At 44.7% G+C, this 144,179-nt stretch overlaps 1 pseudogene; it reads left to right on the forward strand.

Annotated features, from left to right (window-relative positions):
- The first annotated feature begins 51,899 nt into the window (after window positions 1-51,899).
- On the forward strand, window positions 51,900-53,373 carry LOC115317469 (annotated as a pseudogene).
- The last annotated feature ends 90,806 nt before the right edge of the window (window positions 53,374-144,179 follow it).

The raw sequence follows: 144,179 nt of genomic DNA on the forward strand, positions 1-144,179 counted from the left end.
AACTTATGACACTCAAAATAGACAATAACGTCAATACTGATGAAAGATGATGAAATGATGAAAATTAACGTCAATACTCGTCACTATTTAACAGCCAACATGTGGTTATTCTTTACCCTTCAATGTGTGGGTAAGCGATCAATTCTGGGTGGGTATTTCGTGACCCTTCATTGCCTCGCTTGAACATAGTGTGTTGCGCTTTAATGTTTGCGTTTTTCGAGGGGAGGGTTTGCAGCCCCACAATGTATGTCAGAAGTGTGGCGAGTTGGGAATAATTTTGAACCAGCGTTACCCAAAAGGCAGCGTTATTTCGTGTGCATGATGACTTTTCTTTTTTCTAAACCTTGAGTAATGTGTTTATTCAAGTAGCTATTTTTGACATATAAAACTGCAATATTAGAAGGAATAATAATTTAAAAAAACGCGCAACAGGCTATACACTCAGTGCCTGCAACAAGGCGCCGTTTGACCTGACGCTTAGGGGTCTTGACGAAAAGAAGTTCCAGTCACGTGCAGTGTGCCATGTGCTGCCTCCAAATGGAATCGGTCTGATTCTGAAAAAAAGATCACTTCTCCCAGAAATGCTTAAAAGAGCTTTCACATATCTATCTTTGTTTATGCCATTGTTTTTTCAAAATAAATATCTATATATTTCGAGGCTGGTGTCGTGTTTGCTGCGCTCACTTCAATATTGCCAGTTGAGATTGTTTTTCTAACCTGTCATATTCAGCCGCGAACGTATCTTCCCAAAACAAACGTTGAAGCCATATTGCCTATTTTGGGGCTCCTGGATAGATACGCAGTATACGCGTCTCAGACAACGCAAGCGTATTCAAAGCTAAAACGGACATGTGACAAGTAAGCGTTTCTCTATGCGGATGTGGTTCAAGTTTCAAAATTGCGATGCAAAGAGTAAAGCATTCTTGATGCTTTTAGGGAAATGCAGTAAACATAGCTGTTTGCCGCGGACCGGAAATGAAGTATACGTCTACGTATCCGGTGGCAGTTTCGAATATTTTACCATTAAATGAATAACTGAAAGCCGGGTCTGATATCTTCCTTTTTAATGTGACGTGTGCAGTTTGTGTTACGTTCATAGCTACCTGCCATGTGAAGGCGACGGGTACTGCTCTCTTTAGAATGATAGACATCTTACGCGACTTACTATAGAATGAAATCAACGTCGCAGAGTGCACTTATTACAATAGTTCTTAAGTCTTACGCATTTTCTCATCGAACGTGGGTGCTTCCTTAACAAGGGGTCATAATAGTTATCGATTTCAGGGCGAACGAGTTTGGGGCAGTTGTTTAACAAAAAATAATATAACTAGCTTGAATAAATAAGCCTATATAAGGGACTTATTGATGTTTTTCAAATGTCTTATAACGTGACCAGTAATGCACTGTAGTTCAGTGTGTTTTATTCGCCTAGGAATATTTATGTATAAATGTATCTTAAATGACCCTTGTTCATAGACAATTTCTTTCTGAGGTTAGATTTAGGGTAAGAAAAGGCATGCTTTTGCTATAGTAAAAACGCAAAAATAATTTTTGAAACATGAATTCGATCTCCGTTCGTTTTGAGTGCATAATGTTTCATTCTTGTGGCGCGTTGCAGGAGGAATCCTGTCGCCCAAATGGGTTTCGCTTTTCTGCAATGTTCAGTACGTCGAGTGACAAGAAAGTCCAACGAACTTTAAATAAATGTTTTTAATTAATAAATTATATAGCCTGTAGTCTGCCGCAACTTACCGCCTACAGGAAAAGCGCCGTCTCCGGCAAAGAACGCGCATGCCTCTCGACCTGCGCTGAATGTGGGTGTGTCTAGTTTAGACAGCTCGCATGGCACGCGGAGCTAATTCTGCAGATATTATTTCTCAACAGACGATAGGCCGTAAAACCTTCGAGAATAAAATCTCTAAAAATTATTAATTTTATTCGAACGACACGCGTCAGTTATTTGACGCACCTCGAAGCAGGCACGTTGCTAGGATAAGTTTGGGGAATGGAGGGTAATCAAAGTAAAGCAGCACCTTCTCAGCACCAGCGTAGATTAGTTTAGTGGTCACCATGCAACTTTACTTTCGCATCAGATCCTCTACAGAAGTGTGATACTACTTTGAATAAACTAGCAGCTGATTGGTACATTTCAAGCTGGAGCAGCACGTAGTGGGGAAGGAAAATATATGTTACGCTCATTCTTTGTTTATTACTTCAACTTGATATTGTGACTTTCTTAAACGACCGGGTTAGATCGAGAATGTGGAACTGGTTTTTCGGCCCGTTTAACTAAAGTACGCTTCGCAGAAAGTTGTAACGCTGAGAGAACGTGTCGCTAGCGGTAATAATAACATACGGAAGTTTGACAACATGAGATCTGGAGCTGTCTTGTACGAGTCACTCGAAAAAAGTAACCTATTACGATTCCATCTACTCTTTTTAAAAATCATTCAATTAGATTACTTGATTACTCAAGAAGCAAATTAATTGGCCGTTACTTGAAAAGTAACCGTTACTTGTCCGATTATTCCAGATTTGCAAACCGACAGAGATTTCTGTCGGTTGGAGAACGGCTGTATCGTGACGTCCGTTATTGGATTCGAGCCGTTGTATTATGAACAACTTATTTCCTCAATCCACCAATTTTGGTAAACCAAAGTCCTGTCGGAGACTTGGGTTAAATATTTTTATAGGAAACTTGTACGAGAAAAGGGTGCATTTAGAATAGGGAGGGGAAACAAAAAGTAAGGGTTAAAAGTAATTTTAGTATTTTCAACATTAATCTGACAACTGTTGTGATTCTAACAAAGGTAATCACAATATTACAAAATTACTCCATAAACGTTTTGACCACAAGTAATTTGATTACTTGTAGGCAGCGTTGTACGAGTCTGAAAAAAGACGTGGAAGAAGACAACAAAAAAATCTTTTTGAGCCGACGTCCACCTAAGCCGAATATTCGTCAGACCGAATTTTGAGACTTTGGGCGCTCGTAGTAATTTTGTCAGTAAACGACTCTTATCGAAAAAAAATAAAACAATATTGTATTTCTAACTGACAAGTATGTTCACCAAAATAAATGCTACAGGCACCCAGAATGTCAAATTTAGGTTTGAATATATAAGCTTAAGTGAAGTCTGCTCTTAGATAATTTTTGTTTCTTTTGACATTTTGATCTTTTGATATATGTAAGGTCAAGTACTAAAACTTTTATATTTTTTAACAGCTGCTATCGTCACATTCCCACGAAGTTTCAGCTTTTTGCGATGAGTAGTTAATATATGGGAGCGAAAAACCTTGTTTCATTTTCTCAATCTAACCCAGTAGATACTTAACTATATTATTACTCTTCATTTAACAGAGCTTTGTTCCCTAAATTGTTTATTAAATGCGAATTCCGAGAACAAAGCGGACAGCTCAAAGTGTGAATACATTACGTCATTGCCTTTACTACTTCTCACTATAGAATGATACATAAAATTTCCTCACCGTCAATGTATGCATTTTTCAGCGGGCTCTTGATGTTCTGTGGACTCCACATAAAGGCAGAAACCACGCCAATGACCGTTAAGGTTAAAATACGTGTACAAAAAAAATTATCGCACGAAATTGGAAACAAGGACGAAATAGTACCACGCCATTTTTTGTAAGCCAGATAACACGGTGATATGCATCGCGTAGAAATTACGTATACGCTTTGGACGAAGGCCTATTTTTCGATTTACGTGAAAAGCTTAGTATGAATTTTCTGTGCTCTCTTAATTCCGCGAATTTCGCCTGTCTTTTTGCACATGTGTTTCACCCATTAACGGCTCTTTCTCAATACACATTAGTGCCAGCACCATTTATACGATTACTGGCGTACAGATTTGTGTATTATTGCATGTGAGGCCACAATAGCAAGATGAACAGATCTACACGCGGCTTGTTTGGCGCCAGGTGCTGCCCAAGCCCTGCTTTGCCCGAGGATAGAAGATTGTCTTGCCGTCCGGAGAATTGTTCTCTGTCCAATTGTTGCCACGTCCACAAAAAAGCGCCAATGAGAGGTGGCGCATTCGGTGAAGAACTGCTGAAATGGCAGCACTCCTATAAAACTGCCGACGTGCCATTTTTTCTTTGGAATGGAATGGAAAGTTGCACAGGCGATGAGCGGGCGCGAAAATTTGGGCATGGGAACTTACATAGGCTTAATCTGGTGAAGACACGGTGTAAGGTTACGGGTCACGTAACCTTACAAGCGTATTCCAACGTTTTGTCAGAGGGCTCGCTCAAGGAAAATGGAGGTCAGTGTGGCTTGCTCAATGCAGGACGCCGGATAGCGTGCCGGTTGTGAGCGTGCCATTGCAGACAGCTTGCTGATAGTGTAGTCACGCCTTTCCATCTCTTCGGCATTCATAAGTTATATTTTACGGCTACTGTTTTCATTGTGAGTGTGATTAAAGCGTTCAAGGGTGTACGTGTTTTTGATGCTGCGATTCACCCACAAACACTAAAAGCCCGTGGAGAGCGCGTTTGAATAAGGTAGCCATGCAAGCATTATTCTTCCTTTTGTACGAAAAAAAAGACAAAAACACTCGTGCGCCTTAAGAAAGTTACGACGTGTATTGCAAGTTTACATTTGCAGACAAATTCTTTTTTAGAATATCCACCAAGAGATAAATCTTTCGTTACAGCTGTGCAACTGAGTGGGCTGTGAAGCGTTGTAAACTGACGAAAGTTACACAATAAATAAACTTCCGGTGGCGATGCTCTATTACGGAAGAAAAATGAGAAAGAGATGACCATACACAATATACTGTAAGGAAAAAAGTTGGTGGAAATAGTCGTAGAGCTGTATAGCGGGAATATGAAGGGGAATAAACGGATAACGGTCGCAATTTGTTTTCGTGTACAGGAACGATATTTTAGCATTGATAAGATTTTTGGGAGCACGTGCGTGCCAACTCGGAGTATTTGCTGCGAGAGAACGCTCCGCGACGATCACTCAACTGTGTCTTTATGTTAGATTGATAGCGGTAAAATCTCCCAACGAGTTATGACAAGGGGAGCCTTGAAAACATGTACATTCTGGAACAACTTTTTGTATTTCTTTTGCTTATTAAAAAAAAAAGAAAAAACTTAAGACCGCGTGGGCTCAATTTTGATGGGTTCTGAAACTTCGCAAATGCACGGGCACCCATAGCTTTGGCTTAGTTACAAAAAAAAAAGGGTTTTCCCCAATTATAGTTTTGCTTTGTTACCTTAAGCATTTTAAAGCACCTTTCTGACAACACATCTCTAAAATTCTGGACAAACAAGCCGAACAGCTTGACCCTTCGCGGGGTCCTAAAACGCGTAAATTGAATAAAGTCTGAAACTGTCTTCGATGTTGCCTCGACGGCGTAGAGAGCGGATGGAGCGGGGGAGCAGGTGAGAGACAAAGAAGGCTAATAGTGCAGCGCGGAAAACATTGTGGGACGTCTTTTTGAGTAGAGCTCCTGTATAAAGAAAAGTAGCGACATCTTTTGAAGAGCGCCGATAGCTGTCTTGAGACAAATATACTTACGGGCCAGTGTGCGAGAGGAAAACAAGGATATAAGTGTGTGCGCTCGGCAAAGATGGAGGAAGAGCAGGAGAGAAGTGAAGGGGTATGTTCCCCGCGGCTTATCCAATTGAATTTGGAAAGGGCGCCGTGACAACGCGTTTTTAGTCTGCGTGTATGCGATTACGTGTCCCTTTAGCCTTAATCTGGACACTTGGCGAAAAAAAGTCGGCAAGGAATCTGTCGGCGGCGATTGGCTAGCACCACACTTGACCTTGTCAGAGGCCAATCATAGCCGCCGAATTTCTAGCCGACTTTTTCGCCAGGTGTCCTGGGGCCCTAATCTAAACACTTGGCGAAAAAGTCGGCGAAATATCTGGCGGCTAGGATTTCCTGGCGCCAAGGTCAGGTGAGGCGTTCACCAATCGCGGCCGCCAGATTTCTCGCCGAATTTTCACCAAGTGTCCAGATTCGAGCCCCTGATTAAGGCCCTTGACTGCTCCCTGATGTGCGATGCAACCAAGTGTGCAAATCCCACCTACCGTATTTACTCGAGCAATAGCCACACTATTTATGAAAAAGGGAGTTGCCTCTGCTTTCCCGCAGAGCATATATACAGCCAATCATCGTGTTGCGGGAAAATAACATAACAAATCACCAGATTGGGAACACGATTCTCCATACGAATGCAATCTTCACAAATGGTGTCTTTGTGCGAAGACATTATCTTTGTTCTGTAAACAGCTGCACTCATGCTGCCGATCGCGGAGATTGGCAAGCCGCATGCAACGCGGAAATGCGGACTCTCAGGTATTCTTCATAAACAGTGCGGCTATGACTCGAGTAAATACGGTACTCTCTTGGGATAACCATTATAACAAACAAATGTAAAAAAAAAAAAACAGCAACAAAAAACGGGCAAGCCGGAGGAGACGCGAGATATCATTACCCGTCTTATTCAAGGCCCTTAATGTCGGCTTTTCTGCGTACACGGTATCGGAGTAAGTGTGTCGGATGATGCCTTACGCTCGCTGCCCGATTACCACACTTGAGCTCATCCTATACGGTACACTAAAACCAAGGCTACAACGGCAGCAAGATTCAATCACGAGCCAGTTGGGAACCATATTGGACAAGTTGCCCCAAACGTGCGTATAAGTGCGCCGTTTGGGAAACGCATGTCAGAACAAATATGCCGCCTGGTTTCTCAATAGCTCGTGACTGGACATTGTAGCTTTGACTGCGGTATCATCTTCGGACGTGGCAAAGTATAGGTCAGCGCGCTGCGTATAAATACGCCCGCGTTTGGCCCCGCGAAGTGTGGGAAATACGTTTGAAAAAAAACTAGATCCGCGCGATTTTTCTGCGCATGCGCCTTGCAAATAGCAGCCCCACAAGTGCGGCGTGACGTCATGGCCACGTGTTGGGTGTACACAGCTTTCCAGCGTTTAGAAATTTCTACTCTAGGGTGCAGACTTTGCAGCTCATCATGCGCTTGTTCGTGGCTTCCAAAATATTTACCACCAACTGACGTCGTCAATGTGTATCTTTTTAATGAGCATTCCAGCATGCCATTTTTTTACAAAGCATTTGTTTCTCACGCGCGACTTCGAATTCAAATTGATTATATATATAAAGCGACGAGTCAAGGCGACGGAATCCGGCGTTTCATGGTGGTAATGGCTTAAACCCAAGGAGATATTAAAGAGAAATCACCGTGATGTACTACTCTCTTTCTCTTTCTACTCTCTTTGCCTATTTTCGTCTTTTCGATATTGTAAAAAGAGATGAAGCCTATTTACTTTCTAAATGCTTCTCAAACACAGAAAAGCAAATCCAGAAAAACGAAAGCAGAGTGCAATGAGCAGAAACTGCATTTGTGGCAGCTTCCCTATTGTGCCATTGACATTCACTTCGTCACTGCACTGGAAACCAGAATCTTTTAAAAGCCAAGAGGGGCGTATGCTATGTTCAGCTTAGTTAGAATTCTTATAGTGAGCATTAAATTATCGGTTTTTGTTCATTACTGACAAAGGTGCTCTGAGGGTTATTTAAATGCTCGGGCGGAAGGCTAAACAAATTACTAAGAAGAAAAAACAAAACAATGATACTGCAGTTTGCATTGTTGTCCAGAAGTGTGTTACCTATTACCCAATAAGATAATATAGAGCAGTTAGGATTCTTCGTTCTTCAAATGCTTAGGAATGATATAGTTTTATTGGTTATGTTTAACTATTACTTTCTGGGTTCCCCGATTATTGCATTTTTTGTTTTATTTATATTTATAGATTATATAATTTGACACATTTACGATGCACGGACGTGATAGGAGTGCACTATATTTAGCTTATATTCTCGAAAAAGGGGGTCAGGTTGTCTGTGCGAGGTAAATATTGCTAAAGCATTAATTAGCTCGAAGGATAATTAGTAGGCGCGTCGATTCCGGTGAAATCGCTGAAGTGATTAGAAAGCTAAAACCCAAGTTCTCGAGTGGTGCCGATGACATACCGAGTTTTATTATCAAAAATTGCTGTAAACTTTTCATTCCGATTCTGAAACATATATTTAATATTCCACTCAGTTCTAGTACCTTTCCGTCACTTTGGAAGAAATCAGTGATTGTTTCATTTTAAAGAGCGGTGATGCATCTCTTGTTTCAAATTATTGCCCAATTTAAATGCTTTATGGTTTTTCAAAGGTTTTCGAGCTCGTCATTCGTACGTGAACGCAGTTTTATTTCCGCCAGAAAATAACCCCTTTACAGCATCGTCTCAAGAGTGGTCCGTCTGTCGAGACTAATTTGTGTTCGTTTTTAGAATTTTCTGTGCCAATTGTTATGAATAGAGGACAAGTTTATTCAATATACTTCGATATGACTAAAGCGTTTGACAAGGTCAGTCATCCGTTACTACTGCGCAAGCTGCTTTCATATGGAGTGTGTCATGAACTGTGCAAATGGTTTGACAGCTATCTTTTGTTTCGCTCTAACACTGTTCGCGTTGATGACAGTTTCTCCGAACTCTTTCTTACAACTTCCGGTGTTCCTCAGGGATCTGTCCTGGGCCCTTTGTTGTTCCTGATTTTGATAAATGATATTGTCTTGAGTAGATACGTCTTAGCTATTACCTTTCGCCGCTGACATTAAGTGGTTCAAAAGCATTCATACACTTCAAGGTTGCGATATCTTAAAAAATGACGTGTCAAACCTTCAACGGTGTAAAAAAAATCAATTGTTGCTTAACCCCGCAAAAACAAAAGTGCTTTCCTTGTGCCGGCGCATGCTGTTGTTGACTTTACTATTATCTTGAGGGATCGCCAATACAACGTGTGCCTCTCTTAAAGGATCTTGGCGTGTGTGTTGACTGTGCTTCAACTTTCAAAAATCATGTGCCTTTACTCGTCGGAAATTATAAAGTACTAGGAATAATATCTCGCTTGACGCGTAACTTTAAACAACCCCTTCAATTGATCCACCTTTTTAATTCCCTAGTGAAGTCACAACTCGAGTTTGCTTCTGTCATATGGAACTCGATATCTAAGGCAGAGGCTTTAACAATCAAAAATGTTCAGAAAAAGGTTATCCGAATAGTTTATGATATATACTTTGAGAGGCGCTTTTACTATACTTATGAACATATACTTCAAATGTTTTCACTTTCACTTCTGTCTACCAGGAGATCTGTTCGAGACCTTGTTTTTCTGCACAAGGTTGCTAATGGAGCATTTGATTCTCCGCAACTCCTTAAAATGGTGAACTTTTATGTTCCTTCACGTCTAACCAGACATTTTGTTTGCTCCTATGTTCACTCACTGTGCAATGCCTCACCTCTCTCTCGCATTCTGTCATTATATAACGCCATCGCTCCACCCCACCTTGATATATCTGCAGCGGTTACAATATACCGTCGCCACTTTGTTAATCTTAGATTTGTCTCTTAACTTTATTAGTGTTTAAAATTTGTTTGTTTGCTGGTTTTATTGTTTGTGTTGGTGCACCAGGGGAAGACCGATGTGGTTGTTTTGGGCACGCAAAATAAGGAATATTATTATGAGAATAATTAAAAGGTCACTGAAGGGTGTGGAGCGAGGACTAGAAGAAAGTGTAATGATATAATTACAAATATACATGGAGGAGTAGCAACTGATTCTAGGCAATTTTATTGAAACGCCTCCTGTACGTTAACATTCTAAAATGCGGAGTATGAATTGTATCATGATAGAAAAAAAACATATAGTTTACAACGAGCAAACAATAACATCTGTCTGACATGTACTACCTTTTTTCGTTTTCGCCTGTATTAAATCTTGGTATATATTAATTAATTTGTTTGTACGTATAAAATCCCCAAATGCTAAATTCCTGAAGTTGCTGGCAGCCTCGAAACCCAAGCGATAAATATCAATTTAATTTTGATTATTCCTAGTTGTTTTACGTTAAAAAATAGGGAATTAATTTGAAGGCTCCATAAACAGCCGCCCTTCGTCGCATTGGCTCCACACTGTCTTTGTGCACTGAGCCCTTATTTTCATCACAAACAAGCGCCTTAAAGCCAGGATTGACGAAACATGCAGTCGTTCCTTCGTCTCTGCAGTAAATAGAAAATATTAAATAAGAACAAAAGACACACACAATAAAAAAAAAAACAAGCAGTGCTAGAATTTTTTCATCCTAAGTACTACGCATCCGGCGTTACGAGCTAATAGGCCTATCAAGCAGCGTCAAGGCGCAAGTCACTGGGCCTCTTCTGTTTGTGAATGGTTCAGCTATGAAACAACAGAACACGTTCAGAAACATTACGAACACGATGATCCTGCGCTTTTCACACTGTATAGTTGGTCCCATCACCCTGTAGCTTCGGCTGCGTTGGACTTAAGGTAAAACGAAGTATAGAAATGTCTTTTTTTCGCCATGAAAGTATTTTTTTTTATTATTGGGCAGGAAATAATGATGTGCGTATGTTTATACAGTCGTAAATTAGTCAGCTTCAATGGGCGTTTGGTGTCTCAGGTGTGGATCAGCAATTTAGTCAGTGCAATACAACCACCCGGAGTCTTTAGGGAGTTTTCGTAGGTGGTTCTCGCCGTCCCCCAACGCTCTCCGCAACTCACTACCAGACCCGGAACTCTACAGGCAAGGCCATCGACACGGAGGTGCAGTAGCGGCTTATTCATTGCGGAGGGCTTAGCGAACGGGGAAACGCGGTCTACGAAAACTCCCTTTTAACGTGCACCACGCAGCGGTGATACATAACCACACGTCGGTACGATGCTCATCCAGATCGAAACGGGCAGGGGTGGGAATTGAGCCCGGGATTTCAGGGTTCTGCAGTGCGAGCTTTCCCCGCTTGTGGTCCGAGCTGGTGTGCGCTAGCCCACTCGGCCACCGACGCCCCCCCCCCCCCCCCCCCCCCCCCCCCCTCCTCCGCCCCCCTTCCCACTTAAATAGGAGGAAAGAAGTCCCTACGTTTCAACAAACATTTGCGGCATATGTGAATACAAATAAAATAGACGGCTTGAGCGAGGTTGATGGCGAGTCTGGATGCAGTCTGCGGCACGTTGTGCGTGAATGAGAACGCCAACAGTTTGGACGAGTTTCTAATTACGCCGGGATTTGCAGCTTAGAAATAAGCTAACATAATCTCGCGGGGGCACTTTGCACATTACGTCTTCACTTTTCCGCCGGCGTAATCCTCCAGCATTAGCCGCCCCACCGGTCCCCAATTTTCTCCACCCAGAAACCATCTAATGAACTCTGGTGTTTTCGTTTCCTTATACAATATTGCGCTCTAAAGAGAATATACATATTGTACTTAATTATATTTTACTCATTGTTTAATTTCTTTGAATTTGGATGCCCAAATAAAACAAAAAACTTAGCAAAAAAAAAAGGGCATACGAGGAAGATTGAATGGCGACTGCTTTCTATTTTGTTTTAATTAGAGCTTAAAATTACCCTTTTTGTTTTTTTACTTGTTAGTTTTAAATATTTCTTTCCGTTGAAATATTTTGTTTTTGCACGCTTGAAAACATCGGGCTGAATTCGTACACATTTTTGTATACTTGTTTTATTCCAATAAGTTTTGGATAGGTTTGAGTTTTAAACAGAGAGCTTTTGGCATTATTTTTAACAGTTTGTTAAAGGCCATAGATATTTTGGTAAACAGTTAAAACGCGCAATGGTACGCTGGGGTCAACAGAAAAACAAGTGCGTCCTGATATGGCAATTTTCGCTTGCGTTCGTCACCCCTTATTAAGATCATTTATTTGGAATATTTTCTACAGACTGGCCGAATGAGTGCAACGTGTGCACCCCCAAACATATACTGGTTATTGATATTGAAAAAAAAGTAACAAGAGGTTTATTGCTGGCTACTCACCTGTCCCAGCAGAAGGGCCTGACTGAGTTACGTAGGCGTGGATTCTAATGGGATGGCTGGATTATAGAATGAATGACATACATGATGAGAGGCGAACTGACGTCGAATATCGATGGCTGTTCCGCATCACCAAAGACCAGCTTACAGAGAACCACTCAATTCTTCGTCAAGTAATATCTGTTCATCCGCCAAGTTCAAACCTATTGAAATTCTCTGATGGGAGATCGCAGCATTCTAATACGTTTAAACTTGGCGGAATAGCAGAGCTTTCTTGCCGAAGAATTGCATGGTTGCAGAGCATTTTACACTGAGACATGTTTGAAGCGATGTAAATATTTTCAATTATAAACGAGAACAACAAAATATACATCTACGATAGATCCCTTTGAGAATATATGAGTAAAAAATGTCAATGCAGCCAAATTCCTGCACTTCAAAGTCTTGTATTCCTGACAGACAAAATAATGCAACATGTTTTATTGAATGTTTTTAATTTGAAAACCGAGCGATATAGCGCACAATGCTGCATCAAAATTAAAAAAAAATCGAAAATGTTTTTTTTTTTAGTTTTACGTTAAAGTTGCGGGACTTCTCGTTTTCAGCTGATTAGAGCACTGTAAATATTTTTTTATTTATAGTCAGGGCGATACATTATATATAGACAATAGATCCTTATGTAAAGAACCTGTGAAAACAATGTAAACGACATATTTTAAAAAGGGTACGAGATAACAAATCACGAACATAAGGCAAAAACGTCAAAGTAGCCACGTTTGTGAAATTTTTAAGCACAATATGTACTTTCCAAAATTGTATAAATTGTTTCGTGTATTGTCGTTTTTTTGTCTATTGTCGTACTATTTGAGAAAATATTTGGAGTTTTATATTGCCTGTCTATTATTTGTCTATTACATGCCGTCAAACTTAGCAGAAAAGACAAAACGCCGAAACGGGTTTGCCGCCATGATGTAGTCTTTTTTGTTTTGTTTTTTGTTTTCGAGAAATAAAAAAAAAACTCGAAAAACATTTTGTGATTTCCTTCCCCCCACACATTGGGGTGTAGCATATAAAAATACGAAGAAAAACAAAATTGTCAACTGGACACGCGTGCGTGATCTTATCTGAAGACACCCAGTCATCGTTTAACTGTATAACAGTATATATAACGACGACCCAAAACTGTTTAGAAAGGTTATGGCAAAGGTATCCACTGCTTCAAAGAGAAGTAAAAAAAAATTTAAAACGCCTAGTTTATTTATGACTGTGATGCTTTTTGTTTGTTCGAGCAGGACCAGCTTTTTTTGATATAGACAAAATGTTCCTAAACCGGTAATATTTAGCTCAAGCCTCATATTGTGTTAAAATGTATATACGTGGTGTTTTAGAGAACGCAGGCCAAATCGCTCCAGCGAAAATTAAACGTTGCACAAAAGAAAGGTCGATCTCGTGTTGGTTTCTGCCCAAGAGCCCTTTAGAAAAAAATTAATACGTTTAGATAACATAGTTTTCCAAGTTTCTAGAAAGTAACTTTTTATTTGTTTATTTTAAGGCCATAGTTTCAATTAGAAACTTACTGGGCGTCATCAATTGCCCCTATGCCAACCCTTTTTAGACAAGTATAAAGCATGCCAAGCTTTATACTTGTAAAGTCGAAGAAACAGAAAGGGAGAAAGGGACAGGACGACGTCTCAATTGAGACGTCGTCCTGTCCCTGTCTGTTTCTTCGACTTTTATGTTCTTTTCTACCCCAGTCTCAGGTATATTCAACATGGTTAATGGTCATCTTCAATAACTCCTATATTGACCCTTTTTAGACAAGTATAAAGCATACCGAGCATTTTACCATGTTTTGAAAAACACCTTTTTTCTGACGCGAATTGGTTTGGTTTCGTGCTTCGGCCGTCGGAGGGTAGGACTGCTGCAGCCAAGATGCGCTTGGATAAACATCCGAAACCATAGTACGCGTCAGAATTGAAGGGTTTTTCCCTTCAATTCTGATTTCCCTTCAAACAGACAGGGACAGGACGACGTCTCAATTGAGACGTCGTCCTGTCCCTTTCTCCCTTTCTGTTTCTTCGACTTTTATGTTCTTTGCTACCCCAGTCTCAGGTATATTCAACATGGTTAACATGCATTAGCTCGCCTGCACCCTTACTATTTTATCTATGACAATTAAGTTTCTATCAGAATTAATTGGGGAGCTAGTTGGTTGAACATCTAGACGGTGGATTTGAAAGCGCAAAAGACTGATAAGAGAAGGAGGGGACAGGACAGAGCGCTTGCTTACAACTGTCAAATTTAATAGAGCATCTAGAGAACGACAAGGTGGAAGTGAAAAAAGAAAAGGAAGAAAAGAAAGATGAAATTAAAGTCACTGCTGCTAAAAAGAACATATTTAGTTTTATAAATCGAAATAAAAATTATTTTAACTTCAGCCAAAGGCAAAGTACTTGTCACGTAAAAAAAAAAAAAAAAAGCACTCAGCGGGGGAAAGCTTCGATGCTCAAGTGCAAAGACTGAAAGCGTCGGGATATCCGAATTCCATAATATATGACGTCGCCGAATCCTTGATGACCTCAAATAAAAAACATGACACTGAAAAACGAAAGAAACACCGACCGACTGTTCTGCCATATATACACCGCTTGTCCCACAACTTGAAGAGAACAGCTGCGAAGTTTCAAGTCCAAGTTGTGCTTTCAGCTCCGGACAAACTAAAAAGGCTCTGCCCTAAGATCAATTGCCAACAGCATCAACAGGCAGAGTGCAGTGTAAAACATCGACTCAAGTATGTGGAATGTCAAAGTGGAGTGGTATATCAAATACCGTTTACATGCGGCAAAGTGTATGTAGGTCAGTCGGGGCGATGTATTAATACCAGATTAAGAGAACATGCCCAAACGTTAAAATCAGCACCATCGGGACATCTTGCGGTGCATGTCAGAGACTGCAAAAGCTCACCAACATTCAACCACACCAAAGTTCTAAAGCGGTTCCGTGACAAAAACACCAGAGAACTGTACGAGGCTCAAGTCATCCTCACCAGTGGCGATAAGTGCATAAGCGCGCCATCAGTGACCCTAACACAAAAAGAACTTCAGTTCCTTCGGCGTTTCCCCCTGAAGACCTGAAACACAGAGAGAACTTCAGTTCTAGCGGTGTTTTATCTGAAGACGTTTTAACCGTTTGCTCAGCGTAATTTTTTCTCTTCTATTTCATGTTTTTCTTTTTCTTTTGCTTTTTGCAGTATAGAGTTTTTTTTTTACATGACAAGTATTTTGCCTTTGGCTGAAGTTAAAATAATTTTTATTTCAATTTATAAAACTAAATATGTTCTTTTTAGCAGCAGTGACTTTAATTTCATCTTTCTTTTCTTCCTTTTCTTTTTTCACTTCCACCTTGTCGTTCTCTAGATGCTCTATTAAATTTGACAGTTGTAAGTAAGCGCTCTGTCCTGTCCCCTCCTTCTCTTCTCAGTCTTTTGCGCTTTCAAATCCACCGTTTAGATTAAGTTTCTAATTGAAAACATGGCCTTAAAATGAACAAATAAAAAGTTATTTTCTAAGAAACAAAAGTTTTTTTTAAACAAATAAAAGTTACTTTCTAAGAAACAAAAAAATATATTTTTTCTAAACTTTATTGTTTTTTTCTAAATTGGTTCTTGGGCAGACACCAACACGTACGGCATCAACCTTTTTTTCTTTGCAATGCTTAGTTTTCGAAGGAGCAATTTGCCCTGCGTTCTCTGAAACACTCTGTATATATATATATATATATATATATATATATATATATATATATAGCGAAGCCGAACATTAAGGGAATAAGTTGGTTTTTATCAGTTAACAATTGATCAAGGAGCTGGAGGGATGTTCATATTTTTTGTATTTTTTTTTTACGCGAGCATTTAAATAAAGTAATCTCCAAATAGGCGGCAAATTTTAAGCATGACGAGTGAATACGACTTTTATGCAACTTGCTGCTTTAGAGCCCCAAAGGAAGTAAAACTTTAACAAGAAGTATCAGAGACTATATGAAGTACCTGAGAAGGCAAATAAAACTGACTGTCCAATTTGCTTCACGTTCATGAACGGGGAACAATCTATTGAAGTAATTTGGTTTCAGAGTTAGTAGCGTAGTTGAGAGCGTGCTAACGGGCATCTTTTTAAGAAGCCGTAGCGCCATACATTGACCAGCCAAAACAACTTACACTTTGGGAATACGCGAGCCTAGCTAAAGCGCATTCCGCGTTATTTACCATGTTCTGATGCTGATGGTAGATAACGGCTTCCGGGGGTAGACAAGGATAGTTTTGGTGACTATGTGAGCCTGTAATGGGAAAGGCTGCTGACTTAAGCGATTTCGACAGAGGTCAGATCGTGATGTAAAGATGACTTCTTACCAGTTACACCTATTCGTGGCTTGTCTTCCTCAACAGAACTGAAATCTTGCAACGGGACAACGCTACATATAACAGGGCTAGAATTGTGCTACAGGGAATTGTAGAGCATGATGATGAATTCCAGTTGATGTCCTGGTCACCGAACTCGTCAGATGTCGGTTCTATTGAACACTTATTGGCTGTGATGGAACGCAATCTCAAAGCTCACAAACTACCTCCTCGTAATCCCACTTGTGAAAGTTAAAAAAAGTAAAAAATTACATTTACAATTACTCAAGGCTAAAATGTAATTGATGAGAATTACATTTACCCTTCCATAAATCTAGGTTGACAGTCACTCCAAAAGGTAATCCTTTGCATTCGTGGCATTACTACCAATATTACTGCCTTCAAGTAAAAAACAAATGGAAGGAGGTTATTCAGGTGTTTATTGTTGCCACCAGCACCAAGGGTCGACCTTGAGTAATTTGAGCAACAAGTGTCTTTTGAAGGTCTCGTCAGACATCTTCCCCCGTTTGTTCGTGAAGACGTCGACTGCTAAGCTGAACATCCTTTCAACGGAGGCACTGTATGCGAGTAACATATTGTTCCTCACGAATCCTTAATGCACTACATTATGCTTCTCCAGCGAAGCAATGGAAGTGATCTTTACCCTGAAGAGCAAAGCTTCGTCGTTGCAGGGGTGTCTGATGTTGTGTGAATCGCGAAGCTCTATAAGTAGTCATATAACTGCCCAAACCTGGAATAAGAACAGATTTATGTACATCTAACTGAATCTGGGCGGCCAACGGAGCCCTGGACTAAGGGCACCGACCAGAGACCGCAAAGTCTTTTCACTTTATCGATTAATAAAGTTTACGATGACGATGATGATGATACCGGAAAATATTGCCAGACGGCAGAAAACAAAATTAGTAAGACGGTTATTTAGACGTGACAATTCAATACTAAATAAAGCTTCGATCTATATTCTTCTTCCATTGGCTGTGGAAAAGGTCGTGCCTTGCTTGAGACGCTGGTGAAAAAGAAAATAAAGCTTTCTCGATATAAAAATAAGTAATAAAAAAAGAAATACTAAAACACCCCTCCCCTCCCCAAAAAAACAAGACAAAAGAAAGAAGGAAAGCGAAATAATGTCGATTGTCGGTTAAAGCAAGGCATTGCAAAGCACGTTTGACGTACGCCGGTAGTGGCGTAACCCAGTGTTCTCCAGGTAGACGTCCGCCGAGGCCACGGGCAGCTAAGGACGGAGAGCTAAGCACCCCTCACAAGTTTTACTCTCTCCTAAAACCCCAAATCTCTAGCCTACATCAAAAATCTTTTTTTTTTATCAGTAAAAATTTGTTTTTGATTAAGGATATGTCCTGCTGGGGTAAAAAGGGGAATGGAATAAAAAACGACCATCACCATTTCAGAAGTAGCAACGAACGAGGATGCTTGGTTTTATAGCACCTGCACTTATTATCACATTACTTTTAGAGTATTGCAGGGTAGACGGAGTGTCCTGTCCTGTTATGACATTATGAACATAGTCGTAGTCACTAAACCCGACAGGTACATTGTTAACTATTGTCTGCGCACTTACTGCCTTGAGCTTCTCGAAAGGTACCCAATCATTTGGTGCGCTCCTCTCCGCAACGTCGATCGTAAAAAAATAAACAAAACGAATAAAAGAATGCAAATTTATCTTGACACACATCTTTCTTTGTTTTAGAAATACATTTTTTGGGGGGAGGGGAGAGTGGGTGGAGGGGGAGTGAGGTTTGGGGGGGGGGGGGGTTGCTGATTTAAATGTTACAATTCAGAAGGAAGCCGTTATGTACATATGTAAAGAGATTACTTTACAATTATCCTATCAAATATGCAAGTATTCTCTTACAAATTTACTGAGAAATGTAAGAGATTACAAGTAATTCCGTTACTTTTACGAATTACGTACAGGACTGCTCGTAATCTACAAGGATGTGGCGACCTGCGATTACAAATCTGGTAAAATCTTACTCAGGGCGCTTGCCAGGTACTTGCCACGCCAAAACGGGTTGAAACTGTTTTGCGTGGCAGAGGTAGATCAACGCAGCATTAGGTGGGGTGTTGGTAATGTTTTCGCTGATCAGTGTGAATTCTAATTTGACGCAATCATTATAACGCACAATTATTTATATAGTTGACAAAGCTTGTTGACTCATATTTATAATCATTATAATTTGAATAGAAAACTGTACTTTATAGGCGCTGAAAGTTAAGCTGTTACATTTTCTTTTTCAGGACTTCTAATGCAATTGTTTTCTTAATGGGGCTAAAATTATGTAACAGGCATCGAGCAGACTTGAACTCTATACGTTAATACACGGTAACGCATTTATTACATTTTTTTTCTGTTTCAAATTTTGGCATCTAGGCAACGCCAGTTGTCACTAAACGCTTAGAGAGACGGTACCTCAACGCTTCAGCCTTTTACGTCTTTTACGCTTGGTGGCGTCGCCTCCTGTGCCGTGGCGAATATGTGTTGATTGAAACGAAACACGAATGTAGAAGCCGGTGAAATGGTACGATAACGACACCGCCCGGAGTTGCACGAATGGCTTTCAACATTTCACTAGACTACGTGGTTTATGTTAGGGAGCTTTCGTAGACCCTTTTTCTACCTCCTCTAGCTTCTCTGGAATGAAGACGATACAACTGCACATGCGCGCCGCTGGCCTTTCCCGCAGAGTCCCGGATCTCGCAGCGGGTTGCGCAGAACGTTGCGGGACAGCGGAAACGATCTAGAAGAACTCTCTAATCTTCACTTAGCGAAAGGCTGGCTCAGGTTTCGATGCTCTCTAACAGGTTTTTGTTCTATATTGATATGGTGCCGAGAAGACACCTAAATGTTAGCACTTTTCGCTCCTAAGGTGGGAACGCTTTAATTTGGCATATATATGTTGGAAATTGAATTCAGCACTTTGTCAAATAATATAAATGCACAATAATTCTCAAATAATACGCAGCGTTCGCACGATTTGTTTACAAATTTGCAATGTTCGATGGCCGTATTTCTTTTTCTTTGACGCTAGAAATTAAAAAAAAATTGACAACTTACGGGAAACGTTAACAGCGTAGATAACCCAATGAAATGATTGTAGATTATCAACGGTTTGATGGAAAACGTTTTTGTTTTACCGAGTTATGTGTATGATCTGTGAAGAATATGAAATTTTAGGATTTTAAAATTCTAGAACTGTTGACCGGGTACCTAGCCAGTTCATTCATGTCATCGACTAATTTATAGGAATCGTTTGAGATTGTAGGGCAATGGACCTTTTTGCAGCAACGAGCACCATCTTTTGAGTTGTCTTCGAACTACGAATCAAGGGCAGCCCAACTTGCCTCCGCCCGTCAGAATACATTAGCATCGTGCTGTTTTATTGATCTTCGTTGCCTTTTAGGCTCCTTACCAACGTATACTAAAAAAAAAAAAAAAATCGCCCGAAAAAACTAAATTTGCGCAAAGATAGGGAGCTGAATATGTTGGTCGACCGAAACTTTGCCCTGCGAAAATGGCGACAGTGGGAAGCCAGGCCAACTGAGGGGGTGCGCGCATGCTCAGAAGTTTACTAAAAACAGATCGATTACTTGTTCATGCCAAAAACTGTAAGTGGCGATGTTTTTTTCATTCTTCATTAGCCATATTATATCTTAACATATAACCCAGACAATAAACCCTTTTCGAAATTCCTTCTGGCAATTTTAATTACTCTCATCAGCTGTGTGTACGGCATCTGTGCCAAACTAATCACGGATTCTCGGGATTGTTGAAGGAGGGAGATGGACACTTCCAAGCGGAGTACATATTAGGCCAGTCTGTTCGAGACGTGAGTACATATCAGAGTGTGGCACGATGGATCTCTTAGCACAAGTTTGGCTCTAAAGAATTCTCAGGGCGGAAATTTATTCAAGGGGATTACTGTTCGCCGTTTTGTACCGGTCCGTTGTGATGTTCACACCATCGTAACTTAACCAAATCCGTCCAGGTCTATTGGAGGTATTTAGCAGTTCGATGGTGCCAATTGAGGGAGCAGATCTATTGATCGCTTGAAGTGTACCCGGCTGAGTACTATCTGAATTTCCTGTGAGATTAATAACTTTGATGTGTTACTAAAATGTTTCAGCTCAATACATGTTGAATTACAGCAAACTGAAGATGGCTTTTAGTCACTGACCTGCTCTATATAATACGAGCTAGAGTACTGACTTGACGAATTACGCGAACATGGACGCTGATTTTTCTCACCGCTGTTTTTCAGCGGAAATGCTCGTGTTATAAACATCACCTTCTGGTGTTCAGAACAAAAGGAAGTTGAGTTATAAAGTATGTATATAAATCAAGTCGTTAAAGGGTAACTGCAAAGAAAAAAAAAGTTTTTTTTTAAATAGCCTAATTGGGACAAGCATGTCAAAAAACAATTTTTCCGCGAGAAAAAAACATTTTTTACAGCAATATTTATTGCGTGAGACTCATTTTAGTTTGCGGCTATTTCGTCCGTTTTAAATCGTGCGCCACGAAGTTGTGATTATGTGACGTCAATCCCAAAAGGTTTCATTGGCTAAGAGTTTGATTGACAGCTTAGATCTTGGCTGTTAAACCTTTGCTATATGTTGCAATTTCCTTTTGAGTGGCATATTTTTACGTTTAAAGAATAACCCATGTGATGAGAGTTATTATTCTTTACAAAAGGTTTACAAGACGGGCCTTCCGTTTGGATTCATACAAACAAAACCTTCGCCATTCTTTCATGGCCGCCGAAGTCTTTGCTCCCGCCTGTCTCGCCTACCTCGACTAATCGTTTCGCCGAAGTGATCAGTGTTTCGTCGTTTCGTGCTGACCCAGGTGCTTGAGTGAGACTTCTTGAAGTGAAGTAGTGTGTGTTTAGCAGCTTTCACAGGTGTTAGTGATAGGAAGCGACGGGGGGTTTTTGCTTTCATAGCGCGGTTCTTTCGTTTTCCTCTTTGCTTGCTTAGCGTGCTTTTTCCTTTTTTTTGTTTTGTTTGTTTTGCTTGTTTGCGCGTGCAAATGCTGACTTTTCCGAGATGTCAGATGCGTGATCCCGACAGTGAGCCTTCCAGCAGCCATATCGCCCCGAAAGGAATGCTATTTGGCTGGAGGCAATCGGGCGTTCGCGTAGCGACCAACGTGTCTAGTTACGTTCTCGTCATATCGCTCTGGAGGCCGTCGAGATTCGCGCCGTGTGCACCTAACGTCCGCGACTAGACAGATAATAAAAAAAAGCACTATGTCCACTACGTAAAAATGGTCTCGGTCCATGCATCTGTAGGCAGGTACAAAATCGTGCCTAAATTTATTCACACCGCACGACACAACACGTCGCTGTGCAAACGCAGTCCAACACGAAGCATAAAAACGGCAGATTTGGGACAACAATTCGGAGTCCATTGTTCAATTAAAATGACGTAATTTTGTTGAAAACGCCCGCAGTTTTTTACTCACGGTATGCGTCGGGAAACTTCCACATTTTGAAACAGAACGAGGCAGATTTACTTTTAAAAACGCTCCCAGCGTCCTCCCGGACCAGTTTGACTGGATCAGCTGATGACGACGGGACTTAACTGGTTGAACGTCAACCCCACAACCAATTTGCGCTCCGTGTTAGCACCGCATTGCACACACCACGAACGTTTCAGCTCTGTCGCATCGCCGTGTTGCACCAAAGAGAACGAGATCGCCGAAACCAACGCAGCGCTGTCGTGAACCTTGGCTTGTGGTTGCGCACTCGTGGATTCTGTGACTCCCTTCGCTTTCAAAGCGCGCACGACGATTACGAACGATACTTTCCGTCTTCCGGGAACATCACAGGGGCACTTCTCCGGTCACGTCTTCGCTACATGTCCTCGCAAACCGCGTCAAACCAAAACAATACCGCGGCCTGGCGTAGTTGCCAGATCTTGCCGGAAGTCGAGACGCTGCGTCGTTCAACCAACACCTCCTAGACAGCTCAACTCCGCAACGCAAGGAGAGTGAGGGGAGGGGCGTACTCCTCTTCCGCGGGTGTCGAAAGAGCGGGAGTTTCCAATGTGGAGAGGTTCTGACTCTACTAAATTACGTCCTGTGGCGTAAATATTGATAAAAAAAAAATCATTTGTTTCGCGGAACATTTGTTTTGTGACATGCTTGTCCCAATTAGGCTGTTTAAAAAAAAACTTTTTTTTCTTTGCAGTTACCCTTTAAAGGGACATGAAATGATTTTAAAATCGAATTTCATCCACCGCACGTCGTAAAAGGTGTGAAAAGAAACACAAAAACACAAAACTAGGGAGCCAAGAAAACTTTTTGCTATAGAACTTTTAAAAGAAAACTGGACTCTTTTGCGACTTCTTTCCTTCGAAAGCTCTGCCTTTTCACTACGATGCATCCGCAGAAATGGAGCACGTCAGCCGATTCCACGTCGCCTATTGGGTAAGAGCCTACCTCACCGGCACCGCGATCGTAAACAATAAATAGCCGGCGAATGTTTCCTAAAAGTTTTGTTAAATAATATTCAGACCCACATTTTGTAGCATAATGAGAGATGTGTGGCGAAAATTGCCAAATTTGATAATGCTGAGAGCCAAGCGCCATCTATCGTGTGGTAAACGAAGCAACTACTGCGCGTGCGCAGTAGGGCAGGGCTGGCAGGGTCGACTTCAGAACGGTTATTTCCTTTGGTTTCCTTCCCCTCAAAACTCTGACTGACTGAACGTTTATTTTTCTACGTGTTCATCTCGCGCGTGCCGACTTCAAGCAGCAAGAAAAAGATGTACTTGAAACAGACCACGACGAACAAGAACGCTGGATCCACAAACACCCGAGAAGAGCGACAACAGCCGCGAATCGCGCTCCGACGAAGCTCTCAGAATATAGGCCTAGCAGGCACTCCGACTCGGCGCAGCGTTGCTTCGTCGCAAGACCGTCTGTCTGCCTGCGACCGGCTGGCGTGCTGAATGGAATATGCCCGCGCTACCCTTGTGGGGTACCCTTGTGGACCCTTCCCGTATAATAGTTTGATCGCTGACCTCAATTTTACGTTAAGAGGTGAGGTCAATCTCTTCCCCTTGTTTTCCGAGGCAGTGTTGACGAACACTCGTCGAAAAGGGACCCTCGTCGATTCTCTCTTCTTGTTTTGTGTGATATAGAGCTGAAATAAACGCTGTATGGATTACCTTCGTAACACGGTATGTACACTTTGTTATTGGTATGCCATTTTTATCCTGACAGACTGCACGTCACTGTCGAGCTGTAACAGTTCCTGAGAGGTATACGTGCAATACCGGTCCAACCTTTCTTTGCCGAGTGTCGCGTCAGTATCGAGTTGCAATCGTAAAAGATCGGTCCCGAAGCGCTTACCAACAGCGCGAATACAGCACTTCCATCAAACGCGCGCGTCCGCTCCGAGTGTTAACAGGTATTTACGTGGCTCTTGCTGACACTCGTAGTTCAAACGTATCTTTTTTAACGTCGGCTCGCTCCTGCATCTCCGAGACCGCGAAAAACGCCGCGGCAATTTGTTTCCATCTACGTCGCTTTGCAAACGACTGACACTGGCCGCCTTTTGCCAACAATGGCAGTTGGGTTGACTTCTGGAGTCTTCACCGGAAGACTCGCTGCACTTCCCAACAGGCATACCGGTGTATGGGACTAGTCCCATGCTGTCGCTGTAGCGCAACATATCTCGTTGAATTTCGCTCAGCTGCGATGCGGCGATGAGAGGCGCCGATTCAGAAAATACATCGGTGACATCGGCGCAGTAAAACCTACCGGCGCACCCCAACTCGTCGCCGCTAATGCTCCCATCTCCTACTGCCGAGAGAAGTTCCGGTTCCGGAAATAGCGTACGTCACGGCTTGCTTTGCGGTCAAGAAAAAGTCGATATTTCATTAATTTTTTGTGTAGAAGTTAATAAACCGAGACGAAAACGGATGCCTGTTCGGCATTCAGTGAACATTGACGGTTTAATGTAAAAGTTATCTGGAAAAAGTAAAAAAGTCATTTCATGGTCCCTTTAACAACCTATGGAAAGGGATAAGTTTTTTCGTTTGTTTTCACACAGCATGTGTCCTATGGCTGGCAATACAGCGGTGCTGTGGTCTGTGAAACGAGCGCGCTCAGTGCTTCCCCAAAGTCTCTGAATCATGGGAATGCAGCGCCAAGCTCCCCGCATGGTCACTTTTTTGGTTTCTACAAGTTTCTCTTTGACCTCTTTGTTCTTGTTAAGCCGATGCAGATTTTCGCTGACAGATTGCTTAAAAAAGACTTGAAGTCCGAGGTTTTGTCAATACGCACCGGCGAAACGAGCGCACATCTTCGCATCGTGACCACATGCAGTGTCGATGCTTGGCGGTTACATTGCAACATCATACAGGCTGCATCAGGAACGACGCCGCAGTGGGTTACGCGAAACCTCTTGTGCGTGTGGCAGAGGGTATATGGGCACTAGGGTACAAAGATTACGTATCCAAATACACGATTTACATTTATTCACGTGTTGCAATGCTTACATGCTTGACTTATGTTACAGTTAGGGGGGGGGGGGAGGGGGGGTCTTACGGTCTAGTCGTGCAGTCGTGCTCGCTCCCTATTTGCTGTCTACTGAAACGGAAACGTTCCGCCGTGGTAAAAGCGCGTGGGCGAGAATTGGCATCCCTCTCACTCTCGCTGCCCGAGTCTCTACGGGCCATTTCTGGACCCTGCGTGTGGAACGCGGGGGCGCCATAACCGAGCAACAGTCTAAATTTTGGCAACCAATTACTCACTTGTGATCCTTATGACTTCCGATGAGCCCCGGTTTGAGTTCGATGGATTATACCTATTATGGCAGAATGAACTCCATCGAACGCGATCCCTCCCGCTTGGATCGTCTAACGTATACTGCCGAGCTACGCCTCTGTGAACGCCGCGCGAGAGGCTAAATTTAGCTCCGATTGCGTCATTTGTGGCGCGAAAACGGCGCCATCTGCGCACGCGACAGAAGCCTGATCGAGTACTTCTTTCGTCTACACGACGATGCCAAATTAAGGCACGCGGGTAGTCCGGTTGCAAAGATATAAGCGATATTAGCGTTGCATGTTTTCGTTACACGCGTTTTTAGAAAGCGGCCCCCTATAGACCTTTTCAGCGGCAGTCTCGAACGAAGCAATTTACAGCGCGCGTCCCTGGCTTTGAGAAGGTACGTCAGTGTTGCCCGACTTTGCTGGGCTGTGGGTTTTCTCGTCAGTGGGCTTTGCCAGCCTGCGTTAGCGCAGTTCCAGACGTAGGTGAAGGCTAAGTTGCCACCATCTATTTTTATTTTGTGTTTTATTGCGAATAAAACTTCTCGGGGTTTTTGAAAATGCGTTGTACTATTTTTGGGAACAAAAAAAAAAAAAAAGAAAGAAACGAGAAATGAAAACTGTTTTCGTGAGTCCGTGCGCGACAGAACAAATGCAACTGGAATGTTTGTTTCATTTTATGTTGATCCTTTTACGGCACCATACACTCAGCCATGTCAATCTACAAATGTCTTAACCGTCGAAAATATTTGACCACACAGGAAATCCGAACTGCATGTATATTCGCCGCCCACAACATGAAATACAACGGGTCTCATCAATCGAACAACATATATTGCACGTGCCCTACTGTGCCGTGTTATCCGAATAGGTTTTGAGAAAGGTCTCAAATAACACAGCATATTCAATATAGAAGTCACTTCACGACGATCGGACGGAATCCGGCGTGTTTTGGGGCACATGTAGAAGAGAGCTACTTTTTTGCTCAGCTTCAAAGCAAATAAACGAACGTGTCTATTCCGTGCCCACACCGCGGACCCGACCCTATCAGCTATTTTTCGCGAAGACCCGGAACATAAGCCGGGAAGGCTTTTTTGGAGATTATCTCAACGGAAATAATCCTCCAAGAACGCCGAACTGCCCGCATCGCGGGTTGCTTGACGTTCACTCTCTTCATTCGTTCCCTGCGAAGGCCGAGCAGGCTACGAGCCCTGGTTAGGGAGCCTTCATGTGCGCTTTGCTAGGGTGGTGCCACCCTTTGTAATACCACTCGCCGACAAACCAGCAGCCATTTTGGTCTCGGGGATAATCCGTGGGGCTTATAACCCTCCCGAAAACAAGCCCCTTGTCTCACAAGTTCGGAGCAGCGTTGTGGAACCCACGGAGGGAGGATTAGCATTTCCCCCCTCAGATGGGGGGACCGATGGACACAAAGGCCACTTTCCGGCGCACGGGAAACGCACCGGGAAACAATGAGGAACAAAATGGCGGCGGGGGAAAGGGAAACAGGCAGTTGGCATCACTCTATGCGAAGCGCACACGAAGGCACCCTAGCCCTGGTGCTCCCTGGTTGTCACAGTGGAAGATAACACACAAAGGGTAAGCATCCTATACAGGCAAACAAGGTAAAAACTCCAAAGGAAAGCCGGCGCACTCCGAATGCACAATACAGCTGGGTATTCATGCTGACCGGGTTTCCATAGCTCAGGCAGGTGGCAGAAAGTTCTGGCTGATAGGGGTCACTCAGTTCGCAAAATGGCGGCGGCCAAAGAGCTCTTTTTGCAAAAGTCTATACTGATCAAAATGAAAGACGTTTAACGTCAAAATTATTTTCCTGTTTTAAAATGCGCAAGAAGAACAAACCGTTCCAAAGGGATCTGTAGAGATAAGCATGATTTATAACTGAATTGCGTGCGCAGTGCCAAAGACCCCCCTACTGGCGAGAAACACGTTCAGTACGATGATGCTGAATAGCGATCTAGGGGCGACTGCTTCAGAATGCCCTTTTCGAAGTTTTAAAGATTTCGATGGACAGAAATAATTTTCATGGTAACTGAGACCAATCAGCCAATCACTTTGCGAGGTTTGGTTGTCCGTATGGTAGAATCTGTTTGTGTCGGTCTAGCAGGCAGGGAATGCGAAGGTGCTACTTTCCCACAATCCAGTGGCTTTAGGCTTCGACAACAAAATAGCGAAAAAAAAAAACAGTGCCAAAAAGCTCTAACGAAAAAAAAAATAAAACACATAAACACACTTCTTTGCTGTATCGGGTTGAGGTAGTTGGGTGCCTTTGGTTCTCTTCTGCAACGAGCTGGTGCTAGGGCCCTGCCCGTCTCTGCCGCGTTTCAATTGTTCTGTTTCCCCAACGAGGTAGAGGAGCTAAGAGGGATAAACTGGCAGCCGAAAGTTACCGCCAATAGGCCGCCGCCATGTTGCACATTTTTGACCATTAAACACGCGACATTGCAGTTTTACGTCTAGATTTTAACGAAGTACTGCGCACAAATAATTGCCTATTGATACTTAGCAATAGTACCGACGAGAAAAGTTTTATTTCGCTTGTCTTAAGTAAAAAACATGCTTTTTCGACAAAAACTTGGGCAGCTTCGCAATGCCTCCCCTAGATGCCGTCAGCCGCGGTGCTATATTTTGGGTTTTTATCGAAGCTGGACACTGATTTCTGGGACTAGCATTATTGAAAAAATAGTTTATCATGTTTTTTACAGCGATCGCAATACAAATCTGGGCTCAGTTTTGCGTTAAAGCCTCAGGATTTGGTAGGGTCACGTGTTTGGTGGCCAAAATTGTACAACATGGCGGCAGCCAGGGTGGGGTCCCTTTCGCCTGGTGGAAAAGATACCAGTACATCTATCAAAGCCCCTCTACCTCGTTGGGTTTTCCTCACGCTCCGTCTACTCCGCCTCACACTCCAACAGACTGAAAAAGTTGCATTTAGAACGCCACCGCAGAAGATTTCAGGCACAAGTAAGACATCCACGGACTGTTCACGCGCTTACTTTGTAGGACACAGGGCCGCCTCACGCCCCGTGTCGCACGGCCTCCAGCCACACATTCACATGCGTGCCATGTGTGCCCGCTTTCTCTAGACTATAGGCTACCACATCACATTCTGTGTCACCAATGCCTAAGCTGCACGATAATTCTGAGCAAGATTAATTAAGAGAATCGAAATCGATTTAGTTGTGGCCCGCACAACCCTCACATTATAATGTAAAAAAAAATCTGTCATTTTTCGTACTGGCGTGCCATGGTTATCGGCAATCTTTGCATTATTCAAGACGCTGGTGTATGGCGAAACGTTCTCTTTTTGAAAATCCCATTCTTCGTATGAAACGATGATTGGGGATATAAAGAACAACAACATAGCTCGTCAAGTAGTGGAATACAAAAAAAAAAAAAAAAAATATCACAAAAGAAATAGGCCGGTCAGTTGCTTGTCAATCTACACCAAACGAACTCCGAACGGCCTCTACCTTATCGTGTCGGTCATAAACGTTTTGTAGTTACCACTCGGTGGAAGGGGTCTTTGTAATAAAGTCATCACAAATGAAAGTTTTATTCTGCATGCAATAAGAAAAATTGCTCAGAGAAATAAGCTATAAGCCATGAGAAAAAAACACTTTGTGTTGAAACGAAGGGAACTTTCAGATCAAATACAGTTTCAGGATGCAAAATAGCATGCGTGGAAAAATATGTTTTTGAGAAGATGGTTATTCTGGATGTTGCGCCTGTTATTTTGTAAGTGCACTCACTATACGTCAAGTTTTCTAGATCTCCCATGCCATTTCTTTTAGGTAGTCATATAAGTGAAGTGCGTGGCCATCATTCTATTCTGTGGGCGTATGCGAAAATTGTGATTTCTATATAAGAGGTAATAAAAATAAGTAATTCGTGCAGGGAGTTTGAACCATAAAACGAACTCCATGTGGCGAAAAAATATCACTGAGATACAGCGCAGAAACTAAGATTGTACTTATTTTCAAAGATTTTTTTTATTTATTTAATATTTAAGCAACATAGATATCCCACTACCTTATTAAATATACACAAAATGCGGGACATGCACGAGGAATCTAGGTGTAGCTACAACTTGTCGGGATGTATTTTGTTGAATTCTAGCGCCGTATATATTGTTACCCGCTTGCTCGGCACAGAATCCCTTCTTATATTTTTACTTGACAGAAACCATTTGTTATCGGAATGCCACCATCTGCATTCCTGGTTCTTACACATGCCGTAGACTAACCGAACGATCTTGAAATATTTCTGAACCGGGGCATGCAAAAAACCGCAAAGCGCAAAAGGAAAACTTTTTTTTTCATTGCTGAAAAAAAAAAAAAAAAAAAAAACTATGTTGCGACCGTCGCTATTTACAGCCCAACGCGCTGTCTACGAACGAGCCCGCATTTCACCATACGAGGTGCGGGCAGTGCGCGTGGCAGACTTGCGTCATGCTTGATTTCAAAAGCGTTTCTATTGGCCATATGTCAAACACGGGCGTCCGTCGGCGCCAGTGTGTCAGGCGAAGCGCAAGCGCGTGCTCCGCGCCCACAGCAGCGTCGCTGCAGCGGAGTGTCGTCAGTGCCGCGTGTTGGTCCGTAGGGAGGTATATCGCGACCCCAACTAAAAGGACGGTAGCTAGCGTGAGAACACTCGACTGGCCGGAACAGGACCTTTCGCGACTTTTGCTCGTCACTTGTGGCTTCCTTGATTGCATGTTGTCGGCGGCTGGCGCAATTAGCGCGTATAGGTGAAGCGAGGGAAGTGTGTGTAAGTTGTATCCCAGGCAACAAACGGCAGCAATGTCAGGGTCGCAGGTAAACTCATGACTCATCGAGGCCTGTGGAACTAGGCTCCTCTTGCATCGTTTCTCGTGTTACGTGGGGCGAGCAGTTGTCTCTGTCACTCTATCGTTACCGCGTAGTAAGATGAAAATGTGGGCTCGTTGGTACATTGCCACAAGATTAAAAGCGCCAGAGAACGCGACAAAAAAGGTGCGCTGTCCCAAAATGTTGCAGCCAGCCTGAGCTGCAGAGAAATAAATATTCGAGGCAAGCAAAATAACAAAGCTGAAAAGTTTTTGAGGATTTTAGCATTAGGCTTGCCAGCGAAGCAAAATGTTTCGGTGCACCGCCGTCACTTTTAGCACAGAAATAATGTGAGAATATTGCGTCGTCGCTGTGAGAAGAAGGTATATATATATTCCTGTGTTTTCCGTCTTAAAGGTCAGTTGATAGTAGCACTTTGTTTGTCTCGCTTTTCTTCTACAGTTCCCTGGCACTTCTGTTCTAACTGCAGCGTGTTGCCTAGGTCACTCGGAACGGAACCTACGCAACCGTGCGAACCAGACATTGAACATTGAACATTTATCAACGTTCATCAGCGCGGCAGAAGGACAGCAGGTGGTTTTTCCGTCGCTTTCCCGATGAAGGCCAAGCCTCCCTACTGGTGAAGCTAACCTTCACCAATACATTGCCGCATGTTTGCGACGTTGTGAATAAACTTGGGGACAAACGATTTTTAAGCCAACGCTTGCCTGTTGTAGCCCGAGTGTTGTACATTAAGCTGGCGCACGCCACTGCATACCCTGTTTTCGACCGCCGTATTTGCCGGGGAGTGGCGACCTTTGTAGGTCGCTGGAGTCACAAATTCACTGGAGGCGCGCTGTTCACTGTACGTATCCAGAACGGGCTCACGCCCAGACTTGTACACGTTACTGAAAAATAGTAAGGAATTACATTTACAATTACTCAAGGCTAAATTGTAATTTATTACAATTACAATTACCCTCTCATAAAAGTAAGTGGCCGTTACCCCCAAAAGTAATCCGTTACTTTCGTGGCGTTACTTTCAACATTTTTGTCCTCAATTAAGAAACAAAGGAAAGAGGGTTATTTAAGTTCTTATTGAGTGCCACCGGCTTCATTTATTGACCTTGAGTATTTTGGGCAACAGCTGTCTCTCGAAAGTCTCGTCAGACATTTTCCGTCATTTCTTACTGAAGATGTCGACTGCTACGCTGAACACCCTTTGAACTGAGGCACTGAATGGGAGTACCATAATGTGCCTCACAAACATTTAATGCTCTGCATTGAGCTATTTCAGTGAAGCAATGGAAGTACTATTTAGCTCAAAGATAGAGCAAGGCTTCATCTTTGCAGCCGTTGCCTGATATTCGAGAGTTTTAGTAGAGTTGGTAACAGTAAGGTGATAATTAAAATAATAAATAAGGTTTGGCTCGATATTCCTCTTTCTTTGGTTATGAACAGGTCGAGCCTAGGGTTGAGACGTTGGTGAATAAGAGTTTCTAATATATAAATATAAGTAATCGAGAAAAATAAATAACCAGGACACTCATAACAACAATTAATTAGAACGTTGGTTAAAACAAATAAATGTAAACGCACGTTTGTTGTATGTACCTTTCTTGGTGCCTTTCAAAAACGCACAGAGCACGGGCCGACTGCAGTTTACTCCGATGTTCTCCAGATAGACATCCGCTGATGCCACGGGTAGCGAAAGGTAGAGTACAAAGTAAGACACACTATGAAAGAAACACTCACGAGTTTCACTCGCTCCTCCAGCCCAGAATATCAGTCTACGTCAGCCATCATTATGTTTTATTTATAAAAATATCTGCTTGAGATAAGATGCGTATTGCAGGGGTAAAAACAGGAAGAAAAAAGGAAAATTATTACCATTTTAGAAGTGCTCGCGAAAAGTTGACTCACAAAAGGGTGACTGAGATGCAGATAACCTGCCTAGAGTTCACAAATAAAGTGGGCCAACCCTATAGAAGTTAGACTACAAAAATAACACCTTCACATATTATCACATCTCTTTTAGTGAATTTTAGGGTAGACGGAGCGTTGTCTCGTGTTGTGACATTATGAAAATTTTCGTGGTCACTATAACCGAGAAGGACATTGTTAATTCTTGTCGTTGCACTTACTGCCTCGAGCTTGTCGAAGAGGCACACAATCACTAGGTGTCCTCCTCTCCCCACCTTGGATCGCAAAGAAAAAAAACAGGCAGTAAAAAAAGCGGATATAACTTGCCCCCCCCCCCCCCCCCCCTTTCTTTTTTTTCGTAGAAGTGTTTATTTGGATCTTTGCATCGTTGTTAGGGTGAAAAAAAAAATAGGTGCAGGGGCTTGGTGTTGCAAAAAAAGACTGCGGAACTGGAGTGCCAAGCCTCCCTTTGCGCTGGTCAATTCGCGTGAGTGTCACTGCATTCAACTTTACCAAAATGAAAGAAACCTTTTCTTTAGAAAGGGGGGGGGGGGGGGGGGGGGGGAGCTGGTCTTGAAAAAAAAGTAACGGATTACAAGGAATCCGTTACGTAAAAATTGTAAGGGAATTACTTTAAAATTACTCTAGAAAATATGTAATTTTTCCGTTACTAAATTACCGATAAATGTAAGGGATTACAAGTAATTTCGTTACTTGTAACGGATTACGTACAAGTCTGCTCACGCCTACAGGATGCCATGACCGGCAGTATCGATGGTGTGGAATACACGTTGGAAACGTACCATAGAAGCTCGTCATAGTTCGCGCTCAACAACTGGGGACAGCTATGGCCGCCAGTGAATACCCCAATAGACTCTAAGAAGGCAGTGGTGTTCTTCTTTTCTAGATTTTTGGCGAACATATGCTCGGGTCAACTTTCCTTGGATATGCAGTGAAAAGATACTACAGCGCGTGTTTGAGCTGTGATAGAAGCTCCGAGAGCACGCTCCTCCTCTCGTCGAAAACGAAAAAGCCACAAACATTCGTCTCTAAATAGCAAACATTTTTTTTTTTTTTTTTTTGCGGGCGTTGTTATTTTTACGTGCATAACTTCCGATATGGGGAAACAAATCGGTTTGTTTTGCTCTCGTCACACCACTGGGAGAAGCGCACGTTTAAATCGCGGCTATATATAATTCTTGGTTTGCCTTTTTTATATTTTCTTGAATTCCAAATTGTAATTCCTTGCTTTTCCTTTTTTTACTCCGCACCTTGAAAAGCTTTGCGTGACTGGGGACGAGGGTAAACAGAAAATATCTATAGAAGGAGAACAAAGGTTTGAAAGCGCTCTATCAAGTTGAGTGATTGAGTCCGATTGAGTTAATAACTCAATCGGATTCCAAGTTTGGCGAGATTTTAGAAATCGAGACAGGGTTGATTTTAAATGAGTCTGGGGAATTGCAAGTCTGGCCTGATTTCACGCGACAGGCCGCGACAGCCCGACCTGAACCGATGACGTAAGGAAAAAGCACAAAGCCTCTCGCTCCCTGAGGAACGCTATTTCCTTTCCAACCTGTATAGATTTTCAATACCACTTGTTTTCTACCCGAGGCTTTTACGATATTTCTGTAATCTGAAAGTTTAAGCGAAGTTATATTATAGCAATCAAGAAGCACCAAACTATGACCTATTATCTTCGTAACTGCATAGACTCTCAGCTTATGCCGAGGACATCAAACGCGCTTCTCTGAAGGGCGCACGTGTGTCGTAGCACGCCTCCGTTCATATTTATAACGAAATCCCGTACCCCTATGATTTGCTCTCCCTGGAACTGCCGGAAGGGAGTTCAGTTTATCCGTTGCACGAACACATCTAATAAATTGTGGGTGCCAGCGGGTTGAGACAGGTTTTTTCTCAATCCCTGCTTCGAGATATGACGCTGGCACGCAGCCAAGTGGGCTACGCCAACTTGACTTACGCAAAAATATGGGTGTGTTATCAGATGAAAAAAAAAAGTCCCCTTTTTTAAAAAAGTGTGCAGGCGTGCTTTTGACCTTATCTTGGAAGGTTTTTAAAATTTTATTTGGTGTCAGGTTCGAGACTGCTTTATGCCGACGTGCATTCGGGTTAGCCTGAAGCCCAGCTTTTGAGGAGGCAGCCATGTTTTAAGCCTGGTTTGAAGTGGGACTCCACCATAAAGTCAATTTGTGTATAAGAGTTCGGGCTTGAACTCGTACTTCAGTACGTGGCAGTCAAGGTGAGGCCGCTTTTTCTGAGAGTCGGCATACGCTGGAGGCTGCATTTTCAAAAGTTTACGGCTGGAACTTTTTTATATTTGTTTTATAATATTGTATTTTTATAGTCTCGTAATCAGCTTTTCTGCTTGAGCTGCCCGCAGGAAGTCGCACTTTTAGCAATCTGTCTATGGTTCACGTGCTTACACTTTTTATATGATCGTATTCTAATATTGGTGTGTTTCTTATTTCAAACATCTGTAAACCGCTTTCGCCGCTAGTGCCATCCTCAGGAAGTAGGGTCGGCATTTGTAGCGATCTGGTCCATGGGGACTCGCATCTCTGGACAGCTTTAGTCGCAGTAGTTCTGCCCAATAAGCTCTTTTAAGAGTGTCATATAGTCCTGCCCCGGACCCGATCATAGAACGTGAAGCACATTCGTATCTCAGACTAACAATGCAATGTTGTTATCCAGCCTAGCTCGGGTTCATCGTAAATGCGATGAACCCCAAAACGAGTGCACACAACCAGGCACGTAGCCAGGGAACGGGCCCCCCCCCCCCTTCCCCCCCCCCAAAAAAAAAAAATCTTTAATTTTGCTGGGACCTTCTCTCCCCCTCTACCTCATACAGCATTTTGTCATAGGCGCCCCCCCCCCCCCCCCCCCCCCGGAACAAAATCCTGGCTATGTGCCTGGCGTACGTACAAGCGGAACTCTCTGCGACCTCCTGGTCATAGAGCCTCTGACGTGACCCTCGTCACAGTCATCGAGCCAACGCTGGTGCCTTGCCGGTATACGGCTCAAAGGGACATACTGGGCACTGCAATGCTGTACTGCTATGCACTCTAGGGATCACCAGATTGTCATTATATTTTGTGCACTCTGGCGTTCCCTGTGCAACGTGCGTATTATCAGATGAATGAAATGTTTCATGTTTAAAAGGCTGGCTTACGTTTCGTTATAACGATTCACGAGCTCACAGAGCTTCTAAAAATGGATGGAAAGCCGTATTTGAGAAACAAATACATATACCGAGGAAAATAAGCTAGTCTAGAGAAAGTAAACAATAAACACCTCACTCCTCACCCCCCCCCCCCCCCCATTAAATATATACACGAGACGGCATTGCTTACCCATGCGTGACCCTAGCTTTCTTCAACTCTCCTTGCGCTTGCAAATTATTCGTTCACATGCCTGAATTATTGTTCAAGCCCAGGGTTGGAAGGATACGCACAATACGGTGGCGTGACTTTTTATTAAAAGCCGCCACCGAACAATGGGAAGTAGTGAGAATAAGGCGCTGAGTGGAGTTTCCAAAATCTGGAATCAAACAGTTAAAAAAAAAGAAAAAAACATGCTACAATTTTTTTTTTAATTTTTGCAAATATCTAGACAGTAAACAGACATTTAACTTCCATGAACACTTATGAGAGAATTATGTTTTTTTCTTGTTTTGGAAAGTGTTTGAGGTTCGAAAGCTTGTGATGAATTCTGTATGCTGAGTCTCATATGCAGTCGGTCTGTCAAGAATGCTTCAAGGTCGAATTATTCGGTCTGGTACACCAATATCTCTCGATTTATTTAAATTCATTTAGAAGTTATGCCCCATAACTATGAATAATGAACTTGAACATTTTATTGTATTTTTTTTTCGCTAGTATGGAGAAAGGGTTTATAATACTATTTGACCAATCCTCTTGTGAATTCTTCTTTACTATTCTTGAGGCAGGCAATTATGACGGAGGGCGGGTTGGGGGGCGGGGGCGAATTACTCTGATACGAAAGTGACGATTTTAATCACAAAACAAACATCTGTCGTGCCTTATTCAAAGACTGCGAACCAGAAGCAGCGGCAATTTATGCTCGGTTACTCGTAGGCGCGTCGGCGAGTCATCGCTTCAGGAACTTCCACTCCTCGGCGCTGAATTATTGATATCGGAAGGACACAATAAAAATAAAAACCTTACGAGAACGTCGGCAACCTACTCGTGGAATGAACCCCTACGGGCAATCGAGATCGAGAGGCTTAACCAGATTGCATTACCGAAATGTAGCTACCGAGATGTATGCCATGCATTTTGTGTCTTTATACTTCTTATTTAAAATGTCTCGATCACACGGCGCGACCGTCAAAGGGGATATCCTTCAAAGTGTTCTGGAATGCTAAAGATCTCTGCCACCGTGCGTGCCTCAAGGGCATCAATGCTTCCGCCTTCTTTGTTTCTATTTCCTGTCGTGAATTATGTTAAACGGACTGTAAATACAATAGATGCACTGCGTTCTTATTCCTATGTATATTGTTTTTATGGCAAAGAATAGTAAAGCCTTTGGGATGTGAGCGAACTAAAAATACATTATTGACAAAAAAAAAAAAAAAAAGAGGCAGCGCTGAAGTATTACATTGTGGGATATCTCTTTTTGGAGAATAAATGTATCCGTGCTGTTCAAGTTGCCTAAGCTTAATAGTTTTGTAGAAACATATATTTTTCATTGTGAATAATATTAATAAAGAAATAAAACTCGGTGTTTTAGGTATTTCTACAAGAATTTATAAATTGTGTTCATGTTTTACGGAAACGACCTCACGTTGAAATGGAAGTAGAGGTGAACGTTCCAAGAGTAAAGATAAAAACGCACCGAAATGTTGACGTGGTTTCCTACATCGAATTAGCGATATTAATGCTTCATCAAGCGTAATAGAAAGAAAGCTATTTCATAAAAATGCTATCACCCTACGTAGCAATGAAAGCTTATGGTTATTTCTTGAGGTGAAATGTTAGGGTTAAGTACGTAGCAACGCATATAAATAATCGCAAAGCAGTCAGAAAACAAGCACCTAGACGCCATGACTCAACACCTTTCGGCTTTCATAGTCGAAAATGCAGTGCATGATATTTTCCTGGTATAAATTGCATGAGGGTGCAGAGCAAGCATATATTTCTGATTTACTATAAAGATGCGCTGCCTGTATTAAAATAAGTTGCAAGTCAAAAGATGTCGACTGCAATATGTTAGTCTTTATAATCGCTATATTTTAAGAAATGTTTGTGGCAAGAATGTTTAGAGTGGCTGTTAGAGAAATGATTATCACCCTCTTTAAGATATTTTCAAATTGATCATTTTATTTAAATTAACTTACTTCTGATAATAATTAAACTTATACGAGTCGTTAATATACGTGTATATAATAGTGAGTATAAATCGTATAGCTTTTTTTCTTTCGAATTTGTGCACTTCCTACTTTCATGAGCAAGTAAGCGCGAAAAAAAAAAGTGTGTGAGAAGTGTTGTACAAAATAGGATATTGTTTTGGAAATATTTGTCACAATTACTTGACTAATAAAAATATAATGGCTTGAACATTGGAAGGAACCGTGCAGGTTATAATTTGTCTTGCATTTTTTTTTCATCTGAAATCGGACAGTTTGAGGCATTTAGCTCTTCATCTGAATAGGCTTATTTTAACTCGTTTCAAATTCAACTTAAGAGATGGAGATGAAATACGTACATACAGCATTTTTATAAACATATTTTATTTTAACGTATCGACATATGCTACAGCGAGTAATTTCGTGCTTCACTTGGAACCTGTTGAGATTAACAGTTTCTTGTTTTAACTCTCATAGCAAGCTGGAAATTACCGCACGCTGTTGTGGTGCCAACAATAACCAACTGCAGATCAGCAGCAGACTGTCTAAACCGTTGGTGCCTTTGGTGTAGCAGCCAGAGTAGTGAATGCATACACCTAATTTCCAGTCACATCAGCAGGGTTAACGAACGTCGCAAGCTCAGATATAAACAAAAAACTCAGTCAGCCTGAGTTTTGTTGTAGCGGATTTTGACATCAATGCGATTAAAAGCATTAAAATACTTGGCGGTATAAATATTTCAGATTCAAATTGATTTGAAATACTCCAACGTCGGGGATTGCCCTTTATAAGAGCCCCATCGGTCTTTGTCTTTTCATAAATTTCTGCCCAACCTTCAGCGTCCTATATTTTCAATATATATTTTGCTTGTAACTGCACAAAAAAAAGTCTATCTGTTGACTCCTTTTCAGAAAAAGAAACAACATCCCACGGCGATAATTCATCACGCCTCGTCTTTCCTGCCGCAACATTTTCTTCAAGATGAATACCCGAACACATTTGAGAAAAAGCGGACGCAGCTACTGTTTGCACGTCCGATTTTTTCTTATTTACCTTACACGTAGTATGTTTATGCTGGCTTTACCAAGGACGCCACGAAACAAACTATACCAGCTGAAGCGCACAAGAGGATCTTCCTGAACATGTCTCTTTCCTTGGCGTTCATTAGCCTTTCTTCTGCCTTTTTTCATGGAAATCTATAACTTACTTGTTATCAGCGTTGACGATAAGAGGTTCGAGAAATTAAGTGAGACTTTCAAGGTTTACCGCGCATTGGTCAGGAAGCAAAATCTTTAGTATTTAAGCTAAAAACTACCAAGATCTTGAAGTGGTTGGCCGTGGCGACGTAACATGTCTGCATGGCTGGCCGCGAACACAGAATGACACTGCTAATTGAAATGGCACCCTCCTTATCAATGCATGAGTATGGGAGTCCCCATAAGCACATCACTTTAAAAAGTGCTAGTCACTCGAGAGATGAGTGTATTTAATTAGGTGTAGGCCTGTTCCTGAGAACTTAATTTATATCGTAAAAGGCTCACCTATCCTGGAGTTGTTTATGAAATTGCTGCTTTACTTAACTCGCGAATTGCTCTACTCTACCCAATCAAATGACACTAAAGAACGGATACACTCAAAATTTTGTATACGGCGAACAAACCACTAAATAAAAAAACTAAATAAACTTTGAAATTGTAGTAAAAAGAAAAATCCGAAAACGCAGGGCTGCATATATGCAATGTCAACGAAGATGTTGTAAGCTTTGATGAATATATATATAAAAGGAGTCGTTTCCAATCCTTAAGGTTGGACTATTGCAGTTTCATTGAGGGTTCAGCTCACGGGGTCAAACCGAGTCGAGGTAACAGCAGTTCGTTAGAGGTTTTATTGCCGAAAAGACGCGCTGGTACTGAAATTTCTGTTGCATGTAAAATATTCCTAGTAATACTCAATCTACCTAGGGTGTTTGCCAGATTTGTTCATTTTGTGTGGCAAGTAAACTTTGAATACGCACTTATTTTCAACTCGAAAATGCATTATAATTTCAATAAAAGTTTTACTAATTGTGATAATGGGCTAAAATGAACGTGCGCGTCCACGACCCCCGAGGCTGCAACTGCGACTTATCGTGACCGCTCGCGACATGTTAAAAAACTTTGCACTAAGATTAAATCGCTACAATAAGCGTAATATAGGTTTCTGCGTCCACGTTTTAACGGCGGAGCTGTTAAGGGCTACGTTCCCCAGGATCGTGTCCGCTACCAAACAAATATCGACACAAAACTCTGGTTGCCGCCGTCGCTCATAGATAGCGGTAGCTATCCATAGTGTTGTGTTTGCCGGTTGTCTGCTTGCCGCCGTCGCTCATAGGTCACGGACACTTTTCCAGCCTTTCCGCTATGGCTTGCGACTTGCGGACGGCCATTACTTCATTCCCACTATAGTACCGCTTCGCTGCTATTTCTTCTTCACCAGAGTGGAAAGGGTGAACGTTTTTTTTTTCGTTAAAATTTCGACCAATTGGTGTTGGTCTTGTTGACGATGTCCCACTTTATTTTACCTCTCAGCGTCCACAACACTACTGCAAACGTTTTTTTCTTTTTTTGGAGAATATTTTGTATGTTGATAGATGCCGGAAGAGCGCTTTTGTTTTCAAAGAAACTCTGAAAAGAAACCATTTCGCTGTTTTTACCTGATAGTGTGTCCCTAGAGGCAATCATAAAACACACACTGGATCCTAACTTTATTGCGCTAACCCCTACGCTTCATACTGACAGGCTTATCACCCGAATCCATGCACGCAAGCTCAATTTCCCCAGCTTCGCCCACCTTCGAGTACATTTCCACCAAAAATAAAACGGAGAGGCTCAACGTGGCAGGAATAGTTTGTTCTCCTTTACTGAAGGATATGAATAAGTGCCGCACATCTGAAATGTTTTCGACCAGACAGCGAATTCGATGGGAATGCATTGTCTCGACAGGGATGCTAGAGGAGGACCAAGCTTGAGAGTCAGTGGAAAACATAAAGTGAAACGTTAAGAGGGAGAGCAAAGGGATGTGAAGATAATTTAGATTTTTTTCTAGGAAAATAGCTTAGCTGCTAGCGGGAATTTTGACGCCGGGCTTTGATATTTGACAGACCTCTTTCGTACGTTTCATGACACCTGAAATGACTTCGTTTCTCAATATGATATGGTGCGCAGACGCTATCAGAACGCCGATTTCCAGTTATCGGAAATATGAAGGCTTCTTCTAGCAGTCGTCTAGATAATATCAACATTAACTATTAATTTTTTTGTCTTGGTAAAATGTCTAGTAACAAACTCAAAATCACTCTGCCTGGTTATGACGGGTAGGTTCAAATCCGCCGTTTAAACAGAAGCTGTCTTTAGTCGACATATAACAACCGAATATGTAACCGCAATATACGAGAAGCCTGTAAACGCGCAGATTCAAGACGTGTATGAGTTTGCTCCCTTTCTCCAAGAATAATGCAAATAGCTCGATGTACAATACCGAAAGACAATGAGGATTTTCACAAAAGCGAACCCCGACGCTTGAGGGTGCCCCGAGCTGCGTCGGACGTCGTACAACGCAAGCGCATCGCTTCTGCGCATCCACTTGAGAGACCCAAAGCGTTGGAACACCCTAGTCTAGAACTCCCCAATGTTCGCATACGTTACGTACCTGAGCGCGAGTGCTGGCATCGAGGAACCACGACCCCGAGTGAAAAAGAAAAAGGTGTTCCTACCAAAAGCCTTCGGAGCGTTAATTCGGCATAAAGCTTGACTGCGGTCATTGAATTTTTGCTGGGACGCCAACCAGAAGAACCCTGGCCCAATGTCCTCCTGCGGCTTCCCAGGGCAGGAGGAGACCTAAGCTTCAAAAAAGCGATTCCCAATCGAACTTCACACAGTCAGAGGTGACCAGCACGTGGAGTGTGGAATTTAGCGCTGCAGAATGAAACGTCATACGTTGAAATCTTATTCCCGCAGGTTTAGATACAAACACACGTCGTATAAGCGGAGAATTATTCTAATCTTAAAGACAGACAGTTGTGTGGTAGTATGATTCATAACCCGGGGTCTTTAAAGGGGAGTTTAAAAGTTTATTCAAGCAAAAACAAACGAGTTAGAGGTGAATTTTACAGTATTTTTTTTCATGAATTTAAATATCACGTTCGTTTTTTTTTTCTCGAAGATATAATTAAACGTGAGAAAACATGAAAAATCTTTGACCAGTCTTTACGTCATATACCCATATCTTTCGGCCGCCAAGCGCGTGTCGATGGTGTAAGTAGCGCGAGTGATTGCAAGTTTTCCAGGTATAAACATTTTCTGTTTTCTGACATTCTCACTCACGAGGGTTCCGCATTTGGCATGCGGGACGAAAAAAATCCTAAAATATTTCAACCTGTAATATGCGAGAAATGTAGGTGAGGCAAAACAAGAATGCGTGACAATTACGCTTTTTTTTTTTTTAAACACTTTCCAACGGCGTTGAGAGGTCAAAAAGGTGTTTTACCGCCTACCAGAAGTGACGACAATCAACATGGCTGCGTCCTTGTGAAAAAAGGTGTATATGGCCTGACATGGTGGGTGTAACAGCTTCAAAAAACGAGGACAAAGAAGGGAACAGACACGACAGGGCAACAGTTGTTGTCCTGTCGTGTTTGTTATATATATATATATATATATTCAAATTCAGAGCCGCTTTAGTTTCCCTATAACGTACCATTATGTCATAGTGACTCCACGTCCACGAGGCACGTCAGTACAACGCTTTTTCAGCTCGAAAAGACCAGGTGCAACACCACCTAGACGCAAGACCGTAGTTCTGGAAATTTCACGTCAGGTAAAGAGACAATCGTGTGGTAGTAATTGGACAAGCGTGCCGCATCACCATTCGCCTCGGGCTGCCCAATCTGTGCCTTGCGCTCGCCTCTTGTTGATGACGTAGGCAATCCATCACTTAGGACTAAAATAATGACAGGGGTATTTGCGTGTTTGTGCGTGTGGAGGGGGAGGGGATAAATTTTCCTGTCGCCCAAGCGCACGAATATAAATGATGTAGGATATCTCGGCCAGTTGGACAAGTTACCGGGCTAGTGCCTAAGATGGTCCTTTCTGGCTATTACCGCGGTTTAACAACAAGTCGCGTAAAGGTCCAATGAGAAGTTAGAGTTACAAGGTTGGTCATTTGATCAACTAACCAATCAGGAACTTAAAAATAGAAGAATAAAAAATGTGAAATTTCGCCTGGACTGAGCCATGTAAATATGTGTGTTTTGCAACAGTATACCTTGTTAGGAAAATATGGTATTTTCTTGTTTCCTCTTCCTACTATTTCGTGTAATTACTTTGGAAAGAAAACATGTGCTTCAAAAGAGCATAAATTTGTTGCTAAAAATCACTGGCACGGTGACTGCCTCCAGTGTGATCTAAGCAGCATCCAATGAAAATAAATCTAACATGGGCAAGTCTATTACAGGCTAGCATGGCAGGGGGTAAGAACAGTGAGATGTCACCATTTAGCAACAATTCCTTACTGTAAAACAAGAAACTGACAACACTCGTTGATATAAAAGGTCAAACTAAACAAGAAACACAAATAAACATCCAAATTATAGTTGCGGATCGGCCGGAGGGGTGCTGTGGCATTGTGAACAGAAAACAACCCCCCTTTTTTCTGTCTTAATAAAACCTGTACGTGTTTTCCGAGCCAGGCTTTCACAGGAACCACACGAGCGTCGGCTATCCATGTCTCTGGAGATTTCTCGGCCCTCAAGCCACAACAGCAGTGTGGGATGGGTCACGTTGCTATACGTTCAAAAGCTACAAACGGTTTCAACAAACGTGATGAAAAAAAAAAAGAAGGAAAGCAAACGATATGCAAGAAAGGTAAAATACATTCCAAGTCCGAGGGTGGTAAACAAATGCAGTACAGCGTTTTGTTTTTATATTCCTTTCCTCTACACCTCCAATCTTGACTGAAACCCCAAATTAGTGCATTGTTAGTGCCATGCAACCAACTATGTTGGCAACCGCCTACTGTCTTGAATGTTCGTTTAAATATTGCGTATCAGAGATAAAGCGCGAAACACATGTGCGGCGAAACCGTCCGATCCGACGTTCGACCAGGCAATACGACGGTCGGAGGCGAGGGTTTTCAACGCTCTCCGATGCCACGAAAACCCACGCCCCCCAAGGTAATTCCAGCAGTCCGCACGTCGGATCGGAAGGTTTCGTCGTACATGTGTTTCGCGCTTAAGCTCGTGCGCCGCTTGTTTTGTTCGTTAATGTTTGCGGTGACCCAACTCACCAGCAAAAGACGACACAACAGTAAGCTCATGTTTTGATGAATAATAGGCGGTGCGGGAGAAACAGACACTTCCACGCACTACGGAAATGCCTTACGTAAATGTAAAATGTTTTGGTTAAGACATCGCCTATCAAATACAGGGGACAGCGGTCACGTGATGTCACAGCAAGGCCATGGTTAAATCACGTAAACAGCATGACGTCTTTAGCATGAGCTGGTTTAGGAACCACCTTCCGCTAAATATGTCGGGCAATACACGCCCGTTAAATTTACTTGGCATATTTCGAAGTTCGGCGACCATTTCAATATTGTAACCGAAGCCGCTCGGCTTCCTCGCAAGTGGCGCCTTAGTATTATGGCCTCCTATAAGATATCATATAATCCAAACTGCCGCTGACACTTTCGTAGAACAACGTGCACTGTATGAGGCTTAGTGCAAAAATGTTTGCACCGAGATTTATCTACCCGAAAGAGCATTTTTCGAATGCAGAATTTGTCTGGAATGGCCAAAGTACTGTCAACGTATTGGTTTGTTTCAGCTAGAAATAGCGTTTTGTGGCAATTTACAAGTGAAAAGTTCGCGTGTTTAGTTTTTACCGACGGCCAAGGCGCAAGAGCACACTGGTGTTTATAGCTTTGGGTTAAAGTTTTAGTACTCTAAGGGCCGGTTGCACCAACGCCGCTTACCTTAACCCAAAGTGGCACTTTCCTAAGCCGGCTTAGCGCCCTAAGCCGAGCTTAGGTAAGCACGGGTTTAAATTCCGGTTGCACCAACGTTAAGCCGGCTTTACAGACGCGCCCCTAGCTAAACGCTGGATTTGCGTAGGGAATCTAGGGACAAACAGAGCAAACTAGGGAACGCTCAGAGCGACGAATACGATTGGCGGAGAGGAATCACGTGATGTAAAAAAAAAAAAAAAAACTGCCGTAGTAGTTGTCGTCGGCGTCTGCTTTTCGCTGTATTTCTTCGGTGAGTAACAAATTAAAGGTCTCCAAATTCAATCATTTTTTCGTTTAACTTTCAATAACAGAAGTCAAAGCTTCAAATAAACACGAACGCTCTTTACATCTGTGATTGTGTGTTTAATATCGGTTGATAACAGGATATTTTGACAGTGGTAGTAGTTTTCGTGCTCACATTTTGAGGCGAAGGAGCCATCGGGGGCCCCAAATCTCACCGAACGCGAGAAGGACACTCTACTCGCTACATCGCTGAAGACAAAACATCATGGATATAAGTAGGCAGGTAAGATGACTACTAAAACCAAGTCAAGCCTGAGACCGATGAAGTTCAAAACAGTGACGAACTCGCCACGGCAGCTGCGAAAATGCCCAGAAATCGTCGAATAGATGTCGTCGAGAGGTCAGGTCACGAGACCTTGCATCGACGGTACTCGTTGCTATCAGCAAGGTGACAGAACTGCACTGTACCGTCGTTGAACATCCGCTGCAGCCTCAAACGGACTTCAATTTCACACTGTCTAGTTCAGAAAAAAAAAAAATGTCCCACTAGTACATCACATCGTGCCGATAAGAACGGTCGTCTCTTCGCATCACCTGCCACAGCCTGCCCCGATACAGCAATGCACGAATCTAACATAGTAGTCGTTACGATTTGTCGTCGCCACGAATGAAAGATATAAAGCAAAATATTCCTAAAAAATCGCCATCACCAAAAAAGTTACGGAGGACACAACAAGGCGCAACTTTCAACTGAATTTTATTGAAAACGAGTTCCGGTATATAGTCTCAACCATCGTCACAATGACAACAAACGACAAAAGTAAAGGGAAAACACCATCACAAAGCACAACTCGGAAACAACAGTATCTCGTTCTCGGGAAACGAATGAAAGATATAAAGCAAAGTATATAAAAAAAATGCGATCACCAAAAAAGTTAGTTATGGAACGATACAGTTTTCTGAAGCCAAGATTCTACTCGCGAGATAAGGAAAATTCACTGAAGATTGTCTCAAAACTCAGAAAACGAAAGAAATTGAATTTTCGCTGTTTTATTACTTAAAAGCGCCGTAATCTAATGCAAACGGCAGAGGTGTCGACAATCAGCTGATCGCCGAGATCATGTACTGCCACTATTCAAAGCGCTGATCAGATTGAAGGATACGCGCTGCAAGTGTAGATAAACAAGGTGGTAAATAACAATACGTTACCGCTATGCGAAAATTAGTAAGTACATACGAATAAGCTCGCTGACAGAAGAACCAACGGGAATACAGACGTGAGCCCCACAGCCCCGTACGTTTCTCGGTTAGGGCTAACACGCCCTGAAAGTGGAGTGCCAACTTGAAAACAGGGGTCGGTCAACACTTCACGCGACAATATTTTCCATCCTTGTCACAATCGAAAGTCATTTTGTCGAGACTTTCACGCTGATGTAGCCTAAAACACTTTGCACAACCATTTTCGTCCACCGCGTCGACCGTGACAAACCAGCTGCCATGTTTTTAATCCAGGATTAAGAAACAACCAGAAGCAAAGCGCCCAATGTTGGGCGCTTAAGTTAAGCGTAGTTTAGTGCTAGGTTTAGCGATAAGCGAGTTTGGTGCAACCGAACGAAACCGAAACTAAGCTTAAGTTCCCGGCTAAGCTCTGCTTTGCGCTAAGCGACGTTGGTGCAACCGGCCCTAAGTACTGAAACTCGCCGACGTTACTCGTGAATATTGAAATCGAACCAATTGCCGGCAGGGACACCGTCGCCGAGAAATCAGCAACGTTGCGACGGAAGCTTGCGATATATAGGCGCCCGATAAGGCGATGTGGCCCTCAACTCACTACACAAAGAGTCCTTGCAACAGATTGGTGCAATCGTACGAGGTACGCAAGGTACTGCTAGGCACAGACATGTCACTACCGCTACTGCCGTGGAGGATCTTCCCTGACGGCCCGTATACCGCCCTTCAAAGCGCACAGCGTGGAAGACGCCGTGCGCGTGGATTTAGCAGGAAAGCTGCATACAACTATTTGGCTAAATAAATAATCGTTACATATTGAGATAAAAATTATACTTTCATTAAATCAGCAGTGAATCGGCAATGAAATTCGCCGTCAACCCAATGTTCTTAGCGGCAACAGTTTGAGCTGGAAATACGCGTTACCAATCGCTCATCATGCTCTTCGCAACCTAAACGATCAAATAGAGGTTTACTTACATGACCCAATGCCCACATTTGATTGATACACCTTTTTGAAAGTATATAACATGAGGCAATGTGAACACAAACATTTTTTAACAAAGTGAAACCTTTCTTAATCACCAACGTAACTTAAGCGGAAGGGCGGAGGGCCGAAGCGGCACCGAGCACTTCCTAATCTTTGTTATAATGAAAAAATCTCGACTGCTTTTATTGTCACCAGCAGTTCAAGGACGCGCTATTATAGTTGGTTAGTGTTTCTACATTAATGTCATTCCATAAAGAAATCATATAAAACCACAGAGATACCACCGCAACGACCAGGGACCTTGGGTATATACACCGGCGCAGCACAACGTCTCGCTCGGTTCGACGGTCCGACCGATTTTTTTATACAGATTATCTTCTTTTTCCCCGTGTCGACATTCTCCGCGACAGAATTCGAGATATTTAGCAGCCAATAAGCACGAAAACACGCTCAAAATCGTAGTCCAGAAACAAGGAATTAAGCTTCTAAAAACGAGGATAAACACGACGGCCACCTTGCCGGTCCACTGAGAAAGCTTATGATTTCGTAGCCAGTTTGGTCTTCAGATTTAGCCACCTGTGTAATTGATAAATAATGAATAAAATAATATTAAAATTAAAAATACCCATTAGTAACAAATAACAATCTACATATATATTAAAGAAACACTAATTTATACAAAAACGTTTCGTTTATATGTTAGGATCTCTAACTTATAATTCCTTTTTAACGGTTGGAGTATCCGAGGTTACAGGGGGACGCAAGGGGGCTGCTTCGCTGTAAAAGCTGCAGACTACACTGTCAACGTTGACTACAACATTGAGCAGCCTTCGACGCGGTCGCAGCAACACGTTAGGCTTGTTCGGATGGTTTCAATTACCCTGCCCACAGAGCTGGTTAAACGTCTTTGGACTCCTATTCTGTACACTCATCTGATTCGTCCGTCGGCTTCTGACTGCCAAATTTAGCTCGTCGTCTATCGGCTAACAACAATGTGTGCGTTAAATGGAGACTCCATGACTTCAACTCGAGTCACTCCATTGGGGTCTCAATTAAACGGATTTTTAGAGCACCTCCGGATGCAGTTCGCGCGCTCTAGGTAAATTTTTTTGTTTTCTTGTCTTTCTTTTTTTTGGGTACTTTGTAGAATGGGCGGCATGCCGGCAAAACAAAATACAGAATATGCTAAGGTGACGCTACATCTCCACAAACAATAGCTTGGGTCGTTGTTGGCCCTTTATGACGCCTGAAATTGTGACTGAAGGGAATGCAACTTCCCATAAGCCCGCCGGAATTTAATTTACTATGAAGGTAACGTTCCAGGCTTTATTTTGTTTAAACGTCACTTCGGAAGAAACGTAAGCAGAGTCGGATCGCGAAGTTTTGTTCATGTAGTGCTCACCGTATCGGAATGCTGGAGCTGCGCTGCTTTCTTTAGCTAACCGGCCATGGAATCATTCAAGCGCCTACGCTGTATGATGCAGAAGCATACTGCTTATGCATCATACAGCGTATAGTCTGCAAACCGGTGTTGGGAAGTACTTGAATTACATTGTTCTTAAAGTGCTACTTCAAGTGGGTTAAGAAAACTTGTACTTTACTTGGAGTACATTCTCTGAGTATATACTTACACTTTGCTTAATGTATTCTTATGGTACTTTACGAGGAAAGTACAAGTCCCGACTTCAAAGTGCAGTTTCTTATTCAGTCTTGTTGAATTTGTATCACAAAAGGGCGCGTGGTCAACTCATAAAAAATGCTGGGAGGAATTATCTACTCTCACCAGACACGCGAGAAGACGACCCATCGCTCCGTTTCCACTGTGGGCGGCTTTCCCGCAGCATTTTTGAACTCTCACTACTTCTCGCTCGGTCAGTGCAAGCGAGGAGGTTAATGACAAACTTGTGCCCGTTACATGAAATATGTGATCAGTTACAATTAACACTTATAGAGCCTCAAATGGAATGTATTACTGTGAAGAATTACTTTACTAAAAAGTAACTGATTGCTTTACTCGTTACTTTAAAAGTTACTTTTACGTTACTTTTCCCGTACGTTTAGCAAGAAAACTTTGAAACAATTTTGGTGTTTTCAAGAATGTACTGCAACACAGCTTTTCTCATACGTCCGCATAATGGTAGCTAACCCTTGCAAAAATGAAGTATTTTATTTAAAGGGGTCATGAAACGATGTCGGGTTGGAATGTTCATAACTTTCCAGGGGCGTACGGGTCCAAATCTGGCCCAAGTATGCTCGCACGGACCGCCGCTCACTCAGAAACTTCTTGGTCGCGGTGAAACTGCGAGGATAAAAGGGGACTATTATTTTCAGTCTTGCTTTCACAAAGCTTGATGAGGTAGTTGTGGGTTCGAAACCACTCGCCTGACGACAGTCGAGCGCGGGTCATGAATAGAATACGAGAACCGCGTGAGCACTCAACTTCGGCTCGCAACTATCAATGCCTCGGCGAACACTGGGGTTGTTGCTCCTGTGCAACAACTGCGGCGATGAGAATAGCCAAACTCTGACAATGACTGGAGCTCATCACGCTTTTTCTACTTTGTTGCCGACCCCAGCGCGTTGCTGTGATTGACGTTGGCAGCATAGGATAGGCACCAGGCCACGTGGCCGCTTATTGCGGCTCCGAGTTGAGAGGATGAACGATGCTCATGTTTATCGAATTTATTTGCCTACTGCGTCGTTTTTGAAAGAAAAAACAAGGCAAATTTATTCGGTTATTAAGGTTAGAGAATGATTCCTGAGTAGTACTTAGCAAAAGTAGAAAAATGGTTTCATGGTCCTTTTAAGAGAGAAAAAAAGTTGTAGGTGCACTCCGTTCACCAGTAAAGCGTCGTTTACACACATGGAACCCAGTGGGACCGAGAGAGACAAGACAGGATTTTAAGCTTCTTGCGACAGCGAAGGACCGGATGCTCTGCTGCGGAGCAGGTGCTACGCCGTCGCAACAGGCTTAAAAACCGGTCTTGTCGTTCTCGGTCCTGCTGGGTTGCAAGTGTGTGAACGGCGCTTAAGCTGCACAAGGCATCGAAAGTTGTAAACCCACCCGCCCTCCCGTTAGCTTACGGGGACTGCAAAGGACCCCTGGAATTCTGCAGACAAAGGTAGCCGTGCGCATGCTTAGTAGCAGCGTGTACCTTCGCTAGGAGATTCGGAGGTAAGGAGCCGATCTACGAAAGCTCCCTTTTGAAACGCGCCTTTCAAGCGTGAGCGTAACGTCCTAATGCTGCGGGCTCATGCATCTATTCACACCTCTCTGTTTGTAAACGACTCAACCGCTGGCTTCCCATTGGCAGACCCCTCACGACTTCCGGTTCAAGGCTTCCGGTCCGGCTGGCGCGTTGAAAACACGACCGTCTTCGCAGCAAGGCGTACGGGTTGCTCGTTCGTTTTTTTTTTTTCTCTCTCTTTTACCCGGTTCTAGAAGCAGCGTATTAGCTAGAATTCCAATACTTTATTCTGACAAAATGTCCTCTTCTTACTTTAGAAAGTTGGAAGAACCGGCGAGAAACCGCTACCGTGAAAAGCTGACCATCGCAGGTGAGGAGCTTCCAGATCCACTAGACGCTGATGTTTGCACAACAGTGTTCTCCACGGACGCTCGCCACTGGCCGCGACTAGAAATAGGCGATATCTACGTCTCGTGGAAGGGATATGCTTTTACACGAGAGAGCAATTCAAACGTTACAAACTAGAAGACGGTTACAACCTGTTTTTAAGCGGAAAGGTACGCGACGCTTGTTCATTTGGGGCTACGATAGAGAACGCTCACATCGTTCTCATCACCGGGCAAGTGGAAGCTAGTCAGACTCTTGGAAAGTACCACCAGCCTAGGGTCGTGGTGAAGAAAGAGGGCACAGTCCTAAGCGTCCACTGCACCTGCATGGCAGAGTGAGTCGTTCATTTTTTCCGTTAATTTTGATCGCTATCGGATCGCAACCACACGGCCCCTCACGTTCCAAATCATTGTGTGCTTACAGGCTCGGCGAGGCCTGCAGTCACGTAGCCGCGCTCCTGTTTCGCTTCGAAGTTGATGTGAAGTTCGGCATTCATGACCCAAGCTGAACCTCTGTCGAATGCCGCTGGATTACAGCATCTCCCACTGCTCAGGTAGGCATTCAGTGCATGCCTCCGTGTTAATGTTTTTTTTTCCCTGGCCTACTTTGAATTAGCGGGAAGCATATTCCCGTGCCCAAAGCAGCCCATGTCAGACGGTCATTTTAAAATCCTTCAGAACAAACTACTTTAAAAAATTGGCGAACTAGCGTACGCCGAAAGGCACATGCCGTCAATATCGTGAGCTGATCCGTTAAATTTTTAAAGGAGCTTGTTATGAATGCATTTTAAATGACCGTGTGACCGAGGTAAGCTGTCAAATATTTGACAGCTTACCTCGACTAGCTTGCAATACTGCAGGCTAGTCGGGTGGCTTCAATCGACTTCATCAAGCCATCAAAGAGGAGGCGGATAAACACAGTCTCAACACCCAAAAAAGTCTCGTCTCACCGAGAGGCAACAGCAGAACCACTCAAGGACTTCCTCAAGGCAGTAAAGGTACTTACTATCCATGACACCATAATAGAAAAACACGAGCAAGGAGACAAATTGTGGCGATAGCTTCGGTGGTGAAACGGCTTTATTTAAAATCAAGGAGAGACCTCTAGCCCTCTCGTGTTAACAAGACGACATTGTAGAATGGGTGCAAATGCACACTTGATGTCGTAAATTGTGGTTCATTGTTAGGTTGACGCCTTGACACAAACTACAAATTGCAGGCTCTCAAGGGCACATAACAGAATGTCAACAGGTTACTTTGATCGGAATGTAGAGATGTAGCCTCATTTGTTTTGACCCGTAAATATTGAGGTGACACTATAATCGACCAATGACCCTTTCCAGAAATTGGCACCCGACACGCTGGTGCTCAGGAGTCTTACAGATAGCGAAGACACAGACACTGCTGCCAGTAATGATGTCGAAGACGACGAGGATCCACTTCAAGTGCCAGAGTATCGTGGACATGGTGTGCCTCTACGGTTTACTTAATGAGTCAGCTGCGAGAGAAGCAACATTCTCAGTGACTGAGTGCGACCAGGTGGAACTTCGCACACGTGCTCAGGCAAGCTCGGACGAGTGGTCAAGGCAAAGAGTGGGCAGATTAACAGCGTCCATACTTGGAAAAGTACTCTCGTGCTGCACTGGGGCAGAGGGGATTGTCTCCCAAGTGATGGGCTATACCAAGACACCCGATGTGTTCAGTGTAAGATGGGGCAGGGAGAAGGAGGTCAAGGCTCGAAATCGCTTCATTGCGGATGAAGCACCCAAGCACAGCGGCTTTGAGGTCAGGAAGTGCGGTTTGTTTGTGGATTCCGAGAGGCCATATTTAGGAGCTTCCCCTGATTGTGTTGTGTCTTGTTGACTGTTGTTGTTGCACAAACGCAGTACTGGAGATTAAGTGTCCAGCGTCACGTGCAAACCTTACAATTGACAAAGCTAAGGTAAGACTGCCATACCTTGATGCTGACGCACGTCTAAAAGAAGACCACTTGCATTATGCTCAGGTCCAAATGCAGATGGCACTTGTTAAAACAACCAGAGCATTCTTTGTTGTCTTCACAAATGTGGACATGAATGTAGAAGAAGTGAAGTTTAATGAGTGCTTTTGGAACGCGGCCGTCAGTGAGGCAGAGGAGTTCTACTTCAGTCACATTTTCCCTGAAATTCATGGCAGAGAAATGCTGAAAAAATTGAGGATGCAAACACCATGTGCATTTGTAAAACACAGAAGTCTGGACCTCTCCTACGATGCAAGGTATGTAATGTAACCGTCCACCTGAAATGTGTGAAACTGCGACGTACGCCTATAACATGGGTGTGCTTAGTTTGTAAACTGCAAAATAGACCTACTGTTTATTGCAAGTGGGTTAGTACCAGTGGTGTCAATTTAGCAGTTTTCTCGCGAGATTTAGCGGAGTGGTGTATTTAGCTAGAGAAATTGTTTATTTGCGGATGGCGGGATTTCCAGCGGTTTCAAATGTTATTATTATTGAAAGTTTCAAATGTGCTTCATCGGCAAAAAGTTCATCGTGATTTAGCAGTTAGTTAGTAGTCAAGACAAGTCAAGATCACCATCCAAACAGAAACAGTGCGGGTAACACTCGTGACATCATGGAGACATTGTAGTGGAAAACTGGCGAACACGACACTTGCGCGCACATGTTCGAATTTGTTTTACAGTTCGTAAGAAGAACGCTCACGACATCATTGGTGGTGGGCATCGGAACACGAAACTTGTGAGACCACGTTCTAGATTACGTCGCTGACCTCTTTCTTTAAATATGTCGTGTTGCCACCAGTTTTTGGTCAAACAAGTGAACGAAGAGAAACCTCTAACTGTATTTTTAATATGTATAGATCTCGTAAACTAATCAAGGAAATAAAATTTTAAAAAGATATTCTTGCACAACATTCTAAATTTGGCGGTGTTTCGGAATTCTTAGTGCGGGTTTTTGGTTTCTGAGTTGGCAACGCTGGTTAGTACAAAAACCACTGCTCACGCTTTGTGGTTAAAATAGACTCTGAAGTTGCCGGACTTTTGTTGCAGTGCCTGGCTTAATGATACCGAGTTTGCATGCTCAAAACATTCTGGTACCAAAAATCAATATAGGTTCAAACCTATTATAGGATTCACTTCTCTTAACGGGGCGATGAAATGATTCTTTATCTCTTCTGAATATTACTCGGAATGACTCTTTTTGACAACCATAAGCCAAAATGCATATCAGCTTTTTTCCACAAAGTAGCAGTCGCAGAAAAAAAAAAGTGCTCACTCCCCCAGCAAAATATGTCGCCATCTGATCTCGTGCTGATTATGTCTCTAATGTTCAACATAACCACGCACTGGGAAGGCCAATGTACGGTGGTAACCAAACTTATACGGAATAAGCGAAATGCAAACTATCTCATGAAAGAGCTATCCTGTCATGCTTATCAAGTTTTATTTCCTGCTCATGACGAGAGGCTGCTTCAATCTTGTCCCGAGCAGCCGCAAAACTTGACCAAGCCCGCCAAGATAGTGCTCCCATGTAATAATGCAAAGTTATCATGTTCCGTACAAGTTTGGTGACCACTGTGCGCTGCACATGGTGTTCTCTCGGCTCGCTCCGAGTTTGGCTATTTTCCTCATGACAGTGACTAACTCCAAGTCGAGTGCTCATACAGAGTTTGCATGTAGCGATAACCACGGATGTGTCAGCTGCAAAATGGGCATGACGAATATATTACATACATTCAATGCTCAAGAAAAACGATCATTTCAGAATAGCAGTACCAAAATACCTTGAAGAAAAAAAGAAACACTTACACTTTTTGTAAAGGGATTAGCCACATTTTCATTCCCAACATCTCTTGCAAAAACCTACCCCTGTAAAACACATCATCCGGGTCAGAAGCACTGCTGAAGCACAAATGCTCCGACAAACCTATTTCTTAAGCAGAGGGGGCTTCAGATTTGTCATGGCAGAGCTAACAATCAACGCTTTGTCAATTGTGCAAATCTCGCCATCATCACGCTTCTTTAAAGAGATAATGAAACGATTTTTCTACTTTTGCTAAGTACTACTCAGGAATCATTCTCTAACGTTAATAACCGAATAAATTTGCCTTGTTTTTTCTTTCAAAAACGACGGCAGTAGGTAAATAAATTCAATAAATATGAGCATCGTTCATCCTCTTAACTTGGAGCCGCAATAAGCGGCCACGTGGCCTGGTGCCTATCTTATGCTGCCAACGTCAATCACAGCCACGCGCTGGGGTCGGCAACAAAGTAGATAAAGCGTGATGAGCTCCAGTCATTGTCAGAGTTGGGCTATTCTCATCGCCGAAGTGGTTGCACAGGAGCCACAGCCCCAGTGTTCGCCGAGGCATTGCTAGTTACGACGCGAAGTCGAGTGCTCACGCGGTTCTCGTATTCTATGCATGACTTGCGCTCGACTGTCGTCAGGCGAGTGGTTTCGAACCCACAACTACTTCATCAAGCTTTGCGAAAGCAAGACTGAAAATAATAGTCCCCTTTTATCCTCGCAGTTTCACCGCGACCAAGAAGTTTGTGAGTGAGTGGCGGTCCGCGCGAGTATACTTGGGCCATATTTGGACCCGTACGCCTCTAGAAAGTTATGAACATTCCAACCCGACATCGTTTCATGACCCCTTTAAATAAAGTTCATTTTTATAAGGGCTGGCTTCCATAACGCGGACGTATGAGAAAAGTTGTGTTGCAGAACATTCTTGAAAACACCAAAATTGTTTCAAAGTTTTCTTGCTAAGCGTACGGGAAAAGTAACGTAAAAGTAGCTTGTAAGGTAACGAGTAAAGTAATCAATTACTTTTCAGTAAAGTAATTCTTCACAGTAATGCATTCCGTTTGAGGCTCTACAATTTTTCATTGTAATTGATTACTTTTCCGTGTAACGGGCCCACGTTTGTCATTAACCTCCTCGCTTGCACTGACCGAGCGAGAAGTAGTGAGTTCAAAAATGCTTCGGGAAAGCCGCCCACAGTGCAAACGGACCGAAATACGAAAATGCACTTTGGATTCGGGAGTTGTACTTTCCTCGTAAAGTACCTTAAAAATACATTAGCAAAGTATAAGTATATACTCAGAGAATGTACTCCAAGTACAGTACAAGTTTTCTTAACTTACTTGAAGTATTACTTTAAGAGATACGGTGAGCACTACATGAACAGAACTTCGCGATCCGACTCTGCTTATGTTTTTTCCGAAGTGACGACTAAACAAAATAAGACTTGGAACGTTACCTTCATAGTAAATTAAATTCCGGTGGGCTTAGGGGAAGTTGCATTCGCTTCAGTCACAATTTCAGGCTCATAAAGAGCCAACAACGAAACAAGATAACGTTTGAGGAGCTGTAGCATCACATAAGCATATTCTGTACTTTGTTTTGCCGGCATGCCGCCCATTCTACAAAGTACCCCCAAAAAAACAAAAGCAAAAACAAAAAAACACAAACATTTACATAGAGCACTCGAACTGCATCCGGAGGAGCTCTAACAATCCGTTTAATTGAGACCCTAATGGAGCGACTCGAGTTGAAGTCATGGAGTCTCCATTTAACGCACACATTGCGTTAAGCCAATAGACGACGAGCTAAATTTTGCAGTAGACAGAAAGGGTAGTTTAAAGACGTTTAACCAGCTCTATGGGGAGGTTAATTGAAACCATCCGAACATACCTAACGTGTTGTCACGGCCGCGTCGAAGGCTGCTCAGTGTTGTAGCCAACGTTGGCAGAGTCGTCTGCAGCCGTTACAGCGAAGCAGCTTCCTTGCGTCCCCCTGTAACCTAGGATACGCCAACCGTTAAAAAGGAATTCTAAATTAGAGATCCTAACATATAAATAAAACGTCTTGTAAAAATTTGCGTTTTTTTATAATAAATATGTAGCGTGCTATTTATTACTCATGTGCATTTTTAATTTTATTATTACTTTATTTAATATTTATCAATCACTCATGTCACTAAATCTGAAGAAAAAACTACGAAATCATATGCTTATTCAGTGGACCGGCAAGGTGGCCGCTGTGTTTACCCTCGTTTGTAGAAGCTTAATTCCCTGGAGAACAGCGCTTCACGACAGGGGCGAAGAGTAGGAACAAGACAACACAATGCGCTAACTTCAACTGGTTTAATCGTCAGGAAATCAAGAGTATAAATACTCTGCATTATCTCGCCATTCAACCAATCCCATGCCACGCCACTGATCGCAAGAACTGTGTCTCTTTGTCGCCCAAATCGATCGACGCCAAGCTGACACATCGATCACCGGAGTTTTTTTATCAGGTCTGCCTCTATAATTTCACTTACCGTCTTATCTTCATGTTTTCCAATAACAGTGCACAGATTAAATTCAAGTTTGCACGCACAGTCATGGCAGTGCATCGACAAATGACCGTCACGCTGTCCGCTCACTCTTTGGTTGTGTTCGCGCAATATGTCATTTAGACATCTTCCCGTCTGTCCCACGTACTTTTTACCGCACGTCCGCGGGACGTGAGGGATCGGTGGCCGAGTGGGCTAAAGCGCACACCCAGCTCGATGCGCGTGGAGCGAAAGCTCGAGCTGCAGAACCCAGGGATCCTGGTTCGAGCCCCACCCCTGCCCGTTTCGATCTGGATGAGCGTCGTACCGGCGTGCGGTCGTGTATCACTACTGCGTGAGCACGTTAAAAACCCCAGGTTAGGAGTCGTACTGCACTGGCAAAATAGCTCAACCACAGTGTAATAAACCAGTGTCGCCCCTACTGGCAGACCAACCTTACGCTGTATAAATCACTAAAAACATCCAATTTTTTTATTTTTCAGCGGGACGTGCTGTAAAAAGTACGTGGGACAGACGGGAAGATGTCTGAATGAGAGATTGCGCGGACACAGCCAAAAAGTGAGCTGACAGCGTGACGGTCATTTGTCGATGCACTGCCATGACTGTGGGTGCAAACCTGAATTTAATTTGTGCACTGTCATTAGAAAACATAGAAATAAGACGGTAAGGGAAATTAGAGGGGCAGACCTGATAAGAAACTACGGGGATCGATGTGTCAGCCTGGTGTCGATCGATTTGGGCGAAAAAGAGACACAGTTCTTGCGATCAGTGGCGTGGCATGGGATTGGTTGAATGGCGCGATGATGCGGAGTATTTATACCCTTGAATTTTTGACGATTAAACCAGTTGAAGTTAGCGCACTGTGTTGTCTCGTTCTTACTCTTCGTCCCTGTCGTGAAGCGCTATGATGTTCTCCAAGTTTCAGTACCAACTCGCCCAAGAATCCGCATTACTCAACCTAATTCCTTGTTTCTCGACTACAATTTTCAGCGTGTTTTCGTGCTCATGAGCTGGTCAATATCTCTAATGCTGTCGCGGAGAATGTCGACACGGGGATAACGAAGATAATCTGTATAAAAAAATCGGTCGGACCGTCGAACCGAGCGAGACGTTGTGCTGCGCCGGTGTATATACCCAAGGTCCCTGGTCGTTGCGGTGGCATCTCTGTGGTTTTATATGATTTCTTTATGCAAGGACATTAATCTACACACACTAACCAACTACAGTAGCGGGTCCTTGAGCTGCTGGCGACAATAAAAAGCAGTCAAGATGTTTTTTTATGGCAAAGATTAGAAAGTGCTCGGTGGCGCTTCGGCCCTCCGCCTTTCTGCTTAAATTACGTTGATGATTGAGAAAGGTTTCACTTTGTTAGAAAATGTTTATGTTCACATTCTCTCATGTGGGATACTTCCCGAAAAGACATATCAATGAAATGTGGAAATTGAGTCATGTAAGTAAGCCTCTATTTTATCATTTATGTCGCGAAGAGCACGAGGAGCGATTGGTAACGTGCATTTCCTGCTCAAACTGTTGCCGCTAAGAACATTGGGATCACGGCGAATGTCATTTCCGATTCACTGCTGATTTAAGGAAAGTATAATTTTTATCTAAATATATAACGATTATTTTTTTAGCCAAATAGTTGTATGCAGCTTTCCTGCTAAATCCACGAGCACGGCGTCTTCCACGCTGTGCGCTTTAAAGGACCGTATACGGACCGTCAGGGAAGGTCCTCCACGGCAGTAGCGGTAGTGGCATGCCTGTGCCTAGCAGCACCTTGAGTTCCTCGTCCGATTGCACCAATCTGCTGCAAGGACTCTTTGTGTAGTGAGTTGAGGGCCGCATCGCCTTATCGGGCGCCTAAAACCTCGTCACTAAAACAGTCATCTGCTATATCACAGGTTGGAAATAGTTTATTATACTTGTTCTTTTGTTTATTTGTCGCCTTTGCTGCTGCTGCTGCTGCTGTTGTGTCAGTGATCTTGTTTTTTTTTTTTTAAATTGCTACTTCACGGGTGAAATGGCCAACGGTACCGATGACATTTGTATGTTATGTAAAGTTATCGTCTCAGACAAAGATAGAAAAATGGTGTGTTCCGAGTGTGAGTTTCCGTACCACTTAGGTGATTGCTCTGGGATAGCCGAATCAACGTTCAAATCGAAAGGTGATAGCTGGCATAAACAATGGCGCTGTCAAACCTGCAGGCTAAATAGGCAGCGAAGTGGACAGATCGCTAAACAAAAAAGTGACTTCGATCTGGATCCCTCTGCGGTCATGATGACACTCGGAGCAATGAACAAAAAGCTAGACACCCTTTTAGATCTTAAAGACACAGTGGATGGAATAGAACATTCAATTCAGATGCTGTCAGACAAGTATGACGCGGTGCTAAGCCACATGACCGAACACGATAAGGAGATAAAAGAACTGAGGAAAAGAGTTGAAACAGTTGAAAAAAGCGACGCACAGGCCGAAATCAAAGAACTAAAGAAACAGGTGAATGAACTTGAATGGCGGTCACGCCGACAAAACCTGGAACTTCATAATGTACCGATGACTGAGAGAGAGAACGTACTGGAAAAGGTAAACAGTGTGGCAAGAATGATGAACGTACCAGAGTTGACCGCTAGTGATATGGTGTCAGCGCACAGACTTGCCTCGAAGTCTGATAAGGTCCCTGGAATTATCGTGCGCTTCGCAAGCCAGATAACACGGGATCTATGGTTCCGTAAGCGCTTGAGCCTGAAAGAAGCGGAAACAAACGTTTTCCTCTTGGAAAATTTGACGGGGCATGAACGGTCGCTACTTTGGACTGCAAAAGAATGGGCAAGGGCAAACGCTTACAAGTATGCCTGGTACAGGAATGGCAATGTACTCTTGAGGAAACAAGATGGAGGGCGCTTGCTCGTAATCAGGAACGAAGATGACTTGCGGAAACTAGAGTAGAAATATTGAAGATTTGTCATTATTTTGATTTTTATTTTTGAAATGGCTAACCAAATCAGTTTCTTGCCGAGTGAGGTTGGGAATGTGTTTAGGTCCCAAACCAGCGTTGTATTTTCCCTGTTTCATTTAAACGCGCAGTCCTTGCGTAATAAATTTGATCAGTTAGATGCATTTTTGCAGAGTTTCGATTTTTCTTTTGATGTTATCATGTTAACGGAAACATGGTATACTCCAGATGATACTGTTGAAATTTTAAGTAACTATGAAAACTATAGTTTATGTCGAAATTCCAAAAAAGGAGGGGGAGTTTCTGTGTACGTAAAAAATACCCTGCACTGCAGTATTATAGATGAATTTTCGGTAATTACCCAGGATTATGAAGTTCTGACGTTGCAGCACGCGCATAACGTTTTTTGTGTCGTGTATCGCCCTCCCGGTGGCAGCATGTCTTGTTTTTTAAAATATATAGATGAACTCTTTTTTTTTATCGGTGAGAACAACCTGAAGCTTGTTGTGGGGGGTGATTTTAACATCAATATGCTTTTGCCATCAACACAGCAATCAGAATTTCTCACGCTTTATCAGTCGTATGGTTATATCTGTACCATTTGTCAACCAACTCGTTATAGTAGTGCGAATGAAACATTGTTAGATATTTTCTTAACAAATGTATCCGAGGAACATGCGCATGCTGGTGTTATAGGGGCGACAATAAGTGATCATCTCCCTATTTTTATGTTCATAACTCTAGATAATATCAAACACAAGAAAATATGTGTGCCTAACCTTCATTACCGTGATATTAGTACAAAAAGTCTCGAATATTTTCAAGAACAAATTAACATAACAGACTGGAGTGTGGTTCTGTCTAAGGTGTCGGCAGACGAGGCATACGAGAGTTTTCTTGAAACGTTTTGTGATATATATAACCGTGTATTTAACTACAAAAAGCATATAGTTCATAAAAAGTGTAGAAAACCATGGGTCACAGCAGAAATATTAAAAATGATGAAGAAAAAAGATGCACTTTATAGAAAATTTATGCGTACAAGAGATCCAGTTGTATTGTCAAGTTTTAAGAGCCAAAGAAACAAGATAACAAGTGAGCTACGGCGAGCCAAACGGTCATACTATTTTTTGCTTTTTCGGGGTGAAAAGAGAACGGATATTTTATGGAAGAAGTTAAATTCGATATTTCATGAAGGACGTCAGTTTGGAGAAGCAACCGAGCTTGCGGTTGATGGGGATATTAAAAAAGGTAAAGCTCTTGCAGACGCGTTGAATGATTTTTTTGTCGATTTAGTTAACAGCGTTCACTCTGCTGAAGCTTCAAAATATGTCAAATGTCTTTCTGACAGCATATTCCTCTCTCCAACTAGCGACGAAGAAGTTATTTCAATTTTTATGAGTCTAAAAAACAGCAAAAGTTCCGATTCTCAGGACATTCAAATAAAGCCCATTAAATATGTTATGGAGTCTATTGCTTTCATTTTAACTCATATATTTAATGTATGTCTCGAGACTGGTGTTTTTCCGCGTAAAATGCAGATAGCAAAAGTTTCTGTCATATATAAAGCAGGTGATAGGAACGATCTTAGTAATTACAGGCCAGTGTCCATTTTACCAATATTTTCAAAAGGATTGGAAAAAATCATACATAAAAGACTTTACACTTTTTTTGAGAAACACTCAATTCTCAGTCCCCGGCAGTACGGGTTTCGGAAAGGGTACTCGACAGAGTTAGCGTTACTTAACCAAAAAGAGATAATTCTAAACAACATTGAAAATAAACTTCTTACATTGGGAATCTTTATCGATTTTTCAAAAGCTTTTGATCGCATTAATCATAAAACTCTTCTTCAAAAACTAGAACTTTCTGGTATTCGGGGAATAGCCCTGAAAATACTCGAGAGTTACTTACAGTTTCGCTTTCAAAGAGTTGTAATAAATTGCCAACGTTCTGAGTCTAGAAAACTTAATGCAGGTGTTCCACAAGGTAGTATTTTAGGGCCTCTTTTATTTAACCTGTATATTAACGACATAGCTAACATTGACGATGAAGCAAACATGATAATCTATGCAGATGATGCTAGTATATTTTTTGCAGGGTCCGATATTTCGGACATTATGAAGACAGGTAATACATTTCTAGAAAAACTTTATACGTGGACAGTCCAGAACTCTTTAGTGATAAATAGTAATAAAACGAAAGCTGTTGTTTTCAGGTCAAAGGGGGTAAAAATGAGCGAAAGTCAGATTCTCTCCTTAGATTCACGTGGTATAGAAATTGTGCAGAACGTCAAAGTTCTTGGTGTCATGTTTAATGAATACATGCGATGGGATGAAACAGTTCAGATGATAGCGAAAAAACTATCGAAGGTGGTGGGTATAATTTATAAGCATAGAAAAACCTTACCCCAGTCTGTACTACGACTTCTTTATAACTCTTTATTCTACTCTTGTTTTAATTACTGTTTCTTGGTATGGGGAAATACTACTTCTGCAAATATTCATCGTATTCATATACTTCAGAAAAAAGTAGTTCGTATTTTGTGTAACGAAGCACATGATAGCCACACGGCACCACTATTCAAGAAATTAGGAATTGTTCCAATCACGAATCATTATGAGTATAAACTTGCCCTGGCATATAAAGCAGCGATAAACCACCCGGGAAACAGTCTTCTTTCTCTTTCCTGCCTTCACTCACAAAACACTTCGTATGCCACCCGCCATGCCGACGCCTGGACGGTCCCGCGCTCGAGAACAAACTATGGAAATCAGATGGTGAGATACCAGCTGCCCAAAATGTTAAACTATTTTTTGTCGCGTAATATTACAATTGAAAACTGTTCTAACAAACGCATATTATCTTTACTAGTTTCGTGAGAAATCTGACTGTGTACTCTTGAGAGCGTTTTTTTGTTTTGAGTGCCTCTTCTGCGGTTGCTGTTGGGGGAGGAGAGGGCACTGTCAAGCAGTTTTGTACTGCTTTTTTCCCTCCTCCCTCTCTTCTTATTTGAAGAGGAATAAAGAAACTTGGAACTTGAAACTATATATCGCAAGTTTCCGTCGCAACGTTGCTGATTTCTCGGCGACGATGTCCCTGCCGACAATTGGTTCGATTCCAATATTCACGAGTAACGTCGGCGAGTTTCAGTACTTAGAGTACTAAAACTTTCCCCGAAGCAATAAACGCCCGTGTGCCCTTGCGCCTTGGCTGTCGGTAGAAGCTAAACACGCGCACCTTTCACTTGTAAATTGCCACCAAAACGCTATCTCTAGCTGAAACCTACCAATACGTGGACAGTACTTTGGTCATTCCAGACAAATTCTGCATTTGAAAATTGCGCTTTCGGGTCGATAAATCTCGGTGCAAATATTTTTGCGCTAAGCCTCATACCGTGCACGATGTTCTACGAAAGTGTCACTGGCTGTTAGGATCATAGGATATCTTATAGGAGGCCATAATACTGAGGCGCCAATTGCGAAGAAGCCGAGCGGCTTCGGTTATACTATTGAAATCCCCCCAACTTCGAAATAGGCCGAGTGTTTTTGACGGGCGAGTATTGCCCGGCATATTTAGCGGAAGGTGGTTCCATAACCAGGTCATGCTAAAGACGTCATGCTGTTTACGTGATTTAACCATCGTCATGCTGTGACATCACGTGACCGCCGTCCCCTGTATTTGGTAGGCGATGTCTTAACCGAAACATATACATTTACGTAAGGCATTTCCGTAGTGCGCGAAAATGTCTATTTCTCCCGCACCACCTATTCTGCATCAGAACGTGAGCTTACTGTGGTGTCGTCTTTTGCTGGCGAGTTGGATGACCGCAAACATTAACGAACAAAACAAGCGGCGCACGAGCTTATTTCTGATACGCATTATTTAAACGAACACTCAAGACTGTAGGCGGTTGCCAACATAGTTGGTTGCATGGCGCTAACGACGCACTAGTCTGGGGATTCAGTCGAGATTGGAGGTGTAGAGGAAATAAATACAAGAACAAAACGCTGTTCTGCATTACCAGCGTCTGACTTGGAATGTATTTGGAAGGTATTTTGCCTTTCTTCTTGCATATCGTTTTCTTTCCCTCTTTTTTTTCAACAAGTTTGTTTAAACCGTTTGTAGCTTTTGTGCGTATAGCAACGTGACCCATCCCGCACTGCTGTTGTAGCTTGAGGGCCGAGCAATCTCCAGAGACATGGATAACCGACGCTCGTGTGGTTCCTGTGAAAGCCTGGCTCGGAAAACACGTACAGGTTTTATTAAGACACAAATCACGGGCGGTTGTTCACTGCTCACAATGCCACAGCACCACTTCGGCCAATCTGCAAACATTATTTGGACGTGTATTTTTTTTCTTGTTTAGTCCAACCTTTTATATCAACGAGTATTGTCAGCTTCTTGTTTTATAGTAAGGAATTGTTGCTAAATGTGATATCTCATTGTTCTTACCCCCTGCCACGCTAGCCTGTAGTAGATTTGCCCATGTTAGATTTGTTTTCATTGGATGCTGCTTAGGTCACACTGGAGGCAGTCACCGTACCAGTGATTTTTACAAACAAACTTATGCTCTTTTGAAACACATGTTTTCCTTCCAAAGTAACTACACGAAATGGTAGGAAGACGAAACAAGAAAAGAGCATATTTTTGTAGCAAGGTATACTGTTGCAAAACACACATATTTACATGGCTCAGTTCAGGCGAAATTTCAGTTTTTATTCTTATATTTTTTACTTCCTGATTAGTTAGCCGATCAAATTACCAACCTCGTAGCTCTAACTTTTCATTGGACCCTTACGCGACACGTTGTTAAACCGGTAATAGCCAGAAAGGACAAAGTCAGCCCGCTTCGTAGCTTCGCTGCTTGCGGAAGCTATGGGGCTGACTTCATGCTCTCTACTGTACTCCGTCTACCCCCAAGCTAAGACTGCGGTGAAAGCTACGAGCGCGCTTGACCAGTCATACGTCGATCATTCACCCCGTGATCACGCTCTCGCCCATACCCTGTCGCGGAGAGCTGAGTTAGTTGAGGAAGTGGAGGTGGTTGATTTGTCCGGCGAGAGCGTAGCTCCCAACGCAGTCTCAGCTTAGGGGTGCATGGAGTATATAGTCCCGCTCCCTCTATCATGAAAGATTGAACTAAACGTAATTGTACTTTACTTTGAAAGTACATCGTATTTATAGTACTTTACTTAAAGTATATTCCGCTTGGTGTCCTTACTACTTTAGTTGAAGCACAGAATCTCTCGCTTACCTCGTACTTGAAATACTTTTTAAATGTGCTTAACCCAACTCTGCTGCAAACACGAGTCACCGCAATATCAATGGTTCGCATGCCGCGTTTTCAAGTTTCTCTTTGCACTCATTGCCATGCGGCATTCGAAGCACGAATATCTTGGTGACTCGTTTTCAAACTTGTGTGCAGACTGTCTTTTGTACGATGTATCAGTAGACCGCATACTTTTCGGTGTTTTGTTTATGTTAAAAATCAATGGATGCTTTTCGGTGTTTTCTTTATGTCGAAAATCGCCGAATGTTTCTCGGTGTTTATTTTTTTAAAGAAATATCAGTTCATTTCGGTAAATTATCTCGTGCCGACGCTAAAAACGGCTTTTATCGAGGGAAAAAAAAATCGAGAAACGGTACAACTTTTATTTTCATCTGATACGCAATGTTCTTCAAACTTGTTTATTATAATATATGCATGCATACATTCCAAGGCTCTCAATTATCATTCTGAGGGTAAAAGCAAAATAAAAACAACAAACAAGTAAAAGAAGCGAACAACACAGAGAGCTCTGTGTTGTTTGTCGCTTTTACTTGTCCGTTGTTTTTAGCACTTCTACCCTCGGAAATATGGGTCACCAACTAGCCCAAGTGCATACCTTTCTACCGTTCATTTCTTCTACATGAGGCTCTTTTCATTGTTCGCTGTGTTATCAACAAGACATTTACTTAGCGCTCTGTGTTTTTTTTTTTTTTTTTTAATTGACAGTGTTTTTTAGCACTTCTGCCCTCGGAAATATGAATCACATACTAACCCAAGTGCATACCCTTCTACAATTATCATTCCCTCCCGAACCTTTCTGTTGACGAGGCGCAATTTCGAGAACGCGTGCTCTACATTTGCGCTAGACACGGGAAGTCCCAAAATGTACAAAGAGGCCTGGGACAGTACTGACCAGTCTGGTGAATACAACTTCCGCACACATTTCAACCCAACTAGAGTCCACAAAGAAGGTCACCATTCAGCCGGGTAATCGACAAAAGGGCACGTTGAGGACAAACGTTTGCGGACATACGCTGAAAGTCAAAGTAGCCAGTGCTAACAGGAAAAAATCACATCTCGTTTACTATACTTCGTTTCACCTTACGTCCGAGCGCAGCGGATGCTACGAGCCATCGGAGCCAATCCAAGGCCGTCTGTGGGTCACGTGACCTTTGTGAGGGGGCACAGCGACGCGCAGAAAGCCTATCACGGACTACGTTTACAGAGCGGGATTGGCTGGGATAGCTCGTAGCGTCCGCTACGTCCGGACGTAAGGTGAAACGGAGTATAAGAGACATTGGAAGATCTAAAGCGACAACTATGAAAAAAAAAAATTGAGTTTGGCGATTGTTTGCATACACTTCTTTTTTTATGTGAAAAAGAAAAACTGCCACTTTTACGAAAATATTTAAAAACCGGTATTTTTCGGTGTTAACCGATTTTCTATTTTGGGCACCCGCGGATATTTATCGGTGTTTTCGGTCAAAATTAGAAAGTCTACGGCCTATGTATAAGACGTGTGGCCCCGGCTTTAGTGAAATTACCTCAACAACGAAAAATGAGGGCAATGTAAGGTGCAAACAAGAACCTCTGCGTTTTCAATGTTGTGTTTACCATAAACGCACATCATAGGAATGATATTCAAAGAACCCCAAAAAATATTTGATAGACGTTAGAAGGGGAAAGTAACAAGCAACGTTTACAAAGCCATACGTACGTGCATAGTGCATACCCGTTGCAACTCCAGCGAAGATATCGGCATAAGGATGCAGACGATTAAATTAGCGCACCCCACAAGGCTACCAACACAGTCCCACCTCATCACAAGGCCCCACGATGATTTGATTCACATTTCGTTGCTTCTGCGATGATACATCCATCGTGAAGTCAGTCGGGTTATCAGATTCCTTTGCTGCACTAACCAACAGTAACGAAACGGCTACCAAAACAAGCCTGCTCGCGGCGGGACCAGGCGGAAGTGCGTCACCATCCCGGAAGTAGAACTTTCTGACTCTACGAGCCCCAAGTCCTAGGATGGAGATCCCGAGTTTGACTCGAGTCACTAGCACCGGAAGTGCCCTTGACGCGTTTAGTGGAAGGGGTGACTCGAGTCATGACTCCGAGTCTCTTCTTAACGCACCCAAAGGCTGCCAGATGTTTTCTTTTGGTTGTTGCTTGCGCCTTGACAGGGCAGTGCGAACGCGCAGTACGTAAGCGTATGTATAGCGTTACATAGTGCAACATTACGTAAGAACACGTGGCGTGAGCAAGCGGTGCTGTATGAACGATGTTTATGTATAAACTATGAAGTGATAATGGCAAAGAATCAGAAAAATGCTGCGCCTTTTCCGTAAGACGCTATTGTCTCGTGCGAAAAGGTTTAAAATATCCACAAGTCTCGAGCACTTGGGAAACTTCGTTTTGTAGCTATGCTAATTTTTAACAAGCAGCAATAAATCGTCTTTCAAATGGAGGGTTCAAAAGTTTTATGTGCGACGTGTGCGATGGCCATTTCCATAAATATTGCGAGTAGAAAACTTATAATTTTCGATAGTTTATGAGACGGCAAATTTACAGGGTGAAACAAGGAGACGCCAGGCTCTTTAAATCGACCGGAAAATTCGGTTTCTTAACCTATCGCGCTACGACTTTGTGCAGCGTTGACCATAGATGGTGCATTGTTTTTGTAAAATTTGCGAAGAGCGAACTTACCTGAGGAAAAAGTAAAGAAACAAAAAGGCTTAGCTCCTATGGAAACGCAGCGACGCCACCGGTCTGCAAACAACACGGCGCCGTTTCGCACGGGAGACAAGAGATGGCACAACAAATGCCGCCAACGAACGAGCATACGGCGCCGAGAGCAGGCCTTTTTAGCAGACGATCTTTTCGACTCAAAAGCGGCGCGCGTTCCGCAGGCGGCGACAGTCGCAGAAACAAAAACAGGCGCGGTAACAACAAGGAACTGCAGTTCCTTGTCGGCTAAATACGCCGGCTCTCGGCGTCGTCTGCTCGTTCGTTGGCGGCAGTTGGCGTCGCGACCGCTTGCGCCATCTTTTGTCTCCCGTGCGAAGCGGCGCCGTGTTGTTTGCCGACTGGTGGCGTCGCTGCGTTTCCATAGGAGCTAAGCCTTTTTCTTTCTTTACTTTTTCGTCAGGTAAGTTCGCTCTTCGCAAATTTAAAAAAAAAAAAAAAATCATCATCTGTGGGCAACGCTGCACAAAGTCGTAGCGCGATAGGTTAAGAAACCGAATTATCCGGTCGATTTAAAGAGCTTGCGTCTTTTTGTTTTACCCTGTAGAACCTTGACCGACGCCCGATCCCGGGTCTTCATCTCTTTTTTAGGCCCGTTACACTCACATGCGCCCATTGCGACCGCCACGACTGGAACAACCGAAACGACCCTTGCAAGGGTCTGCAACCGTCAGTTGCCATAGCGACGGAGGGACGCACGGACGTGTCGTTCACGTCGCAAGGAGTTGGTGCGAGCCAACGAGGTAGAGGGGCTTAGAGTGATAAACCGGAAGTTCGGAAGTGGCACCCCCCCGGTTGCCGCCATATTTTACGCAAATGTGACCACTCGTCACGTGACCTCCCAAGAGCCGTGACGTCACAGGTAAGATGGCAGCGCCCAGAGCTGGCGGATGCGAGTTTGTTCGGTGCGCGGTAGCCGTGATGTGCGGCTGCTTTCTGACGACTTCGGGCTTCTTCGTGCTCGCTGACGCAGGTATAATGTGAAAATATGAAGGAATGAGACTTTATACCGTTTTTGCGCAAGATCGCTCTGGATCATCTGGATATTAACGCCTGTGAGACAGCATCAGCTCTGCATCGCCGTACCGGTGCTTGGATTCCGGGATGTGTCCGAGGATCGATAGAACTTTGAGTGCTTTTAACATGAAATTTTCGCATTCTCTTAGCTTTGTTTGAGCGTTGAAGTATCTGAGAATCTACGCGAAATGTATACGTCGCGTTAGGGCCTAAGGGAAGTTGTTTCAGCCCTCCGTCACCGAACAACCATAGCAACTTTTAGCGAGGAAGCTCCTGCGATTTTAACCTTTTGTGCTAATCCACGAGTCTACATTCGATCGCTTTTCTTCCTCTTTTTTTTGTGTGTGTGTGAGTGCGAAGTGCACTATTATTTTCAGCTACGAGGTTGGCGTTTTATTGAGTATGGGGAAGAATAAATCGTTGCAGGCACCTGCTTCAAAGCTATTCGACTTGCTATAAGAACAACTTTTTTGGTGCATGCATAGATTGACTGCGCATTTTTTCTGTTTTTTAGGATTTATTGCAGCTATACTCTTTTCCATCAAAGTGCATTGTATTAGTCGGTCAATTATTTAATTGTTCTAATTACCTGGATAAGATGATTCATATTTGTGTTCATCCCTTGCCTGGAGAGCAGTCTTGTTGAAAAATGTTGACTACCATTCCTTTCGGTCTCTTCAATAGACTCTTTTTAAAAGTGTGGGCTGTCTATACTTCGCATCACTGTAACTTGGAAAAGGCCAACCGCCACAGCCCCCTCGAGCCAATCAGAGAGACGGAGCGAAGGTGTGTGACAAATCTGTGCAGACGTGCACTCTGGTGATATGCTGTCATGTGCCTCTCTCCAATGTGTGTATTGACTCACCGAGACCGTAGCCTTTGCCGTCTGCCAAATTCTGATGAAACAAATTGCAGTAGCTACTACTGTAATTACCCCAGGCTTTCATACTTTGGGTATTTGTTCGACAAGAATGTTATGTCCGCCATCCCTGTGAATTCGGCTCAGCACCTATTGGACTCGAATGCTGCATTGGCGTTCGACGTGAACTGAAGCCCATTCGTGTGCTTTGCGGCGAAAAAAATGGTGACGGTTGTGTTGCTTGATAAGGTTCTGCAAAGGGTCTATTGTGTCATACATATAGGAAGTGTCATGCTATATAACAATGCATCAACACACACTATTAAACTATATGCTCAGAGGTGTGTTTGTTTTTCCAATTAACAAGTTACAGCAGTGTGCTTTAATGCTATTATCATGTGTGTAGTTTTAAGTATCCTCTCTGCAATGCCTACGAAGGCCCCTGGAAGGAATAAATTAATAAATAACATTTTCACATCACTGGAGTTGGTTTTCGGATGCACCGCATGTTCAGGAAAGGTTGAACGAGTGCAGCCCCTTGCAAGAAGTCTGCCAGTCTGGCATGACCCCTTAATTAATATTGAAGGGTCAGAGAAGCGAGTGTCCTCGTAAGGTCCAGAGCGTGCAATGGACACAATTATCGGTGTGTAGACTCTCGAGGCATGAAGGCAAGCGGAAATATGTTTATCTGGTTAGTGTATCAAATATGTTTATTTCCACTTGATTACATAATTATTGATTCTTAGTAAATGGTTCCATAACGAGTTCTTTCTGCGACAGTCTCGTGTCAGGCGTTCAGTCGTAGTACCTGCGGACCTTGTTGTCGGATGACGCTCCTGGCACGTCGGTGTTCAGTTTGGTCGAGTGGCAACTTTGACCGACTGATGCTGTCTTGTAATCATACGTCATGTGCACTGAAACTGCAGGGCTGGCTTCTAATCCGAAAATTTTCCTGGCAGTTTTCGGCATCAATGTAGCAAGCTCGGGCATGTATAGCTTACGTGGCTGTGCCTTTTGCTGTACCGTTGACTTGAAAGCTGGCAACAATTTTTGTTTGTTATCCAAGTCTGGTGATGCTTTCAGTTCACTTTTGAGAGCAACCAACCATTCTATTCCTTCAAGTCACTCAGGGGCATTCTCCCTCAAAGTTGGAAATTGTGTGCTTCGTGGAGTGGACACAGAAAATTGGTGTCAGCAAATTTTTAGGTATTGTCCTTGGACGACAACCGACACCAAATCCACTGTCACTGCGTCGCTGCTCACCTGCTTTGTCGTGCTTACCTCTTGTTGAGGTGATGGACATGAGGAGCTTTGGGGTAATCAGGGATTCAGAATCTTCGATTCAGCACCTTCGGCATCAGGGACAAAGGTCGCCGAAGGTAATCCTTAATCTCTTGTGGTCGCTCCTCGAGACGTAATCGAGGGTCGTTTGGCACGAACCCTCGCCGACAAATTATGGGCTGCTTTGGTAGACATGGACGGCTTCATGCAGTGGTAGCAAAGTGGTTTTCGGTCGCACATTCGCATCACCTACGTTTTCCTCGGTGTACTTTGTTGAGCACAGTCCTACACACGATGTCGGGAATGCTTCGGCGTTAGAGTGTCTCATTGAATTGGCATTGAATACTAAGGGGCAGCCGGTGGCGGTCGTCGTGCCATTGTGGGGTAAGTTGTCCTTGGTTTGTCAGATGCCGCTTCGCTCGCAGAAGTCTCGGTTGAAATACCTGTCAAACTTGTTCCGAAACAATCTCGGCAATCAAAATAAAAGCCGGGCAACTGATGGCAGGAAGTAGCTTCCTGATCTCTTCCCAGACAACGTCGCGGGTGATGTCGTGGATGCCTGGGAGGCTGGCGTCGAAGTAGTAGCTGGACAACTCCAGTGTTGAGACGCCGGGAAGTTGTTCATAGTGGCAGGCTCGGGCATGCAGTGCACATTCCATGTTGGAAGCCTCAGTGATATGAACACTTCGACTGTTGTTGGGGGGTTGCGGACAAGGCTGCAGAAGGTGTTGTCCCTCACGTGAGGCGCATGGGATTCTTAGGTTCTTGTCTTCTGTAGCATCAAGGTCGCCGTGGGCGTGGGCGTGGGCGCTCGATCAAGCGCAAAACATCCTCCACGAGTGCGGTGGCGCTCTCATTGGGGCAGTGTCCTGGACAGAATCAAGAATGCGGCTCTCTTTCGTTGATGTTGGCTGACGGATGCGCGCTTCAGCTTGATCTTGCAAACTTCCCATGACGTTAAGGAGGACCCATGGTTCTCAGACCAGCGCCGGCAGTTGCTTCCATGAGAAGTATAGGTTCTGCAGGAGCTGGTTGTCTGTCCACCCAATGTGGCGGGCGACACTGTCATGTTGTTCAATCCAGTCCTTGACGTCTTCATACGGCTTGCGTGAAAAAGCGTCGGAGTGTGATTTGCGACGGGCATGCAAACAATGGTGGGAGGGGACACGGTATGCTGCTACAGGTTTGTCATTGTTGGCTTAGTCAGCTTCGGATTTTCTGACAGGAGACCGAATTCCGGTGGTTTTTCCTGGTAGCAGCAACTGGCTCGGATTTCAGGTGCTTCGTGGTGTATTTCCGAGGTTACTTTTTGTGGTACTCGGTCGTCTTGCGGTTGTTCTGCGAGGCTCGGGTCAGGACTGCCTACGGCTCGACAGGGGTATAAGACGCAGAATAGTCCGCCAGCCGTGTCCCATTATCGGGTAACTCGACTGAAGAGCCGCCGGGTTCACACAGAGTGAAGGGCTACGGGTAAAGTGCCCAGCACCTCCACCTGAACATACGATTACAGCTGAGCATGACCTGCAGTGTCCCAGAATAGTGAATATTGATAGAAGATAGGACTGGAACAAGGATCCGTGACAGTATAACAAAACTAGCAGAAGAGAATCTATCCTGACCACTGAAGAAGCTGCATTGCTTTAGTGGCATTCTGTCCGAATAAATCCTCTCCTTCGGGGTTTGGCGATTGCCGTGGACGAACTGAACTGAAATGGATGTGGGACCACTTTTCTGGTAATGAGCCACTGCAGACTGTTGCCACAAAGCGGCGTGAGCTGGGTACGTAACGCTCGGTGAAATGTCCGGACAGCTTGCAATTCGCGTAACGAGTGTGGATGAAACGTTTGTGTTGACGAAACGTGTGACAGACCGGCGGGATTAATGCCAACTACAACACCTGTGCTCCGTGAAAGTGCACGTCTACGCCGGAACAATTTCGGAAGCAGCACAGCATCACCTAAAGCATGGCACAGGAACTACCAGCTTGAAGGCAGCTCTTCGGTGCGCCGCACACCTGTGCTCCGTGAAAGTGCACTTCTACGCCGGAACAATTTGTAAGCAGCACAGCATCATTCAGCACGGCACGGGAACTACCAGCTTCAAGGCAGCCTTCCGGTGCGCCGCACAACCGAAGTGAGCCCTCGGTCATTTGATCGAAGCTGCACCACGATTGCACACCGCCAAGCACGACTCACGCAATTACCGTCGCTAAACTGTGTATCCAAATATATTGCACACGCTTCACTGCAAACCTCGAAGATTCCGATGGTCAACGAGAGCACAGAAACGTCGCCTTAAATTTTATCCTAGCGGTATCCGAATCAATCTGAGGTCTGAGCAACGTAGGTCAGATTGTCACCAGCGAAATGCACACCGTTTCTCCGTATTTTCACGTTATACCTACGTCAAACACCACGCTGAACTCTGAACTCGCTTTCGACCGGCCTCATATGACGGCTTCCGCGTCTGAAATCAACTCGCCGAGACGAACGACAACCAACAAAGCATCCGACAAGCTCCGGCCCAGCTGGGACCAGCCGCTGCATGGGCGCTGCCATCTTTCCTGTGACGTCACGTATTTGGTTTGGTCATGTGACGTGTGGTCAAATTTGCGTACAATGGCAGCCTCCTTATGGGGGTCACTTTCGAGTGCAGACCGGAACCCCGGTTTATCGCTCTAAGCCCCTCTACCTCGTTGGTGCGAGCCCAACTTTTTCCGCTGCGTTGGAAACAACCGAAACAACCGCAACGACAGACCGATCACAGGTTCAGGAGAACTGGTCGCGCGCGTTGCATGCCGGTCGTGCCGGGCTCCTTCTATTTGCTCACATGGCGTCGGTGGTGATCGTCGCCGTAGACGGCGCGGTGGAAGCTCATCGTACCACGTAAAAGCGCTATTTTCGACTGTGAATTTTCGTCGTGTGTCCCAATGATAACCTAGCACGTACTAGAAGGGAAGATCGGCCTACTCGTGCGGCGATGTCATCACGGCACTATCAAGACAGCAGAAACGCCCGTGCCGTCGTGTTTGTTTATTTCGACTACAGTAGAGCTTTCTAAGCATTTGTGTCCTGAAACATCGCACGGATATCTTATTTTTCGCATTTCATGCGTGTGTTCAAGTTCAAGGTACTACTGGCGCGAATTTTCACGCGTTTTCATCTCCGGAGAAAAGTGATTAGTGTCAGCAATCCTGAACGCTCGCAACGTCTATCTGATCACAAAATCATATTTTTACGTTGCTATATCGCTGCTAAGTTTACATAATCTTTTGTAATCATAGAAAAGGCGTGCGGCGAGATTTGTATTATTGGCAAAGTGGTGTATTAGAGTCGTGATCGTCCAAGACGCTGTACTCCACCTTTTTCTTTTCTTTTTTTCATCCACTATACCCTGCAAGCCTATCATTAACAAAAAAAAGAAAAGAAAGAAATAACAATAAAGCTTTAGGCTATAGAAAACTGTCTGTCTCTATTCTGTTACGGCATTGAGTGGCAGTGCGTCCCCTTTTTAGAGGGACCGCTGAAACAGCTCACGGTGGCGTAGAAGCGGTCGCCGTGCTGACGACCCGCTGCGTTTGTTGCAGTGGTTGCAGGTGTGAGTACGCGCGGCGCAGAGCGGTCGTTCCGGTCGCTCCGGTTGCAACGGACGCAGTCGCATGCAACCTGCGTGTGTGAACGAGCCTTTAATCTCCGGGTTTCTTTAGGGTGTCAATGGTCGCAAAATTTGTAAATATTAAGGTATTTATTTTATTAAATTCCTGTTAATCACCAAATAAACGTGCAGTAAGCTTTAAAGCCGAATTACAAAAAAAAAAAAGAAATTGAATTGTATTCCATCCCTTCTTTTGGACAATATTTAGAACAAGCTCAAACGTTTTTTGACAAATATTTAGAGAAAGCTCAAAGCTCTACAATTTTTAGAGAAAGCTCCAACTTCTGCTTCTTTCGAGAGAATCATAATGGTTAACAAGATCGCTACAATATCATCAAGTTAAAGCAAAGCTGTACCCACTTCCACCTGAAGACAAATAGAAGGCCTCAATTTACAGCGTGCGGAAAAAGACCAACTCGAAGCAAACTTCAATTTCGCCAACTTAAAATATGCCATGATTGCAAAGTTTTTCGTCGTTATTTCGCTATGAATTTGGAGCACTGGAATGGCGAGGTCGGTCTTGGCTTCGACACTGCCCATCACTCTTCGGCAATTGGCCCTCTCCTGAAGTGGGTGTTAAGGGGTCTAAGTGCGGGATCCATCTTGAGCTGGCTCTGAAAGCCCCGGTGTTCAAAGCGCCCGGCCGGAATTCCAGGCATGTTCGTGGTGCTCTATACTCGCCGACAGAAGGGCTCCCTAAGAGAGAGTAGGTGTCGCCGATAGAGTGCATCGTTTAGCCGCTGGCAATACCCTGTAAATGTTTTTAGGTTTTTTGTTTTCTGCCCGGGAACATTTCTCGAGCATTTTCTCGTCTGTTTTCGAGTAGCCGATTGTAGGGGGTACTCGTTGAGCCTCAAGCGATATATCACAGGTAAAAATCGTGCTTCGGTCCCCATAGGTATCGTCAAAGCCACAATTTGTGGGGGTGGGGGGGGGGGGGGGGGGGGTGTTGTGTAGGGTTAGCCGTGCCATGCGGGGTTTAAATACACGCGAAAGACTAAAAAATTTTGCGAAAAAAAAACATTTATTTTATGGCGAACATTATATGGTAAGAAGCGGAAGAAGCAAAATAAAGCAAAAGTAAATGTAGGCTGGTCGTCGTGCCAAGGTTGGTCAATACCACCTAGATTAATCAAAGCCCGAGAACCCCTACACCACACCGCGTGGTGTAGTGGTCAGCATGACCGACCCGATATTGGGAGACCCGAAGTTTGAATCCCGCGCCGCCAAAGATTTTATCTTTAGGCAGCTTCGACACCTTTGTTCCATTCGATCAGTACGGATCATTCCTCTGCGTATTTTCAAATCACGCGCTCCCGGGTTTTCGATAACTGTAATTAAGCTAATAATCGCCCCCCCCGCCCCCAAAAGAAAAAAAACGAAAAAATCGTCAGGCGCTATTTAAAATGCTTGCCCATATAAACTGCATCTGTAGAGAGTCAACATGGGTGAGAATTTACCGAGACGGCCAGGAGCGAAGGAATAAAGCCTGATTGCCAATTTCCCGTGAACCCCCATAGCAAACACTCCCTGACGAAGAAGAGTGAAACCTCGAGGAACGCGACAAATATTTTCCAAGAATAAATCCTCCGCAAAGGCGCAGTAACCCCTAGCGAAAAAGAGACTAATAAAAGTATACTCGACATACTTCTAGTATACTGTAAGGTGGGGAGTGTAATAGAATATTACAAAAAGTAGAGTAGTAGTGTATGGCATGCCGGGGTCGTTCCATGATCCTAGTATACTTGCCAAGTATGTTTAGATCATATAACTACTAGCCTACACCAAGTATACGCTCGAAGCAACCGCTGACACTTCAAGTATAATTTAGGCGCGCCATTAGTATTGTTTAGGATTATAGAAGTAGCGCACTCCCGGCAAACAAGTTAAGTTCCGCAGAAGGCTGGCGTTCCCCTAATTTTGACTAAGAAGGAAGAACATGGTGCATGTTCTTCCATCTTTGTGGTCCGTAAGAAGGGGCTCGCGTTTGGATCTTGACGGCAGTGAGCAGAGATGAAACAACTTCTATAGTTTTAAACTTAATACATTTAATAGTAGAAAAATACGAAGCGACGACAGAAGGCGGAACAAATGCACGAGGAGAACGACATTTCGAGCACCGCGGACTTGGCTGCAGTCGGAGAATGGCACGGATGTCTGCTACTTTACCGACACCTCCTCCCTCGTCTTGCCTGCGCTCTTATAAACCTCATACATAAGTATGCTTGTTGGAAGCATAAATATGTATGCTTCCAAAATGTCTGCGAACAGTTCTTCTGTGACCATTGTTATAGGGCGGTCATTCAAGGAAAAGCGCGTCTCAGACAATCCCTGTAGACTGTCTTTTGTATTATTTATTCACAATGAGACCGCGGCTATGGGCTTCCGCCTGTTCCTTTCTCCCCTTTCTCCGCGTCGCGAAAAGCTCTCGTCCAGGGGCCGAACCCAGGGACGAAATGTCGCCGGGCGTATAGGAGACACCTACACTATAGTCGTGCCACATGATACAATAAATCACCCCTAGCGCTCCGAACTCCGGCTGGAGGGACAGGTGCAGAAAAAAAGAGCACATCATGCATGCCCTAGAGACTTTTCAGAACGAGGACAAACACTTGTCAACGAGAAACGACAATCGACTTGCCTCACGTAAACAACTCCAAATTGATTGCGCTTCTCGCCAACCAGGTGAAGTAATACACATTAGAGGGAGAGCCTTCCCAGCCGCAGCCAGCTGAGCGAGGAGCGGGCTACCCACTGCCATGGTCAGTTTCTGATTACCGGGACACCCGCCCAGCTTGAAGGGGAGGGAGGGGGGATTAAGTTCAAACGCCGTAATTATTTCGGAGCCTCACAGGTGCGCTCTAGTAACACAGCGACGGAAGCTTAAATTATGTTCGACGAATGGATGTGGAAAGGAGGGCAGCGCCGTGGGGAAATCCTGTACCTCTCCTGCCTTCTCTAGAACCTTTTCTTGAAATTAATGACACTTTGTTTCTTTATTACTTGTACTGCAGTTCTTTCGGAAAAGAAAGCGGGTTCTTCTAGATATTATAGTGGCCTGGAGAACTTTTGTAATACTGATGCAATCGGGGCGAGAACAGGTATCCTTGCCAAACGACGCGCCGACTGTCCGTTCTCCGTTGCGTCACTTGGATTGCAAAATTGCACTGTGCTATCAAAGAAAGAGTAAAAAGGTTAAACATGAATATTAAATGATTAGCTAAAAATATTTCAGCCTATTTTCCAGCGAAGCTGTATACCTCTACCAGCCAAGGAAATTTTCGTGTCGTTGGCGTTGTAAGCAAAAAACTCCCGGCAAACAATTGAAGGCAAAGCAGCATATCTCCTTCGAAATCAGGAATACAGCATACAACTCAGTATCCGTTTCAATAAAGAAAACCACAAAACAAGCATCGAAACCACATGATAGATGATAAGGCGCGTGCGGACAATAGGAACACACTCCCACGCGTCTTGGTCAAAATTAGGTTTGCAGCTGCTTCGAAAGGGGTTCACGTCATTAGAAGCCCTCAAGAGAAGTGCAAACCGCATAATGGATGATAACGGCGCCTGCAAACAATGCGCAGCACGTACCTTCTCCCCGCGTGTGTTTTCGTGTCGGCGTTCCCTTGGAAAAAAAAGATTTCAGAAGGTCGAAGCGAAAAGTACAAACAGCACGCATACAGCACACAGCACAACATTCGTTTCAATAAAGAATAAGCACGAAATAAGCATCCTAATTATGTATTGAATGGTGAGGAGCTCCTGAAAACAGTGCGAAGCACGTAGCGCTCACCGCATACGTTCCCGGTGAAGATTACTGTTGCCCAAGCTGTCGCGGCTACAGCAGCATGCGACGTGGGAAGTGACGTCACAAGACTTTCATGTGGTAAAACAAAAAACCGCCTGTACCCCGTTTCACCTTACGTCCAGGCGCAGCGGATGCTACGAGCTATCGTAGCCAATCCCGTTCTGTGGACGTGGCCTGTGATACGCTTTCCGCGCGTCGCTGTGCCCCTCTCTAAGGTCGCGTGACACTCACACGGCCTCCGATTGGCTCCGATTGATAGTAACATCTGCTGCACTTAAACGTAAGATGAATCGGAATATAGCAACTGATTTCATTGTTGCTGCAGCACCGCTATGAATAGGTCACGCATAGTTAAGACTCCCAAGGAGCAGCCTGAGTACCATGAGCGGCAAAGGGAAAAGAAGTGGCAATACGACCAGCGGCGGCATTTCGTATAGTGCAGTGTGCAGTCGTTGCAGGTGATACCACAGCTTTGCTGACCAACCGCCTTCACAGCGTGGATTGGAGCCCCAATTCGTTATCTAGTCAGGAATTAGGATGAAAAGAGAAAGGACTGATGGCATATAGTTTGGTCTTGTACCCGCCGAGCTAGTCGGTGTCGGAATACGCGGCCACATTAAAAGGGCTCTGCCGTATGCATCGATCTATCCATGAATCCGATACCGTCGATCGTAGTTTGGGCTACGGAAAATGCCATTGTGATGGCAAAGCACGAAAACGCTTTGATTGCAGGAAGAGATCTACTAAGGGAAATTGAAAAGGCGAAAGATCATGATCAGTGTCCCTTCCATTTTCGAAGCAGTGCCCTCTAAAAAAATGAAGGAAAAAGGTAGCAACGGCGCGTCTTTCTCCCTTCTACTGACGCGCCCCCAAGTGGACACGAGAAGAAGGGAGGAACGAAACGTTTTTCTCCTTCTCCAGGTAGACGGGAGAAAGCTTTCGCCCTCCCGACTCATCTTCTTTCGATTTCGTTTTTCGAGCACGTCGCGCACGTTGTTTAATAAATGTTGTTGGGTTGATTGAGCTTCAGCGGCAGCGAAGGCCGCCTGTAATTCCGTCGTCTAGTCTAAACGTGCAGTAAATTTCGGTTGTATTGACGTTTTTACCACTAATTTTATCAAACGAGCAAACGAAGCCGCCAGAAACAGCGAAGTTCCAGAGCAGTGCCAGCGGCGCTACGTGGGAGGCATGTGGTTTAGAGAAGCTCGTTTTAGCGAACGGCGTTTTACCGACCCCGGTTTATCGAATGTCTTTATAGAGAACCCAGTTGGAGAGAAAATGGCGATAAGCCTTCTTTTAGAAAATTCAGCCGCCGCGAAGCGGCTTGTACGGGTAAATCAGGTGAGTTAACATTTTTGTAATGAGCAGCCGCAGACTGCCACCGCGAAGCGGCGGGGGCGCAGCGGGGGCCGTGGCTTAACACGCGCACCAGTGATAAACGCGAGAAGTGGGAAAGCCTTGTTTTAAAAAACGTACCCTTCTCGATAAACGGCGTTTCTCTAAACTGGGGCTCTGTTTTCTCTAAACCGTGCTTTTATAAAATGTGCCCATTCTCTAAAACGTGCTTCGATAAAATGGCATTCGATCAACCCTAGTGAACCCGCGCTACGTACAGTGGGTAAGATGACCATCTCCGGATTGCGGGTCCCACGCGGAACTACAGTACTCGGGATCACGCGGAACTGTGTCGACGTTTTCGACGTTATGGAAGTTGCAGGAACTGCGTCCAAGACAGGCAGGTTTTGCTGCCGGCTGCCTAGCCTTTCGTGCTGAGCTCGGTTCTGTTTTCCCATGCCGAGTGACAACCGAGGTGGTTGGCACTCGGCACCGAGTGCCAACCACCTCGGTTGTCACTGGTCCCCCCTCGACGACCATTGTCACAAGGTCGTAGGTCCTGACTGACTTTGGCCTGACTACTTGTTGTGCTATGACTTTTCATTCTGAGAAAATCTTTCGCTGATATCATGGTTTCCATTATAGTCAGGGATAAAGCCCCTTAATACTGTAAGTAGCGCCATTGATTGATCCTCCGACGCACTCTCACCCTCTGAAAAAATTCCCCTTCTCTTTAAAGCTCCCCTTTCTACTACCACTTATTGGCCGTGCGTCCGTACCGGTTTTGGTTCGGCACTTTCGTCCACATTTGTTCCCTCCCGTGTCGCGGCCTCGCATTCTCCGGAGGCGTGGATATATACGTAAAAATACTAGTCGCTGGCCACGCGTCAAAACTTTCTTTTTTTTATTTTATTGGTAGGCGTATGACTGGTGTTTTGTCTTTAGAAACATCATCGAACTGCCGCTGTGACAGGGCGTTACTAATTCACTTGCGCATGTTTACAAAACACTCATTCGTGTTTTTTTTTATCTCGTTGTCACTTTAGAATGAAAAGGCAGAAAAAGTGATATTTGCTGTCTACTGTTTTGGAAACGAGCACAAGGTCACGGCTGCACATTCCAAAACAGAAACGTGCGCGCGCGCTTTTCGCCTTGGCTCTCCTTTTTTATGAGAAGAAAATTGAATTAGAACAATCTATATCACAGTTCAATTTCATTGCACGAATGTTTATCAAGCTAAACATTGCATATGGTCTCGGACCTAATGATCCGAGCAGACACACAACCAAAGCCCCGACAAAACATTCGTGCCTCTGCAGACGTTTCCAGACGTGAGGCAAGAGAAAGGCATACCAAGTAGCCAAGACGTCAGGGACACAGGCCACTCATATCCTATTGGCGAAGAGATCGAACTATAGGGGGCGCAGTTTTATAGTCATCATCATCAGCACAAACAATCGCTGTGTGGCAAAAAAACTCCGACGCCAGCACTCCCCTAGCGCACACCGCATCGTTTCCGCGCTCGCTGCTTATATGGTGAACACTTGCTGTGTGCCGCAGTGCTCGAAGCATGCTTTAGAACCGGCTATATGCAGCGAGGAGGACTGCAGCACGCACGCGACGATGCGGACACTGTCCGCGGTCGGCTCTGGTGCAACTCTGCCCTCGATAAAACTCATGATCGAACTTGAGCATTTCCATTCCTGCCACGAGACACCGCTAGCTTTCGCCGATGTCGTCTATGATTGTCGCGAGAGACAGGGCAGCTGAAAAGTGAAGTTCCAGTTTGATGAATCATTCACAAAAACACAGACGCCGCGCCGGTTACGCACGATCTAGCACGCGGCCGCCGACACGACGCGGCTGGCTCGACACGCACGCACATGATCACACATGCGCTTGTTTTGCCTTCCAAGAGAACTTCGATGACATTAAATGCAGGAGGGGAATAGATTACTTCTATCCACATGCGTTTATGAAGAAAGAATATTATAATACATATCTTTCCCGAGCCTCACGTCATCGTCTTCCATAGCAGCGAATGCGCTAATGCCTGCGGCCGGAGGGCTTGTTTGGCACACAGCGTTAGTTCCCGATGTAACCGCTAGGGAGCTACACTTCTCGATCTCCTCCCCAATAGAGACCACACCAAAGCTGCGAGATGAAATCGCGCACAAAGCACAGATCTAGCAAGGGTTTTCCAGCAGTCACCTGTCGTAGCAATCGCGGAAAGGCAGCCTAGGAGGCGCTAACATCTGAAAACAGAGAGCGAGAGAGAGACTCGCAGGGGGGAGGAAGGAACGAGAGATCCTCGACGAATAGAGAGCAAGGCGCTCTACGTCCAGTGTGAAGGGGCTTTAGCAGGGACAGCTCAACGAAACCACGGGCGTGGCGAATTCCAAACATCCTATACACCTTTTCCGCGTAGTCGTCGCCATCTTGCGTGTTGCAGCGACAGCCGCGCCGTCTGGCGTACGGTTGTTGTGCGCCCATTTTGGTACGCGGAGAGCAGCGTTATTCCTAGCTCCCGCGTTGTCCCCATTGATCCCGTGCATCGTGTCTTCATTGTTTTCTCTTTAGTGAGTTCTTAATTTCCTTGTTATTAAAAGTGCGAATTATTGGGGGGGATCGGTGGCCGAGTGGTCTAGCGCACACCAGCTCGGAGCACGTGGAGCGAAAGCTCGCGCTGCAGAACCCAGAGGTCCAGGGTTCAATCCCCACCCCTGCCCGTTTCGATCTGGATAAGCATCGTACCGGCGTGCGGTCGTGTATCACTACTGCGTGGTGCACGTGAAAGACCCCAGGCTAGCAGTTGTACTGCACTGGTTAAATTGCTTATCTACAGTGGGTAACAATGTCGCCATGTTCTGGCAGACTAAACTCCTGCTGTATAAACAACTAACGACTAATTTGTTTTGTTTTGCGAATTATTCTTGTGTTCTGGCGTGTTTATTCGCCTTCATGGCGCCCGTTGTTGCGCCAACAGCGCCGAGAGGTTCGTCGCCAGCGTCGCCGGTAATCGAAATCGGAGGTATGTTCACTTTTCCTGAGCACGTTTACCAGTGTTTACTTTTTGCGTGTTGTTGCTTGTGAAGAATGACAACCTTCTGCGAATGACTAACGGAGGGTTTCTATGCGCGAGCGAGGCCGACCCTGGGCATAGAAGTATCATCGTTTAATCGTAGAAATACTCACAGTGGGAGTTGGCGACGCGGGCCGAACGGTTTATTGTTATGGTGCACCGTCAATGTACGATCGCTAGTTACCGGTAGTGATGGGGCGAATCACAGGAGATCCGGATTCGGACAGATTCGTGAATTTCCGAACTTCCCGCGACGAACATTCGGCACATTCGGAGATTCGTCAGATTCGTCGCTCGTTGCAGACGGCAGCGTGAACCTTGTCGTAAACCTCTCGAATGCGGTCAGTTGTGGTCTTTTTAGGTACTGTTACTGCATATAACCAGATTCGGTCTTGTTCATTTCAACGTATGGTAAATACTGTACTGTCATTCTAAACCCTGGCACGCGCCCAGGTCCAGCTGAGCTGATCGGTGTTGTCGCCGTAGGCCTAACCAATGCACGGTCTCGGTTTCTGTGCGGTTTCGCGATGATCGGTAAAATGAAATGTTATGTATTATAAATAATGTGGCGCAACGGACAATAAATATATTAAGACAAAGAAATGATTCGTCTCCTTCTCTAGAGCTGCGTATTTCTGTACCTGTAAGGCGCGAGAGCGAGATGAATGTTGATTGTCACAACTTCGACCCGGCACCGGTTGCGAAGAAAAACGCATTGTCGTTTCTTCGTTCGCGGCAGCAAGTTTTGTGTACGTGAACTTTATTTGATGAAAAAGAAACACAACACAGGGGTGTCCAGTGTCCAACACTAACAAAATCAGATATCATTAACCAGAAAGGTACAAATGCAGTACGCAAGGAGTTTCAGATTGTTTCTCATGTTCCGATAACAGCACCTCAGTGGAATCACGTTGAAGATAATCGAATCAAACATACTCACTTGTGTGATGGGCGCCACTATGACCGTAATTATGGGCACGAAATGTGTCTGTACCAAAACGGCACGTACGGCGTCGATCACTTGCGGCAATGGAAACATGCGCTTGTATTTCCGCGTGCACCAGGCATGTCTATTTTGGTCGTAACCCGGAACCGAAACCAATTTTCCCGCGATATCTGGCTACCGTTCTCGAAGCATCCAAAATAATATAAACAAAGCGGAACATTTTATTTATTTCTATGATATTATATTACAATATTATTTTCCGCACTTTGTAGAATTTAGTGAATTTAAGATCACAAAAAGTTGAAACTCTCATCAACGTGATCTGCCAACCATGGCAACGCTCCGAATCTTTCCGAAGATTTCCGAATCGCTTGAGATTTGGCTACTCTTCCGAACAAGGAGGTTAGAAGTACACTAGGAGAGGGCACGTTGCAATATTCGTGAAGTCTAGTCATAAAAAGTTTAAACGATGTTGTGGCCAACGTGACCACAGATCTGACTGGCGATTGGTGCGCATGACATGTCACGTGTGAGGTGGTGGTTGATTGTAGAAGGACTCCTTCTAAGCTTGTGCGCGCTCCGTCCGGTAGGTTTTATCAGATCGAAGGCTAGACTGTGGTGTATTCCAGTACGCCATAGCTAGACGAAGGCTAGCTACGGTCACGTGATGTGGTCACGTTGGCGTGGTAAGTGAGGAGAGTAAGGAGGAAAATGAGAAAGAGGCGAGGCGTGAAGGGAGCATGGCTTGTGGAGGCTACACGGCTGGCGTCATGCCCTTATCTCCTACACTGTTAGCAAGTGCCGTGTATTTGGTGAATATTTGGGGTGAAAAACACGCTATTTACACAAATTACCATAAATTTACACGATGAGTAACGGATAATACGTTCAGATATCATGCGAGGTTGTAAAAAACGTGTTTTGGTTCGGTCATACACGCATAACCGTGTAGCCGACCTCGATAACACGCATCGCCTCCGGCGACGACCGCGGCATTGCCGGCTATCGAAGCACCGGAATGCTTGGGGACACACTTAGAAAGGACCGTCGAGACAAATGCCGCGGAAAGAAACATGTCTCGGAAACAGATATGCACCAAAAGCAATTACGCCATGTCGCCGGACGTTGGCGAAACCCGCGCTTACCGTGGCTCGCCGCCATTTTCTGGTCGATGGCAATGCGGCTTCCCTCATGTGGCCCATGTTTGCATTTAGTTTAGGGCTCTTGATAATAGTTTCTTACACACCACAAATAAAGTCATGGGTCCAATTATTTGTTCAAAACAGTTAAAATGGATATAAAAAGCGTGTCTTCGATGTGAACACGTGACATTGCAGTTGGTTTCGTTTTTGCTTCAACCTTCAACTGCTTCAACGGCTTCAACTGCAAGCGATCTGGCCGATCTGGCCATGGCAAGCGCAACGTCGATGTACGGTGGAAGCAAGAGCCGGTTGGCTTTCGTTCTTTTTGTTTGACCGGAGAAATTTCTGGCAGCCGCTATTGTTTTGGTTTGACGGGACGCGAGAAGCTTCGCAGTTTGCGAGCACATAGTGAAGACGTGACCGGAGAAGTGCCCCTGTGATGTTCCCGGAAGACGGAAAGTACCATTCGTCGTGTGTGCTTTGAAAGCGAGGGGAGTCACGGGTCCACGAGTGCGCAACCACAAGCCAAGGTTCACGACAGCGCTGCGTTCTTCGGCGATCTCGTTCTGTTTGGGGCAACACGGCGATGCGAGAAAGGGACGAAACGTTCGTGGTGTGTGGTGCGGTGCTTGTAGGTAGAAACCCACACTAACGCGGAGCTCATATTGGTTGTTGTGGGGTTGCGTTTGGCGGGTTTAGCCCCGTCGTCGTCAGCTGATCCGGTCCAGCTGGTCGGGGAGGACGCAGCGAGCGTTCTTAAAAGTAAATCTTCCTTCGTTCCGTTTCAAAATGTGGAAGATTCCCGACGCATACCGTGAGTAAAATGCTGCGGACGTTTTCAACAAAATTACGTCGTTTTAATTGAACAAGGGACTTCGGATAGTTTCCCTAAATCTGCCGTTTCTATGCTTCGTGTCGTTAGACTGCATTTGCACAGCGACGTGTTCGCACAGCGACGCACACCGCTCGAGTAGATGATTCGGTCCCGCAAACGACCGGTTATACAGAATTTCAGGGAAACTTAAGTCACCACCGATGTTTTCCTGTAAATCTCGTGTGACTCGTGTGAGTTTGTTGCGCTCATCATGCGGTGTGAATAAACTAGGGCAAGATTTTCTACCTGCCCACAGATGCGTGAACTGAGACCAATTTTTTACGTAGAGAACATAGTGGTTTTTCTTTACATTGGGAAGAGGCCCGAATTTGTCTCTTTTCCCTCTGGCACTGCCCCAAGTTTCAAGTTGCAGTTTCAGTAGACATACCTACTGACAGGTACAAACTGCTCTAAAGCAGGTAAAAGACTGGGAAGTCAGGACGGTGCGGACACCGTGTTTTGCGCTTCTCGCAAGGTGACTGACGCTTTTGCGAGGTATGCGGAATATGCAAACGATTTTGTTATGCCCTTCGTTTGCGTCTCCAGAAAAAAGAATAAGATTATTTACAAATTTAGGCGCAATCACAAGCCAAGATTTACGATAACAGTGCGTTCGCTTCGGTGGTCCGTGTAGTGGTATTATACGCTGCTTTCTGCAACACCGCGTCATGACGAAGAGCTGGAACGGTCACGGTCTGTGCTGGGCTAGCGGTTGACAGAAACCCGCATCGCCCGCATCGGCACCGAGTGCACTTGGGCTGTTGATGCTCGAGCCTTTCATACGCGGCTTGTCGCCAGCTGATCCTGCTGCTCGACGGTGAGGAAGCGGCGAGTGTGACCTCTGAAGTAAATGTAAATCCTCGTTCATCCAGTTATCCAGTGTCTCCAAAGTGTGGAAGATGTCCAACGTGTATTGAGGGCGGGAACTACGAGCGTTTTCCCTTGCTTTTATAACCGAAACCAGAGCAGCGAGATAATTGCCTTGCGTACTCCAAAATGACGCAAGCAATATGTTTCAACAGGTCGAGTACGTCACCGCGGATGTAGGCGAGACTGTGCACTGTTTAAACGCTTGCAGTATCCACGAGTGCTACCAGAAAAACGACGTCAACAGAGAAGGAGCTCGCGATTTTAGCATAATGCAGTGCCACGGGCTCGTGAATTTTCAATGTGGCTATATAGAAATATTAAAAAAAAAACAAAAAAAAAACGCATCAGCGCCACATTAATGATCACGAATAACACCGGTCACAAACTCCCAAGCCTCACCGCTTCGCTCGACACCAACACGACATACGACAACAATCTGCATCAAAACGCCCCAAAAGTGAAGGCGTCTGCTCCTGTACGCGTACTACAACTAGCGGAAGTGAAGTGTTGGGCGGATGTCCTTCACAATAATATATATAAAAAATGCCTCGCGCAAGTATAATTTCCATTGATTATTGAATACGTACTGATAAAATCCCAATCATTTGTTTTTCTATCTGATTCAAGCGAGTCGGACTGCTCATAACACTGGTCGAGCATGAAAATAACAAAAATTTGAACTTTTTCATGGCCGGTTTAAGATTTATTGTTAGTACATCGTTGTTTTTCGCAAAGGACTAATTTTACAGATTTTGCCTCCATACCTTTTAAATGCAAACAGTTCTTACATACGGCTGTCCATTGTGCCGTGTTTTGTGTCTTCTTCTATAAATCGGTAACGGTCAGCGACGAACGAGCTCACCCGTACATGTCAAGCATATATACGCCGCGGGGAGATTCCATTGTTAGTAGGAAGTGTCGGGCGTAGTGTCGGTGTTGTGTTTGTGTATGTGTCGCTGCTGTGTCCTACGTGGTGCTCGTGTTGTCTGTGATGTATGTAGAGTAGCAGTCTACTCGTGATAGTTCCCAGCGTATTAACCGACTCCTGCTTTTTTTTTTCATTGGTTGCTAGAAATCGCACTTGGTGGCGCAAGTTACCGTCCGATTACAAGAGTTTGCTTGAGCTATTTATCCATGTAAGTTCAATATTCGTTTTTTTTGTTTTTTTTTTTTTTGTCTAGCGGTTTTGTCGTAGCTGCCGACGCCACCGACCGCCGACAATGCACGTACGTACCTTTGCACGTAGCTACGTTCGCCGCTCGGAGACTGTTTACTGTGCATAAAAGACATCGAACGAGAACGAACGCGTCCTGTATGCTTTCAGTTCGGCTGAAAGGCGCGGCTGGCTGGGCTCGTCCCTCGCCTGTTCTCGGCTGCTGGCCGCCATGTTTCATAAGGAACACGTTGAACCGTGCTTCTCGGAAGGCAAACACGGTGTAGCGTGTTAACTTTACACAGCACCTCATGTGTAGACGAAAAACACAGATGGCTCCGTGTAAAACGAACACGTTTCGACGTGTCCGCTATTGGACAACGGTTTACACGTCTGGGCGTGTTATTTTTGCTAACAGTGTACGCTTCTATCCTCCTTGCTTCCGAATCTTCAGATTTGGCTCCGAATCTCGGTTCGGATAAAGATTCGTCCCATCACTAGTTACCGGGACATCTCTACTTCGTATGACGCCCAGATGCGTCGGAACTATTCAGGAGATGGGGGCGAAAAGGGGGGGAGGGTGACGACGATCTTGCGCCCTCTTTTCGTATTGTTGCCATTAACGTATTTTAACGGGCGTCGCTACCGAGCAACACACACAATTATAGTGCACATCCTCGTAGGAATGAACGGAATGAAAAACAAAACTTGAGTAGCCAATACCAATCATTACACCCAGGGTCTTACATTTGCACCACAAGCTGCAAAATTCGTTCTACATTTGACTTGTTGAGGCCTGTTACTACACTTGTAGATGTCCATTTCTATTCTGCCTATTTACTTTTTTTATGTGCTGATATTGCATCGCTTCCCCGCTGATATCAGCGGGGAAGCGACGCAAATTGTATACGGTACAGCCGCATTCGCTTTGCGACTTCTTGTGTTCGGTGCACAATTTGTCGCGCGCTATCTTCCGTTTTCGGAAATTGCTGCTGCAGCCAACGACTGCGCAGTGGTAGCCCGATGACCAAATATGCGCGGACATGATACATCGACGTATTAACCCACCTTATTACAACTCACTTCGCTGTCAAGGGCTTCAAAACTCATTTAACGCGCACCACTTCAGCACCTTGTCAGCCGGCTAGGCCTGCTCCCGCATACCGGAAGTGTTAGAACCGGAAGAACTATTCCCGCGGTGCGCCGAGTCGCCGAGTCGAGGCTACGCACGTTACGCGCTGGGTCGAGGTTAGACGGAAAAGGTCTATAGTATCTCTTCATAGTCAATAAGATTGCTGCAGTATAGAGATAACGTCTTCGTGCAAAGATTCCATCTGTGAGGATTGCATTTGTATGGAGAATCGTGTTCTCAATCGGTTATTCGCTATGTTATCGAATAACAACGCCAAAAAACCTATAACAAAGCAAGAAGCGTTAATATTATACTTCAAGCGCATAACAGGGCAATGCCCTGCATTTTTTAAGCTGCATACGCGCCGGCAATTTCCTTCTTTAGCCTATAGAGCTGAGCTATGGGGCCCAATAATAATAATTAGGGTTTTGTGGATGTTTCTACAGCGCGCAGTTGGTCAGCCATTTCAAAGTTGCGACGAGTCACTCGCTGTAGATGAGCAATTTAGCGAGTGCAGTACAACCGCTAGCCTGGGGCCTTTAACGTGCACCACGCAGTACTGATACATGGCCGCACGCCGGTGCGACGATCATCTAGATCAGGGGTGGCCAGGCTGACCCGGTCTAAGAGCCGCATAAAAAACCACGAAATTTCCAAGAGCCGCTGGGGGGGGGGGGGGGGGGGTAAATTTTTGTTCAGAGGAGCAAACGAAACTCGAACTGCTTTCAATCTATCCCAATCAAAAACAGTCCGACTGTACGTAAGGTAGCAGTAGCATACGACTGCCAAACCGCAACCTGCCCTCCGATTTAAAACGCGTTCTATTTCTCTTTTTGGGAAAGTTGTCGTGTGACCGGGAGGGAGGCGGGTGTATGCGTGTGTGTGTGTAGGGGGGGGGGGGGGGGATGGGAGGGAGGGGGAGCCGCGAGCCGCATTTTAACACGCGAAGAGCCGCATGCTGCTCGCGAGCCGCACATTGGCCACCCTTGATCTAGATCGAGGCGGGCAGGGGTGGGGATTGAGGTATGGGGCCCCAGTTCCAGAGGCATTGGTTGCAAAGCGAAGATGTCTAAATCCCAATGTTTATAACTGTGCATTTTAAGGTAGATACCATGGGTAGCACGACAGAGAAATGCCTAACTTGGCACAAGCTTTGGAGGGACTAACTGGTGCCTAATACGGTTTTGTTCCAACGCGATATGTTGGTGGCAAAGTACTTTTCCTTGGCATTTTCTCTACGGGATTTTCTCTGCCTTGTCACATAATTTTCAAAGTGCCACACTTGAGATAGAGATGCCACGCGTGTGAACCGAAGAGCCAGTTGTGAGGAAAAAAATATGACACTTGTCTGGTAATTTAGACCAAAAAGTAGCCACATGAAAATCGAAGAGACAGAAATGAAGCATATAGCTCTTTCACTTCCCTGGTGATGTAGGACCAACGATGCGAGATGACTGCCGAACTACCAGCAATGAGGCCTCACTATGGCACTTGTTTGGCGAATTAGTGTGACGGTACCCAGACTCTTGCCAAAAAAGGTCAAGTAAGGCTCCACCCAGGATTCATCGGACGTTTAAGGCCCTAAATGCCTAGGCAGAAAATAAATTTTGGATTTAAGCATCTGCCCTACCTAGGTAATCAAATATATGCACGAAGCTTATATTTTAACTAACGGTGTTCGCCGAGAATATCTATTATGGCCAAGTTACGCGACAAAACGTCTAAAAGGAAACAATAGATTTCTAAACTTGGATTGAGCGCGTTGGCACTAGATTCAAAATTACGAGAGTGTTAGACAAAGAGGACGGACAGGACAAACATCTCTCGCTTGTCCTGTCCGTCCTCCTTGTGTAAGTTTTTCGTATTTTTGAATAGATTTCTGTAGTGTAAATGAACAGGTGTTTTCTTTCAGCAAAACATTATAATCGTCAGCGACGCGTTCTCGAAGAAAAGACCATCGCACGTATGTTTTTTATGGTTATATCAATCTCAATAAGAGAAGGGTAACCACACAACGAAATACCGTATTGCCCAAGAACATAAAGATTGCAATAACCCGTAAGATTGTTTTCCTTCGAACTGCACTTTCTGAGAGGAAAATGCTGCAGCGTGTAATTTATCGCATTTGAACATTGCCGGTGTAATTTTAGCGCCGCAAATGGCTGTCCCACGAGCCGTTGTCTCAAGCACGTTTTTGGTCTTTGCCATTATTTTTGGAGTCTCCACGCCCTAAATGGAGCTCGCGAATAAAGTAGTGTAATTTACTTAGAATACGACCGCACAGCTGTTGCCGGTTTCCATTCCAGTCCTGATTTCATCAAGCGGAAACCCACCGTTATGCATCAGAATGCGAAAATCACCACACACGCTAACAGGGCGTAATTGAAACGACTCTGATATGTGGGTTTTCGTTTTCGTTTTCGAAAACTGAAAAATAAATTTGCTCCGAATAATTGCTGACATATTTGCGTAAATCAAAATCATAGTAAAGACAATGATCTTACCGATCATCCGTTCTATATTTTAATTTAAAATATGATACCATTTCCTTTAGTGTTACGCAAAAGTAGAAATGAACCTAGACGCCAATTATGGTAATGGTGCCGATCTGCATTCTGAGGAGCACAGATACGAATAAAGTCTGTTTCACACAGCCCCGTTTTTTACGTCAGGTTGCGTTGCAAATGCTTACTTAGAAGTAATAGGGACATAATTGCTTTGTATTATGCGTGGCTATAAGCTCAAGGAGAAAGGCTGGTACGCGAAATTTGAGACAAGAATGTTTCGGTGACCTGGCGCGTGCTCAATCCCGCTCAATCTGACGGCGCGATCTGGCGCTGCACCCTGTTCACCCTTAAGCTGCAACCCCACCCTTGGGTAGTGTGATTCTGAACCAACATCTGGCGATGGGATCACCTTCCAGACCGTTTTGTCTCGTTTTGAAGAGAATGCGCCACGGAAATACATACTTACCTGTACATCATGCGAGAAATCGTGTGTGGTGGCACTTCGATACAGTGGGTTTTAAATCTTCTTCCAGACCGTTTTGTCTCGCTTTAAAAAAAAATTAGGGTTTTGTGTAAGTTTGTACACCCTAAAACTTAGTCTGCCTAAACGGGCGACTTGTCTTCCAGCTGTCGATGAGAAATTTAGCCAGTGCAGTACAACCGCTAGCCTCGGGTCTTTAGCGTGGACCACGCGTTAGTAGACAGTTTTAGTATAGCGTTGCTGGCTCTTACGTACGCAATACGCAATAGTATAGCGTACGCTAAAAATGACCTGCTCGGACCGAATTTAGTTGTGCGTTACGTTTTCGAGTGAACACCGCGCATGATCTTGGTTAGATTTGCTAGAGTTGCAGAATTCTGCGTGCTTATAGCGCAACCATGCTCCTGGAAAGGAATATTGAAAATGAAAACATGTCCAATGATTTTATTACAAATTAAACCAAGCCGCAGCTGCCTCGTCAAGCGCGCTTTTCTGCGGGGTACAGAGGCTACGAGTAAAGGCCGGTTCAGACACTTGCGTTTGAGTGCGTTTGACTGCGTTGCGTCGAGAACCGAAAGCGAGTCACCGGCACATCTGTGCTTCGTGTGAAGCGTGCAATCCAATTCAAAGAATCATCTTAGCACGCGATATAAGTAGCAGGGATGTCCTGGTTTCTCGCTGCCGCAACGCAGTCAAACGCAGTCAAACGCAACTGTCTAACCAGGCTTACGAGTGCGTAGCCAAATTCGATCACGGAGCCTCCGTCAATCTTCCCTTTGAAACGGCACCTTTTATCAATGCTATCGCGGAATGAAATTCATGACCTACTGATGTCCAGTACATAGCGAGAACTTCGGCGATTTCTTTTAGAGTCGCTCGTCCGTCGGCGATGAACTGTGCGAATAGGCTTAGCGTTGAGCAGATCGCAGCGTTGACGCACATTCCAAGCGGCGAACATTTTCACTGTGCACTCATTCAGCTGCACGGCGATCTGATTCGACCGCCGTAGGTCCCGGAAAGAATTGCCGAGCTGATCACCACGCAATTTCACGTAACACAGAACTTCGAAAACACCACGTCGCCTTTGCTGCGCCAGTCGAGGTAACCGCCATCTTGAAACTGGCGCTCTCGTTGGGTCCGAGATCTCTCGAGAACGTCCCGCAGAGCCCGCTAGCCCGCCACGCAAAATCCCCAGCGTTGCGTGCGTACGCAATATGCTAGCTCTTCTATTGCGTTCTGCGCACGCGCACTCCCGACCCGCAATTTTATTGCGTACGCAAGGCTTTAGCGTACGATCTACTAAAACTGTCTAGTGATACACAACCGCACGCCGGTATACCGGCGTGCGGTTGTGTATCACTAGACAGTTTTAGTAGATTTTTAGTTTTAGTTTTAGTACGCAATTTTATTGCGAAAAGTCGTTCAAAATCAGTACACTCGAAGTGTACTGAAGTATACTAAAAGTATACTTTCAGTGCGGTCGTTGTACTGATTGTATACTTTAAGTGTACTTAAAGTATACTTCCAGTAAAAATGGCGGTGGACTGAAAGTATACTCGTCCGTACAAAACTAGTACATGTAGTAGAATCGTAGCGCCCGCGGTAAAAAGTAGTTCAAAATCAGTATACCGAAAGTGCACTTAAGTATACTAAAGGTCTACTTTCAGTGCTTGCAGTCGGTGTACTCAAATTATAATAACGGGTATATATATATATATATATATATATATATATATATATATATGTATATAGTGCGATTTTTAACATCAACACACTAAAAACGCGATAGATAGGCCGATGCCGTTTTCACAGAATATTTGTGGGGCTCGGTGGACATTAGGTGAGTAAATAAACGTCACAGTACGTTGTCTAATTAGTTCTTTAATTGACAGTGTAATTGACCTTGTTGAATTTTCAATTTTAAAGGGGCTATGAATAAACTCTAGCCCAGCTGAAACAATTTGCGAAAAGGTGACGAGTTTTGGGTTATTCATAGCTAAAACTCTGCCTTTCGTCGCCTGACTGAAAACAGCGTGCTGGACAGAGCGCAGGATGCTATTCTTACGCATTCCCTTCAGTCGAACCGTTGGAAGTATGATGCTGGAGCATCCACCAAAGGCGCGCTTTCAAAAGAGTGCAACTTCGTTCATGCTGAATGCGACAGCCTTTTATGAGGGTTGTAACTTCACTAGAAAATTAAATAATGCATAGAACTCCAGTATTAGAAGTTCTCGCTAACACAAACATGCCATCACCGATATGCCATGTCAAAACTGCTAATTTCACTCTCCACTTTACCCGCCCCTGCCGCGCGTGGTTCTTGAATCGAGGGAAAAAGTGCGAAATTTGATAAATAAATATCTTAAAGCCCCTTGCTGTTTCGTGAATAGTTTTGATTGTGTTAGGCTCCAATAACGACTGCCTCTAAAACAGCAATAATAAAAAAAGTAAATTTACGGATTTTAATTACTTAAAAAGATGCTGCTGATGAAAAAGCATGCACATGACTTTGTTTTCAAAGTGCACCGCCACTTGCGTGCTGCCTCATAGGCTCGTAGACAAATTACGTTTGCAGGATAATCCGGTGTTTTTGTAATGCAGGTCTCAGCGTAACTATGCGCTGTTTCAGATATCGGCATCCACAGCAATCAAAAGGACAGGAGGCAAAAGAAACCACAACTAATAATGGGGACATAAGATCCTCCACCTTGCATGGTCGCATGCAGCGCAAATCAACTTCCAAACCGCGTAAGCGAAGTGATGTTATGAATGAAAGCTCGCTCTGAAATTGGATGGAGAAATCAGCGCCTTCATGTAACAACCTCAAGCTTTCACCGAAAGTGTTTCATGGTGTAGATTTATCTTGCAAAACTCTAAGACATCTCAATTCACGTGAAAAGAGATTGACAATTGCAACAACGAACAACACCGTCGATCGAGATTTTCACACTGTAAAAAATCGACGTAAATTTAACGTGTCTTTCCCTCATCAAAAAAGACGGGCACGCTCATTGTTTCAAAACACGAAGTTGCCGTTATTATTTATGTGCCGCGAGAGCCGATCCTTCCAGAAAAGCCGAAATACCAGCGGTGCAAGCATGCGCTGAAGAATCAAAATAGCCTTGGGGACAAGGGAGAAATTGCTTGAGATAGTTTCGGTTTTACACTGAAAAAGAAAACCGAAAGTTTAGATAAAACCTAAGATAGACTAAACGTTTTGTTAATTTTTTACGAATATAATAAAGTGACATTATTATTATTAATATATTGATTTGCTTAGTTTTGTCTTCAAAAAAAAGAAAAAAAAAAGAAGAGACTTTTGAAAACTGCGCAAGACCATTGCTATTGCAATCATCTTCCGTTCGGCCGCCGTTGGAGTTCCGGAGGCTTCGAGCATCGCTTCCTTTTTACGTTTCAGCTGTTTTTGCGGATATTTTAGATTGCGTACTTACGAATACCGTGTTCAAGAATGGCAAGCGATTACTGAGAGCTGGGAGACGCAGCGTCGCAAGTGGCGGACAGTCATGGCCGACTGGTGCAAGCGAAGGTGAGGAAGTTCCTTTTGTTTCTGCGAAGTGCGCCGCTGTTTCAAACTTTGTCTTGTACCGTGTGCTTGCTAAGCTATGCTTGACTCTCACTATGCTCCACCCGGTTTTATTTCGTTATTTGAAAAGAGCGTATCTTCAGAATTTATGGCTCTCTCCGCAGAGTGAGAAAGATTCGCGTGCAGCGGAACCGAAGGCCAGCCGAGGGCCTGTCCTGGGCGCCGTCCCTACGACGGTCGCCCGACGACGCTTTTGCGGAGCGTTCAAGTACAGTCTGACGGCAGTTCAAGCAATCACAGGTCATGCTCGTTCTGGACGTGTGGTCCCAACAGTCTCTGGCCAACGATTTGTTTCATAAAGCGGGAGCGAGAAAAACGTTACAAGAGCGAGCAGCATGATTTCTTGCCCGTGCTGATGCCTGTGCCGTAGAGACGGACGATCTCTTTGCGTATGCCGAAGCGGCACTCTTTCCAAGTTTGCGATTGAGTGTTGTGAATAAAGTGAGTTTGGATGTCACGTTTTTTAGTGGCGGCAAAAGCCGCTACAAAAGGCAGAGCAGTTAAAAAAAAGGAAAAGCATGAAAAAATGTTAAAAGGACCTGAATATTCGATGGAGTTGAAAGACTACCAACGTACCAACTCGCCCAGTTATTCTTTGTCAAGGAATAATAGCCAATACTAATAAATTAAATAAATGCCAACTTTTAATTGGTTAGAAATTTATAATTGATGCAGTACAGCCCTACCCTGCTCTAGTGCTTTTATGATATCAGATAATGTGTAAATATATAGAATAGTTCATAGCAACCATTTATGTCCGACTCATTATATTGAATCTTTTCTCTGAAAGCCCGAAGTTATATAAAAAGAAGTGCTTATCATAAATTAAGCCGCATCACCGAATGTGTAATAGCGTATGACTTATATGTGTGTTCACAGCAAAAGAAAAGGAGGCGTTAAGAAAATGCCAATCATTTTGTTTGCTCTGTGTTAGATCTTCTTTCAGGTATCAGGTTTTCAGAAACGATAGTGTCCGATTTTCCTCGCCCTTTTGTCAGGATGAAGTTGTTACTATCTGCCTTTCTCACATAGTGGCCCTTTGAGCGAATTATGTGATGTTATATCATAGAGTGGCGTAGGGTAATTTTCTCTTCTCTTTTTACGCAGGATGTAATGGCATACCATCATCAAGAACGAGAGTGTACAGCGAGGCAGGCTCGGAAACTTGAATGAAGTGATAAGTAGGATTTCAATTTCTGTCTTATCAATTACGCGAAGAACACTGATCATAATGTTTGTATGCTACACATACATACTTTCAGTTGAAAAATGCAGTGCACATCTTCTTTATGGCTTTTCTCACACAGTTTCAGAAGACGCCGGTACGTCATTCTCACGAGGAATAGAGCTGCCAAAGATTTCCTCGTTAATTTCCTGACTCATTTTTAAGAGCGCGTCTCCCGATGGTGGCGCCTCTGCATTATCATCATCAATTGAGTTGTCAACGGCGTTTCTTAACATTTCACGAGAATGGAGCTGTATGAGATGAAATTTCACAGGTTGGAATACAGCCGTTCAAAGAAACACCTTTGAAAAGTCAACTTCTTAAATGCAGGCGCCGATTTTTCTGGTCAATTTGAGACCGTTCTTTCCATTCAGAACGCCCGACATACACGGCGTCCCAGATAACTTGCACAATACTTAAAAAAACACCGGAGGGCTCTGGAGGAGTGAAATCAACTGTCGTTAGCAAGTGTGTTGAGAAAGTGCACAGATTTTTTTAATGCGCCTGGTTATGTAAATAACTAAGATTAATGAGCTAACCTTTCAAATATTCTTTTACGGGCCAAGATATCAATTGTAATGTTGCAGGGCGCATTGGGAAACACCCAATTAAAGTGTTTGAAACATAATACGTTTTCGTGCTTTTTTCCGGCCTTCAAAGAACGCACATTCGCGGCGCGCTCGCGCGCCGTCATTGGGGAAGCGAGTTGTCACGCGGTATTTTTTTGTATTTCGCGGGCGTTTTTTTTTGAAGGCTAGGAAAAAGGAGTATGCAAAGTGCACCTTGTTGAAAATGGTTTAATTGGATGTTTCTTAATGCGCTCTACAACTGTCCATTTCACACCTCGGTGTTTAAACGAAGATTTCAAAAGTTAGCTTGTTACTCTTAATTAAATAACTAGGCGCACTAAAACAATTTCGTGAACTTTCGCAAGAGACTTTCTAACAGTGTACAGTTGGTTTCACTCTCGCAAAACGCTCCGTTTTTTTTTTTTTTTTTTTTTTTTTTTTTTTTTAAGTTTGGTGCAAGTTTTTTTTTAAAGTTTGGTGCACTCGGCATATATGTACTGGTAGTATACATTTAGTACACTAAAAGCATACATGAAGTGTACTAAACGCTTCATGTACTAAAGTGCACTTATGGTATACTACATATGTACTTGGGGTGTACTAAAGGCATACTATTTTGTTTCATAAAAGTGTGAAAGTAGTACGATTTCAGTACATACCCTAAGTTCACTATTAGTATACTTTCAGTATACTGATTTTGAACGACTTTTCGCTAAGGGTATACTGGAGCTCGCTTTTACAGCTCTTGGTGCGCTCAAACCTTTTAAAACACAGTTATAATCATTTCTATTATTCCATTTTTTATTAAGTGCGCCTGTTTTTTGTTTGTCTTTTGCGCTAATTTGCAATTTTTTTAGTTAAATAATATTTTTCCAGAAGTCCGAAAACTACAGTCTGTTTCATCATAAGAGCCGCATAATCAAAGATGTAGACCCCCCCCCCCCCCCAAAAAAAAAAAAAAAAAAAAAAATAAGACCGCGAACACGCAAACACACATGAAAATTAAAAGGTAACGGTACATTCAAAATTAGTCGCTAGTTTTTTTTAGAGAGCAGGAGTTTTGTAGGGCGACGTTGTTTCCCGTTGTAGATTATAAATTTAGCCAGTGCTGTAAAGCTGTTCGCTCGGGGTCTTTAACCCAGGCAGCACGCCGACACTGGGCCAGCGTCGGGAGAATATTGCGCAAATTACTTTGGCATTATTTTTGAATACCTTGAGGCAGTAATTCGCGCTCATTTCATCTACCGTATCCACCAACACAGTGTTTACAAAACAAGGCCCCGTTTGCTCCCACAGCGCGTGTGCAGGAACCAGATCCGGGAGAAGCGAGTCGCTGCGCATGCGCAGTACCGACAGCAGCGCCACCGCAGTGGTGTCACGTCAAATAGCTGAGTTGGTCTATAAGGAAGCAAAACTCAGATCTCCCTGTTTACACCGCAACAACCTAATGAGCCTGAAAGTGAACCATGGTGAACAGTGGTTTTTCTGGCGCACACGACGTAAGTGTTAAAAGTGGTGAATAGCTTCTCTAAATGTGACTCAGAAAGACAGTCGACTCACCGGTTTCGCTCTTCATTCAACGGTGAGGGTTTTTGCTAATAGGGTGATAAGTTTCTGTCTTCCCGATTTAGAAGTGGTAGTCTGTGTTAGTTTGTTAAGTCGGGCAATGGCAGCTCGCTCTTACAAGGAGTCGTCACGTGAAACGTTTCCCTTCCGCCTCGAGCGCAATCTAATTCTATTCTCCCGAGACTACTGTAGTCGGCGATAACTTTTCTTCGCCATGCAGTGCAGAGAAGGAGAGCCCGCGCACTGCTTTATTCAGCGCTCGAAATGGAAGAGGGAACGCGTGCATGTACCCTCCACTGCATTGCCAAGAAAAGTCGTCGCCGAGTATAGTTCACCTATTCTCGGTCATTCCTTTCAAGGAGCATTTTCCCTAAACACCCGAAGAGTCCAAGTGTTTGCGAATCGTCACACAATGCGCCCGGATAATTGTTAAGCAGAAGCGTCACCAGTTGAAGAAAGGGGCGAGCTTCCCAAATAGTGTGCTTCCCCAACAAACGGGGTTGGAGGGGGGGGGGGGTCCTGTTTGTAGGCTTATTCCCGAATAAACTTCCCAAGGGAAGGCAGCGGGGCATACCGCGAGCGGCACCTGCTTTGCTCGAGGACGCACAAAACATTCTGGGGCTTTGACAAGGGATTTGGAATTAATTATTTATTCCGGTCGTTTGTTGTCCACAATGGTCGGAGCTTACGGTTTGACCTTGCTTAACGAAAGTACATGTCTGAGGATCTGTTTGTCCTGTCCTCTCGGGTTTTCAATTATGTTTAACTCACTGGTGATGTGCCCGTCGCCCTGTAGCCTATGAGCCGTTCATCCCTAAGCTGACGGACTGTCAGCTTAGGGATAAAACTGTGGAAGCTACGTGTTTGTTGGAGCAGTCACGCATCTATCTTTCGCCACGTAACCACGCTTTCGTTCATACCCACGCGCAGAGAAAGGAACGGGAAACGCGAATAAAAGAAGGTGTTTGATTGGTTCTGGTTAGCTTGCAGCTCCCACAGCACTGTCAGCCTAGGCATGAACGAAGTACAGTATCGCCGTGATGACGCGAGTTCGTAAGCCGCTGCCTTCCAGCGTTGTCTACACGCAAGCTTTTCTCCTTCGTCTTTCCAGCCCTCCTGTCTGCGTCTGTCTAGCTCTTTGTACAAGGCTTGGCGCTCAGGTGGCCGTCGATTATTTCCTCTGACGCCCTTTCGCAACATTTCACTGCGCAAAATATGTTTTCTCTTCTTTCTTAAAGCTTGCAAACGAATTTTCTAATTTAGGACGAAAGTAATTTCAAAAGTAATGAGTAATTTTCTAGAAATTACTGCCTGAAAGTAATTCATTACATTACTACATTACTAGCCTAGAGAAGTGATTCATTATATTACTCATTACTTCAAAAATAATTTAATTACTGTTATCCCATTACAATAATGTCATTACTTCCATCTCTGTCACGTTGTATATATGATGCACTATCCCACGACGGTAGAATGCAGATGGGCGACAGAACCCATAAAACCTTTCTATCCTGGGAAACGTGGTGCCATCCATTGTTGTAGAACTGCTCGAGGCACGTGCCGCGCGCCACTTCTGGCAAATTCATGACGTCTGAGATCTAACTCAGTGCTACGCTGTATCGCCATGATCTTCCCAAGGGCTGCATGTTGCACGTGCCTCTTGCATCGACGAGCCTTGCGCTACTTTTGAAACATGAAGGCTTTAAAAACTCAGGGCCTGCTAAAGCCCCTTGATAAAGGCGCTATTTACCAGTACTGCCAACCATATGCGGGCAAACGCGGAAGACACGTGCCACGAGCGGGTGCTCCTCCGCCATTCGCTTCCAAGGGTCAGTCATTTTAGTGCTTCGCCGCCATTTGCTTTCAAGGGCCGCCATACCTCGACAAACCTTACTCATGAGGGCCCTCACTCACCGTCACTCACCCTCATCTTCACAAGTAAGATGAGGGTGAGTGAGTTTCCAAACCAGGGAAATTCATGAGTATGGGGGTGAATGACGGCCTTGAGGGCTGTGAGGGCCGTGAGGGCGGTGAGTGCGTGAGGGGCGTGAGGGGTGTGAGGGCCATGGGTGCGTGAGGGGCGTGAGGGCGGTGAGTGCGTGAGTGGCATGAGGGTCATGAGTGCGTGAGGGCGGTGAGTGCGTGAAGGGTGTGAGGGCCATGAGTGCGGGAGGGGCGTGAGTGCGGTGAGTGTGTGAGTGGCATAAGGGCCGTGAGGGGAGTGAGTGAGGGTTATGAGTGCGTGAGGGCCGGGAGGGCTGTGAGTGCGTGAGGGGTGTGAGGGCGGTGAGTGTGTGAATTGCATGAGGGCCGTGAGGGGTATGAGTGCGTGAGGGCGGTGAGTGCTTGAGGAATGTGAGGGCCATGAGTGTGTGAGGGGTGTGAGGGCAATGAGTGTGTGAGGCCCGCTTCAGACGGAGCAACTTTCTCAGCAATTTTGGTGTTGCTGGCGGGTTGATCCCTAGCTTCCCCTAGATCGACACGAATTACTCAGATGGGGTCCTGCACGAAACAAGCGAGCAACTGGGAGCAATTCGAAGACGCTTGAAGCGGCGCCAATCAGCGGCGCGATATCTTTACGTGATACCTTGTGCCTGTGACGATGAAAACAAAAGACTTGGTTCTAGTTTGAAATTGATCGTTTTTGGAAATAAACTGTTTCAAAAAGATGCATTAGTATTCTCAACGAGATTTAAGAACATAAAAACACGTTTATAGCGCGCAATTGTTTGTCTAAATAGCGCAAGAAAAAGAAAATTTCATGATGATGATAGCAAATTGCAGCCGTTGGTTGCTGCGTGTGAACCTGGGCGGCCCGTGTTGCTGGTGTTGCGACGTCAAGTTTCTGGGCGAAATTGCCCCGTCTAAAGCGGGCCTGAGTAGCGTGAGGGCCATGAGTGCGTGGGGGGCGTGAGGGTGGTGAGCGGCCTGAGGGCAATGAGTGCGTGGGGGTATAAGTGCGTCAGGGCGGTGAGGGCGGTGAGTGGCGTGAGGGCAGCGAGGTTCAGTGTGGGTCAGCGAAAGACTGAAGGTGAGTGTGACTGTGAGGATGAGAGCGAGTGAGGGGTTGAGGGTGAGTGTAGCTGTGAGGGTGAGGGTGAGTGAGGGGCTAAGGTGAGTGTGGCTGTGAGGGTGAGGGCGACCTAAAATTCCGACCTCTGAGGGCCACTCGAGACACGGGTCTCGTGTACTGGCAGATTTGACGCAACTTGAAAAAAAAACAGCGCAAACACTTCGAGGCGCTTTAGTTCCTGCAAGTTTCGGGAGATTAGTGGCCGAGTGGGCTCGCGCACACCAGCTCATAGCACGTGGAGCGAAAGCTCGCACTATAGAACCCAGGGATCCTGGATACAATCCCCACACCTGCCCGTTTCGATCTGGATGAGCTTCGTACCTGCGTGCGGTCGTGTATCACTATTGCGTGGTGCACGTTAAAAGACCCCAGGCTAGCGGTTGTACTGCATTGGTTAAATCGTTCATCTACAGCGAGAGACTCGTCGCAACTTTGAAATGGCTGACCAACTACATGCTGTATAATTATCCACACAACCACAATTATTTCACCGCACTTTGTTTAGCTTAGCGAGTTAAATCAAAATGGCTCTTCTGTGAGTATCGGCACTCTTTTCCCCAATATTGTTGTGGCCGCAGCCATCTTGGTGGTTAGTACAAAACAAACGGAACTGTCGATCGTCATGATTCAAAAGTGCGACTTCCTCACCATTAGTTCCGGTGTTGAGAAGCTCACGTATTATCGCCTAAATTTGTCGCGAGCTGTTTAAACATTTGTGAACGACAGAAAAGCGTTTCCTGTGGTTTCAGATAAAGCTTCAGACAACTGGCAACCATCATTTTTAGCACCAAGATGTGTATGAAGCGTAGCCTATTTAGTGGCTCTAGTTTAGCCCGACCCCTCAGTCCCAGAAAGGAAACGAACTGCTTGACCTCGTGCTCATGGCGCTGCTTAAGTGGCTTCGTCAGCCCGTAGCGTTGGCTGCGCTCTGAACTAAGGTAAAGCAAAGCAAATATTCAGATCTTAGGGTTTTACAAGCCACACCAACAAAAATCACCCAACACGCCCCAGTGAAAGAAAAAAGGGGTTCGACTCAATAACAGATTTTTCTTTTTTCCTTTGCCGTGGAACCTAAATCTCGGATGGGCCTCCGTCAGATTGCGGGCACCTCGGCCGGTATTTAAATCCGAACGATATAGATTCATAAGTCGGTGCGTTGGCTCAGAGACACTGACACGTTTTAATGTTTTGTGTTTTGTTTTAATATCGTTGCCACTTGAGAGCCACCGAGGTGGTTTTTGAAACGAAATATAGTCTAACCATTCCGTCAAGCATAGCTTAATTTCGAAAATGATTTTTGCAAGTGATAAAAACATTAAAATGTTGTTGCATACATGGTGTAATTCTAAATGATAAAATCCCTTTCAGGGAGCCGATTTTATTTGGATCGCGTAAGGCATGTATACCGACCACCGTGGTACCGACGCACAGTAGAGCGCGGGTAAAAGCACCCAAAGTGCGCCCGCAGCCTCGCGCTTCTTGTTCTGAGACGAGCGGCTGTCTGACATCTCTGGCCCGCTCACTGCGTGCATTCAAGCATCTGACACCCTGACATCTGGCGCTTTCACATGGCGTTCTAAGCGGCAGACGACGGGAAATGCACATCAAGCTAAGCTTGAACGCGTGTCGTCATTTATAGTTTATATTAAGAAACTGCAATATGCCGTAACTGAATGAGAAAAGTTTTGGGTTTTATAACACTCTTAGCGTGTAATGTATCAATGTAATAGTTCCGGAAAATGTAATATTCAAGGATGCTTCGTAATTTAATATCTCGTAATTTTGATTAGTTGACTTGATTCCGTTTATATAGCACCATAAAATATTACCATTTTAAACTTTATGTTTTTATTTTAAAAAAGTTCCTTATCTGTACAGTTCGTTGATTACTTTTTTTAGTTTATTATATCCAACAGAACCTTCAGGGAAAATGTCGTGGACGATGGGACGCTTTAACTCGAGAAATATATTTGTTTTTCAATATTAAAAACTGTGCTGTATTAAAAGCTAAAAAATTAACTAAAACTAAGAATATTCGTCTTATCGAGACATTCAACTAATTTTTATAAACAGTTGTTTACTTTGCCATAAATTTTATAATTCTAGGATACAAAGAAAGTTACAAACCATCAAAAAACCACAAAAACGTCATGCACGCTTGGGTTGCACGTTAAGCTGAGACATAGCCTTCTCTATACTGACAAAGCCTGGCAGATCGCCACGAGAAGCGGCCGCCGAAATGGAAGAGGATAGAGCGGCAGACAACGGGTGAGAGGAGAGCCACGTGACTGGCGCCCCGCTGCGGCGAGACGCCCGCCAAAACACTTCTTCCGGTGCTCTCGTGCTTGTCGCATCGGCTACAGACTCAGCTTAGGGGTGAACGGAGTTCATACGATCCACGAAATGCCCCCATTATTCCATTTGCCCGTTCCCTTGCTTCTCTGCAACGCGGCTTGCGTATTTGGGTTTCCTTCACCGAGTGGAGTGGAGTACAAACCGATAAACATTAAGTTTTATAACAAAAAAAAAAATGAAAGACGTTTACAATCCGCTGTAACGCCGAATCAAAGCGCTGCTCTTGAGGAGGAGGAGGGGATGGCATGAAGAGAAGGGTATGCCCCCTCCTCATCTGTTCCCTTCCCTTCTCCTCTCCTGCTCGGCTCCCATTTAGGGTAAAATTTCCTGCTAACTTTAGTGAAACATTTGTCCCACTAAATTTAGCGGGGAAATGTTTTCGCTAAAGTTAGCGAGGAAAATTTTCCGTTGAATTAAGCGCGGAAATTTACCCATAATGCAACGCGCGGTGAGGTCACGAGGGATGTCACTGGTGACCCTCATAACGTCACACGTGACGTCACGTGTGACGTTATCATAGTAAACGTCCCATAATTATGGTTACGCCGACGCCGCTCAAGCCGGAAACGGGCGCCTAAGAGCTGCGCTCTAAAAGGAACGAGGGTTTATTACGCCGAAGAGTGTTAGAATCTCCCACCAAACATTGCAAAAGCCCTGAACCTTGTGCGTTTTTTGTGTCTGGCAGGTTAAGGAAATGTATGGCAAATTGCTTGCCAACTATGATGCATACGTGAAACGTTTTAGCATCACAGACGTTTAGCGATACTTTGAGTTTCCAAACGACAGACGCCTACGTTCACAGCGCTCTTCATCAGATAGTTTAACGCGCACCATGTGTACACTTGATAAATGTTTCTAGAATGAAGCGTTACAACAGCTAATCGGGCTGATAAACCTGGCGCTTTTCCAGAGCCTTTCATACCCACGAGATCCATCTCCCTCAGTGCGCACAGAGGTTCCAGCTCCTCCTCACCTGCCCCTACCCCTCTGGCAGTGTTGCACGGAACGGCGTTCCAAGGAACGGCGTTCCTGGAACGCGTTCCTTTTAGGAGGAACGAAGGAACGCCGCCGTTCCATTTTGCATCGCTGGAACTGGAACGGGAACGCGTTACATTTTTACTGGAACGGAAAAAGTAACGGCGTTCCTTTTTTCGTCCAGTGGGGTAATTTTTATTTTATTTCTCACAGGGAAAGTATGAAAGTTGTGGTAGGGTTGCCTTGCTGCATGCCCATCCGGGAGGAACAACACGAAGCCGGGGTTTCTTAAACGAGAAACTACATTTATTAGAGTAACAGGAATGGATTGTTAGTATCAACGTAAAACATTGCCGGAGCATTCGAACTGCACGCCTCCGTGGCCACGGTCCGTCTTCCTTCCCTGTGGGCGTGTCCCCCTCTTTTATACACTTGCGCGGCCGGACGTTTGCGCGGCCCAGATGTTCTTCACTCTGGGTGGTCAGTAGCGGCCTCTGGTGGTGGTGGTGGCCGGACCTCGCTCCCACAAAGTACAAAAACAATATCTTTATGACGTGCAGGATCTCTTTAGCTTTTTGGCTACTAATAATATGGATTATTTTGTGTGGTCCTCGCTTGCTAACAGTTTCGGGTGCAGGAGAGCTGGTGGGCAATGATACTTTTTTGAGTGCCCGGAGCTGCGGTACAAAAAGCAAAACTTTTAGTCGTAGGAAAAGACAAAGAAAGACGGTTGTTTCAAACTCAGCTACCTTTCTTTGGTTCCACAAATCCTCATACACCTAGAAATCTTATTCCCGACTACAGCCATTTTCGAACTTCAATAACGAGACCTACAATTACAACAAGATCACAAATTGCCAGATATCGGACTCATCCTTGTATCCCGAACATTATTCACTTAAAAGATACACAAAAAAAAAAGAACCTTTATTTTTTCTCTTGTCCCCTACCTTCAAACTGAACAGCAAATCCAACCTTCACAACGAAGTATTTGTAGCTTTCAAGACTGACTTTCCAAAAGCCCTACCCTCTCCTTCACTTGCTCGTTTTGCGGACAACAACATCGAGAAGCAACTGTTGTTAAGTTCTAACACAGGACTCCGTTAAATTGAAGCGTGTGAGGTTATTGAAAAACGCTCGTGCAATCTTGGGTAAAAGTACATTTGGCTCGTCTGAATTGTCCACTACAAACATGGACATGGTTAATAGCTGAGATTTATAACATGAATATATCAACAAATGAAATCCTACTTCCGCGTGTTTTCTACTCCTGGTGCCCTTCCATCACGACATAAAAACTCGTATGTTGACTATTAATGGGATAGATAGAAAAAAATCTCTGCTTGATTTAACTAAATATGGTAATTAGCAAAAAATACAAATGTAACGTATATGTAACGATACGTTCCATTTTTTAACTGTAACGGTAACGAGTTCCTTTTTCACAAATGGAACTTGTAACGGGAACGCGTTCCAAAAATCAGAAGGAACGAGGAACGAGCTTTCGTTCCTTTTTTTGAGGAACGTGTACAACACTGCCCTCTGGTCACATTGCCTCCCCGTTAGCCAAATCAGCATCGAGCACCTCACTCCTCCTCTCCCCGCTGTGAACCAATCAGTGTCGAGCCTCGCGGCCACGCTTTTATCTTGGCTTCACGAAAGGCCGAACACCTAGCCAAAGAACGTGTCAAGTTAAAATCAGTAAAAAGGTGTTGTTCGCTAGCTTCTATGATCGTTTCAATGATCGGCTGCAGGTTATATTGCATTGGAGACAAAATTGTGTAATGGAATACGTTACCTAGATCACGGTGTTCCCAAATAATAATTACGAGATATGGTGTTCAAGTAGTAAATATAACACCACGTCGCTACAAATAAACGGGCTATCAAAAATCTGAAAGCGGACTAATGTTTTTTTCTAAATTGATATATTTATATGGTGGCAGAAGTGCATCCGACGCTGTAAAACAAGCTGAAAAATAGGCGGCTGCACAAAGTAAGCTCGAAATTCCACCAAATGTGCACAGAGCAGGTCAATTTTACCGTATGAAATCTTAAAACGCAGGTGTCTTCCTGAAAAAAAAAAAATGAGAGCCTTAAGTTAGTTAAAGTTAACGTCGTACACATACGCAGACGACCGAGTTAGCGACATTTTTAACTTGTTGCGCCGTCTACGGATAGGCGCAGCGAGCAGAAAATTCAGTGCGTCGTGTGCTCGCCGTGCCTATCAGGGGATGGCGTCGCAAGTTATGGCGGATTCAAGCTACGGACTGATCCGCGGACGGATTGATCAAGTGACGACATGTCCGCGGTTCGTCCGTCTCCCAAGCGCATCCACAGGAGGGAGACGACGAGCAGACGCCATGCGAGGACGGGTCGAACTTGTTCGCCACCGTATGTGCCGCGAAACGCCAACATCGCACCGTGGCGCCGTTGTCCAAGAGAGAAATCGACGTTTGCTACCGCAATGAATAATCGTACGCAACCTGTTACGTACAGATCGACACAAAACACTGCAATGAGCCTCGCGCGAAGCACCACTACCTTTACTAACAAAAGGCATGACAGTGACACAGGCCTGGCCCTGCTCGAGAAGGCTTCGGTGTAGAAGCGACGAAGTTCGGGGCTCGCAGAGGGGTGTTTGGAGATGTCTTCACGCACTCCACGCTCGTGCACAACAGAAACGCACCACAGCCACAAGTAAGGTCTTGCTCGGTGAAAAGCTGATCGGACGTGCACAATTTATCGCGGCGTGCTAGACGAATTTTGACGGAAGCTGTTTGACACAGACCCGGAGGAGTACCGGAACCTGCGTCGGGCCAGCCTGACAGTTTCCGCAGTTTCGGTCACGCGTGGAACCAAGAATCGCTCGACAAAATGAACCAGCGAACGCGCAAAACAAGACGATGCGCCTTTTTTTTTTTAATCGTCCAAAAACAAAAAAGAAAAAGCAAAAAGAGCATCGTATCGTTGCCAGACTAAACGCTCTTCAAGTAAATTTTCCGCCCAAAATGCGCGAGTGAAAAGGCGCTCGACTTCAGTCCGCTGGTCCGCGGGCGAGGCGCAGATCGCAGGAATCGGTGACGTGCGGTCATGTGGTGTACACGGTCCGCGGACGAAAATCGCGATTCGGTCCGTCGTATGAATCGGCTTTTAAGAGCGTCGCTATGCGGTCGCCTGCGAATGCGCGCGACGCTAACTTTAACAAGTTTGTTGTTCTCATATTTTGTTTAGGAAATAATTACTCCTTGAGATTTTACTTGGCAAACCTAACTTGCTCAGTGCACATTAAGTGAAAGTTCGAACTTTCTGAGAAAAGGCGCCGATTTCTACGGCTCATTTTACAGTGTCGGATTTGTTTCTGCGACATAATAAATAACGTAGATTACATTAATACTACCGCAGAAGATAGTCGAGTGTCTGTAGCTGTTGACCATGAGTATTGATGTGAGCGTCCTGCCAAGCAGTGGATGTAGGACACGACACAAGATACCGCTTGTATACTGAGTTGCACGTTCGTGGTGGCCATCAGAAACAGCCGTAGTTAAGTGAAATTGGTAGCGGAACACAAAAGCTAGAACAATTTTCTGTGTCAAAGCGTTTTGTAGAGTCTTTATGTGACAGTCATTCATAGACCGACGTGATTTTTCTTGTCATCGCTCAGACTTAATGACGTGCTGTCGTTCTGAGGCTCAATCATTCGTGCATGCTGAATGGTGCGATGCGTTATTTTTTTTTTTTTTTCTTCTGTCAATGGATATACATGTATACAGGCTCGAGCGAATGATTCTTTGGACACTTCTTTGTGTGTTTTATAGACGTTTGTTTGCACCTATTTTCAGCCACGTTGTTTTGATAAAAAATATGGGTGACGAAAAAAATAATAAAACATTTAACCTGCAAAAAGTGGAAAGATACAGTGCAGGCAAAACATAAACGAGTGATATTTATGCGTAAAGCGTGAAAGTTCTCTACTATCGGGCCCAGAGAAAGAAACAATGCTTTCGCCCATAAACGAAGTTTTGGAATGCAAGGTGGCGCCGGGCGCGATGACAAAGGTTCAATTGTCTATAGGGCATTCTAAGGCACAGGGTCGTATGGGCGCGTGGCCATCGTACGATGGAATGCAACGTTAAGATTACCTCAGTTGTGGAACTCTCGCGGTACTCCCCCCACTCACTTCAGACCATCTTCCGTCGTTTGAAGCGCCATCTAGAGTTCCGTGCGTATTCCATAATGCCACGCGCGTTGCCGAACGGGCGCGTTGCCGAACGGGCGCGTGCACGGACGAGTGCATTCTTCTCCCGGCTGCGAAAGCGGACGGACGCAGAATCATGTGCTCTGCAGGAGCGGTGATAACGGCCCCCGTCGGCCGCGGTGAATCGATTATCTCCGGAGACGAAGATTACAGGATGATTTTGCCCGCACTGCCATCAGGGGAATCGATGAAGAACGCTGTCGTGCTGCACGGCGACATCGCTTGTCGCCCGTACCGCATAGAAGACTTCAGGCAACCACTGGACGAAGCAGGTGTCCTCGGGGAGGTGGCCAAGATAGGGTCATTTCAGATGTCCCACGTCTGGCTGCTAGACCTGAAGACCTACGCGGCCAAGCAGAAACTTCTGGCGGGGCGGCTTACAGTAAAGGGTCGGAAATGTGTCGTGGTCGACCCGTACAGACAAGAGATCCGTATTAAGCTGCACTGGGTGTCGTTCGGCGTCACGAACGACACCATCCAGCGGGCCTTCTACGACTACGGGGAGGTGAAGGAAGTGGCGTACGAGAAGTGGAAAGTGTCAGGATTCGACGGCGTCGAGTCAACAACCCGCACCGTGCGTCTCGTTTTGCGGGAGGGCGTCAGCCTCGAGCGTCTGCCGCACCAGCTTCGGCTGGGCGGCGGCATGGTGCTCGTGGTTGTGCCTGGACGGGCCCCTGTGTGCCTCAGGTGCCGTAGGACAGGCCACATCCGACGCGAATGCCGGGCCCCTTGGTGCAGCGAGTGCCGTGCCGTCGGCCACGAGCGGGCCGACTGCGTCCACACATACGCTCGAGCTGCAGGACGAGGTGCGGGTGACGACAACATGGACCACCTCATGGATGAAGAGGAGGCAGAGAAAGTGGCAGCACCCATGGAACCGACGACCGAGCGGGCGAAGAATGGCGAGCCTGGCACCGTCCCTGAGGTGGTGAGCGCTTCGCCTCCTGCGGGGCCGTCGACCGAGGCCCCCCCTTCGCCACTGGCGGACGAGGTCCAGTCGGCGACGTCTTCCGGAAACGACGAGGCAAGCAAGGCTCCGGCTCCTGGCGCAGACCCCACTGGGCCAGAGATGGACGTTGTGGAAGGCTCTGCAAAGCGCCCGTTTGTCGACGACACGGAGTCTTCTCGGGACCGACGGCTGCGCCAGCTGGAGCACAAGTGGACGTTGGTGGAGGGCCGGAGAGGCAAGGACGGTCGGCTGCGGTCCTTGTCACCAAAGGGCCGGGTGAAACTGACTCAGTGAACTGCTGTGTTAATGTACCACCCTGTAAAACGACGACGAAGGTAAGCCCCGTACGCTCGGTCTGGTCCCGATAGCCCATGGTCTCTATTGAACGGCCTGTACGCCTGGCGACCCTCAACGTGCGGGGGCTCGTGGACCGCCGACGGCAGAGACAAGTATACCGCCTCGTCGTTGAACACGACCTCGACGTTGTAGCCTTACAGGAGACCAAGGTCGAGGGGGCGGATCAGACCGAGGTCATGGTCGTAGCGAGCCCTTTCAGGGCACGCTACGACGTGTGCGTTTGCCACGCTGTAGGGACGTCGGCAGGGTGCGTCTTGCTTGTGCGGCGGAGTTTAGGGGCAGTGGTCCAGGCAGTTACGACCTGTGATGTGGGGCGGTTGATTGTCTGCGATCTCTCTTTTTCGTGCCTAGAATGGCGCATAATTTGTGTTTATGCGCATAACAACGCTGAAGAGCGGAAAGTATTTTTCAAGTTTATTCGTTCTTATTTTGACACTGACCGTATGACAATATGCCTTGGTGATTTCAACTGTGTGTGTTCCGCGCGAGATAAGACCAGTGTAACGCCTTTCAGAGACGCGAGTACCAGCATTTTAAATGAAATTGTTAATGAGTATGGTTTGGAGGACGTTGGGGAAGTCTTGGGGGATGCTTTAAACTGTCGCTTTACTCATTTTCAAGGATTTAGTCATGCCCGTTTGGATAGGTTGTATATTTCCTTAGAGCTGATGCCTCTAAGCTCCAGCTACTGTGTAACGCCGGTTTCATTTAGTGATCATTGTCTTGTTTCTGACATTCTTAGCAAAGCCAAGGGAAAGGGAAAGAAGTTTTCTTGGGAGCTGTGGAAGTTAAATAGTAAACTTTTGGACGATAAAACTTTTGTAAAGGCTGTCAAAGACAGCATCGAAACGTTAATGAAACAAGATGAAAATATTTATGCTGCAAAATGGGATAATTTCAAACAAGAAGTTAAAATGATAGCCATGGAGCGAGGAAGCGCTATTCAGAATAGTGCAAGAGAACGGGAAGAACTTCTGCGCAACACACTTAAGATTTTGATTGGTGAGGAAAGCCGTACGCCCGGCGTATTCAAAGATGATATCTGCACCGTCAAAGCGCAGCTTGAAATCTTGGATAAAGAACGATGTCATGGTGCAATAGTACGGGCGCGAGCAGGGAAAATGTTGCTGGGCGAAGCGCCAACAAAGAGAGCACTCGGGATGGAAAAGAAATATGCTTCCCGCAATGAGATAGCAGAAATTGAGAGTAGCGGGGTGGTGACGAGTGAACCCGCGGAAATAGAACGCGCCTTTTGTGATTTTTATAAAAACTTGTTTTCTTATCGTCCTGTAGACTTAGATAACTTCAAAAAAGAATTCTTGTGCTTTTTACCGCGTTTAGATGACAGTGTAGTGTCAAGGTTAGAAGAATCAATTACTGTGGGTGAGATTGAAAGGACAATAGACGAATTAAATGCGGGGAAATCGCCTGGTCCAGATGGCCTCAGTGCGTCCTTCTACAAGATGTTTAAGCGTGAGATAAGCCCTTTGATAAGTCAGGTATTTAATCAAGCGTACGACCAAAAAATGCTGCCACCCTCTTTTTCTCGCTCTCACACGGTCCTTATTCCGAAAACTGACGATAGAATTAAATTGAGACGAGTATCGGCCTATCGCCCGATTTGTCTAACAAATGTCGATTACAAAATTTTAATGAAAATCCTCGCCAGGCGATTACAGTCAGTTATCCAGGATGTGGTTGGACCTCACCAGACGTGTGGAATAAAAGGGCGGTCAATTCTGTCAAATATACATGCCGCTAGGAGCGTGCTGGAATGCTGTGATTGTATGGCTCGTGTGGTCGCAATACTCCAGATCGACCTGGAAAAAGCTTTTGATCAGGTGTCGCACGAGCTTCTTTTTAATGTCCTGGAACATGTAAATGTAGGTTCTGTTATTCTTGAGGGCGTGCGTATGGCGTATAAAAAGTGCTCTACTAATCTTATTGTAAACAAAGTTGTTGGTGAACGTATCTCAGTCCATCGTGCTGTGCGCCAGGGGTGCCTTTTGTCCCCCCTTCTTTTCTGCTTTTTCATTGAATCTTTTTGTAGGTATATTCTTAATAGCCAAAGTATTCATGGGTTTCAACTACTGTCGAGTGAAGTGCGCGTATTGTCATATGCTGACGACATTGCCATTTTTTGTGTAGATAAAGGCAGCATAAGCGAGTCAGTGAATGCTATAAAACTTTTCTGCAAATATAGCGGTAGTTCGGTAAACTGGCAGAAATGTCTTGGCATCTGGCATGGTGAATGGGACTCGGCGCCCAGTGTATTTGAAAACATGAAGTAGGTAATAACGCCTCCAAAATACTTAGGTGTACCTTTAGAAAATTATCGGGATAGTGAGCTTTACTGGAGAAGTCAGGCTGCAGAGCTGCGCGACAAAGCCGAGAGATGGAAGGGCAGGGACTTGTCAATGTTTGCACGAGCCACGGTGTGCAATTTGTTTTTTGTCAGCAAATTGTGGTATGTACTTCAAGTGTTACACTGCTCGCGCGTCAACGTACAGAAATTACATAGAGTTTTTGCCGTTTTCATTTGGGGATCGACCTGGGAGCGGACTAGCCGAACGAATCTTTTTCGGCGTGTCCGATCCGGGGGCTTGTCATTAGCGCACTTATTCCTGAGGCAAGTGGTAAACCGATTTATTTTTGTTCGTGATGTGAAGGATAGTTTCCTTCGTACTATGTGTCAGCTGCGCTTAGGCAAAGCTTTGCCACACTTCGTTGTTTCTTCTGCGTGTCCCCCCGCCGGAGGAATCCGTAGTTACTGGCGAGAGGTTGCTCAAGCAACACAGTTTTTGAGCACTCGTTTTTCTATGGAGTATTTAAGTGAAGTGTCGCGGAAAAGATTGTATAGGGATCTTGTTGATGTTGCTCTCCCTGTTCCCTTATACCGATCACTGTATAGTGCGGGCCCAGGTCAAAACGTGCTTCAGCGCGTGAAGAGAATGGCAGTGCCTCCGTGTGTGAAATCTTTTTTCTTTAAACTGCATACCGGAGTGCTGCCGGTTAAGACGTGGTTGGAGGAGAAGGGTTTGTTTGTTGCATGGGAGGTAAATTGTTTTTTGTGCAAGAAACCGGAGACGGTAGAGCACGTGTTTCTAGATTGCTGGGACGGGGTTTTCTTTTGGGACATTCTCCAACGTACGTTGAAAAAGGATTTACCTTTGGACCCACATGGCATTCGGTACCTAGCCGTTGAAAACGACGATAACGTACCGTTCGATCTCGTTTTTCTTGTGGGGCTTCATAGCATTTGGAAGTCACGCATGGCCGTGCGCCATGCAGAAATTGACGCAAAACAGGTTCACGAGTACTTTTGCGAAATGATGCTGCAAATTGTAGAGGTGTGGAAGTCTCAAAGTTGTGTACCTGACTGGCTACCCGTGCTGGAAAGTGTGACGCATTTGAGTTCATTTTAACCTTGCCATATTGGCCGCTGTAGGGCCAACATAGTTTTTATCATTTTACAGTGCTTTGTTCTGTTTTTGTCAAAAACCGGCTATAAGGAAAAAGAAAAAGTGCATGGACGAGTGGTTAGCGTGCTTGGCTGTCGAGCGAAGGATCCAGGTTCGATTCTTTCTACTGGGCGTTCTCGTAAGTTCGGGATCCTTCTCGTCCGATCCAGTTCCCAAAGTTCTGCGAACCGAACGTTCTGGGCCGAATGTTCCAGAGAAACACGCGGGTACAAAAGGTGCTCCGCGGGGCGAGCCGGAGACTGTCTCGCCACAGCGTTCGACTCTGCTCTTACGCCGATTGCGACGCCCGCGATGCTCTGCTGTTATCTTGTTTCTTTTTTTTTTTTTTTCTTTTTGGGCACAAGTTCGTCTCATTAAACGTTTAGTTTCTTCAGTTATTCTTCGCGTCATCACTTGTCATTCGTAACAACATAATACACTACAGTTACCACAACAGCGGTCCGACGCGTCGAACGACGGGAGGCGAGTCGTGGGGGCAGCGGGGGTACTGCTCGTGCAAGCAGCGTTTATAGGCAGTTCGTAACTAAGCTAATCAAATAACGTTGTGGAATGCTTTGTTCGTACGGTAGCTCGAATATGAAGGCACTTTCCGAAGGTACGCGCTCGCGCGTGCCTTTGACCGCACAACATCAATGGTCTGTGTGATGGAGAGGTGGTTGTTCAGCTGGGGGAGGAGACATAGGGATGATGAGGTATTGCCGATGGGGTCACGAAGCGGGTGACAAACCCACATTCATATTTGCCCGTCAATGATGGTTCAAGAAAGACTACCGTACTACAAGATAATAGCCATACGTCGGTGTCATCGAAACACCTCATAATGCTTTCTACAAAGTGTATAACTTTTGCGATCTTCTTGACACCGCAGCAATTATCAACAATCGCGGCGATGGTAAAACGCTCGTCGTCCTCGCTGTGAGAAGAGCAGAGGAATTCATCGAGTGCTGCTGTAAGAAATTTTCGTTTTCACAATGTCGCCATCTCGATAGATTGCGCGTCTGCCCTTCTTCCTGATTCCCGCTCCTGGCCGCAAAGCTTGATGGGACTGTCTCGCGGCGCACCGTTGATTTTCTTTGTGTGCGTTTGCTCAACCAAACGCCGCACCGGGAGACTGCGCTCCGTTTATCGAGGACGCCCGGTGCGCACCGGTGCACTTGATCGAACACGGTGGGGCGCACCTTCACGCCCAGGTGCGCACCGGTGAGGATGATCGAGGATGTTATTAGACTGCAGATTGGGGTAAAGCTTCACACCGAGCGTTTGTCGACTCATTAGGAAGTTATAGCGAGTCGTTTTGACACAAACGGTCAGTCCTCGAACGCATCGCCGACGCCACTGGGCATGCGTGCGCGAGTTGTTGGGGGCTTCAGGATGGTATTCTCGTTCGTTTTTCCCACTCCGGCCGTTAGGGTCGTCGCCGGAATACAACCTGCACCGTTGATGACTCGGCAAAAAAAGATGGTGATTGGTGCCGCTACTGACTCCGCCGGAGCAGCCGAGCGCTAGGGTTAGGACAGCGGGAGGCGATTGGGGGGGGGGGGGGGGGGGGGGCTCTGTGCTACACTTTGCTTCATTTGAGAAGTAGAATCGGATCATTTCGAAAACTGCTCACAATGGTAAGCGATCGTGAATGCTGTGAACTACGAATGCTAAAACATTTTCGGTGTTCTGCGGGCTAACCAGCTGCCAAGGCGACCGCGAGCAGACGACATAATTTGGTTCGGCGGCACACAATGTGAGCGATCGTTCAAGTTCAAGATGACGCAGACATATAAGTTACCTTAGCGGTCGTTCGGTATCTATCTTCGCAGGTCTTGACATTCTAACCCGTGAATTTTACCACGGTTGTCTTGTTTATATTAGCCATTCGCCGTGAAACGCGAGTCACAGATTTGCATGCACGATTCAGAGTATTTACTAAAACATTTCACTCCCGGCCAAGCACAATCATCATCATCGTTTACACGGATGCGACAGTTCTACTATTCCTTTAATTAAGTTAAATTTCAAGTCCGGTTTTACGGCACGGAGCAGCTGCACCGTCCATGGTTTCGAAACCGTGTGCTGCAAAAACGACTGGCTAAAACCCCCTAGTAATTGAAGACGGTCCCTCACCGAACGCCGCCGACGTAACACTCGGGACCAATCTTATGCTTACGCTGGGTCGTTGTGCGAATGCGTCAAAAGTTTGTGCACAGCCTTACTATTCAGGCCAAATAGGGTAAGCCAAACTCGCATTGGGTCTTACCAGCAAAGTGGTGCTCTGTCCTGCTCAAATGCGGAGACTCATTCCTGAGGTGAATATACAACTGCAAAAGGGCCCTGAAGCTACTTGTTTAAAGAGCTTGAATTAAAAACCCTCGTGGAAACATTTAGCCGAAAGTGGCAGGGAAATTCGAGCATGCGAATATCGTTCTTCGATCTTCTTGAAAAAGTGAAGAGCTATGCCTTTATGCACGAGCGTGGTTCATATATTGTTATAATATAAAACGGCAGGAAACTATCTTTCTGTGTTTCCTCCTGTGAACTACAGATGTGGCGGCGTGACGCGTGCGTAGAACGCTTTGGATCCGTCAAATGCTCCCGCCTTAAGTTCAACATCTGTTCTAAAAAAAAAAAAAAAGCAACCGTTGACGACGTGTTTCCCAGGGTGTCTTTGCATTCAACCACCTTGGTCGTTTGCCTAAAACGTCCTTATACACTGTAAAAAATTTTCACCCCATTTTACGGGCAAAAGTTGCTGGTTCAATATTGCCGGTATGGTTTGCCGTAATCTAAAAACGGGACTGTCTGTAAAAACAAGGCATATAATTTCGTAAAATGACGAAACGTCCGTAGCTCACTTTACAGACGGTTATCCGTTTTCCATTTTACGGATAAAAGTTGCTGGTTCAATATTGCCGGTATGGTTTGCCGTAATCTAGAAACTGGACCGTCCGTAAAAACAAGGCATATAATTTCGTAGAACGACGGAACGTCTGTAGCCCACATTACGGACAGCTATCCGTAGGAAAGGTGAAAGCTATTTGCACTAAATACCGAAGGACTATACCTTTCCGCCTTATAAGGCCAAAGCCTCGTGCCATCCGTACCACCTGCACCTTCGATACATCATGCGACTCACCTGGCAGAGCTCTAGATCTGCCAGGGGTGTCACCTGACGTATCAGAGGTGCAGGACTGGTGCGGATGACTCGTAGCTTTGGCCTTATATAATTCGGAAAGGTATAGTCCTTCGATATTTAGTGCGGACAGCTTTCACATTTCATATGGATAGCTGTCCATAATGTGGGCTACAGACATTTCGCCAGTCTATAAAATTATATGCCTTGTTTTTACGGAGAGTCCAGTTCAAAAAGACGTAAAGGTCAAGTGCTTTATTATTCAGTGCAAAAAGCTTCCATATTCAAGCAAGCCTAAGTCACATGAAGCTTTTGGGGTAGATTGGTATGGAGAGTTCATAGCTCCGTCATTTAATATATGAACTTGAATAATCTTTCATCCTCAGCCAAAAAGTTGATGTTTTGCAAAAGAGAAAGAGCACACAACCTGTACTTCTCAATGCCAGGATTTTGTTTGTGTGAGCTCGGCTGTTCCTATAGATGACAGCTCAACAAACGAACCAATTAAGAAGTTTCGCCACAATACCTTTATTGGAAGAAGGCATGCCTTGCTTTAACTTTGGAGAAAATTTACATTATAGTTGCCCTTGTGCTGGCCATTTAGATGCCCCTCCATGCTTGTGCTTGAAGTTGTCATTCAATTGAAGACCTCCTCGGTATCTTCATGGTGCATGTAAGAGCAGCTTGAAATAAAGAGCAGAAGAGGATTTGCATTCAAACACAATTGCAACAAATTGTATATGACATGCATGGTTAAAGTAAGTGAGCAACGTGCTTACACACTAGCCTAGCTCCTACTAAACATGACGTATAAAACAAACCCCCCATAAATTGAACCAAAGTAAAAATTGACATTGATTTGAATACCGAACATATCAAGTGCTTGAAAAATAAAACTAGCCAATTAAAATCGCACAACTATTCAGTGATATTAAGCACATTGGATTGAGCCAGATCTCCCTTAGTATATACAGTAGGCTTGCGATAATTCAAACTCGGATATTTAATACTTCTGGTTAAGTCAAACAAATTTCAAAACTTTGGTTGACCCGCTATGTTTTCAATGTATTCATAAGCTGCTTAACTCGAACAATGTTTTCGTGCATACTTTTTGTTCTCGCAGCACCGTTGAGCGCACTTCTTTCAGAGCACCGGTGCACTGCGGAGAAGCAACACCCGTGGAGCTTGCTTCCGCTGGTGTTGCTTTTCCGCAGTGCACCGGTGCTTGGTAAGAAGTTTGTTTAACGGGGTTAAAGCAGAGCAGAACCGTGTATAAACTTTCTTACTAAAAGAGTGCGAGAGATAAAAGGGGAAAGGGCTACCGGCGCTTTCCCCCTTGCTGGAGCGTTAAAGACAGTGAAAGCCCCAGGTGAGAGGCTTTGCCGGTGTTCGGTGTAAGCATTGCCCGAACTTCGTTCGTGTTTTGTTCTCTGTTTTAAACTCCCAAACTTAATTAGAGCCACGGGCTTGGATGGCAACAGTCCCCCGGTCATCAAGGCACCGTTGCTCAGTTATACGGTGCACGAATAACGACAGAAAGCATCGAATACTGTCCGAGAGCCTGTGTAGCTTGCACGAAATCCGGCAAGGCGAGTGTGACTGCAGTGTCTTTAAGCTCCATCGCTTTCCACATGACCCCGATTTCCGGCAGTAGTGGCTTGCGTCCCTAAATCAAAAAGACTTTTCCCCAACGCCATCCTCTCGACTGTGCTCGGAACATTTTGTGAATGGAGTGGGCATCACATTTAACGCTGTACCGTCGATGAACACGGGGTGCGCTCGCAAGGTGTGTGCAAGTTTTCTCCAGATATTTGCTTTCAGCTTGTAACATTTTGGAACTGAATTTATTTTAATATAGATATTTCGAAGTGGTGACATTGACTCAATTTTATTATCTACAGCATTTAGTTGAAGGCTGATTTTCGTCGCCAGGTGTGGCTAGCGATTGTCAAAAAGTTAGTTCTGTTGCTTTGCCTGAATCGCAATCTCCTGTGCAATACCAGAGAGCCATGAGCCCATGCTGACCGTCACAATGCGACTAGATTCTTCTTATTTTCAAAATTAGTACATAATGTAGCTGGAAAGAAACCTTCAATTTCTGTTGCTTAAAGTTGAAACATGCTCATGCATCACTGTTTATAAACATAGAAACATGCTCATGCATCACTGTTTATAAACATAGAAACATGCTCATGCATCGGTGTTTATAAACGTTTTATTTGAGGATCCCATGCCAACGAGTGTGTCTTTTGTCGAGAACTGAAAACAGCAAAGTCGAGATGGGCCTTTTGCCGGAGCGAGTCAGTCAATGATTCAACGATTCGGAATTGATGCATGAGCATATTTCAACTTTCAGCAACAGAAATTGAAGGCTTCTTCCCGGCTACATTATGTACTAATTTTTAAAATAAGAAAAGTCTAGTCGCATTGTGACGGTCAACATAGGTTCATGGCTCTCTGGTATTGCTCAGGAGATCGTGATTCAGGAAAACCAATAGAACAAGCTTTTCGACAATTTTCAGCCACACCCGGTGGCGAAAATGAGCCTTCAACTGAGCGTTGTAGTTAATACAATTGAGTCATTGTCAACAATTTGAAATATCAATATTAAGATAAATTCAGTTAGAAAATGTTACAAGCTGAAGCAGCAATTATCTCGAGAAAACTTGCACGCACCTTGAGAGCGTACCCCATGTTCATCGACGGTACAGCGTTAAGTTCGGTGTGCGCTCCATTCACAAAATGTTACGAGCACGGTCGAGAGGGTGACGTTGAAGAAAAGTCTTTTCAGTTTACGGAAGCAAACCACTGCCACCGGAGATTGGGGTCAGGTAGAAACAGCCGCACTCACCTTGCCAAATTCCGTGCAAGATACATAGGTCCTCAGACAGTATTCAACGCTTTCTGTCGTTATTCGTGTACCCCAAAAACCGAGCAGTGGTGTCACGATGACCGAGGGACTGTCGTTATCGATGCCCGTTGCTCAAATTAAGTTTGGGAGTTTAGAACAGAGAAGAAAGCGCAAACGAAGTTAGGGCAATGCAGATGCCTAACACCGGGACACAAATAGAGGGCTTGACAAGATCTCTTGGCCAACCAGAAGCCGAAAAGAATCTCCTAGCCGTGGCAGTGAGAAACAGTTTTCATAAGTGCGTAAGGGTTAACTGCAGTACCTCTTCATGGTTATGGTGCACAAAATGTTTCCATTATGGTTATGCAAGAAGATGTAAGAAACGATTGTGCTACATGATTTCTGTTTTGCTCAAACAAAGTCGGACTGCTTCCACGGCAGATTCCCGGCGCTCGGATTATGTCAATCGTTCTGTTGGTCGTGCATGCTTTTTATATCTTCTCTATCTTTATGTATCTCTCACCATGATGTTGCATGACCGTGATCAAAACATCATGTGCACCACATTTCCAGTCACAGAGAGTTACCACGACGCACTTATTAATTTTGCTTTTCGCAACCACCACCAGGGTATTATGCGCAGCTTCTGGTTGACCATATTTGCATTTCTGAAAATGCTCTGGAACATGCCCGGCCCACCTTCGGCCAATGGTGCTTCCTTATTTGCCTCGTATACATTCCAACGAATGGTTAAACTCTCCCTATATACGTCTCTGAAGCAGAGGAGACATGAGCGACAAAAAGGGCTGCTGCACTGCAGTTTCAACAGCAACTTGCGTGGACGCTGTGATGTGGAGGCGTGGCTTTACGTCACAGCATTCACACAAGTACAGGGTGATTCAAGGAGAGGCCAGGCTCTTTGAATCGATTGCAAAATTCGGTTTCTTAACCTATCGCGCTGCGACTTTGTGCAGCGTTGCCCACAGATGGTGCATTTTTTTTTGTAAAATTTGCAAAGAGCAAATTTACCCGAGAAAAAAGTAAAGAAAGAAAAAGGCTTAGCTCCTATGGAAACACAGCGAAGCCACCGGTCTTCAAACAACACGGTACTCTTTCGCACGGGAAACAAGAAATGGCGCAAGCTGTCGCGACGCCAACTGCCGCCAACCAACCAGCAGACGACGCTGAGAGCCGGCGTCTTTAGCAAACAAGGAACTGCAGTTCCTTGTTGTTACAGCGCCTGTTTTTGTTTCTGCGAATGTCGCCGCCTGCGGAACGCGCACCGCTTTTGAGTCGAAAAGATTGTCTGCAAAAGACGCCCGCTCTCGGCGCCATATGCTCATTTGTTGGCGGCGTTCATTGCGCCATCTCTTGTCTCCCGTGCGAAACGGCGCCGTGTTGTTTGCAGACCGGTGGCTTCGCTGCGTTTCCATAGGAGCTAAGCCTTTTTCTTTCTTTACTTTTTCCTCAGGTAAGTTCGCTTTTTGCAAAGTTTACAAAAAAAATGCACCATCTGTGGGCAAAGCTGCACAAAGTCGTAGCGCGATAGGTTAAGAAACCGAATTTTGCGGTCGATTTAAAGAGCCAGGCCTTTCCTTGCATCACCCTGTATAAGAGACATTTTTGCTGGTTGAACAAAATTTTGTTTTGAGGTGTCATGCGCTGTCTAAACAGTCCCCGATAAACAACATTTTTGAGGGTTGAATAAACTTGTGTCCTAAATTTTACCAATGTTTCATGAGTGGCATACCTGCTTATTATTAGTAGGCCTATGTAGAGGAAATCATCAGATATCTGTTTTGTGTGTGCAGTTATCCATGTAGCAAATCATAATTTATCTTCCAACATATTTGATGAACTGATAACTCGAGCTTTTGACAATTCATGCAAAATTCGTGGCTTCCTGGAATTTGAATTAATGAGAGTTTACTGTATGTCACGTTCAAATTAATAGCTTAGCTTCTTGGGCTTAATGTAAACTGGAACCGGCTAGTGCAACTAAGTCAAAGTAGCAGTAAAAAGAAGCTGAAGCACTTTTTAAGAAATCTGAGTTAAGGGTGGACTTCCATAGCATTTTGTCCCATGAATTCAGCGATCGCACTAAACTTGGGCGAAAGTCAACGTAAACTGCATTTATTTTTCAAAAATATGTGCAGTGATTGCAGCAGGGCATGCAGTGAGTCTCTCTTCCACCTGTAATCTGTCCAAAGCGTCGTGACGTCATTGTTGGCATCCCCAAGTCAGCCGATTGGTGAACAAGGGTTATCGGACCCTGCCAATGACGTCACTTTTGCCAGTTTTTATTTTCACCGTTCTAGCGCTCTGCTTTGTTCGGTGTGCCGCAACATGCGGGGCTACGCTGAAATTTTAATGAATGATTATGACACTCCTACTAACAAGATCAAAAGAAAACTTAAGACACCATTTTTAAGATGTCCACGTTCTAACTTTTTTTTTTTGTAAATCAAGGATTTTTCAGTTTTTCTTTAAACAGGGTGCCTATAAAGTACTTAATTAACCTGAAATAGCCGCCTCGGTGGCTCTGAGGCGAGAGCGCTTGCCTACGGATCCCCATGTGGTGGGTTCGAATCCCGGCCGAGGAGCCCGCAATCTGACGGAGGCTTATTGCGGAGAAGGCGCCGTGTAATCGAGCTTTCGGTCGCACGTCAAAAGATCCCCAGGTGGTCCAGATTAATCCTCAGTCCTCCGCTGGGGCGTGCCAGATGCCCGTCGTTGGTTTGGCACGTAAAACCCACAAATTTGACTTTTTAACCTGAAATACTATACCCGTTTTCACCTCAAGAACCATAGTAAAACAAGATTTTCCACACTAGTGTTAAATTAGAACAATGAGAGCAAAGTTGTTTCATTAAGAGGTGCTCACCTGATATGCATCTGTGGAATCAGGCATTGACTAGCGATGACTTATTCCCCCCAACTGAAAAGTTGGAAGAGACAAAAGATACTGTTAAAAATCAGCAACACTTCTGATGTGCAAACTTTACTGTTGAAGGCTGCTATTAGCAGTTTACGGCACTGGTGCTCAATCAAGACAATTAGAGAAAAGTTGTTTCTTTAAAGTAAAAACATTATTTAAAATTGGAAGTGACTTTTACCTTCAAAGTTCTATAACGCATGAAATGAAGTATTTAAAAGGTAGTTGTTTTTTTTTGTTGTTCATTTTATTTTAAACTGAATGTGTGTATAGGCCACATGACGTCAGATCACGCAACATCAATTTTTCTGCCAAATTTAGTGGGAAAGCTGAATTGGTGCAAAGGTCACGTAACATAAATCGCTCTGCTAAATTTAGCGGAAACCTTACTTTGTCTCTAGGTCACATGACGTCAGATCACGCAATATAAATTTTTCTGCCAATTTTGGTGGGGAAACTGAATTGGTGTATAGGTTCCGTGAAATCAATTTTTCCGCTAAATCTAGCAGGTAACCTGAATTTGTCTGTAGGTCACATGACGTCAGATCATTTGAAATCAATTTTCCCACCAAATTTAGCAGGGGAACTGAATTGGTGCATAGGTCAGATGACATCAATTTTTCCGCTAAATTTAGAGGGAAAACTGAATTGCTGAATAGTTCACGTGACATACATTTTTCCGCTAAATTTATCAGAGAGCTTGAAATTGTCTGTAGGTCCTGTGACATCAATTTTCTGCTAAATTCAGAGAGGAAACTGAACTTGTGCAGAGGTCACGCAACAAAAATGTCCCCACTAAATTTAGCGGCAAAGCGCACGGACGGATGGACAACATTTTGGGATTGGAGGGCAACGTTAAAAAGCACCTCATGTTTAAGAGAAAAAAAAAAGCCGCTCACCTGATGGGCTTTTCTGGAAACAGGCTTTGACTAGCAATAAATTATTGCCTCAGGAATGAAGTGCTGCTTCAGTAATGGTTCCTGCACAAACAATTCAAGTGTAAGAACACAAGCCCCAAAATTTTCTTGCCATCCTCCTCCCCCTACTTTTTTGTGCATCTAATTAATTTTATCCCTTGGCAAATCCTAAAGATTTCGAAGTGCTTATCCTACGTCTTTCTCTTAGAGCCTAGTTCATGTTGCAGAAACTTGGCTGAGTGGATTAGCTGGAGCATTCATTGTTCATCGAGACACTTTTTCTTTCACCCCATCCTGTTCTTGAAAGCAGAAACTCCTCTCCCTTGACCACGGTCATTAACGACTGTTTACAGATCATACACAGGAGGTTGCCATTGCCAAGGCAAACTCATGTCTTTACTTTGAGCATGGAATAAACGTATGTCTGATCTACGGAAAGTTCCTGTTATACCAAGCCTCGTACTATTCCGTTGTTAAAGGAGCAGGCATTGTTTATAAAAACTTCCTTTCATTACATTGTTTCAGAGAACAATTGTTCTTTTTTTTAATAGGATCAATTAATCATATTAGGACAATTGTCAAATAATGGCAGATTGACGCGATGGATTGAATCGCAATTTTCATCCGTGGACCGTTTGTCACGTTACCATCATGTCGGCTATTCCTCCGATTTGCACCTAGTCAGCAGACGCCCAGACTTAAGGGCGAAGTGCCCTTCCATGCCCAGATTTTTAGCGGGTGAGTAACAGTAAAAGCGTTTACGGTAGAGCACCAACAGCAGAGCAATATTTTTTTGGTTTTCGAATGAGCCAAACAAAGATAGTGCACTGTACTTTGTCCATTCGCTGTTTCATTTTGTCGAACCATTCTTATTTTCCACTCGTGAAAGAAGCTGCAAGAACTTTGCCCAGCCGACAAGCCGCAGGTTCTGATACTCCTCCGGGTTGGTGTTAAGAAGCTTCAGTGAAAACTTGCCTAGCAAGTTGCAAGCTTCCCTGCATGTCCACCCGGTTTTCAACCCAGCCAAGACCTTTCTTACGGCTGTAGTGTGCTGAAGAGTGGTGCACAAGCAGGCAGTGCGTGAAGGCATTTCCAAATGCCCCTCCGCAACACCAGGACTTCATCACTTAGACGCTGAAGCCTCCTGGAGCAGGACGATACTTGTGTCATGTGGTTAGTAAAGCTAGTGGCACTTCACGCTAAGCCTGTCATGATGCTTTGTCTCGCTCGGTATGTAACAGCAGCACACAATACTTTTTCATAATAGCACAGTGATCGTAGTCGCAAACATCACTTCTGACCTTGGAAAACTGTGCCACAGTGCGATGTTGGCATTTTGCAGAAATGCAGGGCCGGGAATAGGTTCAGTGTGTCCTCGCTGTCATCTGCTCGTCTCCTCCGTATGGATGTGCTTGGGGGACTGATGTTCCCTAGACGTCTTGTCACTTGATCAATTTATCTGCGGATAAGTTCATCATGTGAATTGGCCATAAGTGGACAGCGGAGTCTGCAGTGACTTAATGGGGTTATGACACGAAAATTAAACGGATCCATTATTCTTGAAATGGATTGCTCATAGACTACTTAGTATATACACCAAGTTACGCAATTTTAGAGCTCTGGTAATTACACTACTCAATTTACGAATTTGCATCATTTTCATCTGGCGACCAGGCAACACTGCCCAAGTTAGTCACATCATGGTGCCCATAAAGCATGTGACCATGAGCGCTCTCTCATTCTAGGGGCCCCCATGATCGCCCAAGCTCTCCCCGCCGCGGTACGATCAAAAACGCTCGCGCAACTCGGTAACCCAAATGCTTTTCTCGCTCTTGCCGCCGGCCCGTTGACCTTCCACCCTGCGTGCGCCTGCGAGATATTCCCGGGCGACAGTGACCACAACGAGTTCGTTTGTAACTCGCCGTCACTGGAGTTTGTCGCCAGCGGGTCGCAGTCAAAATGAACAGCTTTCAACATCTCTTGATAGCAATCATACTCATCGCTGCTGCAATCAATGTCGAACACTTTGACAAGGCGAGCAATGTCGTAGACGTAATCATCACAAACCGCATGCTCGAAACGTGGAAGGTAAACGAGAAAACTGAAGCTCGAGACGCCAAGATAGCCAAATCTGTGAGTGCGTGCAAGGAGACATCGCGCTGGAGGCTGGCTACAAAGCCAGCCTCCAGTTCTGCTCGGATCCCCCCCTCCGAGGGATTCACATATAAGTGGATTTATCCACGAACTTATCGCGCCATTCTCAAAACAAATCTAGCAGGGTTACAGGAACATACAATGGGTCCTAGCAGTATAGCTATCTTATATTGTATTTTTGGCGTGTCATTTCACGCCAAACATTTCTGTTGACGTTGCCTGCACGTCATAAAAGTGTGTCTCGTATCCAATTAGACGTTGTCGAAGGAACGAGGAAACTGCATAATAATGTCACACACTGTTTACCTTAACCGTTTCTTTTTTTCTTCAGTTTTTGATCCTAAGTTGTTTTTTCTATATTTATTGCACGTACGGCCCAAGCTGCACATGTCTCCACAATCAGTCGTCACCCTTAAAAATGTGTACAATAAAAAAATACATGCTGCCATCTCTGAGCAGCACCGCAAACTGTGCTCGGAACAAGCCTGGGATGCCCAAAAAGAGCCAAGGGGCGAGGTATAGTGCGCGGATGAGTTACACTCATCCTAAACGGTTTAGGAACGGCCCTAGGTGGACGAACGAGGCTCGTCCAAAATGGGTTAAGGTGCACCAACACCTTCCACGTCGTTGAATCTTATGTAGTAGTATATGATCCTAAATTACCAGACTAGGTTACATAAAATAAAGAGTAAGAGGAGGACGGGACGTCATAACTTTTCATGTTCTAATTTTTTCGCCAGTCCTGTATTAAAAGGTTTTCATAGTAAAAGTGACGGTTGTATTTTATCTACCCTTTTGTTTCTCGCAATCTCCTGCCTACCAACTCAACCAGCAAAGTAATGCCCCCCCCCCCCCCCCAACACACATCCAACCCACAATAGATATTTTTGGATAGAAGATGCCATGAATGTGCTGTGCATGTGAACCAAGCTGAAGACAAATTTGCGGTCTGAGGGAATAGAGTTACAAAACTGACAAACATGGCAGTAGCATACTTTTCACTTTTGCACATGTACAGAACCGCTAATTTCTATTAGAAAAGCGGAAAAGCCCAAGGCTATCAGGTTGCTCACCGACAGCAACTACCAGAAAGAAAAAGGGGGGGCGGGGGGTCATGATTGTGAGGGCAGCTGGTCTGTAATGCTTGTGCTTTCCTGAAAGTTGCAAGTAAGACTTTTAAAGAAAAATTACCCAAACTATTGCAACAAAATAGTCTTTCATTTCATTTCTCATACCAAAAAGGTTGGCATGAGGAACTTTGCCCAACTGACACGACGCAGAACCTGGTAGTCATCTGCGTCGAAAAGCTTCTGTAAAAACGCGTCTACCACGCCGCAATCACTTTGAATCTCCATTCAACCTTTCACCCAGCAAGCCTTTTCTTGTGGCTGTGGTGTACTGAAGGCGCAAGTGCAAAGTGAGTGAAGGCATCTCCAAATGCCACTTAGCGGGCCCAGGACTTCACCGCCTCCACGCCAAAGTCTCCCCGAGCAGGACCATGCTCTGTCTCTGCCATGGTTTAGTTTAGTAAGGCTAGTGGCGCTTCGCACTAAGCCTATCATGGTGTTATGTCTCACTCTGCACGTAACAGTGGCGCGCAGTTCTTGTTCAAAGCAGCAAATGTCGATTTCCATCTTGGACAACAGTGCCACAGTGTGGTCGCAAACATGTTCGGCTCGTCCTGGCTGTCATTTGCGCGTCTGCTCCTTCGTGTGGATGCGCTTGGGAGACGGACGAACCGCGGATATGATCAATCCGTCTGTGGATCAGTTCGTCGTGTCGAAAGAGACCAGACCGGTAAAAACCGGTCTGGTCTCTTTCGGTCGAAGTCGGTCGCAAGAGTGTGAACGGGCCTTTACAGAGAAGTACTGCCAGAGGGTTAGTAAATAAGTGCACCATATACAGAATTTTTTTTTATAAGAAGTCAGTGCCCCAGTCGAGAGAGAACTCGTTTATACTCTTCGCAAGTAACGTCATCAATACAGACCTTACTTCTAAAGGCGCACGTCACGCAATGTTTGGAGTAGTTGCCGAGGACGAAAATCGAACTTGAATCTAACCTCCCACAGTGGAAGCGAATACAAGCGCCATCACACTAACGGGTACCTTTAGCAGTCATGGGTTCCGCAAAACACACCGCCTAGCTATCTGGTACCAAGCCGCCACCCGATTTGCAGAAATCAAGCTCCCTGATACACTCACCAAGTGCCCCGCTTGGCCCCCCTTGCCTCCGGTGGGACCTTTGCCTTTGGTTGCGTTCCCGCAATCTGAGTGCCCGTGCAGTGACAGGTCGGTTCCGTGGCTTCTTTGGCAAAATGCTCGAGGGTCATCCAATGCGGAAAGCACCTGTGCGACAAGGAACCGCACACGTTCGCTTTCACGCCGACTGCACACAAAAGGATCACGTCATAAACGCTCCGAACAGAAAGGACTCAAAAAGTAAAACGAGTGAGCGAGCACTCACCAATTAGACTCATATCCACAGCTGGTTTTATGGGCGCGCCGGCACCTAGGAAACTTCCCTTTTCCAAGAACGTTCTTCGATGTTTGTTCCTAAAGTCTGAAAGCGCCCGAAAGTTGCGAAAGTTTTGAAACTCGCTTCGTTTTCGAAAGTTTTTGCGTTTTGTTACGATGGCGATGGCGATGCGGCGATGCTCGTTGGTTCCGAGTTCTGACCGAGTTTATTTGACGCAACGTGAATTTGCTTGTTTTATTCGACTTAAATTAAAACTTTAAGATGCAAAAAAATTGTTTTAAGATTTATAAAATTATTTGTAATAAAGCATGTCGAAGCGCATTGTGTACTAAACTGGAGCTTGGCTTCGTCAGCTTCGTTTCAATTTAACATGGCGGCGACCACTATTGTGCCGTGTACCGTGCTCGACCTATTTGCTGTGCATTGGTTGTCTTGTTATCCACCTCCTGCGATCCTCATCAGCCCCAAGCATGCTGTCTAAGTATTGTGTCCTCGCCGGAAAGAATATCCAGTCTTCTTGGAAGCGTTGCTCGAATGTCATCGGCACCCACGAACCGACTCGGCAAGCCTCACGTCGTTGCTTGGTTCCTCCGCGTTTCCTGCGATGGATCCCCCAGCCCTGGCCTCAGCCCTACAGGACCTAGCCGGTGAAAAACAATCTACGACAACGCGGTGTCTTTGGAATGCGATAGCTACGATCAGTGGTTCTTAAAACCTCAGTAGCCCCCCTTCAATAGTGAGCTCTTCGATGTGAACGCCCTTACCTTCAGTGTCCGGAGACTGCTGCAAACCTCCGACGAGAGCGGACGTCTTCTCCGGGCTCCGCAAACCCCAGAGAACTGTACGCGACTGTACGTGATCCTGGTATAAACATCGCCGCGCTCCGTCGGCCCGCCGCAGCATGTCCGCCGAGAGATCGGTTCGCTCGAGTCTCGTTCTGCGAGCGGCACGCCCGTTTCTGCTTCGAATATGGCTACAGCCGACATCGCCGCTTCGCAGCTCACCAATATCTTTGAGTCCATCCTGAGCCAGGACATGAAAATCTCTCTAAAGCGAGACGACCAAGGTGGGAAAAGGATAACCCCTGGAAAGCCCCGCAAATCTCGTCTTCCGGCCGACTTTGACCCCGAACTTCACGTAGTTATAGTGCATTTCCCAGTCCGTCCTGCTGGCGCAGCTGCGCTGCCTCTTGACAGTTTGCCGGCGTTCTTGCAAGCCGCACAGCTCCCTGCTCATACATGTACCAACGTGTCGCTCCACCTCCGGCAAAATAACCGTACTCCGCACCCATCACGAAGCATCGTCAACTGGCTACTTCGCATCACCAATATCACCTTACAAAACACTTCCCCTCCCGTCCACTCCTACCTAGCCGCTCCAAACAACTCCTGCCGAGGTGTTATACGTGGAATTGCCTCCGAGGCCACCCCCGACGAGATCATCAATGATCTGGAATGTTATCAAGGTGACATCCTTCAGGCAAGGCGAGTAGGCACAACAGGTTCAGCCATCATCACCTTCATCGGAACCCATGTCCCTTACACAGTGTACTACCGCCGCCTTGAATTTCGCTGCCGTCCCCACAAACCTCGAGCCCATCATTGCAACAGCTGTGTCGAGTACGGACACCGCACTCTGGCCAGCCCGGGCAACCAGCGACGCTGCCCCCTGTGTTCCACCACCTTGGCCCGCCCAGACGAACCCCATCCCTGTACTCCCTGGTTTGCGTTGCTTCAACTCGCAGTGTGGTTCTCAAACAGGGCACTTGGTCCCGAATAAGCTGCTGCACCTTCACTCACTCCATGAGACGCATCCCTGAACAGTTCTAGCGGCATGTGAAGTGTGGATGCAGGATTCGGTTTATGGCAGTCACCTTGTCAATTGCTGCAGTGGAGCACACTGCTTACAGAAAGGATTGTGCTAAGAACTGTAGGCTCACTTTGGATCACTCACTGCTTTGACATTGGCTAGAATTCTGGCCTTTCACTGGACGACCAGAGTTGATCTCAAGTGTGGCCCTCCAGCGGGTTGTCTTATTATGCCTCCTAAACAGCGTTGTGGAACTGCAAGTTCATGAGACAGCACTGAAGGGAGTTGTTTGCAAGAATTGTGCTGGTGCCTTTCAACCGTTTCGTACTGTAGAGCAACAGCCTTCCTTCTTGGTGTGGTCTTCACTGTTCTGGCAATCCTTTTATTTGCACTCACGCAGAACCCCCCTAACAATCATCACAAGCTCGAAAACATCTGTAGACAGGAAACTCGCTACCTTCACTCCTACTGTGGTAGAGCAGTGCCTATGTGCTTTAACGTGAATTGCAGACTTTTACTTGACTTCTATTTTGTGTTTCCCCCCACTTTTATTTGTTCCTTTTGCAGGGTACTGCGGGTTTCTTCGTATAGTCTTTGGCCTCTTTACTATTATGAATTGCTCTTAGCAGGATTAGACGATAAAAGCACTTGTAACGCTTTTATCCTCTACTATGGTACTCTTTGGCACACAACTGTACTATATTATTCAACCTAACGAAAAACGGGTTTTATGTCCGTTAACTAAGAAACGGACACACTGTCCGCCAGAATTACGACAAAGTGTTTGTAAAATTACGGAAATTTTTTACAGTGTAGGAGAGGAAATTACAGATGCTTCTGTGTTAATAGAATAATATATAGCGCACAAAATACACAGACAGCAAAAGCAACTTGTTGTGTTTATGTTTATACAGCCGGAAGTTAGTCTGCCTCAATGTGCGTCTGGTGTCTCAGCTGTAGATTAGCTATTTAGCCAGTGCGGTACAACCGCAAACCTGGGCCCGTTTGCTCGAAGCGCTAACCGCGGCTAAAGTTAGCCGCAGTACCTAGGAGAGGGATTTTGAGATCACGTGACTGGGGCTCGGTAGGGATGCGGGGAAACATGGCGGTGCCCCAGTGAGTGAGCGCCGGTCGCTTTGGAACTAATATGTCGTTGTAGCTGCAATATCGGGCGCGTTAGTCAGCAACGAATAATGCAGGAGGCTTTCGCTTTGCCTACCTCACTTAAACTGCAAAGCATAGGCAATGACATCGCCGCATTTTATGGATAGTGTTTCGATTTTGGGCATCCCTAAGCCTAAATGAACGCGATAATTGTCGGCATGACAACGTCTTTGGAAAGAGGATTGTTGATAGCACACAAAAGCAGACAGCGTCCCGACAGACTTTTTCTAAATTATCCAAGCATCGCGAGGAGAACGCTGGAAGTGTAATTCTTCGGTTCACGCGCGCTGGCCTTCCTCTTATAAAAGATTTGAAGTAAAAAATCATAATAAGGCTTTAACGAACGCGCGTGCAAGGCAAAAATTGTTTTATACTTTTTGCTTTAGAACGGTTGCTACTGCAGACGCCAGCACGTGCGACGCGTGCAACTACAGTCGTAGCACGCACCTCGGTGCTTGGATAATCTAGAAAAAAGGTCTGTTGGGACGCCGTCTGCTTTTGTGTGCTATCAACAATCCGCTTTCCAAAGACGTTGCCATGCCGACAATTATCGCATTCATTTAGGCTTAGGAGTGCCCAGAATCGAAACACTATCTAAAAAATGCGGCGATGTCATTGCCCATGCTTTGCGGCTTAAGTGAGGTAAGGCAAAGCGAAAGCCTTCTGCACCATTCGTTGCTGACTAACGTGCCCGATATTGCAACCACAACGACATATTAGTTGCAAAGCGAGCGGCGCTCACTTACTGGGGCACCGCCATGTTTCCCCGCATCCCTACAGAGCCCAGTCACGTGATCTCAAAATCCCTCTCCTAGGTACTGCGGCTAACTTTAGCCGCGGTTAGTGCTTCGAGCAAACGGGCCCTGGGGTCTTTAACGTGCACCCCGCAGTAGTGATACACGACCGTACGTCGGTACGATGCTCATCCAGATCAGAAGGGGCAGGGGCGGGGATTGAGCCAAGGATTCTGGGTTCTGCAGCGCGGGCTTTCGCTCCACGTGCTCCGAGCTGGTGTGCGCTAGACTAGAGTTCCTGTATATAGGCTCCCTACGGGAGCCAGAGTTGGGCGTTTGATTCCACGTGCCGCGTGCCGCCCTTGCCGCTATTCGCCGACATCCGATCACGTGAGGAGCCGTATCAATTGTCGTGCAGCAAAGTAGACGTCGCACGAGCCGCGACGTACGTTCCCCGGCTTTCGAGCGGGCCGCGCGCCTCGAACGCGCGGCTCTGCTATTCGCCGAATTCAGTCACGTGAGGAGCTGTATCCACATGCCACGCATGAACGCGCAACTCTGGCTCCCGTAGGGAGCCTATACAAGAACTCTACGCTAGACCACTCGGCCACCGATCCCCCCAAACATACAAACCAATGTAGTATAGACGATTGCAAACATGGCATCTGGCGGCCGCCATCTTCCTGTTCGTGTGAGCAAGAACGTCCAATTGCAATCTTGCCAAGGTTCGCTTCACGCACATATGCTTCGCGTGCCTGAGCGCTTGTGGCACCAGTCGGGCCACCATGCTTGCAAACGTCTATAGGCTACCGCGCTGTTTCCAAACAAGCCCTTACGAGGTATGGGCAAATGCGCAATTTTCGAATCAGGTGTGAACACTGCACATGCACAGAAACCAGACTCGCGTCAAGTGGAGCGTCTGGTCATGAGCCCTGCCAACAGCAGCGCCGTGTTTTGATGTATAAGCAGACAGTACCAGCCGCTACTTCTACTACTTTGGGTTCTGTGGATTGCGCGCCTTTATATTATTTTCTTTGAACCAACTTGCCCACATCGGCACTTTAATAGAGCTATTTTTTTTTCGGTCGTCTAAGCTTTCTTCTCTACTCGTCTAAATGGAAAGCAGCTTCGTCACCGGAGATGATAAAGGCAAACGTGAGTGTTTATTTTTTCGAGTCGTTCTCATGTCTTTTCCAGAAAATATCGCACGCTGTTCTAAGTCGGCATTCTCCAACGCCTCAGCAATCTGCACTTTGAAAAGTTTAGATCTGAAAGTTTTCTAGAAAACAAGAAGTAAACTATTGGGGGCTTCCGCGCCAAACCAACATAGTGTATATGTAAAGTCTTAGAGGTGGACTGACGATGTATTTCGACCACTTGGAGAATTTTTTGACGTTCAATCGGATGCTGTATGTAGAAGGCACGCACACATGGAGGCACCCTAGGGCGCTTAGTTACGCGGCACCCCTACCGAAAAAAAGGTTCCGTCAAACTGCGGGTAAATCATTCGGGGTTCGCCAAGCGGAAACTCGGGGATACGTGGGCGCGCGCTTTGCGACGGCTCCATTGATGCGGCTTAAAGTTTTGTATAAATTTTCCTTCAAGGAAACTGAAGCGGTTCTGTAATTGATGAAAAATACGTCAATCCTCTTCGTTTCGCCTACAGGATCACACATATCAAGATTATTCTCAATATTTGTGATGTGATGATTATAGTGTTAAGGCTTTGATATTTGCATAGCCTTGATAGATTCCTGTCAAGGCTATGCAAACGCACTCTTGCTATTTTCAAGAACGTCAGAAAAATACGTCACGACTGCCATCGGTGCGGGGGGTATTAGAGCCACTGCATATGACCGCGTAGCTGCCAGAGTAGCGCCAAGTTTTTTCCTGTGCCGCCCTCACCGCGATTGGTCACATGCGGTACCATAGCAATGAGCTGAACTGGCTCGGTTCTCATAGGAACCGAGTGACTACTCGTCACGTGACCTCGCAAGAGCCGTGATGTCACCGGTCAGATTGCAGCGGTCAGAGTTGGTGGATGCGAGTTTGTTCGGTGCGCAGAGTTGTGATGTGCCGCTGCTTGCCGACAATTTTGGGCTTCTTCGTGCTCTCTGAAGCAAATATAACGTGAAAATCTGAAAGAACGTGACTTTATACCCTTTCCGTGCAAGGTCGCTTTGGATATTAGCACCTATGAGGCAGCATCACTCATATCGCCGTAGCCATGCTCTGATTCCTGGATGTGTTCGAGGTTCGTTAAGAATTTTAGCACGCAATTTTCGCATACTGCAAGCTTTGTTTGAACATTGAAATGTTTGAGAATCGATTCAAAATGTATGCGTCGCATGTAGGGTCTTGGGAAAGTTTTTTCAGCCCCAGGTAACCGCATAATCAAAGCAACTTTTAGCGAGAAAGCTCCTGCGAACTTTGTTTTGTACTAATCAACGATTTTACGATATAGCTTCTAGGATAAAAGTTTTGCATTTTTCTAGCTTTTTTTGAACGTTAGAATGTCTGAGAATCGAAACAAAAGGTTTGCATCGCGCGTAAGGCCGAGGGGAAGTTGTTAAAGCCCTGGGTCGTCGAATAATCATAGCAACTTTTAGCGAGGAAGCTCCTGCAATTTTAACTTTTTGTACAAATCGAGGATTTTACGAATTCGCAGTTCTTAAGAATTTGATATAACGTGCTTTCGTTGCAATAGCTTGCATTTAATCGCATTGTTATTTTTTTTTTCATGTGAAAAGCTGGCGTTTGTTCAAGTGACGTGCTCGCGAACTCTTACAAAGCATTCGAACCAATCATTCGAAAATAAGTTCGTTACTAACGTTCATAAGACAGCTAATTTTCCCCTTGGAAATCAGAACACAGTTAGGAAGTCTTCACATTTGTTTACCGAAAAGTGCGCAAATTACGGCATCTTATGTCCCTTAGAAATTAGCATTAGTAGGCTCTTGGCCTTGCCGATTGGTATATATAATTCACACTAACCTCCGGTGTATGGTCATACTACTCTTTGATAAATGTCTAATCCAGTGGTTCTCAAAGTAGGGCCCGCGGACCCTTTGGGGTCTGCGAAGCCCTGCCTCATCAGTTAAGCCCGGAAACAAAAGTTGTCTTTTTTGAGATTGAGAAGAAACGGTTCAATTTTCAGGTGAGTTTTCTCGCAATATATCAACGAGATAAGTCTACTTTAAACTAACCCTTGGTTATACCCATTTATTAAATGATTATAAAAACTAACCTATATCTTTCCCTTCGCCTCACCACGAAGGGGATCCTCCATCATCTTCGGCGATTGACAAGGGGTCTGTGAAACAATAACGGCTTAGATACACTGGTCTGATCCATCATTCCAACATCTAGAATCTTCAAAAAAAGTGCAGCCCCACTCGTTAGAAGTCCAGAGATAGCAACAAATATCAACAATTTGTTAAATTTACTGCAACTCGGAAATAGTAGATTAACTGCACATTTTTCCTTTTTGTAAAATTTATTGCAGCTGAGATTTTTTTTTTTCATCAAGAGTGCACTGTATCCGTCGGTCGATTATTTATTTGTTCTTATTATTTGGACAACATAACATGTATTTGTGTTCATCCCTTGCTTGAAGAAGCAGCCTTGTTGCAAAATGTTGACTACCATTCTTTTAGCCTCATCAATAGACTTTTTTTTTTCAAAAAGTGTGTTCGCCTGTAATTCGTTTCACCATAACTTGGCGAAGGGCAACTGCCACAGCGCCCTAGAGTCAATCACAAAGACGTAGTGAAGGTATCTGTCAAACTTCTGCAGAAGAAGAGCACTCCGGTGACATGTTTTCACGTGCCTCTCTGCAATGTGCATATTGTCTCACTGGGACTGTAGCCTTTTCCGATGCCGAATTGTGAGGAAACGAAGTACAGTAGCTACTGCGCTAATTACCCAAGGCCTTCATATTTTGGGTATTTGTTCGTCAATAATGTTATGTCAGCAATCACTGTGAACTCGGCTCGAAGCCTATTGAACTCGAGTGCTGCATTTGCTCGACGTGAACTGGGGCCCATGCACGTGCTTTATGCAAAAAAAAAAAAAAAAATGGTTACAGTCAATGTTGCTTGATGGGGTTTCGCAAGGGTCTATTGTGGCGTAGGTATATGAAATATCCTGCTATATAACAATGCATCAACACATACTATTACACTTAGATGTTCAGAGGAGAGTTCGTCTTTGTAATTATCAAGTTGCAGACATAATTATTTCTTACGAGTGGATTATTTATTTTCTGTTGCGGGCCCGTTTTGCTCTTATTAGTGTTAGTGTGTTAGGATGTTATTATGGTGTGTATAGTTCTAAATATCCTCTCTGCAATGCCTACAAAGGCCCTTGAAGGGAATAAATGAATAAATAACATTCACATCACCGGAATAAACAAACATATACATCACTTGGCCTGTCGACAAGAATACCTCATATCCGTTGTCCGTCTCTTTTGATGGCGTTAACAATCCTCTGGAGACCACCGTGCTGTCCTTGGTTGAACGTTGTCGGCAGTTCATCGCCCAAACAAGCGTGAGACCGTCGTCGACGTCGCTCCTCGCCAGTCAGTGAGACGCGCTCCGTGGCAGTCGGTGAGGCAATCTCATCTTTAATGGATGAATGGGTTTGAATAAATATGATGCTAAGCACAGATTCCATGACGATGAGGCAGTCGAGAAGTAGTCATGTCCCGAGGCAATCGTCCTGTCGTGGCCAGCTTAATCGGATTTTGTTCCATCCGAGCGAAGTCCGAAAGTACAAGGACGGTACCTACGTCCCACAAAGCGGCCACCATCCCGGCGGCGCAAAAAACCACTCGTTTTTCCGCGCATCCCCTGGCTGCAAATCGTTCCACTTCAAAGAAGAAACAGGCACCCTTCCTTCAGAGGCCCGTGTCGTACCGCCATGCCAAGCTTCTTTCACCACTTTTCAATGAACGAATGGAGACATCAAAGAAACCATCTTCCGCTTCAGCTTAAGTGCATACGCGGGCGATGCTGCAAGCGTGAGCATGTGGCCATGAACAGTGCTTGCACCGCACGAGTGAGCGTGCTTGGCAGGGACCCTGTAAGCCAGGAGCTCGCGCTTGTAGCATCGGCTGCGTCTGGACTTCAGCTGAAACGAAGTAGAGACTGAAAACGTTGCCGCTAGGCGTCGCTAACAGCACGGCTACCATGGCAACATCTCAGGCACAAAATGGAGATCAGTATCGGCGCTTCTGACGTCGTGCATCTAGATATTTTTGCCTCGGGTCGCTACTCTGGCAGCTAGTTGCCATATACAGTGGCTCTAGAATATACCTGGAAAGCTCACCAGTACACTCGCTGCCCACATCTTTCGGCCTCTGGCGGCCAAAAGATCTGGGTATGACGTAATGACTGCTCGGAGGTTTTTCGTGCTTTGTCGCGTTTAGTAAGATCTTTGGGGAAAACGAACAGAATATTAAGATTCACGGGATTAAAATACCCTAAAATTCAACCCTAACTCGTTTTTTGTTTTATTTTCATGGAGCGCTTTAGCTATTTCTTACATAAAAAACAACGTAACCCTGAATTGTTCTATTGTTCTATTGAAGGACCTCAAGGGCCTCTGAAATAAAATATGCGGATTTCTTAAAATTAAGGAATCCAAATATGTACGGTCTGTTTCAGTTATTTAGCAAAGCAAATCGAGTTTGTATTATAAAAGCTCCTACCCATGGACTGATCATATTTTGTTTTCGGAAGCAGGTTTCTTCAAACCTATTTTGTGCGAGCTCTGATAATATTTCCTATTTCCGAAGGTTATAATAGGATTTCTCTTTACTGTAATGGCTTTATTTCCAATTTCCTCAGAAAGATCGCAAGAGCAAAGACTCTAAGAGTGAAAAAAAAGAAAAACAAAAGAAAGCTAGCAGGAGCAAAGGCAAGGTCAATTTTTTTCCTTCGCATGGATTGAGAAGAGCTGTAAACTTTTCGCCGTCCTCTAATAGTTGCACGCCAAAAAAAAAAGAGTTCTATTAAATTTTTGTTAGGCAATTTATTATGGCATAAGGACACTACTCAATCAATATTTTGCTGCAAGGTCACGCATCATTTTAATAAAAAAAAAAGAGCTCACTCTTCCGAAACCGAAACCGAAACATGAGCAGAAAGGTTAATGGCCGGCTACACGTAGCAAAGAAGGGGTTGTCGGAAGTCAGCTGGGCTATCGCTCTCTACCAATTTTCTTTTGTATTTCTCCGTATCTTTTCCGTGTGAAGCAGACGATAGGACGAAGTTACGCTCACCCTTTGTTGTGCGATCATTTCGCACATTTATCCCTTCCTCTCGCTGTTCTGCGCTTGAAGATCGATTGGCCGGTACGAAGAACGACAGTTCCGAAGTAGCGGTCCCACGTCCGTCGTGTGCAGCCATCGCGTCGTCCAGCCCGGCGCCATATTGAGAATGATGTAGTATATATACTTTCTGTGCAAAATGTTTCTTTCAGTCAACATATCTGCAGTTTCCTGGAAGCCACAAAAAATGGGGTTCAAATCCTTTTCAATTTTTAATACTGCATGCTTGCCTTGATAGCCTTGTACATGTCACTTAAAAAAGGAACCGATTACAATAGCAATTACTCTTGGATAAAATATTTAATTAGATCACTTGATTACTTGGAAAGAAAAGAAATTGGTAGTTGGTATTGGTAAACCACAGACTTTTCTGCCTGTTTGAAAAGAGGTATTTCGTATTTTCCATCATTTCATTAGAAGAATCGAATTATAATCATCTTATTTTCTTAATCCACCAATTTCGTTATACCATTTTCATATCGAAGACTTGGTTCCAGGATTCCTTGCTAGGGAACTTGTAGAGTAGAAACAATGGGCGCCATCAGAAAAGGATAGGGGAATATACTAACGACTACATGCAACTCTAGTACTGCCAAAATAATCAAAGCGCTTTGTGATCACTTCCTGATATATGTATTAGAATTATTTCAACATTACTCCGAAAAGTATTCGATTACAAGTAATTTTATTACTTGCAATGAGTACTGCGTACAAGCCTGGCCTTAGATGACCCACGACTTTGAATATTCGCGTATTTGGTACGCAATGAGTTGAACGGCTCGTGGCCATTGAAAAGTGTGTGAGCTCGCCTTCCACCCCAAAAACGCGCCACCGGCGCTTTTCGGGTGGAAGCTAAACGAATCTCGAACCTTTAATTATGTTCTGCAGATAGTCGGTCTCTCATGGGCCATGTTAGAATAAAAAAAAGAAAAAAAAAAAGCTTTGCAAGCATGTCTTTCTCAGCGTCCCTTTATTAAACAGAATGATTGGATTACCGCGTTAGGTCAGTTAAAATAGAACCCTTTTCAGATATTCATCAAGCAACCTTGGCGGTCGCCATTCCGTGGCGACTCCTTCGACGGGGGGGGGGGGGGGGGGGGGGGAGAGAGATAGGGGTGATGTTTTTACTCTTTGTTCCCGATCCCGCAAAAAGGTCATCCTGGTGATATCCCACACCGCCCGGTGATAGTTACGAATTTGCAAAGGGTAAGCAAATTGGCTAAAGCCAGAAAGAAATAATTTTGGTTCTTAATATGGTGGCACAGCTACCGCCCGTTATAAATTGTGAAGCCGGTAGCATCCGTTCATCTATTCGGTACAAAGGGTGTGATTGGATCCGACTTCTCGCCGAACTCTGACGCAGCACTCGTTTTGGTATCAAGCTGAGCCGAGTTCACGCCGAACGATGACGTTACCCCCATGTGCAGCACGCGCTGTGAGTACACGTTGCCAAACAATGGCGGGCTCAGATAATTGACTCAGCAGGTATTATATAGATTGCGCACACTTTTTTTAAAAATGGTCACTTATAGCCTAAAAGTGCCACATGCGAGCTGATGAGCAGTGTACAAAATGTTTGCTCCTGAAACATCAAGCCTACCAAATTGAATGGCGGTGTTTTTTTTTCAGAACAAAACTAGAATAAGAATTGGCGCACGGAGTCCCTGTTAACATGCTGCTGTATAGAGCGCGACACTTTTAGCACGAAATACGACGTGGGCGCTTTTTGGCATTTTACTTGGACTAAGTATTGACGGCCTCCGAACTTTACCACTTAGGTTGTTGCCCGGTTTGAGGACTTTCCGCCACACTAGCAGGTTTTGCAGAAACTATTTAGTTCAGGGGTTTTAAAACATTTTGACTAAGCGGCCAGACGAGAGATCTGTCGCAGCCTAGAGGGTAAAAAAAAGTAAAGAGAAGAATACCTTATAGACGAAGAAAACATCAAATAAACCTTGATAAGCATTTAATCGCAGAAATCGATATTTGTGTGAGTATGGATAAAGAAATCTGAGGGTGGATGAGCCCATATACATCACATTGAAATTTAATAGACGTCAGACAACACTTGTGACCAAGAAGACCCACCAGGTCTAAATTAGAGCGCATGGCAACTTTAACACAGCCGCGCAGTGCAGAAGACGAAAGGGAATGATACAACTCTGATGTTGACAATATGCAATCATTTTTAAAGGGTACACTAAGCGCAATGTGCATAAGAACAAATTGGAATTTTAGCACAGCTACACAGAGACGAAGCCCAGGATTCAGAATGGCAATACTGTTGATGAGAATGTTGAATTAGTAATAGGCCAGAGGTCCCGTGTTACGTTGCAGTTTCTTTCGTTCGTTTTTGGCATCTTAGTCTGCGCATTTGGAGCGCTTCACGGCGCCGTTTCTTTACGCTCACTTCTTTTTCGGTCGCTAGTAGCGGGTCTGCTGGAAACGGGCCACGGCCCCGTCTTTATTGGAATGTCTGCGGCTAGCCGCGGCCAATCGGGAGATTTTAGAGCTCCCGATTGGCCAGATGTAGCCCACGGGCCGGGATTTAAAGACCCCTGGTTTATTTGTAAGAAAAAAAAAAACAACGCAATGGCTTTTTAGAGTATGGTTGTGTACCTTTTCTTTGTTGAACATCTTTGAGCATGCGCGATCAAGTTTATTTGTAAAGTTTGGTTTTTGTTATGCATTCTTTTTACAAAAGAAAATTTGCACCAATGAGCATTTGGATGGACCTACAGCATTTGTGATTAATTGCATCTGGGTACAATCCGTAACATCGTTACGATCGCAGAGTAAAACGGGCCCGTTCGCGGAATCCATCCTGTAAAGACAAACGCAATGCAGTGTTGTGCTTTGACTCCCAGAATTTAAACCAGAATTTCTTAAAGCAGACAGATACATGTTCATCGCTTCATGTATCTTAAGAAAGCTTGAATTTGAGTGGCGCCTATAATCTGAAACAGTCATAAATCTGCTTCATTTCAGATTGTGGCGCTGAAAACAATCAGAGAAAAGGAATTTGCTCTGAACAAGGTAATTTTATGATTCCTAACGTACATATATCATTGCTGTCAGGTAGTCTATATACGCACATATATATATACATGGTGATTGAAGCTTGTGGGCCGTTGATTATTAAAAAAACAAAAGAAAGATCCATGGACTAAACAAAAACAAGGGAAGATTTATTGACAATTCGAGAGGAGGCCTCTTTTCTTCAGAATGAGGAATGAGGGGACTTGGCACGATTTTGCGGTAGTCCCGTAAAGTAAACAGTAACAGCACAAACCCAGGTTACACGAAAATAGAAGTACGAACGGCGTCCCGCAGTCAGCGCGGTGGGGGAGACGCGAGAAAACTCCGGCCGAAAGTATGAACCACGCATGCCGCGCATTTAAAAACAAAAGCAAAAAAAGAGGGTTTTGAAGACGCTATAAACAACAACCAACAAACCAGTAAGGGAAGAAAAAAGGGTAAGGGGTGAGTGGGAATATCTCAAGAAACAACACCCAACGCAATAAAAAAAAAAAAGTTACTTGGAATGTGTTTTCGGGGGAAATGTGGAAATGTGGTATTATATTCCTAAGGAGCGTGTTGGTAAGATGTACTAGATAACCGAAAGCATAAAACAGAGAGAGGACGAATCACAGACGAGTACATTCTTTCATTTCTCTTAACTGCAAATGCAATTCCAATTTAATTCTTGCGTCCGCTTTTAAATTTAGATGTCAATGACTTAAAGTGGTGTTAATATTCCGGAATCTTTGTTAATGCCTTCTCGCAGTGTGTTGAACTTACTCATTAGGGACGATTCCTTCTGTTCCAGATTGCGATGCGAACCAAATCCAGACTCTAAAAACGTGACAGTTAACTTGTTAAATAGGTGGTCATGTAGTTTTAGGTGATTTGAGAGAGGAAGAGTGGGCTTTGTTTCGGTGTATACATCTATGATTATTGAACCTCTTTCGGAACGGCTTGCGGGGCCCCTACTTTCATCTGGGACCTTCTCGTGTCTCCCCCGCCGTCCCAATGGAGGAACACCTCGGGGGTCAGGGGACAGGCCGCCCTCGTAGGAAGCTATGCTGGTTTTGCCCCTCGGCAAATTGGAGGTCAACAAACCCTCCTCCACTTCCCCACGATTGCTTTCTTTTCTTAAAGTAGGTTTCTGTTGTTACTGTTTACTTTGTGACCTACAGTAAAATCGTGCCATGTTTCTTTAATAGTATTTCTGAAGAAGAGAGGCCTCCTAACGAAACGTCAATAAAACTTTCCTTGTTTTTGTACAGTTCATGGATCTCTCTTGTGTATTTGAGTAATCACCAGCCCACAAGCTTCAATCAGCATATACATATATATATAGGCAGGCTTCAGGAATGTATTTATAAATAAAATTGCACGTTGTATAAGCTGCCAAGGAATTTCGGCCGCATTTTCGCTTCGCTGCCTTCTGAATTCTCCAAAAGCAAGTATCATCACGAGTACAACCTATCCGGCCAAGAAATGGGAAGGATTTGAGCTTCCGTGGAGGTATCAGGCTTTACCTGGATTCTCCGCTTTTTCTGGGCCTGCTAGAGGATTCTGCTTTAAGTACACGGAGCAATGCGAAGCGCCGGTGTATACCTTTCCACAGGCAGGGATACTTGTGGGAGCTGAAGGAAAACAAGGCCTAGCGAGAGCAGCTGCCCGCAAATCCGCTCTTTCATGAGTGATGAACTGCATGTCCTGGAAACATTCCCACCACCTATAATATATATATCTATATACATACATGATAGTGAAAGGAGCACACGCGCGCCCACGCCACACACACGCCCACGGACGAGCACACCTGAAAACGCACACACGTTCCCACACACGTGGCTATGCACACGTACAGACGTCTCATGGTGCGACATAAGCATTAGGCAAACGAACTACATACATTGCTATCCAACATAAATAAATCAAATTTCGGGCCCTCTACAGGAATACCGCTGCTTCCCAAATATTGCGTTTTTTTTATTGATTTGTGACGCTTAAGTGCGACTAAAAAAGTATATTTTGAAACTCTGAGCTCATTCTCCACTGTTTGTGTTTTTTAGTGGTAAAAGAGTAGCACCGAGCTTCTTTGCAAACTAAGGTATAGCAGTACATGAATAAAATTTTAGCTTAACAAATAAGAGGAAACAAGTACCAGTTAGATTGCAGAGACTAAATAAGTGTTCGGCGGCCCGTTTTCATCAGTTGAGTACGAAAAAGCACTTACTGTATACGATGCATACTATATATTTTAAAATGAACTTTATCAGAAATAATAAAAAGCTTAAAATGAGCGCATTAAAATAACCGAAACAGTTTTTTTTAAAGATATTAGAATAAACAAGAAGGCAAGGAAACAAAAAAGGGACACTATAATGTGCATGATATTCGCGTAAACAGTATTTCATTTTGACTTCGGAAATCACAAAAGCGGGTAGTGCAAAAAAACAAACAAAACGAAACAACACCTTA

Source organism: Ixodes scapularis, unplaced genomic scaffold, assembly GCF_016920785.2.
Source record: "Ixodes scapularis isolate PalLabHiFi unplaced genomic scaffold, ASM1692078v2 PGA_scaffold0__279_contigs__length_252992795, whole genome shotgun sequence".
Taxonomy (NCBI): domain Eukaryota; kingdom Metazoa; phylum Arthropoda; class Arachnida; order Ixodida; family Ixodidae; genus Ixodes; species Ixodes scapularis.